Source organism: Magallana gigas, chromosome 1 (genome assembly GCF_963853765.1).
Source record: "Magallana gigas chromosome 1, xbMagGiga1.1, whole genome shotgun sequence".
NCBI lineage: Eukaryota > Metazoa > Mollusca > Bivalvia > Ostreida > Ostreidae > Magallana > Magallana gigas.
In genome coordinates this window covers 6,713,839-6,843,815 of record NC_088853.1, presented here as the reverse complement: position 1 = coordinate 6,843,815, position 129,977 = coordinate 6,713,839, and the positions used below count along the sequence as shown (strand labels likewise).

The following is a 129,977-nucleotide window of genomic DNA, read 5'->3' as shown; positions in this document are numbered from 1 at the left end:
GTAATTCGGCATTATCTTTTGCGTAATGGCAGATTAATGCAATAGGTTTTGTTGAGATGCTCGGCATTTTCTCGAGTTTATTCAGTTTAAATAGAGTTTGATATCGCTGACGGAAATATGTAGGTATATACATGTAATATATATATGAATAATTTCGAAAAAATAAATTGTGTTCTTTATTTGTTATACATGTAGTGCATGTTTCTTGTGTTTAATTGTTTACAGTTTCTATTTACTAACCATATTTGAGTGTTAAGCTTCGAATTATAAGCAAGATACAAAGATTTGCGCACAATAATTCTATGTTTGTACACATATCTTAAAAACTAAAGATTAAAAAAGTAAAAAATTTGTCAATATTTATTAAGAAAATTTTCAAAGTCTGTTCTTCCAGAAACCAACGTATTGTAAACTTAACCTTTTTAGCTCACCTGAGGGTGGGGCCACAATGGGGGGTCGAAGTTTAACAAATGAATATATAGAGTAAATCTTTAAAAATCTTCTTCTCAGAATCTAATCAGCCAGGAAAGCTAAAACTTGTGTGAAAGCATCATCAGGTAATGTAGATTCAAATTTGTAAAAAATCATGACCCCCGGGGGTAGGGTGGGGCCACAATGGGAGATTGAAGTTTAACATAGGAATATATAGAGTAAATCTTTAAAAATCTTCTTCTCAGAAACTAATCGGCCATGAAAGCTGAAACTTGTGTTGAAGCATCCTCAGGTAGTGTAGATTCAAAGTTGTGAAAATAATAACCCCTGGGGGTAGGGTGGGGTTACAATGGGGGTCGAATTTTAACATATGATTATATAGAGTAAATCTTTAAAAATCTTCTTCTCAGAAACTAATTAGCCAGGAAAGCTGAAACTTGTGTAGAAGCATCCTCAGGTAGTGTAAATTCAAATTTGTGAAAATCATAACCCTGGGGGTAGCTTTGGGCCACAATGGGAGGTCGATGTTTTACATAGGAATAAACAGAGTTAATCTATAAAAATCTTCCTCTCGGAAACTAATCAGTCAGGAAAGCTGAAACTTGTGTGAAAGCATCCTCAGGTAGTGTAGATTCAAAGTTGTGAAAATCATGATCCCCAGGGGTAGGGTGGGGCCACAATGGGGGTCAAAGTTTAACAAAGGAATATATAGGGTAAATCTTTAAAAATCTTCTCAGAAACTAATCAGCCAGATGATTCTTTATAATTGTTAAGACTTTGGCCCCAGGACAATTCTTTGGCCTCACGGGAAGGTTCAGAGGTTGATGTACGTTTATATCCCATATATAAACTATTGTTAAGGATCTTTTTGAGAACTGCAATACTCAACATATGATATGACTATAAAATCATCCTGTTAGAAAAGGGACCAATGATTATAAACATAAGAATATCCAGGGGAAAATGGATTTTATTTATACAGGATCTACATGTATTATTGTACATTGTCCAGATAGTTTGTATTATGACTCCATTAAGCTGATTTTACCATACCTATTGTTCCTCAGGTGAGCGATGTGGCCCATGGGCCTCTTGTCTTGATATATAACGAAAGCTCTTGTAAGTACACATTTTATTTCCTCTATATGTTATGTTAAAATATTTTCAGGAAAGGAGATAAGCGAACGAAAACCATTCAAAATCACGTCGTTTTTTCAAACTCGATTTTCGGGTCCAGGCGAGCTTCAACGCCTTTAAAGCCAGACAACCATAAATGCCTTTAAACACATCTACAATCTTTTGTCTACAATCCTTGAAAATTTAAATTTAATATCCTTTTTCGTTTAGGAGGAAATAGCAGGACAAACTGACCCTCTAAAAATCGCTAAAACGTCAATATTTCCCGAACGGAAATGATGTCATTAAAATAAAAAAAATATATATAAGGTTTTAATCAATATCTACAAAATCTGAAATGTTCATGTAAATCGGTCGAGTGGTTTTCAAGAAATCGGTTGTACAAAAAAGCGTAAGAAAAAAAAATAATAAAAGGGAAAAAGAAACAAAGCAATTACAATAAGGTCTTCTGTTGGAAACGGAAGACCTTAATAACTAACCATCCCCTTCCCCCTTACACACACAACACTTTTTCTCTCTTTCATCTCATTTTCACTGACTTTAACTTCCTTTTTCAAGTAGTGTACTGGTACATTTGTAAATGAGTTATATATGTTATATACAGTATATGCGACTTATGCCTATATTATTTTCTTATACTTTAAGAGACTTTAGAAATGAAGATAATAATTTTTCTATTGATCGACGTATCAAAGAAAAAATTGACCGGAAAACGCGCATTGAAGAAACATTTTTCCGGTCAATTTTTTCTTTGATACGTCGATCAATTGAAAAATTATCATCTTTATTTCTTATCATTTAGTAAAACATTTTCAAATAAAAAAATGTGAAGTGTCATTGATCAAAAATGTAAATAATGTAAATGAAGCGGCGCGTATGAATACAAAACAACAACAGCAACAATGTTCAAAATGGATGCGCCTTCAGCTGATGCAGAGCTATTGAGCTGAAATTAATGGATTAAACACAAATAGTGAGTTAAACTCTTAACCGGCTGAATTGAAAACGAAAGGAAAATGCATGCAATAGCTTGTGATATTATTCACTGTGCAGAAAAACTCGTAATAAAACTAGTTTTTATGTGAGATCGCTGGAATATGCAACTGGACATAACCATCCAAGGAAAAGCGATCGTGGACTAAAATAGCTGATATGTCGACAAAGAATAGTATGTATAAGCGACTTTTGTAAAAGTTGTGGTAACTAGATAGCCAGTGATATACTTAAATGGTACATCTGCCGCTTGGAATGCGCCGAAGGAGTTGATGCATTACTCGTAGCTTTTCTTTACGACGCTTATTCTGATGACCGATCATGTACGTGTGTAAATTTAAAAATTATCGTTACCAAATTTGAACAGCAGTGTTACCGTGAAAGTTTATAGGCCTCTTTGTTCGTTATAATATTCCTGGAAAAGGAACAGCCAGCCTCGCTGTAAATGTTGATTGATTTCAAGCAGACGAAATCGTGAGAAGACGCTTAATTTTCTATTTCGTGAATCAAATAATGTGTTTTTGTTCATTTTTGAAGGTTAAACTTTCAAGTTTTTATATTCACAATGATGCATTTTGTTTGCTGACAATAAAACATACACAACTTTACATTTTGTTGACTGTGTTTATCTTGGAAATTCCCGTTCTATAAATAGTGTTAGATCAGAACAGTTCAGAGATGCAGGTATCAAAGAAATTTTTCAACCAATCAGAAGCGTCGATATCTCATCAAACGAATAAATATTAAATGATAAGCTGTGAGATGTTTGTACTTGTATCCCTCTCTAGTATCTATGTAAAAATAAACATTTTGGATCCATCATTAATTATAACTAAGTCCTTATCCCTTTGTGATATTGGATATGAAATATCATAAATATCATTTATTTATAAACATTTATTATTTTAAAATTTATCTATGTATTGGTATTTCATCACATAGCAAAACACTTTTTTGGAAGTACTGGTAAATGATGTAATAGATTGTGACTGTTGCTTCTATCATGTCCTAACACCGCTTATTACCAATTTTTAGTGTTGTTTTTTTTAAATTCCTGCAGCTTGTGAAATTTTTCTTTCAGAGATGATAAATCCATCTTCTATTCAATGCTGACATATTTTGTACGCAATTCAATGTCTTTGTGTTGATCTTGGTTTTGAATTTGGTTTTTGAACCGGTCAGTTACGTTTTCTTTATTGCCTTATGCGACAGTTGCTGGTACATTTCCATTTTTTAATCCCACTTTTTCCCCGACACATACTTCATTACGATGTCTTTAATATCCGAATTCTTTACCTTTTTCTATCGAGTTCTGGTCAAACGTGCATCCATAAGAAATATTTCATTAACTATTTAAGAGAGAAACGCTTCTAATTCTTCAATGAATAATTAAGTTTTCTAGCTAATGTATATTATATTAGATGTATTGCATTTATTAAAATAGTATTTAATTTTATTCGCAAATTTCAATTAAGCAGTTGGAATTATCATGCATTAATAAAATACCAGCAACAAGTTGAGAATAAAAATAGTTTTTATGGCTCGACCGTGCTACGATTTAAAGAAACACCCAAACAACTCTGTACAAATCAGAAGAATATAAACACTCAATTATGTGCTATGTCCTCTTAATACATTGAGGTAAAAGTTCATGTGATAATAAAAAAATGTCAGTCACGTGGTTGTAATGTTAACTAATACGATTTATAGATTTATACGTGGACAGTTAATACGATATTGTAACAAAAGCCAAGTTCAAGTTTGATATGGAAATATTTGACCACGATAACTTACAAACATAGCAGCGGCTCGCCTTATTCAGACTGCAAACATATATCTTTATCGAACTGTCAATGTTTCCGATCATATAGAAATCATAAAAAATATGCGATAGCACAAAAACTAAGCCCATAACAGATATTTTTATATATCATCATCTTTAAATAGATAACCTTCACAAGGAAGTATAGTATATTGATATTCGACAATTACAATGAAAAACAAATATTCATTTGAATGGATACACAAATATTTAATATTTTGTATTAAGGTATCCCACTCCTAAATGTTCTTGTATCAAGAGTTTCTTGAAACGTATATAGTTGAAATCTGTAGACAAAACATACTTTAAAAATATAAAGTTAATGGGTGGTCAGTGTTCATCATTCTGAGTTATGGCAGATTAATTTGTCCTTTTTACACCTAAATTGCAGATTTGGTGTCAGTATTTTTGATTAAGCAAACTTATTTCTTCAAAAATTGTTTTTTATTATGCCCAATGGTCAAACTGAGTAAAGGGATTATTGGAAAAGTTTTGTACGAAGCTGCATTAATTTTTTGTGACCTTTTTGCACTTAAAATAGACAATTTTTAAAATAGTAACAATTTGATTTGAAGTAAACAAAAATGAATATCAAGGATTTTATAAGATTAATCCATTTTGTCTAGATATGTTTTCAGTATCATTTTGACTTAATAAAACAGGGGGTCAGTGATTTCAAATTTAAGATATATGGCTTCAAAGGTAAAATTCCCGTAAAATTTGGCTTAAAAAATTTCAGACATGTTTGATATATTTACACGATTTTATGCTAAGCGTCTATCACTCTGAAGATTAACTTTTGTACATGTCACACAGAATCTTTAGAATATGTTACAAACCTATCACATGTTAAAAATGTGAATAATGAATAAAGAATGATAAAAAGAAAAGTACATTGAACATTATTAAAATTGCTTGTTTCTGTCATTTTCGTCAAAAACCCTTCTGCACGAAAAAACAGTTCCCCCAAAACTTGTTTGTTTCTTGAAATCAAACGAATTTTCTTAATTTTGTATATGAATGTTGTGTAATTATGAAATAATAATAATTTTGTTATGATTAAATTAATAAAATCTTATTCATTTTAAATATAATGATCATCTGCGTAATGAAATTAAAACGTGAGGAGTGAGATACCTTAACGGAAAAACAATTGTATTCAGCATGTTTATTATGTGCAATATGAGATCAATAAAATGATTGTAAAACTAAACATCGTGTTTGTCCATTGGATCTTCCATGATTTAAAATTCACTGCCAATTAACTTCCTGATTTCTAAGCAAACTTTGTTCGTAGAATATTTTAACGAGGCCGGGTCTAATTTGTTCTGCCCTAGATTTTTGAAAGAAATTTTTTACATTAATTTCTACTGATATAATTATTAATTTAAGATAAAAAAAAAATAAGACATTTACCACCCCGTTTCTTTTAGGTGTCATCTCAAAGTTTGTTAATTTTTAACATAGGACCTTATGAGATTTTACTTGAAATGTATAAATTTTGCACATTTTGTTTACATTTGTTTAAACTTCTGCCCTAGGGATTTCTTTTTTTTTGTTCTACATATTGAATTAATTTCTAAAAGGCATCAAATAGTCAAATAAAAAAAAACCTTTTACCTCCTGGTTTGTTCCAGAGGTCTTATCAAAGGTTTTTTTTTGTATGCCCAATTTCCCAGTTTGCAAGATAATGGCTATTTTTTATTTGACAAAGACGGAAATGATGATTTTTATACTATTATTAAAACATTCAGACATATTTAAATAATAAATAAATGTATAACATCACATATTAAGGGTCATTAATATAAAATACATAGTTACTGTCTTGAAGTATATGAATTAAGCTATATTAAGGCGGGTTAAGAAAACGTGACAGAGGGCTAGGCTTGCTGAACCCTCTTCACGTTTTTGACCCGAGCCCAAATATAGCTTATACTTCGAGACATTTTTGTTTATTCCACAATATAATATCAATTTTACGCATCAAACGAGCTATTTTCAACAAATCTCGCTGAATATCTGCAGTTGAAACTATCACGCCATGGCGTCAACAAAGCAAAAATATGACGTCACAATACAAATGAAACGCTGCGCGAAAGCGTGCGTACTAGTTCTGTACTCGGCCTCGTTAAGTGTATATCACATCATTATTATATGTTCTATCTCTCCTTCATTCAAATAGGTGAGTATAACAAATTTAAAAATCTGACTTTAAAAAGATAACTCTAAGGTTGGCTCTAATCTGATGGAGACATTTGCCAGTGATAAAGGTTTTTAACAACTTTTTCTCTATTTAAAATGTGAGTTTAAGGTGTTGAGTTCATCTGTTCAGCTTCACAAATGTTTACTGTAAACAAAAGAAATTAAATTTCAATTATTGTAAACAGTCAGTTTGAAGTTCAAGTTTTGTTTAGAAAATGGTCAAATGGCAAACACATGATTAGCCAAACAATCCATGAACACCAAATCTGCAATTTCATTAAAGCAACCTGTTTGTTATTGGTAAAGCATTTTTGTCATAAAAAGTAATACATTCCTTTCAAATATTAATAAATTCAATGTAGTAATAACTACATTACTTTATTTACGTAATATGTTAGTGGTATATAACTTTGTTATGTTAAGTTCGCTTCATAATATCTTGTTTCGAACCCCCCCCCCCTTCATGTAATTGAGTCGCACATGTACGTTTCCCGCTGTGATTCGTAAACTTTCCAGATAGTCCACCCTTTTCTTCAATTATTTTCATTAAATTGCAAGTTGTACTTATGCGGACGTATTGATTTGCATAACATTTTTTTTTTTTTACATTTTTATAAGGTATGTACGTTCCAGATAACCAGGATCAAAACAGTGCTTGATGTTCTTGTTACGAACGTTTAACTGGCCTATAGCCCCTTCTTAAAGGGGCATAATCACGATTTTAATCAAAAAATATTTTTGCCGATTTTAATATTTACAATGTTTCAGAAAAGCATTTGTAAAAGACAACCGAAATTTGACTGTCATTTGTTGAGTTATAAGCGAGTTACAAAACTTGAAATTCTCCGTTATATAATCAAAGCGTTTGTTTTCATTTTTAACGTTGAAGTAAAAATTTCAGTTTTAAACCTAAAACAAATGTTTTAAACGGTAGGAACTATTTACCTATGTTTAAAATAAATAAATTTGTAAAAAGATAGACAAATAATTTTAATTTTTTTTACTAGTATATTGAACCTATGTAAACTAAAATAGGACACGAGCCTTGTTCACAAGACAAGAATTGTGAGCCCTATATTTTGCTTATAAGTCTACGTATGACTCTCATTTTTTTTTATCATTAAAAATTATCATTTTATCATTTGTATCATTAAAAATGCATTTTAAAGCATTGTACATAATAAAAAACATAAAAATAGAATTTGACCAATATCGCGTCCATGCCCCTTTAAGCTTTAAAAGAGAATCCCACGTACTTAATGTAATTTCCACACTCGTCCATGCCTATGAAAGTTTTTTTCAGCTGTCAAACAATGATGCTTCTCGCATCCTTTGAGGCGGAATAAATTGCTAGCGTTAAGAAAAGAACATTGGAATCTGCATTTGCTTTCCGTTTTCTTGTCCAAAGACTCCTTTCTCCCATATTTTTTTCTTCCTTGTGTGGAAGATTTAGTCTGCATGTGTTATGACACAGTCAAGCCCATAATTAATGAAACTTCTCATTTGAGCATCGGGCTTATTTCAAAATTCAGAAAAGTTTTTTTTTTCATCCAAATCATTCTTGTCGCATATCCTTTAGTCGTGTTTGCGCAGCAATGTTAAGGTGTCCCGAAGCAAAAGTAAGGCTGACAACGATATTCTTAAGTATGTCTTACAATTTTTATATCATATATTTACGACAATGTCAAATATAATACTTGATGCATTTTTGTGACGTATTATGTACTACGTTGTCACGTGACATGTGTTTTCCAATATTTTTTATATTGTCTTATTAATTTGCATCGGCGCAGCTGAACAATGATATTGATTTAGAATGTTTTTAAGAAAAATTCTTTGTTATGTCATACATTTTGGAGTTCTTGCTTGGGCTTCAAAAAGATATTTCGTTTGTTAAAGATATTGCTAAAACATTTGCAAAATCATCAAAATAAGGCACATTTTTACAAATTAAAAGCAATTTACTTAAAATTGGGGTAAATCTGCAGGTTTCCTAAGCATGATTCACTTTGGTAACCGTATTCTCAACCGATTCAACAAATAATTCGAAAACTGTACTAATCATTCACCTGCGCAAACATGTTTTGCATGCATTAACACTCCTTTATCCATTTGTTAACACGTAACAGGGATAGTCTCCAAACCACGTAGTTGTAAATAGTAGGTTTTTTAAAATTAAAATTAAGCTTTAAATCTACAGATCATTTAATACTGATTATTGATATCAATGCATTTTGTACATCTAGCATAAACAGCGGCATCTATGTAAAGGAAACAAGCGGTTTTTTTTTATCACAGTCTTAATAAAATTCACTTTTAACGTGAAGAACATTCCCTGAGACCTATCAAAAGGAATGCAGATCGTAACGTCAAAGTTGATTATGACGACAAATTGTATTAAGTACACACATGTGACTTTATCCTGTGGAAAGCCTTAACATACCCGCGTGAAGGCCACATAAAATAAGATATACCGATTTTCGTGTCTATACTGCCCAGTCATTCTTCTCATTTCAAACAAAATCCGATCTAGTCAGTAGGCCATTGTTTGTGAATTCATGACGTGAAGTGCAGGAATATGTTTTGCCCTGTTCTCTCGCGATATTTTGAAAACATATCGGCCCATTTCGTGATGTTTTTTGTGTTTGAATTCTCCTGATAAGACACAAGATGTTTCTGGTTTTCTATTGCCTGTGTCGTCAAACGCGTAGATGCGTCGTCAAGTTGCATTCCGGGTTTGGCCAGTGTCCATACCTACACCAAAATCGCCGTAGCCATCCTCATTATAATTCAAAGACAACTCACCTTTAAATGCCAAATTTTCATGGCTTCAAATTTCGCAAATTTGAGAAAGAGTAGGATTGTCAAGATCATTATTGTTCCAGTTTGCCTCAAAAAAATCGACATCCTTTACCTCAGAGTCCATCGCCATCGCTGAGTCAATACCAATCAAATGTAATTGATGATGTGACTTTAACACATTTCGCGTTTTTCAAAAATGAACCTTTGACTTTGATGACATTTTTCTTTGGATAAAAAGTTAGAATTAGTTTCACTTCATTATTTGATTTGTTGTAAAAATCACGCCATAACAGAATTTCCGCAATACAAAAATAGCTAAACTGTCTTGGCTCGAGCTATCGCTGTCTCCTCTTTCCCCGCCCTGTATCTCTAAATATAACATACCATGGATATCTTTGATGTTATATTTAAGTAGTTTGATGATGATTGATACAATTCACTAGTAAGTATATATCGTATTAAGAATACCATTTGGAATAAACTGAAATTGACACCCACGAATATAATGGTGGTACTTATGATATGATTAAAGAAAATAATTGCACCAATTGTCTTGAGATAGGAAGAAATTTAACTAAAAGGATATAAACTTACCAGCAGAACTGAGAATTCCATCTTCAATGTTGAAGGCCTGTATCTCTGTGTTGGACATGTCAATTCGCATTGTGTATGTTATATTCTCAAGTTTCCCATTCAGCGTCATACTCTTTCGCGGATTACACATATACAACTGCATGTTTCCTCCCAAAATTAGGTCTCTATCATCAATGAGAGAAATTTGATCTGCAAATATATTTATATGTCTGAAACAATGTTGCCTACCGATAAAATAACTACAAAAAAATTTATAGATGCCAAAAGGTGTAGATATACCGGGTATATTAGGATTTTACTTATCTGATTCCTATTGAGGTTGCACATGGGCAACGTCATGCAATTAAGGTACTAGTAATTCATAGACGCAATGTTACATTTATCTTAATTTTTAATCAGTTGATAGTTTTGTTTGTTGCCTTAACCTAATCGCGTATTTCCGCTTACATTTATCAAATTTACCTCCAACAAAAAAGACTTGTAAAAAAAATAAAGCCAATCTAGACAAATGTTTATGATTAACAACGACAAACAAACAAAATAAACCCCAAAAATAAAAACACCCCCACCCACCAAAAAACCCCCAAAAAACAAACAAACAATATAGGTGTGTTCATCGTCATAAGCGGTTAATATTTTATTTTGTAGATGTCAGCCTTAAATCGTATCTAAGTTTCACAATTATTCTACCTTCTATAATAACAGTATTTACATCTTCAGTAACGCAACATTGATCATTCATTAAAAAATACAACGTATTTATAGGTTTTACTCTGATATCAAAAATAGATGTATTCCATAAAAAAATTACTTACTTGGGGATATGTTTGGAAAATATTCGTTGGGAGAAAAAGTAAACCTGGCACCCATTGAAGCTTGATTTTGGGCATCGTCTTTGAATATTAAACTAAGATAATCGTGATTGATATTAGACAAGACCATTGAAGCAGTTGATTCACTAGATGAAGCACAATCCCCACTTATGACTGTAAAATTAGTTCCATCAAACGTGATAATCTCTTTCCAGTTGGTAAGGGTAAACACTACATCTGTGCGGACTTTTATACACGTTTTGTTGTTGTCGTACTGGTACTCGTATTCTGACGCATTTATCATGGATACCACAGCTTAATAAGGAGAAATAAACAGTTGAAATGATACAAAAGAGTTGGTAAGTAATGCTTCTTTGTAAGCATTTATGTGTATATACCTATTCCAGCAATAAGTCACTTTGATATGTCCAATCATAACTTTTTGATAATTTTATAATTAAAAAAAGACAAGATATCTGTGAAAAAAAATTACAATTGAAAATATAGAACGTAAAATACCCTTAAAATGTTCATTGACAAACTACTATTTTTTATTCGGAAAATTTTACAGGAACAGAAGTAGTCTTCTCATGGAAATGTTTTCATAATTCTTGCAGTCAGAAGTTACTCAAAATACCTGGTACAAGTTTTCAACGTTATCATCTGGACATTTTTTTTTATCGATTATGCAATGCAGAATATCCTTCAACTTTTTATTTTATGTTGGGTATTCTTCAAACCTGACGCGGTAAAGGGGGCGTTTTAAGGTGGGTCGCGGGTTTGCTTTCGTTATCAAATTCTGTACTCAATTTTGACAACTTGACTAGCTGTTTTGTGCACATTTGTTTATGACGTCATAAAAAAGACATCTCAAGGTTTCCCGCTTGGCATTTTCTAACGTCAAATGCTCTTAGTTATAATAAAGTAATTCGATTTAGGTCTATAGTGTGAATACCTAAGTAGTAATTCATACAAAATTCTTAGTTTTCATATTAGAATCGTACGCTGGAATTGTAGATTGGAAGTAATACATCATAACTACGTAGATTATTAGCAAGAATTGGAGCGTTACTTTTTTACTCTATGTGAAATTGAACACAAAAGCTAAGTAATGACAGTCATGTAGTCTCAAACGAGAGAGAGAGAGAGAGAGAGAGAGAGAGAGAGAGAGAGAGAGAGAGAGAGAGAGAGAAAAAGAAAGAAAAAGAGAAAGGGGGGTCTGAAAAATAGTTTTAAGTCCGTAATAATCCTTCAAAAAAAAAATTACAAGCATTCATAGAAAGTATATCGTAACTATTTTGACCGAAAAAATAAAGGAGCAAAGTCAGGAAATTATTTTTTTAAAATTAGTTATGTAGATTTTGCCAAAATAAAATTCAATATCTTACAAATACCATCTGTTTTCTAGATTTGAGACTATTCGCATATATTTACATTAATATTTATCATAACATTTCACAAAGAAAATGTGAAAATTGGGAACCTATTCATAAATTTGGTACCATCCTTTCATCTAAATTTTAAATATAAAAAAAATACTACTGTGAAATCATTAGATTTCGTGGTGGCTTATTTTTCGTGGAATTCGTGGGTACCTCTCATTCACGAAATAACATCCTTCACGAATTGATGAATTAGGGTAATAAAGTCATATTCCCTTTTGTAGATATATATGAATACACGAAATTACGTCCCCACGAACCTGTAAAATTTAAGTCATCCACGAAAATTGGCCCCCACGAAATTTAATGATTCCACAGTATGCTCTGCATTCTTTGATTTAGAATAAGAGGGCAAAGTGTGGTTTTTTAATTTAATATTCTTAATAGCAACTAAACAAATCTTCTTAATTGTTAAAAAGAAAGTCTTTATAATACAAAAGCAAAATTAAGAATTATTGTTTTTACAGGCCAATGCTAACCGGGTTACACGGGAGGCCTTATAACTTCGAATTCATAATAAAAATATGCTCTCTTTTTTTTTCTCTCCGTATTATTTTCATACTCCCCATAATTGCTTTTTCAGAAATGTGAGCTTCTAGTTTAAGCTTAAGAAGTCTAAATTTGATTTTTAAATGATGTTATCACTAAATAGGTGGAACGGGTTAAAAATAAATGACGTCGGACCCACGACGTCAAATTCGAAAATACGGCAATTTTCGGTAAAATTATCAATAAGAAAGATAAATTAGCAAAAAATCTAGTTAGAACACGTATCATTTTTTTTTACATAAATTTATTTTAAATCACCTTTTCTTTACGCACAGAAACAGTTGATAAATTTGTCTAAACTGTTTAAAAGTTACTTGCAATTTCTCAAAATGTTCCTATGTATTCATTAGAAAAACGTCAAAACAGCACTATCAACAATACCAAGTTCAAGACGGCACTGCATAAAAACAGCGTAGACAAATTTGATAAATATTTTATATAATGAACTGTAAATCCTACATAACCGTTTGACAAATTTTCAGGGTATGTTTTCTCGTGAGCTTTTTTATGGGGTAAACCCGCGACCCACCTTAAAACAGATAATCAGGACCTTAGACATTTAAGTGCATGAACGTTATCTGGCCACAACAGGTTTATTATTATCTAAATATCAAGCAAATAGCGATAGAAGTAAAACGCTTGGATGACTTTAGTTTTTTTAAAAAAAATACCGATTGATAATTATTATTTTTATGAATTGTGAGTATTAATGTTAGAATTATTTTTTTTTAAATCAGAACCGGGGTAAAAGAAGTGTTTTGTCGATTAATTTATGAGCTTTCAGGGCTGCATGTAAAATGCTTGTATGTATAGACAAGCAAGCTAGCTAGAGAATGAGTTGATATGTTTTGTAGACATACGGGTTTTTTCACCACCTATCCGAAGCACAGTTTTAATGAAAATATATGTATTTCATTAATTCATGTAGTGAAAATTTGAGAAAAAATCTATCTTTGATAAACTATGCACAGTAGAAAATGCAAAGTAAAATACAGCGTTACCTTATTATTTTTTTTACAAATGCCAATAATTTGTCTTTCTTACTACCAAACTAAACAAGCGCTGTCTTTATAAAAGTATATTTTGTATGTGTATAAAACTTAGCTCTGCATTTGAAATCCCACCGTTGTGCTTACTAGCAGGAATATTAGATATCATACTACCAAGGACCGACAAAGAAATAATAACAACAGTTTAAAGATGATGCCTAAGTAAATGAGCAGTATGCATGTGTTAGATTATAAACATGAAACAATATTTACCATATAAAATGACAGCTCCAAGTAAATAAGCCTTCATTTTGTACTGGTGTACAGGCAGATGTGAGACTATGAGACTTGTTTATGACTATCTGTTATCAGATACACACTCATCAGTGTAATGTATACATGTAGGTAAACATTGTGTGTAAACATAAAAAGTTAAGAGTGAATGGAGTTAATTTTAAGTGCGTGCTTGATAGAATTTAAAATGTGTGCATAGTGAGAAGAAAAAGTTATTGAAAATAGCTTACGAGGGTTGTCCCAAAATAATGTAGACAGGACACATAATTTCTAATCTGTTCACTGCAATTTCATTCGACTTCTGTGTGTTCTTCAATGACCCTTTGGCAAACAATGCTGAAAAGTTCAAATCTGTACTGTATTTATTTCTCGAGAAAATGAATAATTAGTAACAACAAGTTTTGTCACGCGGCGCAATGTGCGACGTCGAAAATTTCCAATTTTACGTTATTGCTAAACCCTCCACATCGTTCACGATAACATTTACGTTATATTTCCGAAAATATCTTAGAAAAAATATTATCTTTGAACATGTACTCTGCGTGCACATTTAATATACATTTCTAGTTTTGTTTTGTTTTTAAATATTCTCTAAGTACAAACGATCTGTCGGCTCCAAACTTGCCCTGTATTACTTGTTGTCTAACGTCCGTCTTACCGAAATGTCGTTCAACATTTTGACGTCCATTGATATCGTTCGGTGTTTCTTTTTTCCACTTATTGTCATCAGACTTGTTCAAATATTTTCAATGTTGTTTAACTACTTATTCACAAAACGCATTTTTAATCCATTTTGTTAATTTCATTTACTTCCAAAGCTGCTTAGGATTTATTTCATGGTCTTTACAATATTGTATCAGTTACTGCTGCGCCGCCTTAAACGCTGACAACGTCATTTTATTATCAGTTAACTTTTCAACTTGTCACAAAACGCGCTATAAAATATTTTAATGTTTTGTTATAGCCAAAACATTTTTTGAGTAAATGAAAGAATTATTATCAAATATCAGTGTATGTTTTATTTGAATTTTTTCATTCGAAAAGTACTTATCCGCCCAATTTTCAATTCATTATGTTGATTTTAACTTTTTGTTTTTGACATTGCGCCGCATGTCGAATTTCTGATCTAGCATGCTTTCATTTCACTAATTAAATCTCAAATAATAATCAATTTTAAAACATTATTTGAATGCAAATTTCTTGAACCCTTTGTGGCACAAATTTCATCTTCCTTTGTTTTCGATTAACTGAATAACGCCACTTGTCTACGCTATTTTGGGACAACCCTCGTAGTCACAATGTTCACAAAGGTTGAAATTGTTTATTGCTTTATATATTTGGATTCAATGTCTACTTTGTATGAAAAAATAAATATTAAACTTTATAGTCTTCCTTAGTGAGTGTCTATCTCCAAATATCAAAATGTACCACATATTGATGCACGATGGAGCATTACAACAGTAGATTGGTACAATGAATTGTAACTAAGTTTAAGTTTTTAAATATTAACTCAAAAGTCTATTTTTAATAAGCCTAAATAATGTGGTAAGGCGTGAAGCAGGCTGTCAATTGATTGAAGACACTTATTCTTGACACTGAAATACAACACTGCAAAATGTGGTAGTTATTTCTTTCCATTAAGTATTTCGATGCTTACTTTTGGATGTCGTTATTCCTATTAACACAAAAGGTCGTGCAGACAAATTGTATATTGTGCGTTGTCATTTGGCTTAGTTTTAGTAAGTAAAGAAAATAATCTATTTTTTAAACATAACATGGGACACACAAAAACTGTTGATGATAAATCGTACAGATTGCATTGGTCATATCAACATACTTTCAAAAGAAAATGAAGACAGCAATTCAAATTATAAAGAAAACAAATTCATGTTGGCAATACACTGTTTGCATTCATCTCCATTTACAGACGATGTATTGGTCTGACTGTACAGTATTCAGATAGGCAAGGTTTTCCGATACATATAGGCATGTCATCTTACAAAAACGACTAAACGAAACAGAAAAGAATATTATATATATGTTGACTCTTACTATATAACAGGAAACAACAATGGTGATGTCGTCGTGGTTCATATTGACGATGAGCCTCGTGCTTTGGTAGTTACAGAGCGTGTAGAAAATTATCTTTTCTCGTACTAACGATCTCAAACTAGATCAAAACGTAAACAAAATCGTATGTTTCATAAACTGACTCGCTGTTACACATTCTGGTGTGTGACGGTAATATCAACAGAGTGCAGAGTACATGTATAGACAGGGATATCGTGTTTATTTTCACATCTACTTATAAAATCAGTATGAATAATCACACCAATCATCTGGGTTGTTTTTTTTTTTTTTGGGGGGGGGGGGGGGGGGTGTTACAAGATTTGCGAATATGAGTTACATATTTTTCATTTTCCTAGTATATGTTCAGTACGCATTATACACATAAAATTCAATACCAACTAAATGGAACTGTGTGAAAAAAAAATTATGTTGTAAACTATTTTATTAAAAATCAAACCAATGGAAACAAACTAAACAAGAAAATGAATACACACTATAGCAACGACACATCTCTTTTTAAGAACATTAATGCAATCCTTCAATGTGAAAATTGCTGACGAGTGTAACCAAATTTTTAAGTGTGATATTAGATCTGATTTTAGTCTGTGGACATAGAAACAATATGAAACAGACAAACGCTTCACACCACGCCATCTACATTAGGTTCATCAGCATTCGCTAAAGCAAATATTGGTGAACAACAAAGCTGACGTTTTCCACTGCAGGTTTAGGATTATTTCTAACAAAAAGTTACCTTGTTGCTTGTTCACTTTTGATTAATCATGTTGTTTTCATGTTTCGTTAAATGTTATTCAAACATACCTTGTGATATTTTGTTAAATGATTACATGGTAAATGGTAAATATACATTTTATACATTGTTAAAATATAAAATAAAAAAACACATTTACGGCATATCAAAACGGCTTCAGGAAAATATGTCATCACTTTGTTCTGCAATTTAGATAAAAATATATTGTATTAATATATCATATCAGTTCACCGTCTTATCAATATGATTTATATAGAAACATGTTCGATGGCAGTATACTAAGTAAATAATATCATATTACAGTGCGATAACGCTTTCAGCTCTACAAAGTGTTACACTTGTAGTCATTTTAGCCAGCCGTTGACCACTTTAATGTAAAAATGGTTGGGAATCGGGTTAAGAACATCGAAGACATTAGAATGATAAATAGAAATCGCATATATATCTGTCATTTGGTGATGGAGACTTTTACTTAATTGTTGGAAACAAGCTTATGGTTCTAACCCAGATAGCAAGCTTACGTTGGGCCAACGTCATCGGTTACATCGGACCAACGTTGGCAAATGACATTGGTCCAATGCAATTTTGCTCATCGGCCCAACGTTGGCCCCACATGTTGGGCTAACGTTGGCACAATGTCGAATATGTCATCTTCTGATATTGGGCCAACGTATGTTACATATTACCAACGTTGACCCAATGTTGGGTCAACGTTTGCCTAATGTTGGTTCAACGTTGACCCAATATTTGTTCGACATTGGTGTAACGTTTGGTCAATAAACACTACAACTGCAACAAAAAATAATAACGAAATGTGAATTTATTTTGAATTTAGAATACACCAACCATGATAAACATCCTTAAAATGAAATAACGGCCGGCAATGTGTTATGGCAAGCATATTTTCACAGGGTAAATCTATATCCACACTTTCAAACTAAGTCCCAAAAATTGAATGTCTGTGTTCATTCAAGTTGGTTTATATTTTTGATTGCTTCTTGTTCCTTTTTCTTCATAGTCAACTGCACAACACGCTAACCATGAACAGCACTAGCTCCTGAGAGTCAGTAGAAAATTCATCTAAATGGTTGCAGGCCCAAACATTTCCTGTAAATAAAAGTACAAGCATTAGATATAGAGGAGAGTCATAGGATTAGAAAACACAAAATCCATTAAAATATGCAATCACCTGAGATAAATACTTACATTTCTGTTTTATTTGCTGGGCTGTGACTGTAACATCCTCTCTTAAAACGAAACAGCAAATATTACGAGTTTCTTTGTTCGCTAAATCTGCTAAGTATGAGCAGATTTGGCCATCCCAGCAGATCAGATATCACGATTACCATGAAAAGTGGCCAGTCTCACGCTGTGAAAACTCTGTCTTAATTGCTTGGTCAGTGAATTTGCTCTTATCTCAGGGTCGGCTTGTTGAAATTCTACACTTTAGAACAATTATGCAACAGAATATTATTTTGCAGAATCTATTTGTTTTGTTTTCGGCTTTTTTACATACAATTTTAAATTCAACTTGTATATTTTCATCTTTTTGTTGATGAAAAAATAGCCTGCCGTATATTTTCACATGTTTTCATTGATGAAATAATATTAATAGGCGTTAATTATGTCTACATTTAGATTTAATATAAATTAAATATCACAATTCTATTATACATATCAAATGTTTCAAAGTTTTGTGTATATATATGTTATTGACCAAAAAATCTTTTAAATAAATATTTAAAAAAAATGGCAATTGACACACATTGGGCCAATGTCATGGTTTCAGTAAAATATGGAAACATTTTACAACATTGGCTCAACGTTGGCCCAATGTTGTGCCACCAATCAACATTGGCAATCGAATGGGAATGTCTCAGGTGGACATAGGCCCAACAATGGGCCAACGTTGTGTACCCAACAGTAATGGACCAACCATTACCCGACGTTGGTCTAACATTGGGCCAACGTTGTTTACCCAACGCCAACGGACCAACCATTACCCAACGTTGGCCCAATGTATGCATGCTATCTGAGAATAAGGTATCTTTAGAGACAGTTCGGAGGTGAAAAAAGAAATTTCTGACTAGCACAGAGTCCGTCCAAGATGCAACGAAATCTGGCCTCACTGTAACAGGCATGGCAAGAATGATAGAAAATACTCAATTCGTGATATTGCCATAGCTGTTGGTATTTTGCTATCGCAGGCGCATTTATCTTTAAATCGTCTTTTGAAAGTACAAACGATTTTGGCCTGACGAATATAACATATTTTGAGAGATAACAAAACAGGGATTCAAGTACAAACGGTAAAGCATTTGCTAGAAATGTTTCCCAAATTAAATTAAGGCAATACTCGTGACAAAACAAGGGTTCACTACTTCAACACATTGCATGAATATCTAGATATGTTCGTATAGTTAATGATAATGCTCCTATATATACATCTGAACTTTTAAAGCATTTATTTGAAGTCTGTGAAGGCTACCGTTTTTGCCCCATCTATCCCATTATCCAGATCTAGCCCAATATATATATATATATATATATATATATATATATATATATATATATATATATATATATATATATATATATATATATATATTCTTAAAACGTCCTAATTTATTCATTGTTACAAGTCCGGACAAAACCTTTATACAATTATTAGTCTGTGCTTCGGAGACTTAAATCAATATCGGCGTACCGTGATGCATTTCCAAAATGTATTCCGAAATCAAAAATATGTGTTTTATACCGTGGATGTAATGTTGATTTCACTTTTTGAGTCCAATGTTTTGGAGATATGATATAATAAACATTACGTATCAAACATTTCTCGAAACGTTAATGTATCATGTAGTAAAATATAAGTGTTTGAAATAAATATTTAAAAGTTTGGTTCCCATTAAAGCACTAAAATAGCCAGAAACTTGAATTGTTAATCCGCCACCATATAAATCAAATGATCAAATATATCAGGTACATAGGTGTCAACAAAATAGATATATTTTACTATTTATCTTTTTTTTTTAATTTGTATCACCTACGCAATCAAGAAGATATAAAAATATATATAAATACAAAATGATTTATTAAATAATTATGCACGTATATATTGTTACTAAATTTTGAGAGTTAGATACATAAAAACACCGCCAATCAATGCTGAATGCAACGAAGGGAAAACAATGACTCCGGATAACCGCTACAACGGTACGTGTCGGTGAAAGAACAACATTTTACTTCAAATGCGATTTGCGAGTTACTCAACTTTTGTTACGTATTAGTTTTGTTGTGTCTAGTCTTGATTAAAACAAACTACACGAATGGTTCACATAATGGCACACATCAGCTTTAGTAATATTAAAGTAAAAAAATAAAATCCAGATTTATAAGTACGCTAATAAAGTGCGGACTTTTATTGATTGTATTTAATATTTATTTTTTAAATGAATAATATAAGGAAAATATTGCTGTCATTTTATTTCCGAGGCTTTCGACTTTACTGTTCAGTAAATGTTTCATACGTGTAATAATGCAATAGATAAAGTTACCATGTTTTTAAACATTCTTATGTTGAGTTCATTAAATATTCTTTAAATTAAATATTTAAGGTGAAATAACACACCTGGAAAAAGTCACTCAAATTAACAGTAGATTAATATCTAAAAAAATCAATTCAGTCAGTAAAAACAAAAGACCCAAATTCGGGATGTACGGATCGCAATCCTAACACGTTATCCATTTAGCTATGGAGTAAGTTACATGTTTTCGTCGATAAAATCCTTTTAATAAAACGAAATGTGGTTTCGATCAGATGTCAGCCATTTTGTAATGATGTGTTATTCAACCTTAAAGTATTTATATACCTGTTCAATGCAATATAAACCACCGACGACATTACATAGCCCTTGTGTAAACAGTGTCCTGCTTGAAATATCGATTAAATGTCGTTGAAGATGGGTCGTTTTAAGTTGCATGAACAGGAAAACTTTAAAGAGATGTGGTAGCGTGTGGTATACAAAATCAATAATTTAAAGTACATTTCAGTATATGTGTTCTAGATATTTGTCTTAAAATGACATTATAAAAATTGCGGCAAAGTGAACTGTACATATACATGTAACTGTCCCAAGACTATTGCTTGATCAACGAGTGGAGACCATGGGTGAATTGGATGTTATAAACAGCGTAATCGTGATCATGTAGAAGGTAAGGTGAAAAAAACTATAACTAACACCAGTGAAAATCATGATATGGGTTTTAAATCAAAGACGTGCGTAAACATTTCATTTGAATTACGCATATTTTTATAATATGAATTCTCAGACTTTTCCGACAAGACTTTTGAGAAAAAACCCGTATGATTCGTGTTGTGTAATGATTAAAGATAGAATTGATTCCATCAAACTATATATAAGTAATTGAAAAATTCAAAAAAATGTATGGATCCAAGCAATAATGAACTCGAGCCTCATTCAACCAGATGCTCGGCTGTCTCCGTTAATCTCCAACACGCAAGAACATGTTTACACCAGGTCACGGGATAGCTTGATGACGCGACCTCTAGATATAGAATGACTCTCTGCTTGTCGGAGATTTACGGAGACAGCCGATGGTTGAACGAGACTTTATTGAACTCTGGCGTATGAATACATACGACTCCTTAAAAATATCTAAATTGTTCGTACTATTTAACATCTGACTATTTTCAAGGTATTCATAAATAAGTTTCTTAAAAACCAATGCTTCAAGATACATTACATCGAATTTATCGATTATTTTCAAGAACTAAATCTTGTCAGCTGTGGTGATTTGTGCTTAGGTCCAAACGCTGTTTTAATTTCGGTTTGCCAGAGTAACTGCATAGGATAGTTGATTAAAATCAACTCCCAATAAAATCAATGAAATGAAAACTATCATACGAATAGCATTTGATTAAATGGCATAATTTTTTTTATTGTGTGCTAAAATCATTTTAGATTATCTATCGAAACACAAATAATATAGATACAAGAACAAGCAATACATTGATACTTCATCATACTATATACATTATACTATAAACAATCCGAAAGCAGTTTGAATTCGGTTCGATTAAACGGGTGCAATGTATTTCCTTGTATTTCAACAAGACGAATCGATATCTACTTTTTTTTCCAGAAAATATGTCCGATTTTAAACCAACTTCGCACAGAACATTAATAGATAAAAGGGGAATCAACATTATTGAAATAAAAGGCCTCACCATTTCTCAATGATAGATAAGAGGAAAAAATGTTTCAAAGGATGATTGCACGTAACGCAGTATTGTGGGTCCATTTTCAATCACAATTGGTACGTTAGTATTCTTAGCTCGATTTTACTTTTAGTCATCTGTTATATAGTTTGGTCAATTTCTAGCAGAAAGTTAATGTCATATAGGTTTTATTTGCGCTGCAATAAAACAATTCGGTGTGTTCTTATCTTAACTGCTCTGCAAATATCTGCTATTTAGACTTGCCTGTCCTTGAATGTAGATAGATTCATAAATATGCATTATGTGGAACTAATGAGTTGTCCATGTGTCGGCCTGTATAAGTAGCCATTGATGATCGGAAATAATTGCGTAGCTGATGTTAACGATTTTCCTGTTCGAAACAAATTAACAAGTAGATTAATTAGTAACTCATAAAGTCGATTATCCGATAATGACTCAGGCGACTTAAAAATACTGCATCAAATATTAATTCTGTTTAAATATTTATATTTTACAACGCCAATAAACAATATTGAATAAAATTGTGAAAGGAAAAAGAAATATTTAAAGATTTTAGTAAGGGGTTGTATTTTGTGGCGGAAGGTTTTCAAGATGAGTTACTTAATAGTTTTAAAGTGCTATTACTTTAGCTTCCTAATTTTTGCTTAAACCAAACTTCCAGATAGTTTGCCTATTACGATATAATCATATTTATTCTGATTAACATACTGGAACATCCTTTTGATATTTTCATCGATATATTTTGACATATGTAGCTTATATGTCGTAGACGTTAAAAAAAATGAACTCTAATTATTGCCTAAAATTAGCCAACTTTCGTAAGATATTACCTTAATGCTGTACATTTTGTGACAAAAAATCCTTCCGTTGTTTAGATTTCACTTTTTGTTAAAGTCATAATCTCCTGAGGTATGGTGTTGTCACAATTGTACATAGTAATATGTAAAGAAAAATCTTTTTGAAAAAACCAGACAAGTTGTAAGGTGTTTTAACGTGCGCCGAACTAGAAATCTAAAATTAGCCCAAAAACTTTCCCCAATTCTAAATATAGCGACATTTACGAAAGACACCAGTCAAAACGATTAACGTTTACACATTTAACAGATTACATTTATGTCAAAACACACAAACGATAAACAAATACGGAATTAATTAATCTTAACACAGTTTCAGCTGATTAAATGGCGACAGGACGGTGCAGTTCTAAGGGACAGTACACGCACACGGACGAATCACAGTTCACAGGAAGATCACAGTTCACCAACAGTTAAAGCAAGTCAAATAGTCACAACTGGATCCCGCACGACATGGCCGAATTACCGAGGATTCCTGAATGTTTAAAAGTCTTATCTCTCCGATCCTTGGCGTATTTTTAACTTCGCAGACGACACTACACATCCTGTCACGCGCTATGACCTCACACATAAACATAAACACAAAACAGCTGATTATCATAACAGTGTGTAGTTGCATTCTTAGGTATTGTAAATTCAAGTCTGTTTTAATGATGATTCCATGGTTGGATGAAGCCACAAAGAGAGGTTGGCCACTTTCCATAAAACCAGCTAAAGCAATTAATTATAGCATATCATTTGTTATACCCCCGCCAATGAAGTAAGGGGGTATATAGGACTCATCTTGTCCGTCCGTCCGTCCGTCCGCCTGTCTGTTCAATTCGTGTCCAATCCATATCTTACTTACGGAGAAACATCGGAAGTTCTTACTTCTCACAAAGATTGCTTATGACCTAAGAGTGTGTGTCATGACCTTGACCCAGGTCAAGGTCACTAACAGAACAAGAGGCCCATGGGGCCACATCGCTCACCTGAGCAACAATTGGCGTTCAAAAGATATCTCTGACATTGAATCTTCATGAAATACTATTTTTTTACCAGAATAAGAAAATCCTACGCAAGATATAAAACTAAACATTTGGTAGGGGTACAATGTTAAGTTGTTAACTTCCAATTCCCTATATTTTCGTTCTGCCCCCCCCCCCCTCTACTTTGTAAAGCGATCAAAATATATGAGAGCATATATGTACATTTTTTCAACAACTTCTTACTAGTTATCGTATTTAAAAAAATATATAATTACTTTATCCCCGCAACAGAAATGTGTCAGAACTATGGAAACTGTTTTAAAGATGTCGTTTTTATTTACTCGTGTCTGAAAAACTATCAAAATTGATGTAGATTTCACATTATTTATTGTATAAAGAGGGGGCCCCAGAGAAAAGGTATATACAGAATATTATTCTTTTATTTTGTTTGAACAAGTATTTAACCTACTCTAATTCATATAGAAGTTCTAATGTTCAACCAAAATTTCAGCGTCAATCGTAGATTTATAAACAAGATACAGACGATAGTTCCCAGGTTACAAAGCATAAATAATGAAAACGAAACGTAAATCAGAACAAGCTAACACCAACGTCATGTGTGCAAGGCCAAGGTAACTGGCAGAAAAGTGCAAAACTCATGTCCAGTCCATATCTTTTTAATGGACAAATATTTGAATTCACATCATCAAGATTGCTTATAACCTGAGGGTGTGTAATGACTTTGACCCAAGATCAATGGAGGAAGTTCAAGGTCATTGTTTTAAAAAAAATCGGGCTCAGTATACCAAAAATTCAAAATGTTTATATTAAATGGCTGCTTGACATGTGGAATTTTGTTTGATTCGAGTCATGTTTGTTAACATAAGGTTGAAAATGTCCTCATGCGTTAGCATTAATAGTTTTTTTTTTTTTTAAAGAGCAGTTGTTATTTATAGAAAATGGACGGTGAAATAGGTTCATCCAATATTTTGTATAATAGAAAACAGAGTTATCAATTGTGAGCTTGCTCATAGTACCTCTGGTTTAAAAATCGATGTTCTCTTATTGATTAATAAGTTTCTTATATTTAAGTTTCAAGGTTGAATAAAATAGTTATATGGGAAGTGTTTAACTAGTTTGTCTGATAATATCTTTTCTCATTTAATAGTTTGAAACTTTGAAACTTCTTATCAACGCAATGGACACATCCAACGCCAGCTATAGAGTGCGTCGGTGCTCTAAATGTCTGCGGGACATGAAGTACCATTGTGTATCTTGCCAAAGTGATTTTTGTTCCCAGTGTAAAGAAAATCACGTGACAACCCTCAAAACTATAGACCATAAAGTTGTGTTACACCGCGAGAGGTTAAACCGAATATCAAAAACCGAATTATGTCAAAAACATTCTAAAAAGGTTTATAGAAAGTGTTGCGAAGTGTGCAAAGTTCCTGCGTGTAATAATTGCCAAAGGCATAGAAAACACAAAAAAATAAAAATTACCAAAGCATACTTTTCAAAGAGACAAAATGGCATCGAAACCATCAACAGTATCAGAAGTGATGATCTTTTTTTCAGACTTGTTCTCCTAACAGAAATTCAAGCTGATTTTCAAACATTTTTAAAAGAAGTGTCCTCTCATCAATCAAAGTTAATAATAAAGGCTAACAAACTAAACAAGTTCATTGACCTTGTTTCACGTGATTTTGATTGTAAACACAGCTGCTTAAAACAGACCAAAAAAGTAAGCAGACTTCTTACGAATTTCTTTCTATTTGAAGACATATATGAACGTTCAGCAATTAAACCAGTAAGTTTTCTTATCAGTAAAACTCAAGTCTGTAAGATCCAGGATATACCTCATCTAACAAAACACACAAACAATGTTTTTATGACTTCGTCCATCACAAAGAACAACGTCGAAGTGATAGAGTCACTTTTTAGAATCCATTTAGAAGAAGAAGAAAAAAAACGTAAAGTAAAGAAACGGTTGTTAAAACTGATGACTTCACCGGAGCTACACCAATCTTTTACAGTTGAAGGTGTAGATCGATGTTGCCACATGGCTAGCAATACAGCTGACCGAGTTTGGGTCAGTGATAAAAAAAATTTTATTCTGACAAATACAGCAGGGAACACATTAAATACGTTGACTGATCTAGGTGGTATTTTTTTAAATAACCCACTTGTTATTTCAACACAAGAGCAGAAATGTGCTAGTTTAGGCTATGGTTTACATTCAGTGAACAGTGAAGGTAATTTGATTTACATAGATTGGATTGGCCACATTAACATACTTTCAAAAGATATGAAAACAAGTACCCGTTTTGTAGAAAGGACGAATTTTAATTGGGTAACACGCTGTTTGCACTGGTCTTCATTGACTGGGGATATACTGGTCGGAATGTGTCAGCACAAAGCGATAGGCAAGATTGTGCGATACAATCAAGCAGGACATCTGACGCAAACGATCGAACGGAACAAGGACGGATGGCATATATATATTGACCCTCACTATATAACGGAAAACAACAACGGTGATGTTGTAGTGGCTGATTTTGACTATGAACTTTGTGATTTAGTTGTCGCAGACGGTGGAGGAAATTATCGTTTTTCCTACACAGGACCTCCTTTTGGACCCAGATTAGAACCACATGGAGTATGCACTGACGCGCTGTCACATATCCTGGTGTGTGATTCAGGAACTAACACGGTACAAATTATTGACAGGGATGGTCAATTTTTGTCACATCTACTAATAAGACCAGCAGGGATATTTAAACCAGTCAGTCTGAGATATGATTTCAACACTCACCGTCTCTGGGTCGGGTCATGGTACAACAACAAAGTGTGTGTTTACAGGTATATTACCAGTGATGATGTACTGACAGGTAAGAATATAATTCGTTAAATAGCAATCTTTGTACAGTTAAACTTATCTGATTTGCTTTATTTACATATATAATATATAAAAATTTTACAAAACACTTGTAAAGCATCCTTCAATATCTTTTTTGCAGATCAAGCAATTAAATGTGTTGATGTTGAAAATTCACTGATTGAAAATCAAAAGAAGGAAAATAAAGAACAAAAAGAAAAAGCATGCACACCAAAGCAAGTATCTCCTCCAACAATAATTCATTCATTTAATGTGAAAAGTATCGATCAAGTTCATCACATTACATGTGTTACACCTGACATGGTATGGGCCAGTGACCATAGAAACAATCTTATATTGACAAACACTTCAGGTGACATTTTGCATCATTTAACTGAGCTATGTACTGGTTACGATGGATCACATGCAGTGACCAGTAAAGGTGAACTTATTTACATTGACAAGAGTTTTAACATTATCAAACTTTCAAATGACATTAAAAAAACCACGGAAATAATATCAAACACAGACTACACATGGATCAAACGTTCAGTGTACTGTTCACCTGTAAATGGGGATCTACTGATTGGTATGTCCCGTGGGGACCCATTGTTTTGGATGCACAGAGTGTTTACAGACAAAAGCAAGGTAAACCGGTACGACCAGAATGGACAGCTAAAACAGTCAATGGAATTTGATAGCGAAGGACTGGAACTGTATAATTGTCCTCACAAAATAACAGAAAATAACAATGAGGATGTCGTGGTGTCAGATTTATCTGGAGCTGTTGTCGTGACGGATTCTGGAGGGAGACACCGTTTCTCTTACACTGGACATCCACCAGGATCAGGAATGCTTCCAAGTGGAGTATGTACCGATGCCTTGTCACGTATTTTGGTATGTGATTCTGGATCAAAATCAATACAGTTGATAGACAAAAACGGTCATTTTCAGCAATGTCTCTTGACAACGACACAAGATGAAGATATGCCATCGTGTCTAAGTTATGATATTATCAACAACCGTCTCTTGGTAGGGTCATCTCAAAACAACAAAATTTGTGTGTACAAGTATTTAACCAAGCACAATATTGAGAAAGGTAAGCTTACTGAATTATTCGGCTTTTTACGTGTAAAGGTACAGCATTAGTTAAAGAAACGTTTGATTATCTAAGAATTGCTTGAATGTTGGACACCGTCACAGGATGGTTAATTAACATGCATTTAAAATTAATCATAGAATACCATTCGTTCTCATTTAACGTAGCCGTCCTGATAAAAATTGGCACGTTTCAAGATTAAGTATTTATGATAAATATTTTTTTTGTCTTGTTAATGTAGAACAAATAGGGGAAATTAAAACGGTTTTTACTACATATTACTGTTGGTTTTGAGATCAAAACGATTAACTACCCTAGAAACACAATGTTCATCGAGCCGAAAATTGTACACATGGGATAGTTATATCATCGTATTGATCGAGGACCAGTAATAATTGTTTTAGTTTGTTATTTAGCGACGAATATTGATACAGACATACCAAATTGAGTGTTATTAAAATAAAATTTTTAGTAGCCGAACAAATTGATAAAAGTGATATTTCATTGGAAGATCTATTTTAGTCCAATGTAGAGAAAATCAAATGTTACATTGAACTCCTAGGTGACATGCAGTTAAATATAACTTTTTTCTAGATTGTTGGATACCAGCCAATCAGAGAGCTAGGAAATTATCAATCATATAATTAAATCCGAATTTAACATTTGATTAAAACAAATGCAGATGCTTTTTGCATTTATAACGACTGTTTATTTTAATTATGTCCGATATTTATATTGATGAAAAAATACACAAAACAGCATGATGCACCTGCTTTTGATACACATTTAGGACAAATGTTTATGTAAGCTAAAAGAAAAAAAAAATCTTAAACTGTAATAAATTGATGTTGCACATCTGTAGACCGTACATGTATGATTATTAATAAATGTAAATACAAATTACTTAATATTAAACTTGCCAAAAACTTAAGAGTATATCGCAGTTGAACAATTAATTTCAACGAAACAAATAATTGATTTCCTTTATTTTTCAGAACAACATTCAGTCAGCTTTGCACCAATAGACTTCGAAGCTGAGTTTCAGAACGAATAAAATGGAAATTAACGCATTGAACAACAAATAATATTTGACTAAGACATGAATTTTATACTGACTTTAATTTTTTTAAAGTATGTAAATCTCATGATCGGTTAATAATACAACATTGGTGTCAAAATTACATTTTCTTTATTATAAAATTGGTTTACTTTTGTTTTGGAATAGTGAATCTATCTAATAAACAGTTATTTAAAACTTTCTAATGAATTAGTGATATGTACATTTTTTTCAAATAAATGAAATAATACAAACATCATCTAAGTTAAAAAAAAAATAAATGCCTTTTATGAGACTCGTCCATTTCATTGTATCAAAGAAAAGTAAACATGTTATTTTTGAGAATCGGACACTGAAAAATTTATTTCATCTCTAGAGCAATTCTCTCTCTCTCTCTCTCTCTCTCTCTCTCTCTCTCTCTCTCTATCTCTCATTAAAATGTTATTTTGTGACCACGATAAATAAACAATTCGATAAATAAGAAAACAAGTAATAACTGTAATAAAAATGGGCGCACCACAAGCATCATTTATATTTTATCCATTTGTAATGACTATTTATATAGAATGTATGAGTTCTGTATATTATGTTTAAAGAAAAAAATATTCTAAAAAATAATACGTTATGTATTGAGTTGAAAAATTAATACATTTTTTAAGTATTCTGAAATCCTTTTAAAATGCATCAATATTATTTTTAGGAAATAAAATAAATACTAAATTTAGAATATGAATGTTTACTTTGTTTTTTTCTTCCTTTTCAATAATTCTGACATTGTTTTTATTGGCATACTATAAGTGATTATGAGTTCACTTAGTTGCTGCCATTACTGATACATGTGACAGCGATTAACACACCATTTATTAACAATTGTTTATCAAATAAACAATTTAATCATGTATGCTGCTCACCTTTCTAATTTTTTTTAAAAAATTAACTTTTGTCTTTGAATCGTTCTGAGAATTTATCATTGTAACATTAACATATAAGTTTGGTTTTTATCCCAAAACACCAGTAGTGTGCTGATAATAATCCTACAAAACCTGCATTGAATTAAAACGTCCGATGTTAGTCAGGTCCTGATCTAATAAAGACTCATCCACTCTGATGACAATTAATTTGGCAGCTGCCTCTGCTGTGAAAATGCAGTTTTGCTTAATGGATTGATCTTTTCAGCTTTACAAACATAAACTGTAAAAGCGAACCATAATTATCAAATTGTAGATTTTGAAATACTAGAAAGGGAAAGTCTTTAAAAACACCAAAACCTTTTTTCTTGTGACTTTTTACTTTTCAATACAGTATCTGAGCATAAGCAGAGGAATTTTAACGTCATTTGATTTAATCTTGATTAAGGTATCCGATCCATAATTCAATAAAATTTTATGCCTGGAAAGCATATGAATTTTTTATTGGATATTGATGACCACCCTGCGGGGTATACAAAAAGTAGGTCAACAAGAGTGATAACTCATACGGTGAGATAACTCTGAACTTTTTCGAAAATTCAAAATCGGCTACTTTTAATTAATTTTATAACAAAAAATGAATAAAAAACATAAGAGCTAAAATTAATTATCTTGTGTATTTTATCATATACATGTAAATACTTCAAAAATACAATTTTTTTTCAACATTTAAAATTTCGGCAAGTAAAATTATGCAAAAAAGCCTTAATTTAGGACATACGAAAAAATAACATTTTTGGTCAATTTGAATAATTTTTATTTCTGTTACATATCTGGAAGCTATATTATTTTTTGTGTTTAATCAACAAGGCTGCTATAGTAGTTAAGAATAAATAGGTCATCATTGACGACAACTCACAAAGAGAGATAACCCATGGGCAACTTTTTGACAAAATTTTTTTTTTTCGAAAGTTTGATCAAGATATTGTTAAAACAATGAATGTATTTCACTTATTTTGTTTATGCTGATAAATAATAGAAATATTTGTCTCCACAGTTCATGTACTTGTAAACAGACACACAAATTTCAAACTAAAATTAAAAACACAGATTAATAAAATTCGTTTGCTAAAATATGCGCACAGTTTTGGAATGCATTCTCCTAACACTTTTTAGCTCACCTGAGCTGAAAGCTCAAGTGAGCTATTCTGATCACATTTTGTCTGTCGTCCGTCTGTCCGTCCGTCTGTCTGTCCGTCTGTCCGTAAACTTTTCACATTTTCAACATCTTCTCAAGAACTACTGGGCCAATTTCAACCAAACTTGGCACAAATCATCCATAGGCAAAGGGGATTCAAAGTTGTGAAAATTAAGGGCCACACTCGTCTTCAAGGGGAGATAATTAGAAATTAATGAAAAATTTCGAAAAATTTTCAAAAATCTTCTTCTCAAGAACCAGAAAGCCAGGAAAGCTGAAACTTGTGTGGAAGCATTCTCAGGTTGTGTAGATTCAAAGTTGTGAAATTCATGACCCCCGGGGGTAGGGTGGGGCCACAATGGTGGGTCAAAGTTTTACATAGCAATATATAGAGTAAATCTTTAAAAATCTTCTCCTCAGAAACTAATCAGCCAGGAAAGCTGAAACTTGTGTGGAAGCATCCTCAGGTAGTGTAGATTCAAAGTTAAGAAATTCATGATCCCTGGGGGTAGGGTGGGGCCACAATTGGGGATTCGAAGTGTTACATAGGAATAAGGCCACAATGGGGTGGTCGTAGTTTTACATAGGAATATATAGAGTAAATCTTTAAAAATCTTCTTCTCAGAAATTAATCAGCCAGGAAAGCTGAAACTTGCGTGGAAGAATCCTCAGGTAGTGTAGATTTAAAGTTGTGAAAATCATGACCCCTAGGGGTAGGGTGGGGCCACAATGGGGGTCGAAGTTTTACATAGGAATATATAGAGTAAATCTATAAAAATCCTCTTCTCAGAAACTAATCAGCCAAGAAAACTGAAACTTGTGTGAAAGCATGCTCAGATAGTGTAGATTCAAAGTTGTGAAATTCATGACCCCCGGGGGTAGGGTGGGGCCGAAATGGGGGGTCAAAGTTTTACATAGGAATATATAGAGTAAATCTTTAAAAATATTCTTCTCAGAAACTAATCAGCCAGGAAAGCTGAAACTTGTGTGGAAGCATCCTCAGGTAGTGTAGATTCAAAGATGTGAAATTCATGATCCCTGGGGGTAGGGTGGGGCCACAATTGGGGGATCGAAGTTTTACATAGGAATATATAGAGTAAATCTTTAAAAATCTTCTTCTCAGAAACTAATCAGCCAGGAAAGCTGAAACTTGTGTGGAAGCATCCTCAGGTAGTGTAGATTCAAAGTTGTGAAGGGGTAGGGTGGGGCCACAATTGGGGGGTCGAAGTTTTACATAGGAATATATAGAGTAAATCTTTAAAAATCTTCTTCTCAGAAACAAATCAGCCAGGAAAGCTGAAACTTGTGTGGAAGCATCCTCAGGTAGTGTAGATTCAAAGTTGTGAAAATCATGACCCCCAGGGGTAGGGCGGGGCCACAATGGGGGTCGAAGTTTTACATGGGAATATATAGAGTAAATTTTTAAAAATCTTCTTCTCAGAAACTAATCTGCCAGGAAAGCTGAAACTTGTGTGGAAGCATCCTCAGGTAGTGTAGATTCAAAGTTGTGAAAATCATGACCCCCAGGGGTAGTGCAAGGCCACAATGGGGTGGTCGAAGTTTTACATAGGAATATATAGAGTAAATCTTTAAAAATCTTCTTCTCAGAAATTAATCAGCCAAGAAAGCTGAAACTTGTGTGGAAGCATCCTCAGGTAGTGTAGATTTAAAGTTGTGAAATTCATGACCCCCTGGGGTAGGGCGGGCCACAAAAGGGGTCGAAGTTTTACATAGGAATATATAGACTAAATATTTGAAAATCTTCTTCTCAGAAACTAATCAGCCAGGAAAGCTGAAACTTGCGTGGAAGCATCCTCAGGTAGTGTTAATTCAATGTTGTGAAATTCATGACCCCCAGAGGTAGGGTGGGGCCACAATAGGGGTCGAAGTTTTACATAGGAATATATAGAGTAAATCTTTAAAAATCTTCTTTTCAGAAACTAATCAGCCAGGAAAGCTGAAACTTGTGTAGAAGCATGCTCAGATAGTGTAGGTTCAAAGTTGTGAAAATCATGACTCCCAGGGGTAGGGTGGGGCCACAATGGGGGGTCAAAGTTTTACATAGGAATTTATATATAGAGTAAATCTTTAAAATCTTCTTCTCAGAAACTAATCAGCCAGGAAAGCTGAAACTTATGTGGAAGCATCCTCAGGTAGTGCAGATTCGAAGTTGTGAAAATCATGATCCCTGGGGGTAGGGTGGGGCACACTGGAGGGTCGAAGTTTTACATAGGAATATATAGAGTAAATCTTTGAAAATCTTCTTCTCAGAAACTAATCAGCCAGGAAAGCTGAAACTCGTGTGGAAGCATCCTCAGGCATTGTAGATTCAAAGTTGTGAAAATCATGATCCCTGGGGGTAGGGTGCGGCACAATGGGGGGTCGAAGTTTTACATAGGAATTTATAGAGTAAATATTTAAACATCTTCTTCTCAGAAACTAATCTGTCAGGAAAGCTGAAACTTGTGTGGAAGTATCCTCAGGTAGTGTAGATTCACAGTTGTGAAAACATGATCCCTAGGGGTAGGGTGAGGCCACATTTGGGGGGGGGGGGTTGTTAAAGTTTTACATAGGAATATAGAGAGTAAATCTTTAAAAATGTTCTTCTCAGAAACTAATCAGCCAGATGATTCTTTATAATTGTTAATACTTTGGCTCCAGGACAATTCTTCGGCCTCACAAGAAGGTTCAGAGTTTGATGTAGCTTAATATCCCATATATAAACAATTGTAAAGGATCTTTTTGAGGACTGCAATACTCAACATGTGATATGACTATAAAATCATCCTGTTAGAAAAGGGAATAATGATTATAAACATAAGAATATCCAGCGGGAAAAATGGATTTTATTTATACAGGATCTACATGTATTATTGTACATTGTCCAGATTGTTTGTATTATGACTCCATTAAGCTGATTTTATCATACCTATTGTTCCTCAGGTGAGCGATGTGGCCCATGGGCCTCTTGTTTGTCTGATGTAACTCTTGGTTTCCCTAAAATATTTTTCAAAGAAAACACATCTACTAGTCCATCTTCACTACTTCTCTTGAAAATAAGTCTCAGGTGTCCCAAATTTAGTCCAGATCCAGCAATATTTTCTGTTGTACAGGATTTCATGATTTTTTCTCCGATAAGAGGGCGAAGGGAAGTGATGTTTTTAGACTTACAAGAATTGAATTCTTCCTGAAGAAATTGGCATTCTGTATGAATTGTGTTTAGTTTTGATGTACGTATGAAGGATCTAAAATTGCAGCTGAAACAGATTTTGATTGATTTTTTTCTGACATTTTAATTAATATATACATGTACTTCATTGCAGTGGACAAAAATATAGATATTACCATTGACAATTAATATAATTTACCATAAGCAGAAGGAACCTTTAAGTGACAGCTGCATTAATTATCTATTGTTTTATAACTGTTGATATGTTCTTATATATTTTCATGAAATAATTTTAAGGGCATTTTGTTAAAGTATATATACATTTATTGAAATTCAACGTTTTGTCTAGCGATTATATATTACTATTCTCAAATCAGCACAGATCTGTATGACATGAAATATTATAATATATAACTTTGTAAAAGAAAGCATTGCCTAGTAAATTGATTCCTTGTTAAATAAAGAGCATAACCTGGTGTGTTTTCATCACTTTGCCTACACATACATGTATTACCAGTTTATGTCATACCACATATAATCAATTACTTGAGTGTGATATCTTTATAATTCAGATTAAGATAAATACTATAACTACTAAATTCAGGACTAAAGTTGTAATTGTTATCTTTATTAAAAAATCACATCAAAATAAGAAGGGGCGGGGGCGGGGGGCGATAAAGTGAAAGTAGACCACGATTTTGTATCTTTTATAGTATTTGTATTAAAAGCATGATGGAACACATGAATGTTATACGATACAAAGTCTGACGAAATATACTCCGAAAAAACAAAAATATGAGTGATTAATAAATACACTTACCTCTTACATAGATGATTTTATTTGATAGCCATTTTTCAATGTGTTTAACGGTGTCACGTGTAATCATGTCCAACGCTACTCGAACCGGATGTTTTATTGAAAAATTATTTTTAAACGAGTTCTTATCCATTCAATGATGATAAAAGCAAGCTTTAATCCGCTGTAACTACTCTTCTGTAGGCCTATATTTTTTTTTTATTTATATCAATCAAATTTATGATGTTTTGCTTAAAACTTTTAAGGACGCTGTGTTACTTATGAGAATATTGACAATGCATATGCATACTTTGAACACCTCTTATAGGCGATTTATTGAGGATATTAAAAAAAAAAGAGTCGTTTCAAAAAAGTCTCAAATTATAATTAGCAGTGAACAAAAATAATTTTGAGTATAGGCCAAATTTTAGTACTTTCTGACCCTATTTCTTTGTAATGACGACCAACTCCCTGCCTGAAATAGAACTATGAAACCTATAGTTTTGGTGAAAAACGTAAAGATCTGGTCTACAAAATCATAAATTCAGTTTTCCTTACAGGTGTGTGGGAGTAAAGAAGATAATATTTTAATGTTATATGCATTAACATCTATACATCCATTTCGGCCCTGCCCTAGATTCAAAACCCATACCCCAGGGGACATGAAAATTAAAATTTCAGTAGAGGAGTTTTTTTTTATACAGATGTGTGAGAATAGAGAAACAGATTTTTAAACATTATATGCATTAACACTATATTGCCCCCCCCCCCCCATGTCCTGAACCCCTGACCCAGAGGCCATGAATTTCACAATTTAGGTTAAGGAGATTGTGGATATCATAGTGGGAGTGAAGAAGATAATGTTTTAACATTATATGCATTAAGACCTATACATCAATCTCATAGATGGTGAGGCGAAGCCGAGCCGTCTGTGAGATTTATCAACCCAATATATTTCCGAAGTGAGTCAGTAACTAACCTAATAAGTGTTTTGTTTTCCCGAGGACTATCAAGCGACATATTTATTTACAAAGAGCGATGATCTACGCAACACCATGTACAAGATGCCTTACATCTCGTCCAATTTAACACATTTAAACTCTTCAAAACTTTCAACCTCACCTTTCAAATACTCTTTGAAAAACTTTACTTCACCCATGTTTACTTACAATGTTTTGTTGCTATTCAATTTTAAATGTTTTCTCCCTTTCCTCTGCAGAGATTTGAGCAAATGTCGACGCTGCCATTTTGCTCTGCTCCAGACAAAACAATGTGACGTCAATATTCTAAAGGCAACTATTCTAATTCTAAAGAATTTCAAAGTGCAACTACTCCAAATACTTTAAGAACGTACGGCATGCGGTTTATGTATTAAATACTATGAAATGTCGAAATGAGTAAGCGAAGCGTCGGCCAATGACGGCCATATTGCCTAATATTATTTCTAACCGAACAAGTGTAGAGATATATGAGGCAATCACGTGCTATGTTTAAACCAATGAAAGTGTGACATTTCAGTCCAAGGGAAAACAAATGGCCATGTTGGCCCCACCCAAGAGCCAATTTTGGTTGAGGGCTTCATTGCCATTAAAATCACGCATTTAGTTTTTAACAAATATATATGGGAGTAGAGATGAAGATTTTCTAAGATATAATACATTTAACTATATGGCCATATTAGGCCCAACCTAGAGCCTGAACCCCTGACCCAGGGGCAATGAATTTCACAATTTTGGTAGAGGGTTTCATGGACTTAATAATCATGCAGTTTGTTTGTTTTTTAATGAATGAATTCAATATTTATTTGTTTTATACGATGTAAAATTGTTTTGGGAAGTTTACGCTTTTTAAACCGCGAAGCTGTGTAACATAAAAAAACACCTAGAGGTAAATGAAAAAGTCTGAAAGACTTCACATCCTACAGTACGTCATATTACCTCATATTCGCTTATATCAAGGGCACATTTATAGTGTCTAAATGGTTTTTATACACCATGTCGAACAATGTATGTTTTATTTTTCTTGCAGTTTTCTTTTAACCCGATATTTCGCAACATTGCGTTCCACAGAGAGAAGAAATGATGCGAAGAAAAACCAACGATTAACAAAAATCTACTTTTTTCACAGAAGACTGATCATTAACTATTTCAAATTGACTTAAAAAACTAACCAAAAAAATAACACATTCGTTACACAGAAGATCGCTGACAGCAATAAATATTAAAGCCATATATTTTTTTTTAAAAATGTCACTGATATCTTTCAAAACATTTATTTTAAGCTTGTCGTGTTAATACAACATATATGACCAAACTTAAAGACGTTTACTCTATTTCTTTAATCGAGTGATTGCAAAAGGAGTTATAAAAAGATTTTTAAAAATTGTAGTGTTTCATATTTCAATTGAAACAAATAAAATGAACATGAACACGTATATATGTAACAGTTTATAAACATTTATGATATTTGTTTTGCAAACTATAAAATGTATTGTGTCCCATAGAGAAAAGAAATTATGTAAAACCAAAAAAAATACATGTACATATTAAACCATAAAATTTTTACAGACATTTTTCAACACATTTATTTTAAGCCTGTCGTGTTAATATAATATATACGACAATACCTAAAGACGTGTATTGTATTTCTTGATATCGAGTTATTGCAAAGGAATTTATACCCCCCCCCCCTAAAATTTAGTGTTTCATATTTCAGTTGAAACAATTACCATGTGTAAGTATGTTTATAACGTTATCTATTGGATTTTACAAAATGAAAAAGTACATTTTCAATGACAAAAATGAAAATGTTATTACATTCATTGCTTGATAGAAAACGATATAGAAATTAATAGCGAGCAGTGGTCTTTGGGATTTTTTTTTTTTTAAATATTGAGTTATTTCTGTAATGTTTAATTATATTTTGTTGTGATTCTTAAGTGCTGTTATTTTTTGAAAATTTCGTCTGAATTCTTCTTTCCTCCTTCTTTTCTCTATTTTCTTTTTTGTGCCTTTTTTATCGCAAAGTCCTGAAAACAAAACACTAGTTTGAATAACATTTTAGACAATAATTTAAAAATATTTTTATTACAAATCAGTGCAAGCTTTTCCTATGCCTTTTATAGGCTTTCTCGCAGTGTTTGTGCATTTTTGTTTATATTAACCTATAAAAGTGAAAGGAATTAAAAGGAGAAACACTGATTTCTACCGATGGGAAAAATATCTCCTCATATAAAACTTTCAGTTTTATTTTTACAATGATTTCTTTTAATGATGTTTAATGCAAAAACAAAAGCCTTAACGTTTCATTAATATGGCATATCATTAAATCAAGAGAAACAGACGTAATACTGTATTAAGTATAAAGTATGGTTTGTGCAATGGAATCCAAATAATTTTGTCTGACTTTTCAAAACATGAGCGTTGCAGAACAAATCACATGCTAGTAATATGTTTACTAATATGATTACCTCAAAGATACAAAGATGATGCTATTAGATATCGTTTGGAAGACTTATGGGTCAAAAATATCTGAAATTCAAATTAAATGCTTTTAAGCCTTACGTTTGCATTGTTGTAAACAACACTCTTCTCTAGCTGGACAGCAAAGGAAGCGGTAAGGAAGAAAAAAGATGTTAATAGGGGACGGAATCCTCCAGTCGTAGTCATTGATGACCGTGTATCTCTCAAAACGCCACAGCTTTTCCGAGTTCTCCTGTACTCTCTCAAATGTGTAACTGAAAAAAGGGAATTATCTATCGATTTATGTATTTCGCGTAGTAAACTCGGGTATTTTATAAATATTTATTAAGGTCTTCCGTTTCCAGCGGAAGACCTTATTGTTTTCGTACTGTTTCTTATTAAGGTCTTCCGTTTCCAACGGAAGACCTTATTGTTTTCGTACTGTTTCTTATTATTATTATTTATTATTATTATTATTTTTTTCCAAATTTTGTGCACGCGATTTCTCGGAATCTGTTCGACCGATCTGAACCATTTTTTCACAGATGTTAGGGCGTGATCTAAAATTAATACAATTTTCTTAATTTTTTCGTAGTCACTTCCGGTACCGAATTGTCGGCCATTTTGTAATTTTTGACGACCCATTTTGTGCAGCTATAAACTTGGAAACCATAAGAGATATGAATATGAAATTTTCAGGATAGGTAGACGATAGTTTGGAGTTGTGCAGCATGTAGTTGTTTCATGGCTGTTGCGCCATTTCTTGGAGCTCGCCTGGGCACGAAAATTGGGTACGAAATTTCATTCAAAATTTTCACACGTTTTGACTTATATCTTTTTATCAGTTAATATTTTGTTAAGACATATATAACAAAAGAGGTAGAGAATCAAAAGTTCTTTCCAACAAAATCAAGAAAAAGGGGCTGGCCCCTTTATTTAGGGGCCAAGACACTCGTAAACTCTATTACAAATAACTTAAAAACGATAAAGATTTTGTAATGTATTATAGAAGCAAAGTTGTTGATCGTACCAATATCTATTACAAAAAATTATTACCACGCCCATTTATTACGTAATTATGGATTTTTAAGGGCCAAAGAACTTAAACTTTGACGCAATATAACTAGAGAAGTAGAAATATTTTGTAAGACATCATAGAAGAAAAAATGTTTGAATTAATGATTTAAATTGATTCCACTTATCAAAACACGAATTTCTGTCCCCATTAAGGATCTAGAGGGCTGGCCCCTAAAATATTCAAACATTTGTATCTCAAAAATGATCAACAATTTTAAATACGTGTAAGAACAAAAATTGTTAGTATTCTTAAGACCTTTTCAAAGAAATCAAGAAAAATGGACTGGCCCCTTAAATTATGGGCCAGGGCACTCTTAAACTCTATTACAAATGCCTAAAAAGCGATAAAGATTTTGTAATGCATTATAGAAGCAAAGTTGTTGATCGTACCAATATCAGTTTGTAAAACTCATAGCCACACCTATTGATGACGTAATTAGGAATTTTTAGGGGATTTAAAAATTAAATCTTTAATGTGCTGTATGTGAAATGTGAGTGGAAATTCTGAAATTTCATTGATATTTTAATGTTATCGTTTGAAAAATTGAACGGAAGACCTCCTCGTTACTCGTAACGAGATCGTATCTAGTTATTATTATTTTTTTTTTCCAAATTTTGTGCACGAGATTTCTCGAAATCTATTCGACCGATCTCAACCACTTTTTCACAGATTGTTGGGCGTGATCTAAACTTCATACATTTTTCTTAATTTTTTAATAGTCACTTCCGGTACCGAATTGTCGGCCATTTTGTAATTTTTGACGACCCATTTTGTGCAGCTATAAACTCGGAAACCATAAGAGATATGAATATGAAATTTTCAGGATAGGTAGACTATAGTTTGAAGTTGTGCAGCATGTAGTTGTTTAATGCCTGTTGCGCCATTTCTTGGAGCTCGCCTGGGCACGACAATTGGGCACGAATTTTCATTCAAAATTTTCACACGTTTTGATTTATATCTTTTTATCAGTTGATATTTTGTTTAGACATATATAACAAAAGTGGTAGAGAATCAAAAGTTCTTTCCAACAAAATCAATAAAAAGGGGCTGGCCCCTTAATTAAGGGGCCAAGGCACTCTTAAACTCTATTACAAATAACTTAAAAACGATAAAGTTTTTGTAATGCAATATAGAAGCAAAGTTGTTGATCTGATCGTACCAATATCTATTAGAAAAAATTATTGCCACGCCCATTTATTACGTAATTAGGGATTTTTAGGGGCCAAAGTACTTAAACTTTGACGCAATATAACTAGAGAAGTAGACATTTTTTGTTAGACATGATAGAAGAGAAAATGTTTAAATTTATGATTTAAATCGATTCCACTTATCAAAACACGAATTCCTGTCCCCATTAAGGATCTAGAGGGCTGGCCCCTAAAATATTCATACATTTGTATCTCAAAAATGATCAACAATTTTAGATGGGTGTAAGAACAAAAATTGTTAGTATTCTTAAGACCTTTTCAAAGAAATCAAGGAAAAGGGGCTGGCCCCCTTTTTTTTTGGGGGGGGGGGGGGCAAGAAACTCGTAAAGTATATTACAAATTACATAAAAACGATTAAGATTTCGTAATGCATTATAAAAGCAAAGTTGTTAATTGTAGCAATATCTATCTGGAAAACTCATTGCAACACCCATTTATTACGTAATTAGGGATTTGTATACATTATCTGAAAGTGTGTGTGTGTGTGTGGGGGGGGGGGGTAATTCTAAAATTATATCGATTATTCATGGTATGATTAAAAACAGAAATCGCAAGGAAGACCTACTCGTTACTCGTAACGAGATCGTATCTAGTTATAAATTATTATTGTGGACTAAATAACTGATTTTTTGTGGCAGAAAATACATTTTTCTAGGTCTTACCTGAACATAGCAATGACAAGGTTGACCAACAAGAGATTGGAGAACAATAGGTAGATGGCTGCTACTGCCGGTACTGTCCAATCTTCGCGCGGACACCTTTCAATGGACGTGTCGGACTCCCAAATAGAGGTCTCGTTTGTGCAGTCTGATTGGTCACTACCTGTTTATATTGATATTAATTTTATTATCAAAACAAAAAACCAAAAAAAAACATTTAACAAACATGAAGTTAAACAAAAACATGGCATTCACAAAAATTGAATCAATCGAATAATACTTTACTGTTACTTTGGAGTTGGAATCTTGATTAAACAATATTAGGGAACTGAATCTGAATACGTGCATATTTTAAACTATAGTTTAGATAGTGGAAGCTTTTTTTCGACAACTATTTTAACATAACGTGGGAATTTAAGACGAGAGTTTGTAATCACCAAATAGAATTGTCATTATTATGATGTTCTATATGATTTTTAATATGGATTTTTAAAGCTATTGGTGTGCCATCAACCATATAACTCCATTTAATAAAATGAAATGTCTAAATAAAAGGTTTGTTATGTGGACGAAAACATTTTAGAAAATGTTCATACTTCCATGTAATTACTAAATTTGCTTCCTGCTAGTAAAATGAAGATATTTAATTGGTGGACTTTTGTAAGAAATCAATAATGTATAAATAATGTCATTTCAAAATGTCACTTAATGTTTAAAATAGAACCGTTTTTGAATGAATCTGGATACTCACCACAGTAAAAAAAACTTTATTAATATATTCATTTTGGTCTTGAATTATCAAAGAAAAAGAAGAATTTGGAATTTCAAGTTAGTAATAATTTGTAAAAGTAACTTTAATCGGATTGATATGTTTTTGACTTACAGTGTGTTTCAATGAGTCACTCTAACTGTACAAAATACATTTTTTGCCAACTAAATAGCGCAAACCAGCAAAAATGTTAATAGTAATATAAAAACATACAATTTTAATGCTCAGAATAAAGTATGGGAAAAATAAGTATTTTTACCGTCAAGAGACTCAAGATTTAATTCCCCGTAGAGCTGCCAGTACGGGTAGTATATGATGGTCCATATCCTCCAGTTAGTCCAATCACCGCTCCATATTGTTTGGTGGTCTGGCCAGAGGTTTGCATGATAATACATTCCTACTCCTAATACCACAAAAACAGCTATAAACAGGAACCTAAACAAATCTTTTAGCTGAAAAAGATACAATATATATTAAAATAAATCCTTAATTTGTGATTACTCGAAATGATGCCCATTTATATAACATAAAAATATACCATTTCTTTTATCATAATAAGAGTCGGTCCCAATTTTCTGTGGATAAGGAAAACTTCCAAGAATCTCAGATACATCACCAGCAAAGACAGAGAAAACATGCGCCTTGCAACAGTAAAGTTTTTAGACGGATGAAAGTGGCGCACGCTAAGAGCTGCTATTAGCAACGCATAGGATAATAGGTCGACCACATTCCAAAAGTCATACAGATATCTCTTCATACGTGAGTAGTAACCTCTGTGAGAGCGTCCTCTAGCCTCAAGATAGCCCTATGTAGTAATTTAAAAAACACGTTATTTTTCATGCGACTTGAACAATTATAATTCTTAAGTATTTCGTCTGATGATATCTGCGCCTTTGTGGTCAGCTTTAATTTATTTATTTTTTTTTTTTTTGGGGGGGGGGGAGAAAAACAAATTATACCAATTCGAATACAAAGCATTATTCATATTACTTTAAATCAACGTATCATACATATTGTTTGGCGAACAATAAATAGTTGCTTTGTTATCAAATATTTTTTGTATTGGTTATATTGAGACAAGTATTAGAGGTGAAAAACAAATGAATACAAAACAGCTGATGAGTTCTTCAATGAAGTCTCCTGCACTCCAGAAATAGACATAGTACTCGAATAATCGGCCTATGTTCAAAACGTAGTATTTCGTGCTGATGCTTGTAAGCACAAATGCACTGTACATAACCAACATTGAGAAAAACATCATCTGAAATATTGAAAAGCAGATTAAAATACGTTTATTTTATTTTCTTCAATCAAATATTTTTTTCACCTCAAGCTAGTTTATCATAATTAAACTTACGTAGTTGAATACATATTTCGTTAGTGGAGCAGTAAGGAAACGTTTTGGCTTTTTGAAGGCAGACTAAAATAAAAAAAATTAGAATAGATTAGATTTTGAAAAAAAAATAAACATATATAATAATTCATAATTAATCGTTTGTCTCGTATCCAAAAAGACATGACCATTACCTTTAGGAATGGTTTTAAGTCAGGTGCCAGGTTGTTGTACCACTGTTTGTTCATAAGTTTCTGAGAAGACGTGTGGGCAACTATATCATACATAAAATTCTCGTAAGCAAATGTTAATGGGCTTGAATAAATCCCCCACACAACGGCTTCGTCATCCATTAAATTTATTGCGTGTTTTGAATCTTCCTCGTACATACTGTCCATCATGCCTATGCATCGTCGTTCAAACATTCTACAAAATAATCACAATACCATTTTGCGATTCATTTTCATGATCTTTTTTCTTATTTGTTTTTTTTTTGGAAAGCATTCCAGTTTATTAAGATCAAGCACTATTGAATGAAAGATGTTTATGGGTTTATAAAGTTCAAAATATTGTAAACAAAATGTTAAAAATGCATAATATTAAGAATTTAACGTAGGTTTAAACAGTTTAACAAAATGATTTTCTTTATCTTTACGCAATTGTTCATAAAATGTTCGTTAATCTAAAGAAAATCATTTTGTTAAACTTTTTAAACCTTAGTTAAATTCTTAATATTATGTATTTTTAACATCTGCATATAATGTCTCTTTAACATATATATATATATATATATATATATATATATATATATATATATATATATATATATATATATATATATATATATATATATATATATATATATATACATGTATATAATTATGTACAATAGACACTGTACTTTTATCATTATACCGGTAATTGTGTTGACTCTTTTTATGCACTGTATAATGTTTTGACGTCACTATGTTTTGATGTCATAATCATGTCTTCAACGCTTTGTTTGTATAACGTTGCCTACCTAACGTCACGAGATTGACGTCATAATGTTCTTGTTTAATTTGTTTAAATCTACTGAAGGGCACGGTAGGGCGAAATCGCTATAGATAAAAGTTGTTTGAGCATTTGATTTATTCGTTGTGTTTATTCATCCCCGATACCAAGAAAAAGGATTTGCTGAATATATATATATATATTATTACTTATTAGGTTAGTTACTGACTCACTACGGAAATATATTGGGTTGATCAATCTCATAGATGGCGAGGCGAAGCCGAGTCGTCTATGAGATTGATCAACCCAATATATTTCCGTAGTGAGTCAGTAACTAACCTAATAAGTGTTTTGTTTTCCCCGAGGACTATTAAGCGACATATTTATTCACAAATAGCGATGATCATGGCACAGCCATGTATAAGATGCCTAACATCTCGTCCAATTTAACTCATTTAAACTCTTCAAAATGTTCAATCTCACCTTTCAAATACTCTTTAAAAATCTTTGCTTCACCCATGTTTACCTACAATGTTTTGTTGATATTCAATTTTAAATGTTTTCTCCCTTTTCTCTGCAGAGATTTGAGCAAATTTCGACGCTGCCATTTTGTTCTGCTCCAGACAAAACAATGTGACGTCAATATTCTAAGGGCAACTACTCTAATTTTAAATAATTTCAAAGGGCAACTACTCCAAATACTTTAAGAACTTACGGCATGCGGTTTATGTATTAAATACCATGAAATGTCGAAATGAGTTAGCGAAGCGTCGACCAATGATGGCCATATTGCCTAATATTAATTCTCACAGAACAAATATAGAGATATATGAGGCAATCACGTGCTATGTTTAAACCAATGAAAATGTGACATTTCAGTCCAAGGGAAAACAAATATATATATATATATATATATATATATATATATATATATATATATATATATATATATATATATATATATATATATATATATGATTAAGATATAATATTTTTCATTTTTCAGTTTTCTCATTTACAAAAAGAAAAAAAAATGACTTTTAATAAAGAAAATACTGATTGAAATGATAAATATGGCTTTTTGACAACTGTGTATTTATTCCAAGCATAGTTGTTTAAATATTGCTTTCAAAGTTTCCTTACTTTGAGTGTTCCTCTAAATCACTTGATAAAACTTGTTCCTTAACATTGTTGGCTTTCTTGGAAAGTTTGCGAAGGATGGCAGAACAGACGAGTCCAGTCACTAGCAATAAATTAATCATGTTAGGTTTACAATAGCAACAGCAAATGTAAAAAGAAATATTTAAGCGTATGTAAAAATTACTTTATATTAAGATATATATTCATAAGAATGCAATCAATATAGATGTGCTACAACTATCAGGACGCAATGATACAGTATATCAGTATGGCAAGCTTGTTTTTTGTGGCATGAATTTGTTTCATAGATTCTCGATAAAAATATTATAATTCGACACAAGGATACAAAATATGATCACTTTATATATATATATATATATATATATATATATATATATATATATATATATATATATTCTAAGTTTTCAATATCTTATAAATTTTACAGCTTCTAATGAACTATTTTATAGCGTTTAAACACCTTTTGTCCTCAAAAAGTACATCTTTGTTCAATGCTCAGGCTGTTAGAAGAATAGGACATTCTCCTAATCATGATAGCGGGTTTGTTATATTTTCACAATAACTGTTTTTAGCTGCCCCTACACCTGATGAAACTATTCAAACTTATCTAAATTTGCATATTTAAAAAAAAAAAAATTACATAAGTGATTATCTCCTCTCAGCCAACAAATTTCAGCGATATCTTTTCGATTCGCAAAAATAGCCCACAGTAAAATGTCGGAAATGTCTGCATCTTTAGACTCGTCGTTCCCATTGTTTGGCTTTTGTTGAGACTGTTCTTGAGTATTGTATTCTGGATTAAAAATCAAACATTCGTTTAATCACAATAAATATAATGTAGTGTGATATATATATTTTGGCATGGAATTTTTATATCGTATCTTTTATTATCCAGTTGATGCTGCCATATATCAATATGAAATTGCTTAGACTCGGGGGGTTTACATAGGATGGAATAGAATCGCCATGTTATCCCGATAATCACGGGCGCAAGGTGTAGATTTAAAGACACAGAATAATATAAGATGCAATATAATAATGCCACGTCGTTATTTTATTATCTTTTACACAAAAAAACACACCTTTTTTTTAAATGGTTGAAAGTGTAGTGAGTGTAAACTAAGTGTTAAAACTTCCAAACTTAATTGTAAACAAGGCGCAGGCTAACTTTGAAGTAATCATTTAAGGTTTTACCCGGGCATCAAAATTGAACGATGCTTACGTCATTATAGCCGATGTATATCGGGGATGAATTTGATATATAAACAAAAAGTTTGGTTTTTATTGCACAAGGCGGAATAATGTATATGTGCTTAAAGCATACATAATAATATAAATTATTCAAATCACGTGAAAGTTCTCCGAATTAACATCAATTTTCTGTAAAGACCAAAATATTACCATAGGGTCATGGCACACACCATCTCAGATTTCCATGAAACTTTCTCAGGTGATTACACATTATCCACCATCAAAACAATGCCTATTACCTTGGTTGCCATGGTAACCAATTTCATTCATTTATGGTCCAAATACACAGTTTTAAAGTCGGTAAATAAGGTAAACTCAAAGTCACAGGACAAGCTTATTTATAAATTATCAAGATATTTCACACATACGTTACATAGTACAAATATAGATGTACATTATGCAAGAGAAAACAATCTCAATGACCTTGTTCTTTTTAAAGCTGATGGCTCAAAGATGGCTAAAAATTCTAAATTTTGATATTTCAATTTTCACCCTGTATTTTCTAAAGTCTCTCAAAAACTGCAGGCATAAAAAAAATAAATCAATTGCAAATTTTAAAACATTATCTTTATATATTATTTATACAAACCAGAGCGGGTATTTTTTTCGTTTTTGTTTATTTTACTTCCAAATATTATTATTTTGACACCTTCCCACCCCCCCCCCCCCTAAAAAAAATTAAAATAGTGTTTAAACAATAAGTTGATCATAAAACTCCTTTAAAATGCCTTTCCTGCTTAAATAAATAAGAAAGTAATTAAATATTTTAAATTAAATTCAATGTATCAGGATAATTTAATTTGGCTTTATAAGAATTGTTTCTATATCTTTTTTTGGCAAAGGGCATATAAGTTCATCCAGGAAACCCTATGAAATGAGTCTTAACAAATAATAATGGCATGAAATGCTGTTTTTAGATATTTTTCCATTAATAAGATAGGTTAACTGCTTAAATAGATGACAATATTTACGATTGTTACCACTTTCAAAAAGCTTTAGTTGAGTTTTGTGTATGATAAAGGGCATATAACTATAAATATCAGCACAAGGGGAAAATGATATATCTTTTCGATGCAACTCAAGAAATAAAAATCAACACTTACTTAAAAACTAATAAATAATTCTTCAAATAAATAGTCAAAATATATTCCAAATCATGAATAAAAAAATCAAAATACAAAACATAGTGACAATTAATTAATGTTGAATTGCTCAATATTTTAGCGAGTTCAGTTTGTTCATTATTTGTTCATCTAGCATTGTAAGTCAGACTGCCTTGCTGGTCCAGGTATTTAGTGGACTGTTCTGGTCATTTTCCTCAACACTCTGCAATGTTGAAAAAGTAAAATATAACATTTAACGATCATTAAATAAAATCATTTAATTGTATGCACTTCGCAATAAATACCACAACATACATGTTCAAATAAAAGCAAAATCTTAATGTATTTATGTTTACATGTACAAAATTTAAAAAAAAGAAAAAGAGGAAATGGATTTTAATTAATATATCAAGTTATATTTATTATTGTTATACTCAGTAGTATATTCTCCCTATATTACTCTATATAGACGAATAGTCAGTAATTATAATATTAGCTCGTCCGAAAAATATTGACCGGTCATTATTTTTTTAATATTGACCGGCGAGGAATAATACCTAGAGAATATTCCCTCTATTTCAATTAATCGCTTCTGATTTGTTGATTCGTAAACGATGACGTAAATAACTCTTCGCGACTCCAAAACAAGGTGACGTCATAATAGACAGTCAGTCAAGGCAAGCAAACAACGGACGCACAATGCTATCATAACGGATATAAGGATTTGCGATTTTTTTTTAATTCAAATCAGGTAGATCATCTGTATGATAATTCTTACGAATATCACCAGTGACCGTTTGATGCTGCGGATATTTTGGAGATAAACTTTGCACAATATTGAATTCGTGAATTCAATGTTGAGCAGAGAAATTCACGGCGATCTGTTTTTAATTACTTTCTTAAATTTTGGTTTGTTTCTTCATATAACAAAACAAATGTTGACTGTGTTTTCGGGCAACATTGATTATATTAGCTCCCCCTTGGGACGAAAATATTGCCCTCCGCGTCGGACAATATTTCGTCCCTCAGGGGCTAATATAATCAATGTTGCCCTCAACCCCAGTCAATATTTGTATAATGTTATTTTCACTTAGAATATTAGTCTATAGCTGTGTGCACAAAATAACAACTGCAACTGAATACGATATAGCATAACAGGGCCTAACATTAACTAAAATATTATATATTATAATACTAAATATATTATAATATTCTTTGGGCAAGTTGCTTACTTGTGTAAAAGCTATCATAAATTGTAATTTGTCATTGAAAAGCATGGAAAATTATGAATGGCATATGCAATAAAAAATAGAAATTGATAAGAGTATGGTTGGTCTCCATAGTATTTACTGTCACAAAATATTTCATTAAAAAATATTTATTATTGCTGTTATCAAATACAGGGGTGCGTCTTTTTACCCCAATGAACCCCAATGATACCCCAATGAACCCCAATGATACCCCAATGAACCCCAATGATACCCCAATGATACCCCAATGAACTTTGAAATACCCAAATGATACTAAGTATGTTATTAATTGATACACTTAATGAATTTTATGTAACAACATGTTACACAAATGAGGTTCATTGGGGTATCATTGGGGTTCATTGGGGTAAAAAGACGCACCGAAATACAGTGTATATCAGTACTGGGTCAGTATAAAAAATCTTAATAAAGAAAAAATAATACTCATGTTTAAAACATATCTTACTATTGTATATAATATCATTCAAGAGAAGAATATTCTACTCAATCTGTTGTGTGTTCTAGTGATATGACACGGACAAGTAGATTTAGCACATTTGTTTTAGTTACTAAGCTACTATATAGCTTGGATATAGGTTTTTAACCTTTACTGATAATTCATATTTCTTTTTTATACTTAACGTTTGATATGTTCCAATCAATGAAAAAAAATGTTTAATTTTTCATAATATTTTATGAGGTATATCATCGTATCATAATTGTTCGAGAAAAATGAATTGTAAACCAGACAAGTGTTTGTGTAGATTGACTTGTCCAAATACAATTACAAAATCAGCTGGACACAGCATCTGGACAAGTGTTACTGTTGATCCCTGCATGATTGATACATGTAATATACTATCAGCTAATTTGAATATCTACATGTGACATCACTTTTTGATTCATTTTGTTTAAAATCATCAACTCACATTTTCTGTTCTATGTCTTCCTTTCGACTGACTCTGTTGTGATGATGAGAGCCAAATTCATTTATTTCTGCAGCATACACATACTCCTACATTTGTATTTAAATATATTTACAGCAAATTTATAATAAAATGAAACATTTTAAACATTCCCAAATTACCTTTACCTTTACTTTAATGGTGTTAACTTTACATATACTATTTAATCTAAATTGAGTAGTTCGTTCCAAATTGTATTTCCATCACTGTTTGCTTAATTAAGAAGTCTCAAATAAAAAATCCACAAACCCCAAAACAACTTAGGTATGAAATATAACATGATGCAAAAGTAGTATATAAATCAAAAAGGTGAAAAACGTTTTTTTTTTGTTTTTTGTTTTGTTTTTTTTTTTTTTTTTGGGGGGGGGGGGTATTTTCTATTACTTTAAGTATCAATATACAGATAACCTAAGATTATCAATTTAAAAAAAATAATAGCCATTGAAATTTCACATTGCGAAGAACATGAAGGACTTGGATGATACTGTCAATAATTGGAGAGGTTTTTTTTTTTGGTTTGCCAAGGAAATTTGATGCCTGATTTTTAAAATTTACTCTGTACATTTAGACCTGAAGTGTATTCATTAAGGAAATCAATAAGGATGGAAGCTTGAACAGACTACAAGATTAGTTGAAAATTATCTGATTTGGATGCGAATATACATACCTTGATCAACTGGATTAAGGCCTGCTATGGACTGCATCTTATCTCGACAGACTGAATTTTTATGATCCAATTTTTTCACTTGTTTTTTAGGGTTCTCAAAATGAGCAAATCCTACATAATGGGGATATAGGTCTGGTATTTTAAACATATATATTTAAAAAAAATTGGGTCAATTTAATTAAACCACATCACTGACACAAGTTCTGACATTCACTAAAAATGCATGGCAATGATGGATATCTGTAATCGGTATAGGTACGGAAAAGTATATCCTCAAAACTATGCTCATCATGACTTGAAACTCTGGAAGAGTACACACTGCAATTTTTTCCATCTTGGACACACCATCAGTCCGGGGTGGGAGTGTTTAATTGTATTGCATTTCTATATAAGTGTTGCAGGTTGGTAGCTCATTATCTTCCTTGGTTGAGTGCTGGATTCGTATGTCAGATAACCGAAACTTATGTAGAGGAAATTTCTGTCAGTTTCACTTTATTAAGATTGTTTTAATTGCACAAGACAGTCGCATGTTTACAAACGGTTTGAATACAGCACAGATCGGTAAGCTAAATCCTAATTGATCATTGTTCATTTAATATTTACCAATTCATTAGAGACCTACTCTAAATACACTAAAACTTAAATCACATGCTTTCTCCACCCCATTTGATGTATGTTTTCCAACGTCTGCTTTTGCTATGTTGTTGTGACGTCTTTTTTGTACTTCAATACAGACGAATCAACAAAGAAAAGTAACTTAAAGTTGGATTTTGTGGAAAAGCAATATCTTCAAATTGTTTTATTTGAAAGCCAGTGAATATACATAAGCCAACTTTGGTTGTACTTATTAGCCAAGGTCTTATCTTATTAAAAATGTGTTTATTTGAGCTTTCAATTGCCTGCTTAAAATTTAATTGATATTATTTAATGTGCCTGTTTTTCACTATTTTATAAGCTAAATCTATGAAACACAAACCGATGGTATTGTTATCTGTACATTTCACTGAAATTAATTTATGTGTACAAGTACATTAATTACTTGCTTATGAAGTTAAACCAATGTCATGATCAATCCTTCATGCATTTAGGGAGCATATGAGCATATTTATGTAATGGTACTTTATATGACATTTTAACCAGAAGGAAAATGTTTTAATATTGTTGCAATGGAAACGGAGTATGAACTGTCAAAAATATACCCACAGAGAATCTTCATATGGAACATTCTTTCAAGTCGATGAGATAAAATTTAATTCCATGATAGTGCGTTGCCAAGTTTTTTTTGGTATTTACAGAGAATTGATGTTAAAAAGTAACATGCATGCAAATGTAGACTTTAGGGAGTTATGCGTGGTACACATAGCATATATTTACACACAATCGGAAAAAATGTCATAAATGAATCAAGTCTGATTTCACATTTAAAATGATTGCTTACCTCTGTATCGCAGCATTTTGCGACATAATCCTGTAGCTGCATCTGCCACATACTTAGATAATTTTGTTGTCTTCTTTTCAAGATCATCATTCTCCTTATTAAGATCATTATTTGCTTCACTAATTTTCTCTCTTTGTTTTTTCTTCATATCTTTGAATTCATGGCATAATTGTTTTGCATGAGTTTCTTGTATTTGCTTTTGAAAAAAAAATACTTTTATGTTATATAGTTATAAAATAAGAATTTTTATAACAATTTTTATGTCTCTATAAATGCATTTAGAATAACAAACATCCTTTTAATAAGCAATAAACTTAATAAAGATATTCAACTTGCAACAAATCTGTCATCATACTTTTAAAATCCATTGCATGTGGAGACAATCCTTTTCTTCGAAATCACATTTTTTGCATGCTACAGTCTGAAAAAAAATCTTGATATGTACTCATAACGTATATTATTTGTCTTTGCATTGAGAGTATAAGATGGACAGCGACTCCAGATAAATCAGGCACATTGTTAATGTTCGCATGCATGACTGGGTTGAAACAGGTACATTTAAAAATACACTAAATCAAATCTACGCTAACTTGTTTAAAAGTAAATTTCCTCCATAAATCGTACAAATCAAATATGATAGGTTAACATTTTTGCATTTCAACGGAACATATCTGACCTGTTCATAGAGTCCTGGTAAGTCAATCATTTTGAGATGAACTCCTCGATCTATCAAGACCCTCACGTAATCACATCGATTCGCCTTTAAAGCTTCCAAAAGGAGAACCTACGTTTAAATTAGAAAGATTTTCCTAACATCAGACAACAGTTTAGCACAATCACGTGACACAATTTAGAGTAATTATTTTCATTCTTCACATTGCAACAAAGATGAGTATACATTCGCTGAACGCCAAAAAAGAATTGATTTCTGATTGCTTTTACCAAAGCCTCAGCTTATGATTTAAAAACTTTATAAATGTATGAAACATACGTACAGGTCCACATTCGACTATTTTATTATATTCTTGCAAAAGCTGGTATCCAAAATAAAAGTACAACGGAAGTGAAGTAGGAGTTGAGTATTTTGGATTTAAAACATATGGTCTCGATTCCTTATATCCTATCAAAACTTTTTTAATGATTTTTTCCTCAGGGCTGGTGAAGTTTCTTCGCAAGAGTTTCCATGCTAATGAGAAACCTTTAAATGGATTTTTCCTTTTTCCAGTTGGTGATTCAGTCGAATCAATTTGTCTCGAATTGTATTTTGGTGTATCATCTGAAACTAGAATGCAGTGGTTTTTAGTTATTTCATTTAAAAAAGACGTTAGAGAAAAAAAGAAGCTAAACTATATTTTACGTTAACATGCTAAAAATATGGTTTGGGTACGCGAATCCTATAGAAACACAATGGAAACATCACATTCCTGTGGAGAAAATGCTGTTAAAATAGCAAATCAGGAGGCGCCACTCATAGACAAGTCAATTTGCGTCTATTTGGGACGGATCTTGGAAAAAACAGCTTAAATATATTAACATCACTGGATTGTAAAATGTTGTACAAACTTAAGTCGCTTCCCATCAATTTATTCAGCTATTCTGAGGTTTATTTTAGGGTACAAGTTACGCTATTGGCAATATTTGGCCGCAAAATCTACGATATTTTCACCGTCTCTGCGTTATTGATATTGTGCAAGGTATTAAGTATGTTATTAGCTACATCCTACAGGCACTAAAATGACGTAATTTTTCATAATGATGCCACTAATGTGCGCTAAACATGGAATGCTCGTTAAAATGCGTTACGATATGATGTTTTATTTCATTAAAGTAGACACTTTCACACGCGAAAACCACTTTTATAGCTTACGTGCAGGCTCATGATTTCATTTTTTATTCATATAATTAAAATGGTGTTGGTTGTCACAGGTGAACAATATGAATTATTTTTTAAAAATAATACAAAAAATGAAAAATTTGTGTGGGGTGGGTGTGTGTGTGTGTGTTGGGAGGGGGGTGGAGGATTCAAGGATAATCCTTTTTTATTTAGCTATTTAAACAAACTTAAACATTAAGAGAAATCAAAGTAAAAGAAACAGCAATCAACACCAAAAACAACAGATTACAAGACAAGCAACGTTTAGATCTACGAGATTGTTCTGGTGGATATCTGTTGAGATAAAGACCGAAAATAATCGCTGACATATTGAAAGACTGAATCAAAACACTAACAGTTTCTTTTAAGGAGGCCGGCTATAGTTTTCATTGCGCATGTTTTTGCGCATTCTGGTATAATACAGTGGATTTATATTCTTATGAAATATTTACGATGTCATTTATAAAATTGAACACATTTAACAAAATGCAGATAAAAATATTTAGATTTTTAAAGAAAATCTTTGTTTTTTAACGATTTTCCGTTGTGCGGTAGGGGAGTCTTGCCATTGCGCTCTTATGACGAAATGATCAAATGAAGCTTTGTAGGAGTTCCTTATTAGAAATGATATAAAAGAAAAAGTAAAAATTGTACACCGTTGAAATTTTATACACAAAATTATGTTATCCTCGGGGACATTTTTCTTATTTTCTGAATAAATCCAATTTACCAATCTTTATTCGTAATGAAAGAAATGTATATGATAAGAGTTCAATTTGGCACCCATAGTTTGCCATTTCTTTTAAGTGTTTCTGGTACAAAATTTTTTTATGTTACATGTATCTTGTAGAGGGGGAGTTAATGTAAAATATATTGTCACCTATTTATTTGATTTATTTGCATTCATTGGCAGTATGTGACGTCAGAAGTGACGCTATTTCTATAACTCAATCAAAATCAGTCAAAAGTTGACATTTATCTTATTTTTTTATGAATGGGGAAATATAGAGCGCATGCTTGAACAAGGACAAATTTGTTATCACTTATTAGCCTTGGTTAGATACATCTCTGGTTAAAATAGTTTGTTATGCAGAAAAGAAGGGAAAAGGTTGTATTTACGATGTCATATTTCTAAATTGTGGGCAGTTGAATCAAAATGAACATTATTTAAAACATGGCATATATATCTGTACATAGAAAACAAAGAATTACAGTAAATTGATGATGATCATTTTAGGGGGCCATTTTAGGCCCATATCATACATAGTTCTTTATAGCAAAATTTGGTGCATTTTAGTATTGATGGCCCCACTAAAAACAAGACTATAAGATTTAGTATTTTTCATATAAGGTAGAAAATGCAATAACCAATCATATATAACAATTTAAAAAAAACAAGCTATTGTAGTGTTTTTTTAATCTGCTTCGAACTTCTATTTGTTTTTTATTTTATTTATTTTTTGCTTCGACAACCATCACTACCCAAAACTATACACTTCCGTTCCTATTGTTTTCATTTTTATAGAAGAATCGTAGAATCAGTGGATCGGTATATAAAGGTCCTTCGATCTTGTCTTATTTTTTGACTTAATCTTAATAAGACACTTTAAACATTTAGGTAGAGTTCCTTTCATGATCTTGTCTCAAAGTTTTTTGACTCCATCTTTATCAGACATTTTAAACATTTTGATAGATTTTTTTCCGTCTTGTTCTAAATGTTTTGACTTCATCTTTATTGGACATTTCAAACAGTTTATTTAGACATCATTTGTTTGAAAAAACTGAGAGAGAGAGAGAGAGAGAGAGAGAGAGAGAGAGAGAGAGAGAGAGAGAGAGAGAGAGAGAGATAGAGAGAGCAGGTGCATTTCATCAGTAAAACACTAATATGTTTTCGTTTTAAGTAATGCACATTGTGATAGAATCCAACAAAGACGTTTCAGTCAGAGTCCATGTACTTTAACTGTCAATCAAATCAGCCAGCGAGCTGCACCAAGTGCTGTTTTTATGATAAAGATTTTCGAAGTCCGAAAAATAATTAAAAATACGTTTGACAATAAAGTATTTTACAGTGTTTTATTGCTAGCGCTCTACGTTAGTCTATACCTCTGAAATACGCATGCTCGAGTTCACGGTCGGGCATTCTGGGAAAACTACTATAGATAGACTGTACGATGACAATTTCGTTTTTCTTTAAAAAAAAAAGGATATCCCTATTTCTCCGGGGAATTTGCCGGTAGACAGTGTACTGCCATTGCTTTTCTGGCCCTTAGTTTGGCGACGATCGAATTGGGTAGTCTTTGGACAACTGATGATATTGATAATATAATATATAGAGGGAACGATGAATATGAAAACACTATTCTTAATCGCCAATGTCTAGCACATCCAAGAAACTTGCAGCATAACGAAATTCCACAATCTATATCAAATTTTCTGAATTCTAAAATAGACTATATAATTGCACCACATCAAAACTTTTCTGGTGTTGTGGGTAGACAGAGTAACCCATATGCAGGTAGTCATAATTTGCAAACAGCTTTGTTAATGGGATTTTCTGGATCTAATTATCTGTTAGCAACATTTGATATTTTATACTACTGCTTTATTTTATGATGAAGTGTCAAATTCTTATTATTTATTTGATTCGCATGCTTGTAATGAAAGTGGACAAACAGATGCTAATGGCTATGCAATTCTATTGGAATTCTCTACTGTTCTGCAAATCTTGCAACATTTACAAGGAAGACATTTAAATCAAGTGTTTGAAGTAACAGCATTCAGTTTTACACAAACAGTTATAGCTGATTCATCACAATTATCAGATATGACAGACTGTTTACAAGATGTGCCTTGCCCATTGCCGAGTAATGGGATTCTAACACACCAACATATATGAATACTTCTAACTTAAATATTGAAGATCATTTTTGTAACATTTCATATGTTCAGCAGACTTCTGAAACATTCTACAACCTGAATCACACTTACTCAAGCTCAACACGAAAGATGCACGATTCCAACACACAGTCATCTGTGAATGCATCCAATTTCAACTGTACAATTCAAGATTATTTTTGTAACCATTCAAATTTTCAGCAAACTTCTGACACATATTACAACCTTAATCACACTTACTCAAGCTCAACACAAAAGATGCACGATTCCAACACACAGTTATGTGTGAATGCATCCAACTTCAACTCTACTTTTGAAGACCATTCATGTAATCATTATGATTTTCAGAGATATTCAAACAAGCGTTGTAACCTTAACCACACTTACTCATCACAAATGCCTGCAAAAAAACCAAACATATTTCAACGTCTCCTATATCTTATGATATCTGTTATAACAACTCGTTGTCTTTAAATTACTTTGAGTTTAATACATCAAACATATGTCCTATTGTTCAATTGCCTCACCAACCTCTTTTAGATATGTGTTAGACTATATCACCTACAGTAAACATTCAAACACAGAATGAATACATGTGTAACAGTCATGAAGTTTCAACAAGTATATGGTCAAAAGCATATAGAGACTACATTAACATGGAACCAGAATTTTCCTGTAAAGTATGTAATAGGTTCTTGTTTAAAAAGCAAGTGTATAAAAGTTCAGATCAATATCCAAACTATAATGTGAGTCAAGGCGACACATTGTGTAGCTGGTGCAAATCTTCACTGAGAAAAAATGCCTTTCCACCATTGGATTTTATTTTAAATAATCTGAATGCTGGAGATATCCCACAAATATTGCAGGACCTCAGTTTGGCAGAAAAACGATGCATTTCAAAAATAAATACTTTTTTCACTTTGTTAATTTTGCCAGCTTTCCCTGTGGGCCAGTTAGGAGTGAAGGGCCTTGTGGTACATTTACCATTGCCAGTTTTTGAGATGGCTCATAATTTACCACGATACTGTGCATCTTCTAATGTAGCTATTATTGTTCCATCATCTTTGAGCAAACCATCTGTAATTAATCCAACAAAAGTTTTCAAAGCTTTGAGGTGACTGTGTGCTAATAATTCTTTATATTCTGATATTTCTTTAGATTGGTATGATTCATCACAAAACTCTTGTTATAATTCTATAAATATGGACCAGTTTCAGTTTCAGGACTTTGGAACAATTTATTTAAATACTACAATGCCAGATATAAGTATAAGTAATTTTTTATCCCAACAACCATATATGTTACCTCTAGCACAAAACTTTACAAATTTAACAAAGATTGCCAATGGTGAAGAATAAGCTTTTCCTACTTTATTTCCATATGGAAAATCGGGCTTTACATACCCCGCCACAAAAAATTAACACTTCTTCAGTACTACAAAGCCAAATTATATAATATTGATAAACGATGGCGTTCTGATATTTCTTATCTTCTTTCTTCAGTTGGTTCTTTTGAAAGAAACAGATTGTTTGAACTTATATCTGTGTACATGAGAATTCGAAAAACTGAAAGACCTATTCATCTTCATGATATTCATCACATTTCTACAAATCCAGATATACTTCAGAATTCTTACATGTTTATGAAAACAATGCGTGGAACTGCAGCATACTGGAAAGATGTATTGTTCAATTTAATTGCTATGCTAAAAAATTTGGGTTGTCCAACACTTTTCATGACTCTCTCTGCTAATGATTACCATTGGAAAGAGCTCGCAAAAACCTTGAAAGTTCTTCTAGAAAATTTACCAAAAGCTGTTCAACAAAACCCCCTGATTACAGCTATTCATTTTGAAAGAAGGTGGAAGGCATTATTGAATCATGTGTTGCTTTCAGGTGAACAACCATTAGGAGAAATTGTTGATTATTTTGCACGTGTTGAATTTCAGTCACGAGGAAGTCCACACTTGCACATATTCTTTTGGGTGAAAAATGCTCCTTCCTTGCAAACTGCTTCTCCTGCAGAATTAATTGCTTATATAAACAGAACCATACATACCACAATACCTAAAAATAATACATCCTTGTATCCTTTAGTTAAATCATTACAAATACACAATCATTGCAACACATGCAAAAGAAGAAACAAATGTAGATTTTCATTTCCATATACCACTTGCGAGAATACTAGAATTATTCCTGCACTAAATGTTTCTGGTTCTAGACGATTTTATGAAACTAGACGTACTGAGCCAGATTGCATGGTAAATGCATATAATCCTTGTATTCTATTACATTGGCAAGCAAATATGGATATTCAAATGGTTGGTGGCCCATTAGGCATTGCATACTATATATGCAGTTATGTTTGCCGAGCCGAGCCCAATATTTTAAAAAATGCTTTAGCACAAACCCCCTCTAACATGAATACTGCTAATGCTGAACCATCTATGCGTAGTCGTCTCTCTAAAATAGGATTTTGCATATTAAAACATAGAGGCAGCATACCGTATTGGAAATTTACAACTTGTTTGGTACTCCAGAGAGATTGTGCGTGTTATTGCATGTAAACCAGAAAAAGGATTCAAGCGTTTGAAGTCAAAACAGCAGTTGCAATTTTTATCAGCCAACACAACTGATGTATTTGACTATAATATTTTTGATTATTATTATGCTCGCCCAGAAGCTCTTGAAAATCTGTCTATTTTCAGGTTCATTCGCTTATACAAAGTTTCAAGGCAAATCCCCAAAACAAAGCAGGTTATTTTTACCTGAAAACATTTTCATTACTGAACGTGCCAAATTTGCAACAGTTAGGGTTACAAAACCTCCCTATGGAACAGACGATTATTATTATGCACTTTTACAACTGTACTTGCCTCATAGAAATGATGAAAATTTAATATACCCTTTCACAAATAGTAAGGAAGCTTTCCTAAATAAATATATGAATTTTGACAGACAAGCCTTGTGTCTCTGATAGCCAAAATAGTGTTCTAAATAACTCGGTAAGTGATAACTTTCCAAGAACCATAGAACTTTTCTCAGCAGAGCGTCAATGGCATGAAATGGTAACTTCAGTTTCTGACCGAACATTTCGCCTTACTTCACAACAAATGACTAAAGACCAAACAAAAGTTTTTAGATATGTAATTCAAAAATTTCATCAAAAGTCTGTATTCCATATATTTATAACTGGTGGGGCTGGTGTTGGCAAAAGCTTTTTAATAAACCTGTTGACTAAGTACATAACTCTGTGTCAATCAACATTAAGTGGTCATTGTCCAGTTTGTACTGTTGCACCAACAGGAGTTGCTGCATTCAATATTCATGGTAAAACCATACATTCTGCTTTTAGATTGCCAGTGCAGCATTATCAACACACTGATGACTATCCATTATCATCTGCATCTCTCTCATCTTTAAGAAGTCTCTTTACTTCTGTCAACACTTTTATTAAAGACGAAATTAGTATGGTTAGTTCTAGGAAGTTGGAGCAAATTCATTTAAGATTGCAAGCTATCAAAAGTAATGAACTTCCATTTGGAGGACTAAATGATATTATTGTTGGAGATTTTTTCCAGTTGCGACCAATTCGTGCAAAATTTGCTTTCACTCACACCACATTGTGGCCTTTATTTACACCCTTCTTTCTCAATGAAAACATGCGTCAATCTTCAGATCATTCGTTTGCACAATTATTAAACAGAGTTCGTATAGCCTCTTTGAATCCAGATGACATCAAATTACTAAAAAGTCGTTTAATTTCTGAAAATACACATTTGGACCTTTTACATATATTTCCTTTGTGTCAGCAAGTACAATTGCATAATTACAAAATGCAGCAATTGCTGCCAGATGAACAATTCCTTGCTAAAGCTTACCATTACTTCTCTGATAATGATGCAACTCCACATAACCCAGTACTAGATAATTCTTTGATACCTCAGGATGATCGCAATGCTTGTGGACTTCCTATTCAACTTAATGTCTCAAGAGGTACAAGAGTAATGTTGCTAAGAAATTTAAATGTACAATATGGTCTAGTTAATGGTGCAAGAGGTACTGTTGTTCGTGTTCATTCCAATGACAATAATGTAAACACCATTGATGTTGCTTTTGACCATTCTGTAGATTTGCCTCAAGCGCTCTGTTCAAATAATAGTACTTACTGTGTTAACAGAGTAAGACAGAGTTAGAAATAGATATATAATCAGAGAAATGTTTCCTCTGTTACCATGTTGGGCAGCTACTGTTCATAAGATTCAAGGCCTACCATTAGATAGTGCCGTTATATGCATAGACAACTCTATATTTGAACATGGCCAAGCTTATGTCGCCCTCAGCCGTGTAAGAACATTAGAGTCTTTATACCTCTCATCTTTTGATGTCAGTAAAATTACTGCAAATGCAACTGTTGTACTGGAGTATTTAAGATTATACAGATCTCTATCAGATAACACAGATAAAACCTAAATTACATTTCCTTTGGCTAACTGTATTCAGTGTGTCGGCACTCCCACGTGTCCATCTCAACTCTTTTATTCCAAGTATAATCTTCCCATAGTAAAACACTCAAATGACTTCGATTTTTTCTATTTTTAAAGCATTATCTCTTTTCTGTCAAGAAATATTGATTCCAATAGTAATTACCTAGTCAAACATGCAGTTTTGATTCAATTGAAACAAAAGCTTTAATAGTAGGCGGTAGAACTAACATATATCACAGATTATTTCTAGTGGTATTTAGCATTAAATGAAAATAACATGAAGTTCAATGACCAAAACGTAAAACAGTATCATACACATCAAACAAACAAAATTCATATTATCAAAAGATAAGATTTTTCTCTCATTCATTTATCATCTCTACATTCTCATACTTTCAATGCTTCTAATAGTTTTCTATTGAAAAACATTTAATTCCAACTCATTGATATCAGAATTATTACTTTGTGCATCAACAACGTGAATCATCATTGTTCACTACTCATTCTGGCAGAGTTGAACATAGTGCCCAATGATAATAAAATTGTATAATCATGTAATTCACAAACAAAATCTGTTGTGCAAGTGTGTCAACGTGCCAAATACAATTACCCATTTATTTTGTGTCGAAATGTACTTTTCCTTTAATGTATTTCTTTTTTCAAAATAATTTACAAATTAAGATATAATTACAAGGTAAGTGCTGATAATCAGGTAATAAAAAAATTATCCGAACACGAAAGAAATTAAATGTTTCTTGTGATGATTCTAATTAAGTATAATCCTTGATTTTTTTGTATGTTATATCGTTTCATACTTTTTTTTCAGGAAATGTCAACACTTTATCCTCCCTAAATGCTATGGAAGGTGAATTTCACATGCGGAACTTCATCACAGCCAAAATATTGAAAGTCGAAAGCCCAATCAAATACAAAAACAAACAAAAAGTGAGGAGGGAACTATGTTGAAAGCACTCATTGCAGACGAAACAACATCATCTAAATGTTTAGCTTATGACCCAAAGATGTTCCCTTTATTCCAAAAGGATGAATGCATTGTATTACATGATATTATTAAAAAAACAGTTGGGTAAACATTTCGTAAAACATATAAAACAATTTTTATAAACTTCATTAATTTATTTATTACATTTTTGTGCATGTAGTACATGCATCTTGAATATTTTTTATACCCCTGCTATGAAGGAGAGGATGTATACTGTTTTACACTTGTCAGTTTGTAACAAATTTCTATCTCATTTTTCTATAAGGAACTATTCATTGCACATGCTTAAAATTTAAAAGCTCTCTTTGGTTAGATATGTCATATGACGTAATTCATATATACCTACCAATCGCACGTCAACTTCTTGTTTATTAAAGTCTTTGTGTATATTTTTGTGGGCTCAGTATACTAAAAATTAAAAACATTTTAATGGCTGCCTAAACATGTGGATCACCGTTTGATTCCAGTCAAGTTTGTTACCATAAGGATACTTTTCATTGTCTGCATGCTTTCACAATAAAGTAAAAAAAATGGAATTTAAAAAATACTATTGGGTTGTGTACTCGTATTAACAAGCATTCTGAGAGTATTGCATCTATAAGCAATAAACGTCCCCTACCGGTTTGTGGAAATTGTGAAAACAATGCACTGTTATGCAGAATATCGAACCCAAACTTTAAAAAATTGAATATAAAAAATAAATTTTCTCGAAAATATGTCAACCAGACGCTACAAAAGTGTAACCTTGATCTGTAGTTTGACATTTTGAAGCTGTTCAGCAAATTTAATATTATTACCCAAACACATAATGAAAAAAAGGGTGGAAAACTGACGTGGGACAGACAGACAGACTGACGGACGCAGAGGAAAGCTATAGTCCCCTCCGGTGAAAACCGGTAGGGGACTAATAAGCATCAACAATTTGAAAGAATAGAGCAGTTGTTATTTCTAGAACATAAATGATAAAAAGTGTTTAAAAAAAATAAAAATGATAAATAACAATCTGCCCACCCGCCCCATATATTTTGCAAATCAGGATAAGAATCTAAATATTAATTTTATGTGGTCTTAAGTCTAAATTTTTGTGCCATATGCTGGGATTCACTTTTTAACAAATTCAATGATATTGTTAAAAGTCGACTTTGCTCATTCTGTATATTCACATTAGAACGGGGGTATCACAAGTGACCATTGCCTTACAGATATCTTGTTTGTTTTTTCCTCAGGGTTTTAATCATTACGCATGGGTCTACAGTTTTCGCAACAGCCAAAGACACTGTCACTGTTCCAGCTACAATACTTAGTGCAGTTCAAGAAGCTTCAGAATCCAAGGATGTCAGTATTCTTATAGCAGCAACATCACCAGTCAAACAAGAATTTAGTGTGAAAGGAAAAGTAGTCAGTGTAAGTTTACAAGCATTGGTCCAAACCACTATTTGGAGCATTAATGCTTCCTCAAATATGGCAAATTTATGCTATGTCTGCTTATTTCTTATAAAGTGATAACTATTTCATACTTCATTGTTACCAACATTTACTCAGGATAGTGAGCAATAGGCAATTCTTTGAATCTAATACGTTCGCTGGACAAAAAAGCAAAATAAAAACCTATGCTGTTAAAGCCAACATAAATTCATAAATACACATTATTTCCTTTTCATCTCTGACTACCACCATATTAGTTGTCAGTTTCTATTCTTAGGCTCATAGCTACACATACCCTATATAAGGCCGTGAGCAATATTCATGCTTCACTGCAGTCAAGTATTTCATTAACCTGAACATGTTATATTTGACAAAAAAATTGTAGAAACCCATTTTGAACAAAAATATGGCAACCACTTCACCAGAAAGGAATATTCATTGAAAGACAAACTTAACAGACTAAAATCTAGGCACACTTTCAAAATTCCTTGATCATTGTATAACATTTTTCTGGGTCCAACTGTTATAACATTGCAGGTGCCCAAACCACTATGCAGTGATGATATTGACTTTAGGAAACAAACTGTTTTGTGAAAACTTATGAAAACAATGTTAGGTTGTTACCTTTATGGATATACTATCACTTATCTACTGTGTTGAATGTAGTGTTGCCAGGGTCTACAATAAAATGCAGACATCATGTACTCTTTATGAACAACACAGCTGTTCGATGTGCACACGAAGTAAGGTAGTACTATCGGAGCAAGATAATGCGGATACATTGAAAAATATTTAAAAGAATTAACCATTTTTTTAAGTTTTATTGATTGTAGTTTCCTTTAATCTTTTTTACAAACATATAAATACAATGTGTAGTTCTATCATTTAGAAGTCTGTGCAACCCGATTGTTTTGATAAAAAAAACAACCAACACTTTCTCAGCCGGTATATATATATATATAATTATTGTTCTTGGTTTAAAGTTTGAAGTCCTTCTGTCAAAGTATATTCAGGAGTTGAACAATGAAGTTTTTTCTAATTTGACCTTGAAATAAAAATTTTAGGTCAAGGTCAAAATTTTTGGTAAGGTTCAACTAGGTTATATACCATCTATCCATGATACAAGTTAAAAGTCTGTATGTTAAAGGAGTCTTGTGTTATAGTCCGGACAATATTTTTTATGAAAAGCTTGACCTTGAAGAGCAAAATAGGTCAAGATAAAACCAGTTGGTGACGTGCACTCCTTCTCATTACCATCTACCTATGTTCCAAGTTTGAAGTCCTTCTGTCAAAGTATATTCAGGAGTTGAAAATGAAGTTTTTTCTAATATGACCTTGAAATAAAAATTCTAGGTCAAGGTCAAAATTTTTGGTAAGGTTAAAGTATGTTATATACAATCTATCTATGATACAAGTTAAAAGTCTGTATGTTAAAGGAGTCTTGTGTTATGGTCCAGACAATATTTTTTTATGAAAAGCTTGACGTTGAAGAACAAAATAGGTCAAGGTCAACACGTTTGGTGGCGTGCACTCCTTCTCAATACCATCTACCTATGTTCCAAGTTTGAAGTCTTAATGTCAAAGGGTATTTAAGTTACGGCCTGGACAAATTTGGATGAAGAAGAATAAGAAGAAGAAGAACTAGAGCAAAGCTCGTTGCAAAGCAACGAGTGGGTCTTCCGTTAATGTCAGAAGTAAAGCTTGAAGTTCCTGTAAGAAGCAGAGCTCTTAAACCAATAACAAGAGTAATAAAAAGAAAAAGATGAAAAAATCGAATTATTCCTGGTACGACTTAACAAAATCCGAATGATTTTAAGTACGAATTAACAAAAACCTTTTTGATTTTAAGAACGACTTAACAAAAAAAATCCGAATGTGTTTAAGTACGACTTAACAATTATTTTTGGTACGAGTTAACTTTACGATTAACATTATGCTATTTTTCAAACCAAGGACGCGGAATCAAAATTTCCGGAAAAATCAATTTTTAAACCCCGATATCTCTGTAATGCATCGTCCGATTTTAAAACGGCTTTCAGTGTTAGATTCAGCTTAATAAGCTCTACAAAACACATATTCATTTTTGATTTGATCAGAAAATTCATTTTTTCGAAAAATTTGTTTCACTTCCGGTTTCGACCGGAAGTGACAGATTTTCATTTCCAGCCTTATTACAGAGGTAAATCGATCAAATCATAACCATTGAAAATTTCAAGCCTCTTTCTTAAAGCGTTTTTGAGAAAAGTCCGGGACAAAATGACTTTTTGAAATTTTTAAAAATGACGTCACGTGAAAACGGAGGTGACGTTCTCTTTAAAACTTTTACATTTTTGAGGGACGCCAACTTGCAAAAATCTCTGAAAATTTCATCAAAATCGGTTTAAAACCTTTTGAGTAATGAAGCAAAAAAGGAGTCAGAAGAAAAGAAAAAGAATAATAATAATAACTAGAGCAAAGCTCGTTGCAAAGCAACGAGTGGGTCTTCCGTAAATGTCGGAAGTGAAGCTGGAAGTTCCTGTAAGAAGCAGAGCTCTTCACCAATAACAAGTGTAATTTAAATAAAAAGATGAAAAAATCGAATTATTCCTGGTACGACTTAACAAAATCCGAATAATTTTAAGTACGAATTAACAAAAACCTATCTGATTTCAAGAACAACTTAACCAAAAAAATACCGAATGTCTTCAAGTACGACTTAACAATTATTTTTGGTACGAGTTAATTTTACTTTGAACATTACGCTTTTTTTCAAACCAAGGACGCGGAATCAAAATTTCCGGAAAAATCAATTTTTTAACCACGATATCTCTGTAATGCATCGTCCGATTTTCAAACAAATTTCAAATTTGAATTCACCATGGCAAGTTCTATAAGACTGTGGTATTGTCTTATTTTGATCAAAAAAATGAAAATTTACAAAAATTGGAACTACTTCCGGTTTTGAGCAAAATCGGTGAATAAAGTTTTAAACCCCCCAGTACATCATAGAATTGATACATCTATCATCAGTTAACATTTCGAAGCGATATCTTTAAAGTTTTTGGAGATATCCTCCGGACAAAATCACTTTTTCAAAAATTAAAAATGGCCGTCAAACTTGAACGGAAGTGACGTAAATGCTGAAACTTTACAATCGTTGAGGCATGATAACTTTACAAAAGCTCTGAAAATTTTATGGAAATCGGATGAAAACATTTTGAGATATAAAGCCGAGAATGAGTCAGAAAAAAAATAAAAAATAAAATAATAATAAAAAGAAACCGAAGAAAAACAAGAGGGTCTTCCGTTGGAAACGGAAGACCCTAATAAAAAGAAACCGAAGAATAACAAGAGGGTCTTCCGTTGAAAACGGAAGACCCTAATAAGAAAGTCGACAAAAACAATATGTCTCCCCTTTGAAAGGGGAGACATAATTAACATTACAGAATTTAATGTATGCCACTTTCTCTTTCATTTCCAACTCACCACTCAAAACATGAATATATATGTGTTGAATAATTTCTTTCCAACTAGATGCTGCATTAATGAAAAATGTACAAAGAAAAAGATCAACGAAATGATGACCTGCACATATTGCCATATCAAATACAGTGACACTAGTGCCGGATATGCTGTTGTTGTTAAACTTCTAATGAAGAACAGCAGAAATAATATGCAGATTTTCACAGATGCCATTGAACAACTATTCACATCAATTGGGAAAACTGCAAACTTTTCTGATGCCGTAACACTCCTCCAAACCTTTAACTCTTACCAGTTCCTGTGAAATACACCCCAAAAGGTGACAAAATTTCTTCATTGCAAGATGTTTAGACAGTAAACTTGCCATTCATTCTTCTGACAAGCATTTAAAAACTTTCAATCCCACATGGAAGTTTTGTAGTACACTGTACATTATTGTATTGATATGTAACCTATTTTAAAAATGCCACTAATTGTACATGCTGAAGATCAAAAGAATTTCTGTTTTTCCATTTGAAAGTAGAAAACATTTCTTTGATTTCTTTTTTTTAAATTCATTGCTGTCATCATGATCATATTGACTAGTTATTCCATATATCTTGATGTTCTTTTCATTGGGCTTTCAAATTTTCAAACCATTACCATTAAAAATAAATTCAATTATGTGGAAAAAGCTTGACCAGTTTCAATCTCGCATGGAAGTTTTATAATACATTATTGTATTGATATGTAAGCTATTTGAAAATTGCCACTAATTGTACATGCTGTAGATCAAAAGGATTCCTGTTTTTCAATTTGAAACCAAAATAGGTTTCTTTGCTTTCTTTCTTTTTTTTTCATTGTTGTCATCATTGTTATATTGCCTAGTTATTCCATATAACTTGATGTTCTTTTATTGGACAGTATCGCATGTTCCATTATTGACAGCTATTTTTGATGAGACTTGTACATTTAAGCAAGCTACTCCAGACTAAGGTGCATTGATCCTGTAAAATGTGTAAGCTACTATATAGGTACAGTGTATTGGTCAAATACATGTACATGATTCATGTTTTTAAGAGTATAATTTTATTGTGTATATCCTCCTCTGCATTGCTTATGTCGAGAATGACAACAATTGCAAAAAATGTTGCAGTTAAATATATATGTTGCAATTTCTATCTTTTTTTATTCTTTCAAATGTTTAAAACAATATACTTGAAACTTGATAGCATATTACATAGGCTTCAAGCTCTACTTGTGTGTTACCAGTTCTAGCAGGACTGGTCACACTCCAGTAGGGTGAAAACAATTCAAGGAGGGTATTGCATTACCTATTCTCTTCTTACCATGTTTACGAAGTTTTACAGTTCCCCTTATTTCTAGCGGACATTATAAAAGTTAAGAATTTATTTAGTTTCTTACATTAACTTTCATTAATAATGACGATAAGTTTATCAAAATTTAAGCAAGCGTTCTGTAATCTGCTCTTTGAAAAAACATCTGTAGACTCTAGTTAGCATGTCGCACATGTATTGCAATCTAAATCGTTTAACCAGCAGAATTAATACTTAACGAATGTTGACAATATTCGTCGAAGGACCTGTTCTACTCTTTAGACTTAAGTAATTACTTAGGAAATATAACAGTAACATTCGGCTCGAAAAGCTGCTTGGTCTGATAAAACCAATTTTTCTCACTTTGGAAAACCCATAAGGCCTAGGTTACCATAAAAAGTTGGTTTCTTGAAATGATTACCATACTTTCACTTTCATACCGCAAATGCCTATTATCAAGTCGTACATAAAATTTCTTCCTACGATCTTGTTATTTAAACGATATGTTAATATATTTGTAACAAATTAAACAAAATATACTTGAAAATTATTGGGTTTGTTCTTTTTAAACATTCTAAAGAAGTGTATGAACTGCGATAAACATTACTTCAGTTGTACGAGGGTTATTCGCCTTCATATAAGAGATTTGCACCGGTCGTGCTACAATTAAGTTGCGCGAGATGATAAAGAATGATTACTAAATCTTAACTTTAACGTATACAAACAACAACTCATACGTGTATGATATTACAAATAAAACTACACCTTCATCCTACCTAAGCACGCAATCGACACTTCTCGGGCTTTTCTGCTCCACAAAAAATACTGTCTACTTTTTAATCGTTAAAAAGATCAGCAAAATAACCCAGTTAATCACTTATCTTCCTTTGTGTATATAAAAATAGCTACAGCGCTAGCTCACCTATCTTTTTAAAAAGATAAACTTGTAATGCATAATATGATTCTCTCTCTCTCTCTCTCTCTCTCTCTCTTCTCTCTCTCTCTCTCTCTCTCTCTCTCTCTCTCTCTTTCTCTCTCTCTCTCTCTGAGAGTGTATATAAGTGTGCATACAATATTGTGAAACTTATACAGATCCAATTTGTTTTTAATATCTCTCAAGTCCAGTCCAACCATTCCCATTTCTTTTTTAGTCAATGATATTTATAATTGAAGTTACTTATCAAACTTGCTGAGAGTCGAGGACCCCCTTTCCGTTTCTCCCCTGCCTTCTTCGAGTCCATTGTTTATGCATTTAAAATTAAAAGTTGTGCCCAGAAAGGTTATGAAATCTTAAGAATTTTTTTTTGCTTCCTGTACTTTAGTGAATAACCAATAGAAGCCGTAAGGTACTTGTATTTTACTGACTCACTACACCGTGGAATAGTGTCTCGATCAAATCAACAGAGAATTACCTGATTAGAAAAGATACAATGTAGCATAATGCATTAGAAGTATTAATATGTAAGTCATGAAGGCGAAAATATATACAATTTGTATTTAAACTGTTATAATTTCAAAAGTTCGATGAAATTGAAATAAAACACACCAAGATTTTTACTTGTGGTCTGCGATTCACAAACCCGAAACTCAGGCACATATACCAGTATGTTCTTACAACACAGATACACTTCTCGCGTAATATGCATAGCGTCGCGTTTAAAATTTCGAGGTCTTGCTAAAGAAATCGAACAGTTTTCAGCACATATTTTATGACATATATGTTTAAGTCATACATATTAGTTATATACTGTTGAATTTGATAAAATCAAGGCTTTTTAAAATGCATTGTGCTGTGCATATTTGAAACACGACATATTTTGACCAAAAACCTCCCGTGTTATTTCATGAAGTATAGGTAAAATCTTATCAGATTGTAAACTGTTTTGAATTAATATAAAGTTTGATAATATAGGGGTTGACAAGAATATCATGTAATAAACTCGAGGTGCTTTCCGAGCTCTGCCAATCAGGTCCGAAAGGATCGGATTGAAACAAATCGTTTTAACTATATAAAACAAAAGTATACAAAACAATGTGTCCAAATTAATTACCTATATAAAAGGAAATATTGAAAACACTAATATTTGAGTCCATCTTACACGTTGAACGTTATGTTAATTTTTCATGTCAAAGTTTATGATTCTCTGCGGCGTTACACTATTTCAAAGGATGAAGAATCAAGTTTTATGCAAAAGCAATCTATGTTATCTAACAATGTTTGGCATCAAATAGAATGTGTCAAAAAGGGGAAAAAACCTCTAAAGCTTTGAAACGAGTGCAAAACCTTTATTGATCGCCAAAAAAATAAAATAAAATAAAACATATATTACAAAGGTTAGGAAGACGGTTATTCAGCAGCTTAGTTATTTCCCTGTCACTGAACACTCTTGCAAACACCTTGCTTTAGTAAAGAAAAAAAATGTATCAGCTTACCATTTTTAATTGTTTCCAGAATATTTTCAATAGACCAGCAACTAACAACAGTATCTCCTACAATATTGGATAGCGTGAGTGGGTCATCTCGATCAAGGTCAAATATTCCAACCTAAATGAAGATTTTCACATATTTTATTAGGATTGTGAGCTGAAACTACTTTTAATGATTCGTTTCGCATATTGAACTACTTGATTCATTAAAATATTGATTTTTTTTCCTTTTGCTGCACTATTTTACTTTAGAATAAAAAAATATTTTTAAATTGAGGTAGGAAACTGCAGTTGTTCATAAACTATATTTTTAAGATAATAAATCTGACGGACTGCACACACACTTTAAAAATTTACACACTTAATCACATTTCTTGAATAAGGCAATACAATTTTAGATAAACTGAAATATTGTTTAGTACTATAACAATTTTAAGCAATTAAAAATTTTAATTCATTATAATGTTATACCATTAAGCATTTTGTTTCCGTTGGTTAATGTGAGTAACATATTAAATTGATAATTTTGACGAATAACAAGCTTACAAATATTTAAATACATGCATCATACTTAATTGGTGGAACAAATCAATTGAATATAGGCTCATCCACATCCGTAAGACTTTCGATCTATTCCTCTGACTAGCATATTTTTAAAATCTGAAAAGCTGTAATTGTCTACGCTTATCTTTACCTTAACTCTCTCTCTCTCTCTCTCTCTCTCTCTCTCTCTCTCTCCGTTGATTAATAATATTTGATTTTTAGCCGGGCTCTGCTGAAAGCATAGTCCTGGCTATAGGCAGGCAAATCGCCAATATTACTATAAATAGCACAAATAAACAAACAACCAAACAGCGTCAAGGTAAAGCTTCCGCTATACCAAATAGTTACACAAAGAGCCACGTTTTGTCAAAAGTGTTGGCATTTTGTTTCTTTTTTTTTAAATTTAGAATGAATTGTCTATCTTTTATAGTTTTCTTATTAATAACGTGTTTTTAAAACATTACTATGCATTTTGGACACATACAATGCGCATGAATTTCCATGAACTACTTTGCTGCGCGATGAAGAAACGGGGATTGAATATATAATGCTTGTTGCAAAATTCAAGGCAGCAACTGTTAAACTTTTTAACTTCTACTAGACAGACATATTTTTTGTTTATAGCCGCTTACAAAATTTGGTCGCTCTCCGATGCTTTGCCGACATTAAAAGCATGAGAGAGAGAGAGAGAGAGAGAGAGAGAGAGAAAGAGAGAGAGAGAGAGAGAGAGAGAGAGAGATTTTCAGTCTTTACTACACAATATGCATAAAGACACACCAAAAAGAGCCCGGCTTTCAGTACTTCACTACTTTGATTGATTGATTGCAACGCTATAATTCTTGTCGTACTTGTGACACCAATTTTCACTACTTACCAAGTTCCTAGCTATACGGATTTTTTCTAAATGTGTTTTTAGTTCCTGGTATTTTGTATCATCGAATTGAATGCCCAATAAAATGCTGGCTTTTTTTGGAAGTAAATCATCACTACAAATACATTTTTTTTCTGAATAATATATGTACGTAAAATATATGGGAAGATATTGACTCTTTATAACATTATCGTAAATAATTATCTGCTATAAACCTGGAGATGAAATGCAACCAGATAAGAAGGAATAAACATATTACATAAATTAAAGTTTTATCTTTAAAATATATCTACACTTAGATATACATATAGCAATTTTTGATTCAGATTTAACGATAAGATTACAATAAACGTAAAGTACTTTTCTAAGTAGTCAACTACTACGTCCGCTGCTGTTCCGGATCCCTTCATAATGATCACGGGGAGCTTTCTTTCAAGTGCCTTTGCAATGTGAGCTATCGTATCAATGTCTCCCTCACAGACAATAATAGCAACAGGTACTGGCATTCCTGCAATAGTCTTTTATAATCTGATTTGCAATTAAACAAATGCATTATGTGACAGGTTAATAATTTGCAAAATTACTTAAAATATTGAAAACGTAATTGTTTTTTCAAAGTATGGAACACTTATTCAAATATTCCGTAAAAAATAAAAATGATTTTCAATATTACCTGTACAAATTAAAAAAAAATAATTATGTTATTTTTATGACAATTACTGAATCAACTTAAGCGCATTCTTTTTGTTTAATTTATAAATAAATTCAAAAAAAAAAACTGCAATACATAATAAAAAATATTACAAATTAAAAAATATAACAAACAGAAATTTTGAAATGTTCAGTGGTATATGGTTTTTGTTGGTGACGAGATCAAACTCTGTGAAGCCCGAAGATACAAAAAACTACAAATGTGTTTTCATGTCTTTAAAAAAGCGGTAGATAAATAAAAAGGTCCTTATTGTGAAAGCAAACTTGTCAACTTTTTATTTACAAAAGTAAGTGATTACCGCTTTTGCTTTTTTTATGCCAATGAATAATAAACAACTAATAAGAAAATAACCAAAAAAAAAATAATTATATAAACAAACTAACATAAAGAAAAATATATGCGAGCTCAAATGTAAAAATACGTGTTTTAGATCTAAAAACATCGTTTGTACTTATTTATAAATTTCGAAATTAAATAAAACGTGTCTTTTTAAGGGGGGGGGGGGTTCATATGGGAAAAAAAATGTATATACTTTGTTATTGCTGTAACTCAATTCTACGGATTGTTTATTTGACACAAAACAAATATAATGTGAACTTATACAAGCATTCTTAGCATAATACCAGGAGGAACCATGTCGCTCAGGTTGATTTTTTTGAAATAAATTAACGTCAAGATCTAGTAAATGATTCCAGGGTGTCATTTTGGTGCTAGAACCATAATGACGTCTTAATTGATTTGAAAAATTTTTCCCGTACTTTAAGCTTTTAAGAAATTATGTAGAAAATTAAACTATTTCTTGAGATTTTATGTTATATCATGGAAAAAGTAATCCCGATATCAATATTCGATTTGATATCATTTTAAACAGGAGGCCAAAAGCTTGTTTTATTTCCGTTTTGGAGAGTCTGTAGATACATTTTATTGGTCAAAAATTGATAAAACTCCAAACTTTGTTCCTTATTTCCTTCATATGTCATTAAAATTATATTTTAAAACATTTCATTGTGTTTACCAAACATTTTAGCACCGGTACACCCTATCAAACAAAGCTATTGTTATGAAGCATCATTTAATGAATTTATATCTTAAATTTTATAAACCTGTAGGCATCTTTCATTTACTAGATCATGACCTTAAAGCATTTGAATTGTATAACTATAAATTCGGTGCAATACTTAAACTACAAAATAATGGGTCTACGAAAGAGTGATCCTTAATCAATTGAAAAACAATACATACTCGCGTCAAGTTTTTGGCTGAAGAATGCAACAGTTTGTTCAGAGATGAATTTTTCAAATTTCAACAGAAAGTTGTCGCCTTTGCCAGAAGTAGTTTTAAATACCGTTGGCTTCATCGGTTTAACCTCTATGAACGACTTCCCCTTTTGTGTTGCCGAATTATTTGTCTACAAAAGTAAATCAATGATTAATTGATTGTTTCAATAACGTATCTTCTCTCTCTAGGTCAATATTGCAAGCTGTATGATTTTGTGTTAAATGATCGCAGATAAACTGCATTATGCATTGAGTCGTTTTAACGATTCCATTTAATTCATCACTACATCTTAGTCTTCTACTACACTGTTATAGTAGGTATAATGAAAATTAAAATAAAATAAAAAGAAATCACTTTTACTTACGTACAAACTGCTTTAATATTGTGTTGGACATTGATCAAATAAACAATGTAAAAACATATCGTTGTTATATAATGACATGCAATAAAAGAAAACTATTTGATTTATGTTTAAAGAGACAGTACGGCGCATCTTATCAAAAACCCGACTTGAAAAAAAATTCCGATCGGGTTTGGTATTTTTGTACTACTCATGAATGTATAAACTTTCAGAAAATTACAAAGTTCTTCGTGCAATAAATCTAATCATATCATTAAAATTAATAATTACGTATAACCTATCACATAAATACATTGCAACGTGTTCGGGGTTCAGCCTTCTATACTATTACGCATGCGTATTTACTGTAAACAAAACACATGCAGGGCTCGCGAAGAATCTCCTGGACAGGTTTGTTGATAAAAATATGTCTTTTCTACTTCTCATAGGTAAAAACTGTTCAAAATTGTTAAAATAACCACAATTATTATTTTGTAAGCATGTATTTATCGTGTTTATCATAGGAGTTGCTACAACCTAAATCTATTTTCATAAATGAGGCCCCTTGAGGGGTTATTTGACATATATATGTCTATTCATTTTAAAATGAACCTGAATTTGTAAGCCATTTATAAATTATCGAGTAAGAAAGAATGTGTTTCGTTTAGGGAATCGCTTTAACCTCGTTTTCCATGAAGACCGTAGTGGGACGAAGATCTTGTAGTTTTGAGCACCTGTCAATTACTGTCAATCAAAGTCCACGTGGTACAAATAAACGATATAAGATTATTTCGGTTTGTACGACCCTTGTATTTCCGGAAGCTCATAGTTACGTTAATTAAGTATGTGTAAGGGATTTCCATGTATTTCAACTATTACAATCAACGTTATTTCTTATTTCCTAACTATACAATAGGTAAATCTGAAGTTATTTACACATGTGTTTTCAGCTGTACTGTCTCTTTAAACCTTTTTTGTTTAATACAGATTGACAATCATTTGAACCTTATTGCCAGCCATACTGATGAGTTTGACATGCCGGTCAGGGTCACTGATTTCCTTTTCGAAACTTTTAGTTTTAAACTCCATATCTTCGTAATATTTGTAAGCATCTCGCACGACCTTTGACACACCTTGTTCAGCCCCACTGTACAAAATCCAGGTTTCTATGCAATAAAAAACACAACTATATAATGAGATACTACTTACATGTGTATTTGATAATATAATGATTTTATTACAACGGTTACTAGCAATGTGTTGTATACACAAATTCTAGATGTGAACACAACACACTCGGCCTCGGTTGTTATTGCAATTTAACAGTAGAAATGTTTAACCCCCCCCCCCCCGAAAAACAGTATAATACGTTGGTAATAACTTACTCTATATTATAGATACTCTAAAGAAATATTAATAAAATGCTTTATCAAAGAAACAAATCACTTTTGATTACATGATACACTCGTGATTTGATGTGCATTTCTTTTTTTCTGCGTCAATTTTAGTTTCCAGTGTTGCCATGCTGTTGTTTTTAATATCTTTCGCTACCCTAAGTCATACCTCCGCCACTTTTTGCCGCCTCGATTAGAGCCGTCTGGAACACTGTTTTTGGCCAGGGTCTGGGAACAAAGCTGTCAGAGTCTCCAATCACAGAAAACACCATGGTGGGTGATGATTGGACGGTTCCTTTGGCGTCACCTTTACCGTTCCCGACTCCCTCTAATATTTTGTTCCAAAGGTTTTTTTCCTCGGACACATCCTTCAATATATTTCTAATGCTTATTTGTACATCATAAAATGCGATAAAAACCAATTTAACAAAAAATGTATTTCTAACAAAATTGTTACTAAAAATTAGGCAAGCATCAATTTATTCTGTCCTTGTCAGAAGAAGCACTGTAATATCTTTTAGAGATAGTGATTCTTAATATTACAACGGTGCGTAGTTAGAGGGAATAACCCATACGGGCGTACTACAATTGGTGACGTAGTAATACGCCATGCAACAATTGTAGTTCTTTACTTAACGTACAATTGTATGATGTACCAGGCTGGGTATGTGACATATTTACTTTTATACATATATTTAAACAATTAACCCTTATTTATGATCACCGGTACAGGAATTAATTTGCCTCTACATTTTACACTTACATACATGTATCTTTAATTTGTAGACGTAACTTTTTTAAAACCCAGAGTAAGGAAATAATACTTTGAAAATAAATTACAAATGTAAATAAACTTTTATTCACTAGACTTATCGAATACACGTACATGCTAAGATTTCAACGCCTTTAGAAACCCTGACTTGCACCTGGGCACACGACACACCTGTTGTGTATATCTTGTATATTCTGTGTTAGTTCCAGGGGTTTTCTTAAGTTGGACAAGCAATAGACTCTAATTAGATATACACAAACGTACACCTGGGCACACGACACAACTGTTGTGTATATATTGTATATTCTGTTCCAGGGGTTTTCTTAAGTTGGACAAACAATAGACTCTAATTAGATATACACAAAAACTATGTCTAGACAAACAAAGCAGTAATATCCTGCCCGATATAACAAAGGCAGTTGAGAGTCTTTTCATCTTTAACATGTATCTAGCAGATCTAGAATTAGACCTAGAAATAATTAAAATTGAAAAAAAAATACATAACTTCAACCGATAATAAATTAAATCATGCAGTTTTGGTTCATTTTCTTTATATTGTTTAATAACCGGATGAACTAAGAGAGAGAGAGAGAGAGAGAGAGAGAGAGAGAGAGATTTCACCGATTAATTTATAATAGGAAACAAACATACTTAAATATAATTTCATGAACATATTTCGATACAGAGACTGCGCTCACCCCTACAATAATTTTGAATAATTTTGAAACCAAATAATAATTATAAAGAATTTTATAACGGCAAATTGTGTCCATCGGAGCGTTGTTGATGATAGCGATATGTGTTTAATGGAGCAACAATTAAAACCGCCTGGGACACCCCCCCCCCTTCCTTGGAAATTATATCATCACTCGGATCACCCCCTCCCCTCCCTATAAAAGAGCTTTTACATTTAATATATGTTTTTATTGTTCAGTTTGATCAAACTTGACTCAAAGGGGACTTAAAGAAGATTTAAAGACAACTTAAATGGAGCGTAAATGCCACTTAAAGATGCTTAAAGGTAGCTTAAAGATGGCTTAAAGGTGACTTAAAGAAGTTTGGACATTAAGGACCTACAAGCTCAGCTTAAAGGTGACTTAAAGGTGGCTTAAAGATTGTATCTCCTTTAAGCCATCTTTTCAAGTTTTCAAATATCGTTACGTGTCATTCAACGAAAACAGATATTTCAAAAGTAACGCTGAATATTTATCCAAATCATGAATGCAATCTTTAGGATCGTTAATATAAAAATTCAAATATGAGATTTTCCTAGTTTGAAAACACTTTTTAACGCTGCGTTGCACCAGTCCTCAATTATTGTAGTAGGGTGTGGGGTCATCAGAATTTTCACTCATTGGACCGGGTTTAGGATCGCGCTATTCGGCATTTCCTTGGAAGTCACAGATTAGCAATTTTATTAGATATTCGAGGAGAATGTGGATGGGCACCTACCAGTTCTCGACACAAAAATATGATAATTCTCTGGAATAGGTTAATAAAATTGAGTAACAACAAAATAAAAAAGCAAGTTTTCATTTAAGATAAAAATTGAAATAACGAAAGAAGTTGGAGCCATTATCTTACATCTATTTACAAATTGACGGTCATGGTTAATAAATACCAAAACACAACAATCGGAGATTATATTATGAATTATTGTGGCCAAAGACACTAAAAAGTTGTTCCAGTAATATTCAATTGTAATTCAATAACAAAACGTTACGATCCTATCGTTTTGTGACTTATTTGGTAAGGGATAAGCGATATTCCTCTGAGACTATCAAATCGAAAAATCTTATTAACTTTGCATAGCATTTTAAAAAAAAAAAACATGTCAATGCATGAATAAAATTAAGCACAGTCAGTATTGCACTATTTGTATTTTACACTCTATACTCCTTAACTGGTATTCATTTTAATTGTATTTTAACCAAAAGACAGCACATGTATGCAATATAACTTATATAGGTAGTTTGTTAATTTATTTTTAAAAAAATAAATGACATTAAAAAAATCAAGTAAGGATATGGATATTTAATTAAAATAGTTGTCTTGTACAATGCACTGCGGTTCTCAAATCAACTACTCATTTGTCGACCTGTACAGTGATGCATGAGTCAACAATTCTTTTCCTACGTAAAAATTCAAACCACTCCGTCTCCCCTCAAATGTACTCATTCTTTTATTAAAACGATGCCTCCAAATGCCCTGTTTAGATCACACAATATCAACTTTAATTCAATTAGCTATAAATACATAATTGTCCATCCTTTGACGATATTTGTTATGTACTACTTGTACATACTTTGTACGCAATATTTCAATATGACATTTACAAATATAACATTAAACTCAATGCTAGGCTTTTTTATTACATTTTTTGAAACGTTATGACTCAAACAGTTTCTGTAAAAATTAAAATTGAATAATTTTTACAAATTAGAACATAGGCATTACAATACCTGATTGCACTGAAATTCTTTTGATACAGATGCCATGTTTCCTCTAAATTTTCTTCAAGTATGATCGCTGCATTGAAGAGAATCATGCACCAACTGCGCAATTCTCAAGTTTCTGTTTCGTATCATGCGCATTGGATCTTCTACAAACATCTAATTTGTCATTGATTTAAATCCCTGCCCTGCTTTTTTGGCGTTTAAAGGATAATGTGTTCCTAGCAAAAGTTGTGTACAATTAGGTAACGCAACCAGGTATAAAGTGCACGTAGTGACTTGCTCAGAAGGAGAATTGTTTAGTCTTTATATATATATTCTGTTGATGAACATTTTGTTTTCTTCAGAATAAGAAATAAATATAGTAATCTTAATTGATAATTAAAATACGCAGGTGTTTAATTATTTAACTTCGGACCAAATCGTATTTTGTGTCGTATAATCAATGGTTTATCGTGAAAATCGTATTTGTTTTAGAATTATATTGTGATGATATATTTCCACATTTTTTTTAATGTGATAGTAAAATAACATATTATGGTATTGTGTTGATATATATACCGTTTACGTTTTTGATTGATCTTGTAACATAAAAATTCAAACAGCTTTCAAGAAACAAATTTCTAATTAGATCATGCATTTTAAATATATAATTACAGTGCATGATTGCCCGTAGAAGAAAATCCTAAACACACACAACGCAAATCTGAAGTTTCTGTTTCGTTTTATGCGCATTTGACGTCTACAAAAACTGTGTTTGTTATTGATTTTAATCGCTGCCCTATATTTTTCGATCTGTTTTTTGTTCTTTAAAAGGATAACGCGTTCTGTGCAGATCTTAAATTGTTAAGGTAACGCAACTATTTTATAAAGTGCACGTTATGATACGCTCAGATAGAGACCCATTTTGTCTTAAAATTTTTCCTTTTGAAAGAACATTGTGTCGTCAGAATACATGTAGAAAATCCGGACAATTATCTTTACTTTGCATAATAAGCACTATATTTTAAGATTACGTGATGCTTGTTTTTTTCGACTTTCGTCGTTACATAATCACTTTAATGACATTATGTTTTGAATTGGAGGTTGGAATATTCCCCTGAACAGATTTACTATTCTTAACACGCTCACGCTTGAGTTGACTATTCGTGGTGTATTTACTGATTTCTTTTTATTTTTACATGTATTAACAAATTTAAGTTCATCAAAACTTTAATGACCGAATTACAAACGATGCCCTAACATTTTTTTTTTTAGTTTTTTTTTTCGAAACCGTACCGCTTGTTAGCAACTAGCTCATTGAATTTTAAACCCGATGTAATTAATATGCTGAAAATAATTCCACTGAAGGATGGTATTGCTTTTTTGTTATGTAACAATTGAGATAATGTTACAAGAAATCCCCGAGAAGAGCTGAATCATACCGAAAACAGTTATATTGTCCTTCTTCCGATAAAAGTTTTATTTCAGTGAAAATATTTATAACATCTTCCCAAACTGTTATATCACCAGTATTAGACACTGTCTTTTCGGTTGACATACCATACAAATTGTCCGAAGGGTCACATTTAAATGTTTTGTCAGGATGAGCACAGGTAAGACATACCATTAATACTGAAAAAAATACAAGAAGATATTTGTGAGCCAATGCTTCCTAGTGGTGTATGTAGCCCTTGCTTTGATTTGATTATACAGAATTTGCTAAGTTGACATTTCTCTGAAAGTTGACGTCTGATTTGTTAAAAAAAATTCCGACCATATGGCTTACCTAAACAATGAGCGTGTTAAAATTTGAAGCATTTGCAATCGATAGTTGCTGATAAATTTTTCAAAGAAATTGATTTTGAAATTGAAGGCTTAGAATAAACAAAGTCCTCATTTAACATGAAATTAACGTCTGAGTGGTCCAGAAATGGATCTCACCATATGGCATACCTAAACAAAGAGTGTGTTCAAATATGCAATTGATAGTTGCTGAGAAATCTAGGCTTAAATAAACAAAGTTGTCATATTACAGGAAGTTGACGTCTGATTTATTAAAAAAAATAAATCCCATAATAAGGCATGCCTAAGAAACAGTGTGATAAAAGGGATAAAAGTTCAAGCATCTGCGAGAAATTTGCGATGAAAATGTGTTCAAAACTTTCAGCTTAAAATAAACAAAGTTGTCATCTAACAAAATTCTCTGATTGGTACAAAAACGAATCCCACCATAAGGCATACATAAAGAAAGAGTACGAAAACCATATCAAGAATATGCGATTTATTGTTGCTGAGAAATCTGTGAAAAACAGCCCCATAGACAAACAGAAACAAAGTGTTAAAACCAGTTTACCCCCATTTCCTTAATAGCGGGGGTATAATTATGCACATTTATTACGGGCTAATGGAATAATATTACGAAAATGACCACTATTTACAAAAAGTAAAAAAATAATGTTTTTTCATACTAAGTTGCATTTAAAAAAAGGTATTCTTTAAAGATTTCGGATTCAAGTAGTATGTTTTCATCATGTTTCATGCTTAAAACTGTGGTATTCTCCAAGGTTCTGATCTGACGAAGCATAACTCGCGTTCGAAAAATTTGTTGGTGAGCATTTGAGTTGTAGGCATGTCGATCGTATGGACATCGATATAAAAAGACAGCGATATTAGCAAGAAAATTGTGTTTGGTATTATAAATAAACTTGTAATATTAGTAAGCTAAAACGAAAACAAACAACACGTTTTTCTTCCGTCTAAAAATCTACTGAACTGGCTAAAGAGCGAGAAAACAACAACTTTAAATATCACTAATCCAAATATTTTAAACATACTGCACATTTGTACCTGAATTTCTTTTTTCCTTTACGAATGCTGTAAAAAAACTTATTCATATTATCAAGAACTAGGATAAAACTTCTCAATAAAGTAATAAAACATTTCAAGAATGCCAAAAGGGAACACATGTTTGATATTTATATATTTTATCATATCAAATTATATCATAATTTTTTATAGATAACTTATCAATATTTTCAGGTGAAAAAATTTATCCTACTTTGTTCTAGTTTTCCAATTTCCAAACCGGGTAATTTTAAAAGCTCAAATGTATTGTGGGGTCTTCTATGAAAAGAGATATCAATATCAAAATGTCACTGTCCAAACAGAAGATATGCATCAATTTTAGGAATAAAAATCCCAGAAAAAAACAATCTGAAGTATTCCATAATCCGAATAAAAGGTGCATGGTCTTCCAAAAAGGTGCAACAAAGGGTGATGATACAAGAATGTGATGAAGACACCTGCTTTTGGTTATATCAAAGGTGAAAAAAAAATGAATTATATACTATGTATTGATAAATACATTTATTACTCATTATTATTAGCAATCAATATCAATTGCTATAAAGCCAATATTGTGAGGGTGGGGGTAGGGGGTACCGTATAGCCATTTTCCAGCTAGAAAATGGCTAGGGGAAAAAGCACAATATAACAAGCTACGACTGTTATTAGTAAACTCAGCAAAGAAAGGGCATAGTTGTTAAAAACACTAAGTACCTTCAGAAATTGAAGTATCTGTTTTTATCGTTAATCATAATTGTAGAGTCAGAAATGGTAGTAGCAGTTATGCATTGCTCTAGAGGTCCTGGGTTGTCTTGGCTTACTGACGATGGAAATCATCTGCCGGATTTACCTATTTTGATGGAAAAAAACCCCAAAGATGATGAAATGCAACGAATGTATTATCAAAGTTTGTTCGTGGTGGTATTAACTCATTTTTTCACTGTTCTACAAGGCGGAAAATACCATTATTTTATCTGCGATTTTAAAACAATATATAACTTACATTCATAGGGAGTGTAGCCATGCAGTGGCTGTTGTTTTGTTTCGAATTTGATTTTTTTATAGTATTAAAACTAACATGATAACGATCGTTATAGTTGTAACATTCCCGAAAAGACATTGCTGACTAAAGCAAGGCGGGATGGAAAACAACTTTGTTTTTCTCCTTGTCATGAAGCAGGATTTATTGCTTTAAACTTATAGTTTTACACTACGTATGAATTGATAATTTACTCTAAAGCTGCTTAAATATAAGACATGGTCATGTTTTAAACGCCCGTTGTCGTCATCATGCGGTTAACATTTTAATGTTGAATGATAAAATAAATATCAGTTATGTTAGGAAATGTACATTTAAAAGTCAGAAATCATTTTATCAGCAATATTTTGCCATAAGATCAAAAAGGAACATTAAAGGGGGATGGTCACAATTATGGTCAATTTATTATTTTTTTTTATTTTAATGTTAACGGTGCTTCAGTAAGGCATTTTTAATAGGCAACCAAAATTTGAGTGTCATTTGTTGATCTATAAGCGAATTACAGAGCTGACCAATCTTCGCTATGTAAACAAAGCTTTTGTTTAAATTTTGAATGTTTAAGTGAAACTTCCAGTTTTGACCTAAAATAAATGTGTTAATCGTTAGGAACTGTTTATGTACGCTTAAAATGAATAAGAAGATAGACAAATCAGCTTGAAAAAGATTTTTTACTGGTATATTGAACCTTTGTAAACAAAAACGAGTCATGTTTACATGACGAAGAATTGTAAGCCCTGTATCTTGCTTAAAACTCATCGACAGGCACCCAAATTTCATTTGATCAATAGAAATGCATTTCTAAAGCATTGAATATAATCAAAATAGAAAAATGAAATTTGACCAAAATCGTGACCATGTCCCTTTAACTGGGAAAAGTGGAAACATACAGCTTACGTCAATTCACCTGTTACAGTAAACAATTTGAGATGGACGGAAAGAGATTGACGCGAACGTCGAGGAAAACGTTGGACTGAAACTATATTTATAGGAAGTGTATTTTCCATCCACCTCAGAGTTCCTAATTTGCGATCGAAACACATTTTATTTGCTATCAGCATAGTGATTGAAAAACCTTTTATTTTATCAACAAGTATTTATTCAGTAAATAAGAGACAATCCCAATTCGAAAAAGATTATACGCAGGGCAAAGCACTGTCCAATGAGTTCAGAGAATCGGTCGACACTGAACACTTCTTAAAGCTACAGTTTCAATCCAATGTTTTCTCAGTTGTCCGGGTCAATTTGCTCCCGCCTTTTTCAAATTCTTTGACTGTAACAGGTGAAATTGACCTAAGCTGTAAATTTCCGATCTTGTTGCAGGCATACCATAAATAACTAACTTTTTTCTACAAGAAAAGAAAAAAGAATAAAGAAAAGATATAGAAAAAACACTTAGAAGATATTGAGTTTATCACATATTCAATAACCTGAATGATTTAAAATATATACATAGTGTTCATTTTTCAATTACTTCCTATTCACATTTAAAACCGTTTTCTATTTAAAATAGTGATTATTTGTCACTGCTTATGTAGGCTAATGGTTCGTTCCGAGTTGCATTAACAGGAAACTTTTTTAAGATATGTGATGACGTCTTGTTAACAAAAGCAATATTTTAAAGTATATTTCTGCATCAGTGTTTAACTAAATTGATTCGTGTTAAGCTTATAATATGGGACGAAATAGACTTTTAAATTTAATATACTTGTTTTCAAGACTATAGCTTGATTAAGGATTGGAGACCTTGAATGAATTGCATGTTGTTAACAAAAAAGATTTTGACCATTATAGAAGATGTGGTGAGAGAACATCAAACGCCAATGCTAGATTATGATTGCAAACACATTTTTAATAATGAATGGCTTTTAGAACGAAGATGTGCGTATATATTTTGTTAAAATATCAATGAAATTATCACTATCATACAATTGACTTTTGATAAAATGGTTTTATTTTTAATTATTGAGTGTAGGAATCATTTTGAATTATCTATTAAATCCTAAAAAGGCTTATATAAAAGAACATGCCATCTCTAAATGCTTCAACGTTCAATAATCGTAATCCTATCGGAGTAAAAAAGAAAGCTATCTTATTTGATTCAATTTAACGAATGGAATGCATTTCCCTGCAATTTAACAATAAGGCAGATGAATAATTTGTTTAAATGTTATCTTTATTTTTTGAATTTCATTTAAGACTTTTCTTCAGAACCACTTGACTAATTTCAGCCAAACTCGGCACAAAGCATCCATAGGTAAGTCTTTAAAGTTTTTTTTCTTCTTGAAAACTGTTTGTTCAGACAAGGTGTAACGTAATGTAGCATATTCATTTAGTGTACATTCAAGTTCATTCAAATCATGATCCCTGGCGGTACGATTAGGCCATCATGATGGTGATTAAATTTTTGATAGCAAATGAATTTTAATTATTTTCAAATGTTATTGTTTATGGTATATCTAGCAAGCATATATATTGATTCACAGTTGTTTAGACTGTTTACAGTCTACTCAAAAGTATGTAAAACAAGGGGTTCAAAGTTAGATTTAGTTTTTTTTATATATTTAAACAGTTGTTTAAGATATTTTTAGAATTGAAATCCTCAATATGTGATATGACTTAAAAAAATGTATTCTACTTCCGTGTTCTTTAACTTTGTTTATGACTCTATATAGCCGATTGTTGGTCAAGAGAGCGGTGTGCCCCATTGACCCCGTGTTTATTATCCATTAGCTTTTGAAAATTAAACAAAAAAAGCAAATATACCCGATGTCTAGTTGCCTTCAAAGTTGGCTAACTTTCTATTAACATAGCGATCGACGTATCAAAGAACTTCATGAATGCGCATAGCTGAATTTAATGGAATAAACATTAAAAGGAAGTAATAATTGCAAACGATAAGGACATACATGCGATGGTTTTTGATACTATTCACTGTGTAGCAACATTCGTTAAAATTGGTTTTAATGTGAACTACATCGCTGGAAAATACAACTGGGCATAACCATGATACAAGGAGACGCGATCGTGGACAAAAATAGCTGATACGACAAAAATAATATGTTTGTGTGACTTTTGTTTATAAACACGCCGAAAGAGTTGGTATACTACTCATAGTTTTGCTTTACGATGCTTATTCTGCTGACTGATCATGTATGTATGTTAATTCAATGTTCATGTTTTCATGGTTGAACTTATTCTTCTTTTTTAATTTATAAATTGTAATTTGTTTGCTTACAATTAAACAGATACCACTTTACATTTTGTTGACGGTGTTTATTTTGAAAACCCCCACTCTAAAAATAGTGTTGAATGTCAACATTGTGTGTAAACTCGAAGCGAGTAAAAACGTTGGTGAAAAAGTGTTGAATTGTTCATTAAAATGTATTAAATTGTTAGATGAAAATTTGACTGTTATTTTCAATGCAGCCTCATTTATTTTCTCCAAAATCGTTTCGGAGCGATTCTGCACTTTTTTGGGATACATTACGGAAATATGGGAGGCATCTTAACTGTGGTGAAGGCCTGTTCTGAGACACAGTTACAATTTTCTAAATAAGCAGAGTGTAGTGAAATTAATAGCATTTTAGTAGTCCTAAAGCTTGGTTATGTAAATGCCAACAAAACGGTGTGTCGATATATTTATTTAGTAAAGGTCCGATATCATATGCAATGTCAACCCGTGCACGCACGGGATAAAATCTAATTAACAGTAAAAGTGTAGATCAATGTTATCATATATCATTTGTTACACTTGACAGGGTTTGGGTCAGTGCTGACAAACACATCAGGTGACACATTTGGCTCTGGTTTGCACTCATTGAACAGTAAGAGTGAATTAATTTATATAGATCGGATTGGTCATATTAACATTTTTTCAAAGGATATGAAAACATCAATCCAATTCATAAAGAGAACAAATGTCATATGGGTAACACGCCGTGTTCATAGGTGATGTACTGGTTAGAATGTACAACACTATAAAAGGCAGTATAGCACTATGCAACCTGACAGCTAACACAAACTATTGAGCAAAACAAGGACGAACATCACATATTTGATCCTCACCATATAACAGAGAAGAACAATAGCGATGTCGTAGTGGCGGATTTTTACATTGAGGTGTGTGATTTGGTGGTGACAGAGCGTGGTGGAAATCATCGTTCTTCCTACATATGACCGTCATACGGTCTTAGACTAGAACCACAAGGTGTATGTACTGGTGCGCTTTCACAGATTCTGGTGTTCGATTCTGGAACCAACACAATACAAATTACAGACAGGAATAATATGTTTCTGTCATATCTACTTATAAAACTATTAGAAATATTCAGACCAGTCAGTGTCAGTTATGATGTCAAAACTCACCGTCTCTGGATCGGGTCATGTTACAACAAAAAAGTGTGTGTTTACAGTATCTAATCAGAGAGAACGTTTTGCCAAGTAAGATTGTTTCTTTGATCAAGTTATGTAAATATAAACTTACAGGACTTGTTCATTTTAATCAAATATGTGAAATACGTAATAAAGGTATTTTAAAACACTTGTAAAATATTCAACATATTAGTTTATATTATGCAGATTATACCGGGGGAAATGGGGATAAAAATTTACTGACTAAAAATCAAATAAGGGCACCAAACAAAAAGCAAGATGAAAAAATGAATGTATACTAAAACATGCATATTTCCCCACCATTAGTTACAGTAAAATTACCGATCCGTGTCATCATATTGCAAGTGTGACAACTGATCTGGTCTGGGCCAGTGACAATATAAACAACTTTACCTTGACAAACACTGTAAGTGACACATTGCGCCAACTAACGGATCTGTGTTGTGGTTACGATAGATCACACGCTGTGACCAACAAGGATGAGCTTGTGTACAAAGACAATAATTTTAACATAATAAAACTTTACAATGATATTAAAACTAACACAAAACTAATAAAACACATGGACAGTATACGGATAAAACCTTCCCTGTACTGGTCAACGTTAAGTGGTGATATTCTGATTTAGATGTCCCTTGAAATTCCCTTGTTTTCCAGATATACAATGCAGCGCATTGAAGTGGTAACAGTTTCCGTTTGAATGGAATATCCTTAACTTTGAATCGTCAATTGTTACATAATACACGCCAATTTCCTCTTTAACGAGGAAAACAGTATTCGTAACAATGCTTTTGGAACCGCTAATCTTCTAAACAGCACAAGCAGGGCTGCAGGCCGAAATGTGGACACAAGCTGAATATCAGTATATGTTTTCCATGCCCCGCGCATATCCCAGTCCCTTCAACAAGCTGCGAACACAGCAACAAATGCAGAAGATCGAAGAAGATGAATAACGTAGCTTACCCCTCTAAAACGATAAATGAAACATGTGCATATATGTTGCTAAAAAACTTTTCTTTATTTGCAATACAGTATATGTAACAGGAAGTTCAAAACACAATTTTTTTACTAAAAATATTCTTTTTTATAAACAATTTCACTGTTTCTGAACAAAGTTGGAAAGAAAGAGAAAAGGAAAGAAAGAAAGTGTTTGTTTTTGTTTATAATGTGCGTGTGTGAAATTCCTGTTGTATTTTTTAGAAGAGGGAAGGTTCCAAAAGCATTGTGACGAATACTGTTTTCCTCATTTCAAAAGAAATGGGTGTGTCATTTTAAATAATTGACGTTCGATACAAAGTTTAGAACATTCTATTTCAAACGAACATTTTTACCATTTTTATGCGCTTCATTGTAGGGTCTACAAGCAAGGTAGCTCGGTACGACCAGAAAGGAAAAGTGAAAAAATAGATAGAATTCGACAGCAAAGGACCGGACCTGAATAAGGGCCCCCACAAGAGAACAACAATGAAGATGTCGTGGTTTCAGATTGTTCTGGTGCTGCAATGGTGACAAAAGCGATTTCTTTACGCTGAATCAAAACCAAAATACAATTCTAAATAAAAAATCTAAAATTCTATCTAAAATCATTTTACAGGGGTATATATAACATTTTACTTATGATTGACAGTTCTGACCAGTTCGGCCAATCTTCGATGATCATGAGTGAACACGAACATTAAGTGTTCAAATTCCAGAGTTATATTCTATTTCTAAATAAAGTTACACAACTGTCTAAAAAAGAGTATCTTTGCAGGTTTTGAGTCTCCAAGACCCGGGTCTCCGAGTCCCCCACCGGGCGATGAGGGGCGATGAGGCAGCACTTACTCATAATGCATTTATTCATACATGGCTTAAAGGTTATATAGAATATGCACTACATGACTCAATATAGAGTACCAGAGCTATCGATGCAGCCACAGAATCGCCAAATATGACACTTGTTTATAAACTCTCAATCTGGATATTATTATGCCCGTATTATGCACATGATTTCTTAATTTAGGAATACTACGCAGTGGAACAAGAGTCACAAGGTTCATTCTGTTAGTTATCTTTACCATTGCATTGCGTATTATCTAGGTATACATAAGTATCATAGAGACCAATACGTAATACTAGCATTTCAAGGTCATGGCATGGCTATCTGTTTACAATTGGCAAGTATTACGATTTTGTTTACCGGGAAGTCTGTCAAAAAAAGCATTGTCCCTATAAACACCAATGAATCCGCTGCTCACTGACCACCCCTCCATCAAATGTCAGCTCTTAAAGCCTCCCACAAACTTTTTTGCTTCCAGGTAAAACATACAACAGTCATCGAGCAGAGTCTTCTCACCACCAGCCACCAACACCCCAAAACAAATCCAGTCATTTAGAGGTCAATAAAATAGCACATACTCCCATTAATGTATCGCAGCTACATAATTATTTACCCTGACCAAAACATTGCAGCTGAATTAATTTACGGGTTCCTGCAAGGGTTTTCTCTATCCTATGACGGTCCAAGATATGCAACAGATTGCCGTAATCTCCAGTATTTATTGGGCTTTGAAATACACGTCCCCTCTCGGTTTGTGGAAATTAGGAAAACAATGCACTGTTATGCAGAATATCGAATCCGAACATTAAAAAATTGGAATATAAAAGATTAGTTTTCTCGAAAATATGTCAACCAGACGCTACAAAAGTGTAAACTCGATCTGTAGTTTGACATTTTGAAGCTGTTCAACAAATTTCATATTATTCCTCAAACGCATAAAGAAAAAAAAGTATGGAAGACTTAAGTGGAACAGACAGACGAACGGACAGACGGACGGACAGACAGACAGACGGACGGACAGACGGACTGACGGACGCAGAGGAAAGCTATAGTCCCCTCCGGTGAAAACCGGCAGGGGACTAATAAAACCTAGGTAGGGTGGCCGGTGTAACGTAGAATAATGACCCCCGTAGAATGAAGACCGGGGGTCATTTATCGACGCAGTAAAATGACCCCCGGTCATTATTCTACGTAGAAAAATTACCCTTTTGCCTGAAGAATAAGTGTCATTTTATAAAAATGAGCACACTCTACATGGAGAAAAGATATAATGACATGTAAATGTAACTCGTTCAGATGACAACCATACCCTATACAATACGTCAGTTAGTTTTGTTATCGTTCCTTGTTTTGATGAAAAGATGACTCCTGGTTCACAGAACAAAGCTTTAAGGTTACTCTCTCTAACATGAAAATTGTTGTGCACGGATGGTGCAGACTCGATTGTCCATCATGAAGTATGAAAGTGTTGTTCACATTCACTTGACTACTTTTATGAGCCCTTCCAATGCAAGTTTCTCCTACGATCACCCATCCCAGACTTATTTTTTGTCCACAAGGAGAATTAGAGCTGCCAATGCGTTGGTCTTGCACATAGTGAACACTAATGATGCCTCGTCCTAACAAGAGAAGTGTTTTTGCATGGAAGTTTATTGTTGGTATCAAATCCGCTACATCTTGGAGATGCGAGTAACATCTTACTACTTCTGTTGTAGGTATTTCGTCTTTGTTATCTGGAATTTCATTGCATTCGATCAATGTTGGTTGGTGAAGTACTGTTTGGCCATCTAATGACTCGATGGTGTAGTTCAATGCTCGTCTGCGTGTGTGCCTGAACATGACGACAAGGTGTATTGTATTTCTGATTCTTGTTCACTAAGTTTATCAAAGAACTCTGATCGTGCCAGTGACCTGTTACTCTAATCATCGATCTTTGCTCGGGATTTTCTAAAAGCTCCATCTTTACAAATCTGAGTACACTTTGACACTACAGATTATTGAGTGTTAAGCTGAACGTTGTTTGTTAATGCTGTATCTTCCCCGCCATGCCTTCTCCATCCTTGAGAAACCATAGTGCTTGACCTTTGGTTCCGTGTTGTATCTGGCTCATGAAGTCCTGTCGGATGATTGTTGCTTAGACAAATGCCACATATCACAGTTCTCACTCTGTATTCTTTGGCCATGTGTTTTACAGTACCACAACATTCGTAACAAAGTCCACTTTTCTTCAAGAATTTCCTTTCTGCTAAGGATTTTGATGGAAATGATCTGCAGTCATTTAGAAATTGATTCACTGCATGTATGGGGCATAATTTATTATCTTCAAAAACACACTAAGGGATGTCAGTTTTGTTTGTTGTAATTGCGGTGTTATGGGCTGGTTTACTATAGGTTTCCATTTTGGTTGTTCTCGATTGGCGACAGTTTAGGACTGCGAAGTCCCATATTTGAAGCTTGGGTCATTCTTGACTTGTGCGAACGAATTGGCTGAATTAAAGAAAAAACAAGATTATGAATCTTTTTGTATTTCGATGCTGATGTCACCCACTTCTCTAAAAAACTTAATGGAAATTTGTTTATCAATAGATTAATTCCAGCGGAGATGTTAGAGTAGGATAACAAAGAGCTGTACTGAGGATTCTCTTTGACAGATTCAATTTCACGCAAAAGATCTGCTCGATCAAAATGTTTCTTAAAGTCTCTAACACTCATTTTGGGGGAAGGCTAAGAGCTTTGCCTTTAGTGATGACTGGATGACTTCAGGACGTCCATATTTGTGATTGAGTCTATCCCAGATTTCCTTTACCCCTCTCATAGGGTTGTGGGAATAAGATTGTCTACTATTAATTTCCGCCTTGCCTTGAAATTAAATCTCTAGTAGTTTTGTTTTCATTTTCTTGTATGCCAATTGTTTTTTCTTCTATTCCATGTGAACCCCAGCTGCTTCGTCTTTAATTTATCGCTCTAATAATTCCTGCCACTTTAAGAGCTGGGGTGTTTATAACTAGAATGTGAGTTATGAGATGCAGCTTTTCTATCCCCTTGTTTGTATTGCATGTTTCATTTAAAAGCCAAGAAATTTACTGTGTTGTCCTCAACGAAAAAGAGAGACTATGCTTTGTCTGTATAGTTATTAAGGTCTTCCGTTTCCAACGGAAGACCTTTCTATTATTGTGCTGGTTAAGATTATTCTTATTTTTTTTTTTTTTTTCTTCCTAGACGCGAACTTTGAGGCTTCATATCGTGCTCATTTCTGAACGGTTTTTGCTCAAATTTTCAGGGCTAATGGACTTTACAAAACACTATCTTCATCAATTCATAAAAGTTAGAATTCCCTTTCCGGTAACGAGTTATTCCCCTTTTAAATTTTTTTAGGGCCTTTGGTTTCCAGACAAAGGCTCCGAGACTATGATAGCAGGGAATGGGAATCCAACGAATTTGAATAGCAGAGACATTGTAGTGGTGCACATTAGTTTTTGTTTTTAGATTACGTTTTTTATTTAGGAAAAGGTAGGGGGTCAAAAAACAGGATTCCAAAAAGTGCAAAAATTTAGACATATTTTCCTTTATATATTTTTAACGAAAAATATTTTGTAAAGACATGTAGAATAAAAGTTGTGCAGAATATCAAGGGCTTTCATTTAACACCAATCAAAAAGGGCTGGCCCCTTAAATTAAGGGCCAATAGCCTCTAAAAGTTTTTGCTTAATAACTCAAAAACGGTTAGGATTTTGATATGGCTGTCGCTGGAAAAGTTGCTTGTTGGGATCTCATAAAGGTCGTAACAATGTTATTTTGTAAGTGATTTGTGTAGTATGAGTGTAAAAAGCTTTACATGTTGACATGTACCTGTTTTCATTTGACAAGTTAACGAAAGTCTTTGTGCGTACAACTGGCATAAAGTTGCCGCAGAAAGTATGCTGGTTTATACAGGAGGCATTAATTCATAAGAATTTTTTTGGTTGTTGGAGTATAAGCTTTTCCTTTAGGAGTTAAAGTCACTGTTGTTAAGTTCTTATTGTGCACAATCATTAAAAACGGCAATTGGAAAACAAAACATTCTTTTTCTTTTCTAGTAAACCACAAAATTTGGAATTAAAAAACTCTGTGCATTACATTTTAGTTATTAACTCCATGCATTTAAAATCTACCTTGAATCAGAGCTGCATGTGTGTGTGTGTACCATTACGTAAGCTCTCCCTTGCCCGCGGCCGAGAAAATCGGTTACCATGCTCTCGGCTGGACTACCTAGCGGTCAGCGGTTATCTAATACACGAGAGTTGCGTCTCTCATATATGAGTTTATTTAGCCGCGAACTCAAGAATTGTTTTAGTTTTGATTACACAAAATCTTTTGTGGATTAAACGAGTGGATGTCAAGTAAGAAATAGTTCATTTAATTAATAAAAGCAATGTCATTCTCTAAAGCAATAATAGACATAGATCAATTGTGGGGTTTAAGTTTAAAATATATAACTTCTATTTGATAGAGTAAGGTCATTATACTGCAAACTTTTCAAATCTTCCTTGGTTCTCAGCTGTGCGTTTCTGTGCGTTGTACCTTTACGTAATCTATTCTTCGTCCACGGCCGAGGAGATCAGCCACGGCTGCATTACCTAGCGGTAAGCGGTTATTTAATACACAAGATTTGCACACCGCGACTTACACTTGCATGCATATGAACGTGTTTGAGTTAATATAGCCGTATATACAAGAACTGTTTTAATTTTATGTTATAAAAGGTTGTCCTACTTGTATATATATTTAATTAAATATTTGAGTGTAAATGAATATTAATGAACGATATTACTCCAAATCGGAAAAATCGTTATACATAAAATAATGGTTCGTTTGTTCAGGTAATTAAAGTACTTTAAAAACTGTACAATTAATGTTTTAAATCAACACCCCCCCCCCCTTCAAATATTAAACCTTTAAATGATGATCATCCCTCGCACATGGCTGAGGAGATCCGGCGCGAGTGGATAAGTGATCCGCCGTCGGTTCGTATTCTTCTACATGTACCTTATGACGCGTTTATGTTTCATATTTTGCACGGACACAACTATATTTTATTATGTTTTCAACTATTATATTGGTTTAAGACGAAAATATAAATTGATTTTACTTGTACAGTTGATTAAGCATTGATTTATACGATAGCGTACAAGGTAGTTTAAACATGAAATCAAATTATAATCAAAGTTCCATGTTTGCGGTAGGGGCTAGCACGATAAAGGAATGCCCTGAATTGAGGCATTCGATTATTATTTTAAAAAATATTCACATGAGTTTAAACAACTTTAGATTAGATTCTATCGGTCACATATTAATCACTTCTGTAGTTTCATTGTGGAAGCGAACTCATTGCTGCCCCCCCCCCCCTTTCCTCCCGCCCCGCTGAAAGGTGCTCGCGCTGGATTTTTTTTTTTTTGGAGAAAAGATAATAAGATCTGTCGAAAATCTTTTTTGGTGGATTCTTCTTATGTGTAACATTTTGTTTCACTTTCCCACCCCTTTGTTTATTCGGCCAGTCTGTGTTAATTCAATTGCCGCATGCGACCGAGAATCTTGTGTCGCTTCAGCGCACACAGCTCAGAACATTTATAGCCCCAGGTCATCAATTGTTATGTAATTGAGTAACAGTTGGAAGGGTGATTTTACTACATAAAATAATAAAATCATAATATAATCTATTTGAATTGAGTACCATGCGTATAGATTCCCATAATAATAAAAAATTTTATTTCCTCTCTATGTTTACATTTAATTTTGTTCAAATAATTAATAAATTTTCTATCATTTAAATTGTGTGCTTCATCAAATACTGATTCCGATTACCTTGAAGTCATTAATTTTCCATTGGCTTTTGACAAAAGAGAGACGCCTGACCATCCAATGAAAACAAATACACAGAGTTTGATTGACAGGTTCAGCCAGGTGCAGGTCTCACCCGATGTCCGAGGTTATGTGTGCTGTTTGTACACAGCCGAATGGTCTCAGTAAGAGTTATCAGTAGGAGTTATCGATGTAAATAAATAATAAAAGTACATGCTTATCAAAACATGATCGTGCAAGTTAAAGTTGATTAAGGTTTGTTCCAATAGAAATCATGTTTCACTAACTGTATTTATTATTTTTCATGTATAGCGAATTTTAATATTGTTTCAGTACTGAAACATCGCATGAAAACGTTAAATATACATTTACTCTGTAACTAGTCGTCTTTTAATACATATACCTTTCTTTTGTTTGTTAAAAATTCGTTCAATTTTGTTAAAGTAATGTAAAACACGGGCGCCATTTTGAAACAATTAACTTGTCAGAGAGTTAATTGTATATTAATCTGATGAACATTTCACACGGTTCTCGCACGCTTTGCCCGAAACGCTAAACGGTTTACATGAAACTCTAAAAGGTTTACACGAAACGTTTCTCGCACGTAGGCCGCACGCTTTTTTGGTGTAGTAGTACGTTTTAGGGTCTGTAAATTTTGTCAGCACGCAATTCTAAACTTGCACATAGTCTTAAAAAAATTTAGAAATATTTTAATATAGAAGTTATCTTTGAGAAAAGTTTACGTGTTTTGTAGGCGGGTTTAGTTTAAAAAAGAAATACACTTCCTGACATGAATCACGAGTACATACTGTTTATAACAATGCTTGCTACCCTTTGAAAATTTAACTCGCCATTAAACATCTCATTTTTTAAAGAATGTTTGAAACGATTACATAAACTCTGCTCGACAAATAGTTTTCCTAAAATATTTTCTTCCTTTCTTTTTTCAAAACACGTTTTATATACAGGCTTTCAATCACAACACGTTTTTATAACAAAAGCAGAACTGAAAGTATAGTCATTATAATCGTTTGACACCATATAACATATATTTTTAACTCGCAGCAACAACGGAAGACCTACTCGGGGCTTTGCCACGAGCTCTGCTCTAGTTTAATGTAGTAACACTGTCGAATGACAGAGTAAATTCTAGAAAAAAAAACAAACTTGTACTTGCACATTCACAAAAACACATTGGTACTAGAAAGTATTGGTTTTAAGATATTAAACGATAAATTCCCCAAATAGTAATTCAAAAATAAATTTACCCTGTGGGCCTCTTATATAAGCCAAATATGTAAACTGGTTTCACATGCCATGCGGTTTTGCAGATCAATTGAACATATATATAAAAGGTGTGCATTTCCTAGGATTTTGATTTCTGATAATTCATGAAAAAATACCAGCTTTTGAACTTAGTCATATTTTGGCAAAATATTGCATATAGGGTACCCTTATTGTACGGATAACTACTATTTCAGTTTTCATGATAGGAAGTTTTTCTTTTTTAAATCAATTGTAAAAATAAATTAGAGGTGTGCTTATTACTAGGATACCCTCATTGTACAGATAACAGATCAATTGTACATGTATCAGATATGTGCATATTTTTAGAATTTTGATTTCTGATAATTAATGAAAAAATACCAGCTTTTGAACGTAGTCATTTTTTGGCAAAATATTGTATGAAGGGTTCTTCATTTCACTGGATACGGTAGGTAGTGTTTATCAATTTAGGGTTGACATGGATTATGGATACAGTTCAAATAAAAGAAAACCCGGTTTGCTGTCATATTGACCGCTTTTCACTTGTTGATTTCTTTTTAAACTATATCCAGCTACACTAATAACCCGTAAGAATAACAAACGTAACAGAGGAAAAAACCTGTGCCATAAAGTCAACTGAATAAATTAGTGTGCCTTTTTGAATTACATTACAGCCACTTTTCAGTTTACTGAATGGCAAACCATTCATTATGTGTAAAACCAAAAGCAATGTATAGTGCGGTAAGTGATTATTAAATTGTTTGTTTTAAAAAGAAAAAGCACAAACTTTCCTTTTAATATTAAATTGTTGTTATGCAATTATGATTGAAATTCGTTAATTGAATTACAAAAAATGTTTTTAAAAAATGCCTACGTTACAGTAACATTTAATTTGTATCTAAAAAGTTAAGCTCTGATTGACGTAACCTTTGCATTTCTTGTAGATACTTTACATGTTAAATGCGTACAGTTTTTTATACACATGTTAGCAAAAATTGGTTATAACAAAAGCTTCGATAAACTTGCCATTGTTTTGATAGGGGTTAAACCATTTACATTCTTAATAATACCATTTTAATACTTTTTCTTATCACTTTCTTTCACGTTCTGAAAAGGTATGTTGACATTCATGTGAAAGTAGCCAGAAACGTAATTTTGGGAATTGCCTTAAAAATACGTACTAAAACGTTATAATGTATACATATTTGATTAACTTATTTGACCTTTAAGGAATACACAATCATGGTCGGGACCTTACATATTTGACGTTTGCTTTTTTCTGTATTTATTTATTTCATAGTAATTATGCACTCTTTCATTAACCTGCATATATTTATTGATTTCAAAAATTTGATATACACAATCATTAATAAAACATTTCAATCCAGTGTCCATATATGACCCTTTGCAACCTTAACCTCTGCTTGTTATCTGGCGGATTTTGATTCATTGATCATATCTTATGAATAGAATTGGGCTATACATCGATCTCTTACATGTACCATGTAAATTACAGTTTATCACAGATTGACACCTGTAAGGGATACCTTATTCGTTTACGGTAGATTGTCTTTTTTGTTAGCTTTATCAACATTCAAAAAAGCAAATATTGTCGCACAACCAAGCTCGAAGTTCTCCGCTGCAGGTTCAGAAATATTTCTAGCAAAAAGGTTAAAAGGTTACCTTGTTACGTGTGCAGTTTGCATTAGTCATGGTTTTTTTCATGTTTCATTAAATGTTATTCAAACATAACGTGTGGTATTTTGCAAAATGATTACATGGTAAATGGTTTATATACATTTTCAACATCATTAAATTATATTGTATAATGAAAACAACCACATTACCGCATACCAATCGAGCTCCAACTAAATATGTCATCATTCTATTCCGTCGTTTAGATAAATATATGTGACATTATATAAATAGTGCCTGTTTGGAAGGGTAACAGTTGAAATTGACAATAGTGTTCGAGGGGTGTCAATTTCAACTGTTATCCACCCAAACAGGCACTATTTATTTTATTATACTGAATGTTTTATTTTAGAGACTTTCACTGATTTTATAAAGAAATGACGTGAATTCCTCGGCGAACCGTACGCGCATAATTTACGCGCATGTAGTAATTCGTTGTGTTACCCGTTTCTAAGTGTGTTGCAAAAGCTAAGGGTAATAGTACATATTATCAACGGCTTCTAAACCAATCAGATTTCAGTATTTAACATGAAAGTATAATAATATGTCTTGTAAGTGTATTTTTTTCAGTCTATGTCTATACCCTCTTATTAATATAATTTATATGGACAACAAACACAAGAGCTATATGATAAGTAAATTATATCGGAATCAGCGCGATAATGCTTTCAGTTCTACATAGCGTTAAAATTATAGTCATGTAAAAATAGTTAGGAAACGGGTTAAGAACATTGAATACATTAGAGTTTATAAAAACAAATCGATCATTCGGTAATGCATACATTTACTTAATTGTTGGAAGCTTATGGATCTAATAAGGTATCTTTTGAGACAGCTCGTAGGTTGAAAAAGAAAGGACTATGTGCGATATGGTCAAATATCTGCCCCCGATTTCAACCAATTTTTAAATAGTACCGTATAAAAATAAAATGTTCACAAATAATTGTATAGAGAATGCCTATAACTTTAATATCGATTTGAATCATCATTGCTTATTCGCTGTTTATCTATGACGTCACCTAAATGACCTTTTTCCAGCAAATTTGCAAACAAATGAAAATATTCGCATTTTTGCACTATATTTCGCATTCGGAAGTATAGAGCGCAGGTCTGCTCAAGTGCGATTTTAACATATGTTTTTCTTCAGATAGTTATACACGTTATACTAAAAATGGTACTTGAGCAAGCCTGCGCTCGATTTTTCCCAGTCAAAAAACCATCGGAAAACACCCATATTTTGCTACAAAACACCAATTTATCAAACTAATGCAATTTTCATGACGTCATTCCTACATTATGACGTCACTGTGGTGATAACCCTTTACACCTTTACTTCCAATATGATTTTAACTATCTTTTACTTTATTTTTAAAGCTCTTTCTAAAACTTTGATTTTGGGGGCAAAAATGCAGAAAACAGCACATAGTCCTTTAAGACTGACACAGAGTCCGTCAAATGTAAAGGGAAATCAGATCAACTTGTTACTGTAACATGCAAGGAAAATGTATCAAATAAAGGAGAAAATGAAAGTTATAGTAGATACACCATTCATTATATTCCCAAAGCTGAGGGCACTTCGCTATAGTAGTATAATTCAACTTTAAACTGTCATTTGCAGGCACGAAAGATGTATGTATACAACATAAATTGAGAGGTGACAAAAAGAGGTTCAAGTACAAAGCGCTAAGCATTGTTTAAAGTTGTTTTAAAAATTCAATTAAAGAAAATTTACAACTACTGTTACTTGTGACAAAACAAGGATTCTCTCCTTCGTTGCAATAAAAAAAATGGAAACAAAATATGGCTAATTAAAATAACAGTAGAAGGCCTGCAATTGCCAAAAAAATCGTATAAAAACAACGAAGATTCTGTATTCTTGGTATTGTATAACTGTACACACTCCGGTGGTGAAGGACAGAGGTGTTACAGGTTGCTTTTACCTTTGCTTTTACCTCAATATTATGCCAAAAAGCAAAAAAAAAAAATCATTGTGTAAGGATTTTGGTATGTTTATCTTTTAATGATAATGCTCCCTTACAAAATCTGAACTTGTAAAGCAATTTTTGAAACCGCGGAAGGTTACCATCTTGCCATCCACACACCATACCCGCCTGATCTAGCCCCGTTTGTTTTATGAAACTTAAGGAGGCCGATTTGGTTTTTTTTGCGGAAAAACTACAATAGCATAACTTTTTATTTTTTAACCATATGTAATTTAAACCAACTCTAGTTTATTTGCAAAGGTTCATGAAAATCGACCGTCTGGTTCTTTTTAGGGACCATCTCAAATAGAGGTACATTTACTATAGGAATATATAGGAAACTGTCATTTTCCGCACATCAAAGCAGTTTTAAAAAAATACTACAATAGCTTTTTTTTTCAAATTGTTATATATGATTAGTATTATCATTTCCTACCTTATATGTAAAAACCACAAAATTCTACCGTCTGTTTTTTAATGGGGGCCATCTCAAAATATTAAAATGCACCAAATTTTGCTATATATTTGGATCATCACGAATGATGATTGGTATAATGGATTCATTCCAAAAATTAGGAAAATGTCCTCGAGGATAGCATTATTCTGTGTATAAAATTTCAACAGCGTACAATTTTTACTTATTCTTTTATGTTATTTCTTATAACGTAATCCTACAAAGCTTCATTTCATCATAACGTCATAAAAGCGCAATGGCAATGCTCCTCTACAGCACCACGTAATAATCGTGTTAAAAATAAAAATTTCCTTTAAAAATGTAGTAATTTTTATCTGTATTTTGTTTATTGTGTTCAATTTTATAAATGATATCGAAAAAAAATTCATTAGAAGTGAAAATCAACTGTATTTTTTTAGAATGCGCAAAAACATGCGCAATGCAAACTAAAGTCGGCCTCCTTAAAACGTTCTTGTCTATTCTTCGTAACAAGTCCCGACAAAAAATTTACCTAATCATCAGTTTGTACCTCAGAGATGTATATAAATCGACCTATCCTGATGAATTTCAAAAATGGACTCAGAGTTTGATAATATGTGTTTAATATCGCGGATGTAACATTGATTTCATTTCTTGTGTCAATGCTTTTCAGATATCATACAATAATTTATCGTAACATTAAGGTGGTATGTAGTACAATTTGAATTAAATTTTGAAAAAAAGTTTAACCTCATTAGAGCAGAAACAAAAACTAGAAATGTTGATCCGCCACAATAAATATGAAATTAACAAAATAATATCAGGTACATGGATGTCAACAAAATGATTTGCAATCTTGTACAACTGATCAGTTTTTGACATTTTTATCACCTACGCAATCAAGCATAAATTAAGATAAATGAGCAGAAACTCTTTGATTTCAAAATATAACCCACATATATATTGTTACTATTTTTGGAGAACTAAATATGCCAGAAGTTTATAATTTCGTGCTGATGGAAATGTAAAACTAAGGATTATGCATTTTCTTCTCCTTAAAACCAAAAAGATAAGCACCTATGCTTTAATAAGTTAAAAAAAAGAATATGCGCATACCTTTTAAGTTTATCAAAATGTTACCAACTACGGGGAAAAATAAGCACATGAAAGTACTCAAGAAAGATTTTAACGTCAATAAAACTGCTGCAAACCGACATCTGTTGGGATTATTATTTATTGTCTTAATGGGATATTAATTGTTCGTAAGCGACGCATATCTAACAGCTTTTTCAAGGAAGAAAAAAAGAACAGTATGCCGGGAAAATGTGCACAGATTTAACCATTAACATCATAATTCATATTTGTTTAAATTGTTTTGGCCGGCAAACAACAAGGTTTTATAGGATCATCCCGTCAAGAGTAAGTATTTTTTTCTCCAGTCTATGACAATTTCTTTAGAACAGCACTTTGTCGAAACCGTTGACTTTCTTAAATCAGAGATTTAAGTTTGCAATTTTTTCAGTTTTCAGCTATGTTTTTAAAACCTGTTTTGTATGGTATGCCTGGAATTACAGTTAAAATCTTACTGAATAAAGCTATTAAATAAAACTATCTTATTAATGCTATTAATGCTATAGTACTATCTAACATAGACTTTTTTAGATCTTTGATAATGTCGAAATCTGTTACTTAGTTTTGTTTTCAGAATTATTCTCATATCTTATACCCAAATGTATTCTTTGCTTTTTTCGTTAGAGGAACGTATAGGACTATGAGACATACATACAGGTTATTAAAAGATCGCATAACTTTTTTGATTTTAAAATAAATCAATAAGACATTAATATATTTTGTTTTTAAAAGGTAATAAATATCCAATTTTTAATGGGCTTTCGTTATTAGAGCAGATTAACGCACTGTATAATTGCTTTGACCATAAAGGGGACTTAGTGATCAGAAATTAACCATTAGATCTACCTAAACGACCATAAATTGGAAGGAAAAATAAAGGTTCAAATAAGCTATTCACAACAACCGAGCCTCCTTTCTATCTTTAACGAAAGATATTTGGAATTATATTTTCTCAATTTTTAATTAGATATTAAATGGCTTTATTGTGTCGTCATCAAAGCTTCAGATTTTTTCATTTTTTAAACATTGCAAGTTTTTTTTTTTCAAAAATACATGTTCAGATAATCTATTAATGATTAGTTTTGAATAATTTAGTTTAGAACCAAGAGCTCCAGGACAAATACTTTGTGGACAAAGCCATGAGACTACTGATTATTTTTGGTGTTCTGAATTTTGGTTCACAAGTTAGTGAAGTATTATTTATCCCCATTATTTTGAATTGTATTGACTATGCATTTTGAACGAAGCACGAATACATGTAATTGCATTCAATTGCGCAGGCAAAACAGCAGATAAGCGTATGTGATACTGGAAGTCCTTCAGGAAAGTGTGCCCCTAAGGAACCTTTTTGCCCACAGGGATATAGCTGTGAGAACGGAGAATGTTGTCCCGCCAAATGTAAAATTGCTTTCTGTTTTTCTTTTATTATACTTAAACAAATATTTCTTTCTTCTTAGAATACTATCATAAACTACTCAAACATGACGTCATTTAAAAATGGGTTTCGATATAGGAATTTTATTTTTTAAAAAAAATATATGTTAACTAAAATCATCTCATTTGTATTGAATAAGAAATCTTAATAACATGAATATAAATTAATTTTTTACAACCATTGGAAAATGCAAAAGACGTACAGTGTTTATAAATATGAGAAAAAATACCGAAAATAGTTCATTCTTTGGGCTTAACAATCTCAGTAAGCATTTTTATGTAATTCTGCTTTTAAAAAAGTAGATTTTCTAAAGTAATGTCAACCAGTATTATTATAAACTATTGCAGAGATAATTAGCACGTCCAGAAACGTACTTCATCTTGAATACCATACTAAGGCTTGGTCAACAAAAGGGTTATAATTTAGAAAAAAAATGTATCAAAAAACAAACTTTTACAACCGCTTCAATTTATTTACAGATTGAAAGCTCTGGAAATAATACAAATAATGTTGATTTGATATTGATGATTTAATAATACAAAAAAATGTTCTCATAAAAATTAATCCTTTCAATATACATTTTTAAGGTGATATGGGACACTTACATATTGAGACCTACTCTTCTTTGGAATTACCAATAAAATCAAGTCTAATTTTATAGTTTTTTCCCCATAATATATCACTTAACAGTGTAGCAGTGTGGATTACATGGTTCACTACAAATCTGATTGTCAAGAATCCCGCTGGGGATTTTTTACCTGTCAAAAAAACATTAAACGTATTTTGGGGTTCAATATTGCAATTCAAAATTCTAAACAGGTGAAAATATAATGTACTTTAATTCAAAACAATATCAACGTCAATGTCGACGCCACATTATTTAACACGGTGTAGTGGATCAACTTGAATTCATATGCGTTGCATGTTGCCTGTTTTTTGTATTTCAGTAACATGTACCAATCACTACTGTTATATTGAAGACAAGTACCATGTGTGCTGTAACAAAATTCCTATTGAATCGGTATGTATCCATAAAACTCCAGATAGTCAAAATTCATGAGAAATAATTCAAGGCATCTGTCTATTAATTTCTCATCGTGTATCACTCTATTTCTCTCTCTCTCTCTCTCTCTCTCTCTCTCTCTCTCTGTAAAACAGATAACATATTCGATTAAACTTTATATACACGTATATTTTTATTCAAACAACTTAACTTGAGGTTGCACCAAAGGCATGTTCTACCCCAGGATATACCACGGATCCTCTGCTAGGATGTTACAAAGTCGCTTATTATCCCACTGCTATTCCATACGACGAAGGGAAACAAGGCTGTGAAAAAGATGGCGGACGACTGTTATTGATTAACTCAGCGGAGGAGGGGCAAAAACTCTTAGAAGCGATAAGTAAGCTTTTGAGTAAAGATAATTTTAAATCAATCTGGAGGTTTCAAATGGATACCCAATGGTCAACCGTTCTTAATCAAACTAATATTTCGTTGATTACTTTTGAAATTTTTATTTCCTTTATTTAAACTATACCATAAAAGGGCTCGTCTTCCATATTCCATTTTCAATTTTTGATAGGCTTCGTTTAAGTTATTCTTTTGATCTGCGAACACTCGACTGTTACTTTTATTGCTTTTCATCATAAACACGACAAACATTTATAATTCTTAGTATTTTTGTTCGTGTATGGAATGTATCATATTTTTTTTCTTTTTGGAGATCTATTCGCTTTTAAGGTCTGACGACATGTTCCTCGAGCATCTTTTTTGTTTCTCCTCGTAATAAAGAGTTCAAATAAAAATTATCATTTTTATATTGATTTATAAAATGATTAAAATTTACTTGTGTATGGTCATATGTCTAGATGGCCGAGTGGTTAGAGCCGTAGGAGCCAGGAGCGTAGGTTTTAGAGATTGTGAGTTCAAACCCCCGGCCCAATATTGTAAATTTCGCTGTGCTGTATTATTTATTTATTTTTAAATCAGCAATTAAAGTGTATTTTCAAGAAGATTGTATAGGAAATTGCATTCTCTAGCATTTTGCGGAAATGCCTGGTAAGGTATCCTAATTTTTTGCACGAAAGCTTGTCGGAGTAGTAGTAAGCCATTAACAAAATCCTGGAAAATGTTATATAAAATTGAAAAACATGTCGTCTAACCCTAAATCGAAACTGACACATTTTGGTAATGAAAAATGTCCCTATGTTGGGATCATAGTTGTTTATCTGAAAAAAGATTCCTTGCAAATGTAACTAGTTATCGTAAACTTTAATTTTAAAGTATGAAGTGCAATCATCAGCGGTTCTACAAGGCGTATAGTTTGTCAATTTACAATTGTTGTAGGGTCGGAAATGATAATATCAGCGGTTATACAAGGCTCCAGAGATCCTGATTCGTCATATATTGATGACAAAGGAAATCCATTGCCATATTTGCCTTCTATGATAGAGAACAAAGATGACGAAGCTAAAACAAAACTGATGTTGACATATGCTCCCCCCGATCAAATCAAATTCATGTTTTCCGCTATTTCACAAGGAGAGAAATATAAGTATTTTGCCTGTGAAATATAAGTCAATAAATTGTTCATATGCAGACAAATCGAATTCAGTATTACCTTTTTTTTCTTTCTGCATTCTTTTAAAGATACTGAAAGGTCTTCTATACTACTGACAGTTATGATTTGATGGTGTTACCCCCACGGACACCCTAAATTCAACTTTCCAGTATCTACCCCAACTAAAAAAACAAAAACAAGAAAAAACATTGCTGACAAATTGAGAACCAAAGGCCTTAATTACAACATGTTTCACAATTTACTCCCATATCTTAAAGAAGCTGTTACTAAACAATTGACACGCTTACTCTTATCTCCGTATTAGGTTACATAAATAAAAGTTTAAAAGTTCAAAAAAGCTAATCAGGACAAAGTTTATTGTTATTAAAATTTCCTAGTCCACGTTTAATAATGCTGAGCGACTGCAAACGTATTGGAACGGCAAATTTAAACACCTCGCTAAGGAACGAAAAAAATGAATAATCTTTATTGGCAATCTTTTGTTTATTTGCTCTCCGTCTTAAGTTTTTATGAAATCGAGTTTTTGATACACAAAATTCACGTACCGTGAAATGTCTTTCGCATTCATTTTGTACATCGTGTAACTACATCTTTTGCGATTGGTTGCTGTTATATCAGTTCTTTTTCTTTTCTTTTTTGTACTTTTTAGAACTTTCTCATAAAAAAATTAGTCTTAAAAACACGACGAACTGAAACCATTGACTTCTTTCTGTAGTATATAATTTTTTCTGGAAGGCAATTTATTTGTTTGAAGTGCTCATTTTCGATAATCTTTCTAATCTATTATTTAATCGCCTTGACGTCGGAATTCAGTTTACCGTAGCAGTTGCCTTAACGTTAGAATTCAGTATACCGTCGCAGTTAGATTTTTGTTGTTGGCCTTATATATATATATATATATATATATATGTATATATATATATATATATATATATATATATATATATATATATATATAGTTAGTCAAACTTATACCTTAGAATGCCTCATTTACAATATCTTAACAAAGGTTAAACCAAGCAAATTATACCCCAAATAAATGTCTTCGCCAGAAACTTTGATCAAAAACTTCTTTAAAAAGTATTGGATATTTCTGAATATTACTTTCTTTTTTATGCAAATTTTCATAATGATTCTCACTCTGAAACAAGAATTAAGTTTACTATAGAATAATAGATAAATGATCTAAACTTGGATCATATATACACGTTAAAAAGACAATGGACCGTCAAAACTTATGTTTGAGCATCACCAGTTAACAGGCTACGGCAACGAGCATTCTGGAATTCACTAATTGTAATAAAAAAAAGATCAGAAATAATATAGCATTGAATCATAATTTGTTGAAGTATACAGTCTCATAACTGCAGCGGTGTGTGCATACAAATTGAAAATGTGTGTTGCACACATTGCTGTAGTTATGAAACTGTATACTTCAACAGATCAAGATTTAATCCTTATATTTACATTTTTCAACTTCTTGCCCTGTCTGTGAATGTGATTTACACCTTACAATTCCTATCTTATGCTAAGAGTAGGTTCATATAAATGGAAGAGCCACAGTAAAAGCCACAGGCGTGAACTTTGATTTTTCGCTTTAGACATTGCAGTTTACAGCCCTCAAATTTTGTGACGTCATAATAAAACTCGTCACTTTAACCTTTGAGTACTCTGTGTGTATTACAGTGTTATAACTGCCGTAGCTGTCAACACACTTTACAAGCAATAACTATGTGGAATGGAAATGTAAAAAGATATTTTTCATTTTTTCCCCGGTATATTCTAAAAAGAATCTACCAATAAACACAGCAACAGGCTGTAACATTAAACCGATATAAGTGAAAAATAGTAAGGGTTAATTATTGATCTAGATAAACACATATTTTTATAATTTGCATCATGCATATCACTTCATTTTTTAATATATAAATGAGAATTGACTTTTTACTTTAAACAACGGTCCTTTTTATATATACATAGTAGACGTATCAATGTATCGATCAAATTTACTTTATGTGTATATGTTGAAAATTCATAGAAGTACTTCTAGGTAAAAGAAAAACAGTGGTTTGTAACTACATCATTTAAACAATAAGGCGCAAAATATTAAAGAAAAAAGATTGGAGCGTTTCAGACAAATAAAACATTTATATCATGATCTTTATTGCATGTACTACAAATTAGTTTGATATTCAAATGCATGACAATGATCAAATTTATAATAGTTTTGTTAAAAGAAAAAAAAATGAACCGCAAAACAATATTTTTAAATAATGCATAACGTCTTCAAATTATGAAAACTATGTGATTCAAAACATTAAAAAAGTAGAAATGAAAGGTTCTTTGATTTACACATAGATAATAAAAAAATATTGCATTCTATAGCAATGAAAATAATATTTTATGCCACGGGGCACTACAACATGCTATTGCCTCATAGGTTAATTGATTTTACGATGTCCGTTTAAATGTGTTCATAGTTTACTGTGGTTTCTAAGTGCTATTATTCTTTGAAGGCTCCGCTGGTATGCCTCGTTTTTTTCTCTTTTTTTCTTTTCCTTCTTCTTTTTTTCCACAATGCAAATCTCTAAAATATAAAATTTCACTTGATACTTGTAATTGGATTAAGTTTTAATGAGCTCGAGAGCGACAAACATGCTCTATGATAAGCAATTAGATATCTGTACTCACTAAATTGATTTTATTCCCTGAAATTTTATTTACAAGGCATTTTCCCATGAAACATGTACAATAAAAGTCATTTAGTTTGAACACGGATATAGCGAAATCCTGGATGTAGCTAAGTTTTCTTAGGTCTCCCGTAAAATTCGTTACAGATCTTGAAGATTTTTACAGTTATAACGAATTCGGATACAATAAATTTAGCAATTTTATTCTGAGTCCCATAAAGATCAATAATGACCAAAGTTAACACTTTTATAAAGATGTTTTTTACATTTAAAAAGTTTACGCTACCATTCAACACGATAGTTTAAATTTATTTATCATTACATAAATTATTCAACTTAAAATCCGATAATTCAAGGTATCAAAAGAATGAATTTCATTCAAAGCCTCATTTAGCAAAAATTGTAGTCTAGTAAAATGAGACATGTACATAGTGAATTCGCTTAAGTTATCATTATGAATTCGTTATATGGATATAACGAAGTAAATCCATTGGTCCCTGGTACTTCGCTATAACCGAGCGTTACTGTACTGGCATCAAACACGAAAACAACAACAAAACGACAAAGACCTTACTTTTACACTGTGGTAAACAGCAATCATGTTTCGCTAGATAGCGGAAGAGGCGGTATGGAAGGAATACCAGGTTAATAGGGGACGGTATTCTCCAGTCGTAATCATTAATTACTGTGTATCTCTCAAATCGCCACAGCTTCTCCGAATTCTCCTGTACCCTCTCAAATGTGTAGCTGAAACAAAACTTATTTTTGTCATTTTGTTAACTTATTCATTCATGTTTCATTTGTACAGTGGCCATGTCATTATATAATATTACAATTCATAAATAGTCATATCAACAATCAAAATTGACAAAAATTTAAGAATTTTATCGTTAAAATTTAAAAAAAAAGATGTACAATAATTTGTATGAATGTTTAATTTTACAGTTGTACATTATAACATTCTTTATAATTTACCACGGAATTATTTAACTAAAAAAACACATCGATATGCGGCATTCCGTAGTTAACACCAAAAGTAAAAACTTGGTTAGAAGAATGACTTATTTGTATGATAATGTTAAATCAAACCTGAACATGGCAATGACTAGGTTGACCAACAGGATATTGGAAAACAACATGTATATCGCCACTATCGCATACACAGTCCAGTCTTCCTGTGGACACCGGGTTTTGGAGAAGTCGGACTCCCATTCCTTGGGGTTACTAGTACAATCCGTTTGGTTGCTACCTAATGACAGTATAAATAAAACGTTCGTTTTGAATAACATTTCACCATGAGATAAATGTTTCTAATTGTAAAAAATACCCGTTTTTCTTCTCTGTAAAACTTTTGTCCTTTGTTTCTTTTATTCTTAAGGTATTCCGTTTCCAACGTAACCCTTCCCTTTTTTTGCTTTGTTGTTTTTCCCCTTTTATTTTTTTCTAAAATGATTTATTAAAACTATTCAATTACACTTTAATATCTCACTCAAATTTTGTAAGAAAAATCTTCATAATTATTTAGCCGTAATATTAGATCCCGAAACATATCTGAATCAAAGTTTTCACTTGTTCATTTCTTTTTTCCTAAAAAATAAAAAAGACAAAATTGTTCAACGTTTTTCTAAGTTATAGTCGCAGTGCCGTTTGTACATTCTTGAGATTTTAAGCGTCAAAGTCCTGAAGCGAGAATTTACGTGACCCTTTGGTTAAATTGGTGGACTTGTGGCCAAGCGACCGTACTCAAACCCCCAATTGCTATATGTATTTTCCTTAATTGTGTTATTAATTGTGTTAACATATAAGAATTGATCTTTGACATGATGGATTTAAACTTATTTTTGTTTTAATGTTATCAAAGTAAATGTTAGCGCCTGTTTACATTATCAAATTCATTTATACTGAAGATACCTATATATGTTCTCTCCTAGTTTTCAAAAGTTTTCTATAATAGAAATTCCACACCGTGAATATATATCACTGTGTTTACCAACCAACGTATGATGGAGTTTGCAAAGATCTACAAAGTAATATTTATTGACTGTTAAATCATTCAATGGATAAATTGTTGATTTCAATATTACCACATTATTACTATTCGTACATAACACCATCATGCATATTATACATATCACCATTTGTATAGTATTCATAGAAAGGACATGGAAAAAAGGTGTTGTACCGTTTAGTTCTTCAAGATTCAGATCCCCATAGAGTTGCCAATACGGATAGTAAATGATGGTCCATATCCTCCAATTAGTCCACCCTCCACTCCACATTGCTTGGTGGTCCGGCCAAAGATTGGCATGGTAATAGATCCCAACTCCAAACACCACAAAAACAGCTATGTAAAGGAATCTCAGAAGGTCTTTCAACTTGAAAAAATATGAACGAATTACTTAAGATGTGTTCATTTTGTCAGTTAATGAGAATTATATCATTTTCTTTATATAAGAAAAACCAAGTTTATGGTTATGTATTGTGTTAAATAATTACTGAACTAAGATTATGCAACACATATACAATGGTTGGAACATTGCAATCAAAATTGTTGCCAAACAGGGATAGCTCACCTGAGAATACATGACACTTGCTAGGGCAAAAATATTATTAAATTCAATATTATTGGTGAAACAGAAAATATTTTTTTTTCATTTCACTGTAATGATGTGTATTTTATTATCAAATACTACATATATAATACTACGGAAATAACTTTTTTGACTGAATAGCCAATTTTTTAGAGAATCATCAATACTGGTAAACGAAGCTGTGTCTATCATAAAACATCAACATTTACAGCAAGTGTGACACCTTCTCTCGCTATTTTAACTTAACGGTAAGGTAACGATCTTTTGAGTTTACTTTGTCTTTATGATGACAAATTCATCATGGTGTCTTAATATATACAAATATAGACGTCGGAACCGGGGGGGCTAGGAGAGCACTTAATGTATTCCACCTTTTTTTCAAAGTTATACATAACCATAACCAGATTTTTTTTCCTTGTCAAGATTTTTGTCAAGTATACATGTTGTCCTTCTTTCAATTTGCCTCTGAAGCCACTGTATGCAACATGTATAGGAGATTCGAAAAAAAATAATTAAAAGCTATAAATTTAGCATACAAAATCCTGTGTGAAAAGCAACATTCCTAACTTTCATCTTTCGATATTCACATTCAGTGTATATTTCCATTATGTTCGCATTTGAAATATGCACTATAAAATTTAAAGCAGCAAAATGTAAAGAAGTAACAAATACCATTTCTTTGATCATGATGAGGGTTGGTCCCAATTTCCTATGGATCAGAAACACTTCCAAAAACCTCAAATACATGACCAGCAGAGAGAGAGCATACATTCGTCTTGCGAGGGTAAAGGTTTCAGATGGATGGAAATGACGTATAAAGAGCGCCACGATGAGCAATAGGTATGACAGTAGGTCAACGACATTCCAGAAATCGTAAATGTATCTTTTCATACGTGAGTAGTATCCTCTGTGGGATCGGCCTCGTTTCTCCAAGCAGCCCTGTTTCAAAAATTGCATGAAGTGAAAGTTATCTATCAGGTGATAAAAAATCTGTCTTTTAATCATTAATTAATATTTAGCCGTTTACGAAAGCTTTCAAGATTTCTATTTTTTTAACTTTAGTTATATTGATAATTTGTTTTTTAATTTGAACAAAATAATTCAATACACCGTGGGTTTTTTTCTTTAAAAGACTTGCAAAATTGATAAAAACTTAGATTGTAATTTACAAAACAGCTGATGATTTCTTCAATAAAATCCCCTGCGCCCCAGAAATAAACAGTATATTCGAACACTCTTGCAAGTATCAGTTGGGAGTAGTATTTGTCTCCGATGCTTGTCAGTACAAATGAGCTGTACATTATCAAAACTGCGAAAAACAGTATCTGAAATATTCAAAAACATATTTCAATAATGTGGAAAACAGATGGAATACAATTAATTTATTGATATCGTTTTTAACTAGTATATGTATGACGTAAAGTTACTTACATAATTAAACATGTATTTTGTAAGAGGAGCGGTAAAGAAATTTTTCGGCTTTCTTATTGCAGACTAGAAAAAAGAAAAAGAGAAAGTTAGACATCAATCGAACTTAAATACTAAAATATGACTGAAGTGGAAAACATTTAACTCGATCTTTATGAAATTTAGTTATCTTGATTAATGTGTGTGATTAAAACATAATATATGGTTCTGCCATCACAAATATCCTCTTGTTCGTGCTAGTGAATAATTGATTGTCATCAATTGTATATATTCTGTTTGAATAAAACATTATTGTTATAATTCTGAAAAGGCAAACATAAATTCGTCGAGATAATTTTTGATGTACAGTACGGAAATGTTTTCCTAAATACAAATTTGTTGTTTTTAAATGTTATTATTTCTAAACATTTTCAAAATAACTCTTCAAAGAACAGTAGTGAATTGCTGAATTTTTATAAACACATTTTTCAATGAAGAAATATATTTAATTGTTAGTTTTGTGAATCTCATTTATGTCATGGTTACCAGTAAGAACGGCGTGAGGTCCGGCGCCAGGTTTTTGTACCACTGCATGTTCATATACTTCTGAGAACAAGTGTGAGCTACAACGTCATACATGAAATTCTCGTAAGCAAAGGTTAATGGGCTCGAGTGAATTCCCCAAACTACTGCCTCGTCATCCATCAAATCTATTGCATGTTGTGAGTCTTCTTCGTACATACTGTCCATAATACCAATGCAACGTTGTTCAAACAATCTACATAAAAAATGTATGAATATAAGATACCACACATTACGTATTCCTAATAAAAAAGTTTTTTTTTTAATTTAAATTAAACTCTTACGTGGTTCAAATTAAACAATAAATGAAATTCTGAAGAAAAAAATTATGGAATTTTTTTTCTTTTTCTGTACTGCGATAATTGATGTTGACTTTTTTTTATCTCAATAACCAGTTGTTAGTTGTATAAAATATGATTTTCTATACTTTGAGTGTTTCTCCAAATCAATTGATAGCAATTGTTCCTTGACATTGTTTGCCTTTTTGGAAAGTTTCCGAAGGATTGCCGAGCACACCAGTCCAGTTACTATCAAGACACAAGCAAATTTGATGTTGAAGAGATGTATGCATAATACATGAATGAACTCAATTTCCTTGAAATATTTACAAAATTGAATTAAACAAAGTTTCTTAACAGTGAACCAGCAATGATGGTGAAAAATTAGTTGTCTTTATGTAACTAGAAATAACATGTCAAAAACTTGACCTTGTTTTAGGAAACAATTCTGCATAAGAATGTTGCCGTTCTATAAAAAGTGGACGACAATGGCAAACATTACTATTTTAGATTTATTTTAAATCAAAAGACATTTTTATTTAATACATGTACGCTAACCAATTCGTTCTGATTTTGCACTTTCTTGGTGTCTAAAGGTTTTGTATACAAGTACATGGTTAATAATGTATTTCTCAATATAATATGTAGGTATTCATAATTAAATACGTTTCATAGAGCAGTGTACACATTCCTCTATTATATGTTAATACTAAAATGAATACATTACATAAATGGTTTTCCCCTCTAAGCCAACATATTTCAGCCAGTTCCTTTCGATTTGCGAAAATTGCCCAAAGTAAAATGTCAGACATGTTCGTATCTTTCAGGTTTCCGTCGCTTGTTTGTGAAGTTTCACTAGTGGTATATTCATTGCTGTATTCTACAAAATGAATAGTCAGTAATACATTGTATGAACATATAAAACTTAAACTTTAAAAACAAAGTCAATCAATATCGAATAGCTATGTCTAATACTGTAAAACACGTACATCATTACATTCTAAATACACAGTGTAGTATTAAAAAGCATAAAATACAACAATTGTATCTATTGGTCCAAACAATAAATTTGAAAAAAAAAAAATTATATTTAAATAATGACCAAATAAATGAAAATAATTAATACATATAGTATTTTTTTTAAAGGTACGCTATTTTCTTGCTCTTAATAGATGCATGCATTCCGAGACGTCATATTACCTTTATATCGCAGCATTTTACGACACAATCCTCTGGCCGCATCAGCTACAGAAACTGATAATTCTGTTAGCTCGTCTACAATATATTTTGCCTCTTGGGGGTTTCCGTGTTTTATTCTTTTCCTCATCATAGATCTGTATTCATGGCATAGTTTCTTTGCTTGTGTTTCTTGTATTTGCTGCACAATAAAATGATTTTATTTCATTTTTAAGTGTATTTGCATACAATAAGACAGTGGTTTTAATACAATTTTGTCGAAAGAAGCTTCGTTTTACTATCCCATATTCAATATTAAAAGAAACTTAACATCTTGAATATTTCAATGTCCTTAATTATATTATAACGCATACATTTGTAAATTACCTTTAAAATCCATTGCATGTGTAGGCAATCTTTTCTTTTGAATTTACATTTCTGACAGGAAACGGTCTGGGTTGGAAAAAACGTCATTTTAAAAAAATGAAAATTTGAAAAATATCATCAAAAAATTAACTAAAATAAGATAACTGACCTGTTCATAAAGTTCTGGTAAATTGATCATCTTTAACTTGACGCCTTGGTCCAACAAAACCCTCACGTAATCACACCTATTTGCCTTCAGTGCCTCCAAGAGGAGAACCTGCATCCACATGTTAAAAGTTTGATTTTTAACTGATTCATACACAACCCATGATTTGATACCATTATTGAATCACTTAATTAAACAACGTAAACACTGTTCCAACATATAAACCTATATATAGACATTGCATCAATGAACAAAGTGTTTTAATTAAAGTTTAAACTCCGTGTACCTTTTTTACAAAGGGTAATTTAATGACAAAAATGAGAGCTCTATCATCTTTGTCAATTTCAAAAAAAAGAGCAAAACTTACGGGCCCGCATTCTTCTGTTAAGTCCAATTCTTGCAAAAGCTGGTAGCCGAAATAAAAATACAACGGAAGAGATGTAGGACTCGAGTACTGAGGATTTAATACGTATGGTCTTGACTCCTTAAAACCTTCCAGAACTTGGTGAATAATCTGCTCTTCAGGACTGACAAAATTTCGACGCAGAAGTTTCCAAGCCAGCGAGGAGCCTTTGGTTGTGTTTCCGTTCGTTTCCGTGTGAGAGTGGTCTGAGCTAAGGCTTATCTCTTCGTGCTGTTGTATCCCCACACCATCTGAAATATGAATTTATTGATTTTTTTTGTTTTTGAAAAGAAGAAGGACAAAATTTACATATTTCTTTCAGCAAGAAGCAAGCACGTTATATATTATTGGAACTGTTTTACAATAAAGACTTAATTGCCTTTTGATTCAAATCACCTAAAAATAGAAATACAATTAAAAGTATCATGATTGTCAAAATTGTTAATTATAAAATTTGATCGTCATATTATGATAAACAATTATTTTATGACAGACTAGTTTGAAATTGCCTCAGGTACCACGTTGAATGCATAGAAAATGCGCAGCACATGTGACCACCTATAGACAAAGAGAAGTTAAAACGAAGGTCCTGTTACGACGGAAATAATGATCCAATGTTTCAAGGGGAATGACTCACACACCCTTAAGATCTCGTTTGCATAATTATGACTTAATTATGAGACCTGTCGCTGACTAATTGTTTCAGAGTACTGTAATGCAACAAGTTTAGCAGTCTGTGTGTAAGTATGATGACTTAACGTTGGAGAAAGAGAATAACGAATTAATATACTAGAGGACATGAACACAATATTTTTTTTTTTACTTAAAAGGGTATTCATCGCTGTTTGCAAGGCACCTCATAACAACAGAATCTTTTGAAAATAGTAAAAAAAAGTAAGAAAAACAATAACAAGGCTTTTATAACAGTTATTTTTGGAAAGCAATTGAATAGATGTAACTCTTTGTTTAGTTTTACCGATATTTCCCATTTAGTATTACATTTTTAGTGTCATACAGTACATTTATTTAAGTCTAATAATTCGTCGATTGATGTTATATGGTCGTGCTACAGATTTAGCACAAGTATTACTCTCCTAAAATCTGACAATTTATAAACCTCACTACAGTAATTTAAAAAAAGAATGTCAAGATGAAATACATGTTTATGGCAGGTTAACTGCAGGTCTGTACCTCCTGCTCTGATAAAAATCAAATGGACGACCTGGGAGATAAAGTGTCATTCACTGAAAAGATCGTATATTTATTGCACACAAAAACTTGGTGCTAATTTTGGACTGATAATTAAAACCTTATTAAAACGCAAATTCTGTGAAAACAAATAATACCATTAAATTCTTCATGCAATCGACTACTGATAGCTGGTGATGGTGTTTAAAAGACTATCAGAGGCAAATAAAGAGACGTAAAGAGAGGTATTGTATAGTCTGGAGAATTGTTTGAAGGTGCTGATTAAAGTCCTACCGTCTGTGTACGTATGTAGGATATCCTGCAGTGACCAGCAGCTGACCACTGCCTCCCCCACAATGTGGGACAGCATGGCGGGATCGTCTTGATCAAGGTCAAATACTCCAACCTAGAGGCCAGGAAATATAATGGTATACTTTCATGTTAAATGCTATAATCTGATTCGTTTAGACGCAGATGATAATCCGTTCTATTACCCTCATTGTAACCAGCACACTTGTCAACGGGTTACACTATATAAATAGTGCCTGTTTGGGAGGGTAAGAGTTGAAATTTACACCCCGAGATAACCATTGTTAACCGACGCGAAGCGGAGGTTGACAATGGTATTCGAGGGATGTCAATTTCATCTCTTACCCTCCTAAACAGGCACTATTTAATTTATTATACTGAATGTCTTAATTTTAAAGAAGACATTACTGCTTTTATATAGGAATGACGTGAATTCTATGGCGAACCGTACGCGCATGATTTACGTGCATGAAACAATTCGTTGTGTTACCCGTTGCCAAGTGTGTTGCTAACCCGAGGGTGTTAGAACGGATTATCAACTGCCCCTTAACCAATCAGAATTGAGAATTTACCATAAAAGTATAATAAAACAATATGTTACATACACGTAACTTATGCGCGTACCGTTTACCGTAGAATTCACGTCATTTTTATATTAAAGCATATGAATAATATGAAGACATATGAATAATGTCTTAAATTAAGACATTCAGTATAATAAAATAAATAGTGTTTGTTTTGGGAGGTTAACAGCTGAAATTGCCACCCCTCGAAAACAATTGTCAACCCCCGCTTCGCGTCGGTTGACAACGGTTTTTTCGGTTGTCAATTTCAACTCTTACCCTCTCAAACAGCCACTATTTATATACTGTTATATGCATGTGATTGAACAAAGATATGAAAGCTGTTTTTAACAGTTTTGACTTATATTAAACAAATGCAAGTTTTCTAAGTTACGTCTTTCAATGGAAACATTTGTAAGTTATACTTTTGTCAGCAAAACTTGATTTAAACGATTAAATCACATGTTTTACATTATGTGATTGAAACTGTTACCAAATGCAAAAACGATATAAGTGGGATTTTATGGCATATTCCATTTAAGTTAATTCATACAGAAATAAAGCCATGCAATAGGTATATGTACTTACCAACTCTTTAGCTTTTCCAATTGTTTTCAAATGTTTTTTCAACTCCTTATATTTCGAATCATCGAATCGAATGCCTAATGAAATGCTAGCTTTCTTGCAAAGTACGTTTTTGCTACAAATTAAAAGTTAAAAAAAACCATAAGTCATATATGCTTATATGAACATGCTTATCGTAACTAATATTCATTTGTTTTAATCATATTTACCGCTATTAAACATGTTTATCGCTAAAGCAAAACTGCAATGTTAAAACATTTTACGCCTTCCACACGTCCACTGCGACTTTGATATTCGCAAAGGTTGATAATATCATGTTGCACAACCACAATACAATTTTTACAGTATTAAATATGTATTACCAAAGCATATCTAATAAAGAAATCATGATTAGCTTCATACTTTTCTAAATAGTCGACAACAAGGTCTGCAGCCATTCCTGATCCTTTCATGATGATAACTGGGAGTTTGTGTTGGAGAGCCTTTGCAATATGAGCTATAGTTTCGATGTCACCCTCACATACGATTATTGCTATGGGAACCGGCATTTCTACAATTATGCAATGAACTTAAGATGTTGGTCAATATGGAATAGTGATTAGAACATATTTTTAAATGTAATAAAAAAAACATTAAAGCCATTTGTTTTGTAAAAAAGAAATCAAAGTTCTCAAAACTTATCAAAAACACACGAAACAACTTATATTGGGAAAAACATAGTTCGTTTTGATAATGTAATGTTGCTCCATCAGAAATGGATACATCATAACGCAATATTTAACGATAAATTACGATATTTCAATGTTGTAAAAAAAAAACTTCATGGGAATCGTGTAACACCCACTAGTTAACTTGTATTGTTAAAGACACACATGATTGATAATATTATGAATCATCTACTTCCATATAAATTATAAACTTTATCTGTAATAACTAATAGCGTGTATTAATTGACAATTTTAAGCATTCAAACAATTCAACACAACTGTAATATGTTTTTTAAGTGCATATACATTATTTATAATGTACCATGCATATACATGAAAACGACTGCAATAATGTTTTATTCTTGGCCTATCATATTTACAATATACGCATGCGTACTGGTGTCCATTTTCTGACTAAAGAAGGAAACTTCTTGTTGAGAAACGAATTTTTCGAAGTCCAACAGACATCCATGTCCTTCTCCATGGGTAGTTTTGAATTCTGTTATTTTTTCTGAGTTCCCTTGGCATGCCTAAAAATCAAATTGTGTTTTTGTTTTAATTGTAAGACAAATTTACTATTATTGACTAAATGGAAAAGAGATTTGCTTTTCCTACACCGCTGTTACGTTAAATTGTCAACTAGTTTTCATTCAAACGTCAAGTTGCATAAATAACACAAACACTTGTAAGGGTTTTTGTGCCGGAAATGATTATTTAAAGACCTAAAATAGAAATTATATGACAGCTGTTGTAGTTCAGTTTATCACTAATTTCGGTATACTAGTACATGTACTAACATCTGTGGACAATAGCCATACCTTTTTTCCTGCAAGATTTATCAGTTTGACATGTCGATCGGGGTTGTTGATTTTATTTTTAGCAGCTCTGGTCTTAAATTCAATATCCTCATAGTTTCTGTAGGCGTCTCTGACAACCTTGGATATTCCTTGTTTCTTTCCGAGATACAAAATCCAGGTTTCTAGAAAATTGAATATGCACTTTATTTCGAATTTAACGGAAAGCGGTATTAATTTTTATATCAATACTCAATTACACATGCATCATCTTATAGATAATCAGCATATAATAGCTCAAAGTACTGAAGTACTGACGGGAGTTGATTTAATAGATTATCAGTTATTTTAAAATCAACTTATCTTGCACGGCAATTAGTTTCTAGTCTGTATTTGAATTACGCACTTTTTTATTATATGAATTTTAGACTTTTCCAACAAGAATTTCGCGAAACCCCATAAGAATCATGTTGTGTAGTATATAAAGATATATTTAAAACTATGTATAATTAATTGAAGCTATTCTAAAAAAAAGTATGGATCCAAGCACTATTGATGTCGAACTCTAGTATCGTTTAACCAGACGCTCGGCTGTCTCCGTTAATTTCCGACAAGCAAGAAAGCCTTTCTGCTTGTCGGAGATTTGAGCCGAGCGCTTAATGAACGAGGCTATATCAAACTCTGACGTACGAATACATGAGACTATAAAAATATCTTAGTTGTTCGTATTATATAAAATCTGACTATTTTCAAAGTGTTTATTGATAAGTTTCCTTGAAAAACAATGCTTCAGCATACACCACTTTAAAGTTTTCTATTATTTTCAAGATCTAAGTCTTGTCAGCGGTGATGATTTGTGCTTAGGTCCAAACACTGTTTCACTTTCGGTTTGCCAGACTAACTGCATAGGAGAGTTGATTAAAATCAACCCCCAAAAACTATTTCTTCAGCTTTGTTGATAAATTGTGTTTTTAAAATTAGTACAGATGTAGTTTAAACCCATCAAGAGGAAACTAGTTTTAAATGTTAAATTTAAAATCTATTTTGTCAGTGCTGTATGATCCTGGTGAGTAGCAAAAACTTATGTTCTGGGTCAGATACTTTGCTATGGGCTCCAATGTAGTGCTGTTGAGCAATTGACGTCATCTATAACTGTAGCAACCATGGAACAATGTGAAACAACTCACGTCATCCATAACCATAAAAACAATCATTCCAGGTATGTGGAGCTGATTAACTATGGAAACAAAGACCCTCCACCTTTTACACTTGTTCACCCAAAACTCTTTATTTTCATCGATTATATTCCCGCCCTTTTTTCCAACAAAATGAGACCACCTCATTTAGAGTTCCCACGACGTTTCTCAATTTCTTTTTTCCCCTGTTACTATGGCAATGGGACCACATAACAACAAAATGCATTTATACTCATCAAAGTCTAATAAACTGTTAATTATGAAGAAAATCCATAACAATCGTGGCCATAGAATTGCACTTAATAACTTGGACATTAGTGTGGTAAATGAAATAACAGGCTTGAAATACAACGGGACAATCTTTAGTTCCAAATTAAAGTTATTCATAACATAAACTGTAGAACCTTTTCCTTTAGAAAGAAAACATAAAAGGTAACAAGAGGAGACCAGTTAAATCGTATATCTGAAGAGAGGATCACTCAGTCAAAATATTACAGGTAGATACGTCCATGTTCACATACCATGAATTAAACATAACGGGAATAACATGTCTGGATGAAATTGGGTTTTAAATGAATGCTTAGTGTGTTTACACATTGTCTATCTAAACTCCTTCCCTTCAACTAACCATAACAATTTTGATTACTTGTGAAATATAAAATTCGTTTTAATATCTTTAATCCCTTGTTAAAATAGGAATGTGTGAAATGTAATTACAAAATACGTTCAAGTGTTTGTTTATACTGTTTTAAAAGTCAATAGAATTATTCCCTGCTGTGGTGTCGGCCAAGTTTATTCACACGACCATAAACAATGTCAAACGTATTTAACTAAATGTAAGTAGAAAAAGAGTTACGTACTACTTTTCATCTGAAAACAATATTTTACTATATTTTTTAGGAGTCTTCTTTTGCATATCAATAACAACACATTTATTTATTTTTTAATCACAGTGTTTACAGAATTAAAATTAATTAATGTTACTTGATAATCATGTTTAAACTTTCAATTTTGCAGTGACCCAAAGATCAAAATAAGAAGACAATTGTAATTTTTTCATGATGTATTGTTTGCTACGTCTGCGGCCTTTAGATTTTTTTTTCAATTTAAATTCGTCATTTTCATGCAAACATCCACTTTGTCTAATTTCGCTTGGTTAAATGTTTCTTTCATATCTTCGTTTAAATAGTTTTTGACTCTGTGGAGCCCTCATTTTATCCGTATGAGTATTTCACCGTGCCACATCTCGTCGTATTCGATGGCTAATGCGTACATGATCCCTACCTTGAATTAAAAGAGTATGTTACTCGTTTAGTTTTCGGAGCGATGGGTGTCCTGGTGGGTCAATACTATATAGTCAATGGTTTCACATTGTCCCTATTATAGTTGCTACAGTTATACATGTAGATGACGCCAATTGCTGATCACTTACACCGTGTAGCATATGTTAAATTATCTGATCCAGAACTCTGTGTGATCGTATGATTAACAATTTATTACTATACACTTCTTCATTTTTATATACCCGCTGTTTAAAGACATTCATGAGGAATATTGTCTCATATTCTACAGTACAACCAATTTTAAATCATTTTAAAACTTAATTTACTTCCAATACTTTACTTCCTCAAAAACTCTGAATCATCAATTTAAAATGCTATCAACAATTCTGAATAATTCATTAGGATATATGATTTTTTTTTAACTTTCGGTTTAAGTTACAACATTCTACCTCCCCCACTCTTTGCCGCCTCAATGAGAGCTGTCTGGAACACTGTCTTTGGCCAGGGTCTGGGGACAAAACTGTCGGAGTCACCGATCACAGAGAACACCATGGTAGGGCTGGTGTTCCCATCATCGGACGTACTGTTTGTAGTTGTCACACCCTGTGTGATTTCGTTCCAAGTAAAATCAACATCACTTGCATCTACCTTTGAAAATATAGACATTAGCGAGTCAATAATGGAAATAAAATAATGAGAATGCAGAATATAATATTGACTGAAGAGTTAAGAGGAATATGCAGTGTTAAACAATTCTATTATTTAATCAGAATTAGGTGGCTTTTCATTGACAACAATGCTTTCTTCTTATTTCAGTATTTTTTGTGATCGGCATCGGAAGATCACAGTTGTGTTCATTTGATGCACCCAGCAAATAAAACTATTTGCACACCGGTTGCACCTTTTACTACTTTATTTAATACACTGACACCTACACAATAGTAAAGTTTATTCATACCGTGCTATTTTGGAAATAGACAAAACCGTGGAATATATCCTATCTATCCTGTTTATTCTATGCACCGTGATGTTTTCACATTATATTAAGAGAACTGGCCATCGATACATTACACGCCAATCATTCCTTAAATTTGATTACTCGTTAAAAATTTATTTCGGTATCTAAAGTGGAAAACAAGTAGTTTATTTTGATAAGAAATTATTTGCCAGGGTATTGAAACAAGAGATGGAATATTGATTTTATGCTAGTCTGGAGTGGAACTGCAGTCAGTGGCTCCAGTTATCAACGATAAATGAAATGTATACAAGAAGTTCACAAACCGAAGGTGGCCTTTTGATATTGCTGTTTATTACTTTATTACTTATGTTTACATTTATATATTTACTATATTTACAAAAGAGGATTTATAAATTAACAAAGATCAAGAATTGTAACATTTCAAATTTACATTTTATATGAATATTATTTCTTTTTTTGTCAACTTGTTTTACTTTGTTATTGTGCCATTACAAGTCAGTTAACATAGCATATATATTTTTAGCTCACCTGAGCTGAAAGCTCAAGTGAGCTATTCTGATCACATTTTGTCCGTCGTCCGTCTGTCCGTCTGTCCGTCTGTCCGTCTGTCTGTCTGTCCGTCTGTAAACTTTTTACATTTTGAACTTCTTCTCTAAAACTGCTTATCCAATTTCAACCAAATTTGGCACAAAGCATCCTTATGGGATGGCGAATATAAATTGCAAAAATTAAAGTCCGATCTGTATTCAAAGCGGAGAAACCCTTGAAACTGTAGAAAAAGGGGGGTGCATTTTTAAAAATCTTCTTCTCAAGAACTACCGAGGCAAATTCAACGTAGTTTAGCATAAATTATCCTTATGGGAAGGAAAATATAAATTGCAAAAATTAAGTGGTAATTTTGTTTCAAATCGAAGTTATTACGAAAATAATAATAAAGGAAAGGCGTATTTCAGTCGGGCTCGGCATCCGGTAAAATGGGTAGGCAAGACTTGGCCTGGGCAAAACAAAAGATTGGCAGTTATTAATCTGCCAATCTCATTAAAATTTCAGGATATTTGATGGACTAGTATATTTGTATTCGCTGTAGATATTGCTGAAAAATAATGCGTATTTGGAATTGACAATTGCCGATCTGCCCTGGCATTTATTTTGCCACGGCCCGGGTTTGCATACCCATTTTACCAAGACTCGTATTCCATACTTCTAAAACGAGGTTCTTTGTTTAAAGCAGCCATGACATTATACGAAAAAGGGTCGATCTGACTATGATGAATTTGCTTGTTGTGCAACAGTTCGCGTATGAAGGGAAGTTTTGAAACATGAAAAATATATTGGTGCCGATTTTGTGAAGTAAATTGAGGCTAAATATTTCAATGCGTTGACAGTTTTCACACATGACGTTGGTGTTAGCTTGTTCTGATTTTAGTTTCGTTTTCATTATTTATGCTTTGTAACCTGGAAACTAATGTCTGTATTTCGTGATTTTTCGTATTAAATCAATCAGAGACTTCGGTAAATCAAACAGTTACGTTAACTGTTTATCTGCGCATATTAAGCAAAGTCTGATGTAGGGGTACTGAAATACAATTCATTCTATCGGTAATTCGGCATTATCTTTTGCGTAATGCAATAGGTTTTGTTGAGATGCTCGGCATTTTCTCTAGTTTATTCAGTTTAAATAGAGTTTAATATCACTTACGGAAATATGTAGGTATATCCATGTATATATATATGATTCATTTCGAAAAAATAAATTGTTTTCTTTATTTGTTATACATGTAGTGCATGTTGTTTACAATTTCTATTTACTAACCATATTTGAGTGCTAAGCTTCGAATTATAAGCAAGATACAGAGATTTGCTCACAATTCTATGTTTGTACACAGATCTTAAAAGCTAAAGATTAAAAAAGTATAAAAAATTGTCAATATTTATTACGAAAATTTTCAAAATCTGTTCTTCCAGAAACCCACTTATTGAATTGTAAACTTAACCTTTTTAGCTCACCTGAGGATGGGACCACAATGGGGGGGGGGTCGAAGTTTTACATGAATATATAGAGAAATTTTCTTCTCAGAAACTAATTGGCCAGGAAAGCTGAAACTTGTGTGGAAGCATCTTCAGGTAGTGTAGATTCAAAGATGTGAAAATCATGACCCCTGGGGGTAGGGTGGGGCCACAATGGAGGGTCGAAGTTTAACATATGAATATAAAAAGTAAATCTTTAAAAATCTTCTTCTCAGAAACTAATTCGCCGGCAAAGCTGGAACTTGTGTGGAAGCATCCTCAGGTAGTGTAGATTTTAAAGTTGTGAAAATCATGACCCCTGGGGGTAGGTTGGGGCCACAATGGGGGATCGAAGTTTAACATATGATTATATACAGTAAATCTTCTTCTCAGAAACTAATTAGCCAGGAAAGCTAAAACTTGTGTGGAAGCATACTCAGGTAGTGTAGATTCAAATTTGTGAAAATCATGACCCCTGGGGGTAGGTGGGGCCACAATGGGAGGTCGATGTTTTACATAGGAATAAACAGAGTTATTCTTTAAAAATCTTCTTCTCAGAAACTAATCAGCCAGGAAAGCTGAAACTTGTGTGAAAGCATCCTCAGGTAGTGTAGATTCAAAGTTGAGAAAATAATGATCCCCAGGGGTAGGGTGGGGGCCACAATGGGGGGGGGTCAAAGTTTAACAAAGGAATATATAGGGTAAATCTTTAAAAATCTTCTCAAAAACTAATCAGCCAGATGATTCTTTATAATTGTTAAGACTTTGGCCCCAGGACAATTCTTTGGCCTCACGAGAAGGTTCAGAGTTTGATGTACGTTTATATCCCATATATAAACTATTGTTAGGGATCTTTTTTAGATCTGCATATGATATGACTATAAAATCATCCCGTTAGAAAATGGACTAATGATTATAAACATAAGAATATCCAGGGGAAAATGGATTTTATTTATACAGGATTTACATGAATTATTGTACATTGTCCAGATAGTTTGTATTATGACTCCATTGGGCTGATTTTATCATACCTCTTGTTCCTCAGGTGAGCGATGTGGCCCATGGGCCTCTTGTTTATTTGTAATGTTAAAGCCCGTCATTACGTTAATGCAAAGGAATTTAAATGACTGTTAGAAAAACAAATAATAGTTGACATGACAATTTCAAAAAGTACGACAGTTTTCATTATCCCTTTATGTAAAAACTTTCAACTTATCATCTGCAATGATGCCTTAACACGTTTGCTATAATTTTTCACCATGTTCATTTTGTACATGAGAGAGAGAGACAAAGAGAGAGAGAGAGAGAGAGAGAGAGACAGACAGACAGACAGACAGACAGAGAAAAAGAGACAGACAGAGACAGAGAGAGACTGAGAGAGAGACAGAGTCAGAGAGAAACAGAGACATTAGAGAGAATCAGAGAGAGAGGAGCGAGAGAGAGAGTCAAATTTAAGTTATAGCGTTATCCAAATACGTTATTGCATATTGCATAGCTCTGTTAGCATTTTATTATTGATAAATTATACAAAATGTTTTATTTTAAAAAAAGGAAATGTGTCTTTTTTATACGGTCAACGCATTAGAGCATTTAATCAATATAGTTAACCCCCCCCCCCCTTAAAATGAATGAATAATTATCCAATACCATCTTCCTCATCTACACAGACCGATTCTCTCACCATCTTTTAATAATGAATGTTTTTATGCAATTTTTTTCACGACCTAGTTTTTATAAAGAGATTTGAAAAAGATCTAAATCAGGTTGTCGGGTTTTTAGATTGACAAGGTTATTGTATTCACACAACCTTCGTTCAATAATACCTGATATTGAAGTTAAAACCCAACTATAAAAAGAACCATTGTATCGCCGTTCTAGACCAAAGTTTGAAAAGAATAGCTACAAAATTCGATTTTATCTTTTTATGTAATTTGGTGTAAAGTGTCAGGAAGAAAAATAATCTGTAAGGGAGATAACATCACTAACTTATGAAGGCTTGTCATTAAGCTAGTTCATGTGCTCTAATAGCGATCATTAAAAATATGGTATGCAGTCTAAATGCTGGTGGGTTTTTTTTACCTGTTCACCTATATTTAGTAAATACATGTATTTCTGCTGCTAAAATCATTTATCTTTAATTGTTCTATTATGATATAGATAATAACATGTACCGTTACCATTTGTAAATCATGTCATTATAATTTTAAACTGCTTCACAAATCATATACATCTTTACTTTTTTAAAGAATGAAAAAGAGAGCGACAGAAAGAGAAAAATTAAAATTGTTTTGATAGGATGCTGGAAAAATTTAACCTTTTAGAGTACATTTGTTTTTTTTTTCAGTGTTAAAAGTGTGAACACTGCCTTTTTAACTCACCTAAGCAGAAAGCTCAACTAAGCTTTTCTGATCTTTTTTTGTCCGGCGTCCGTCTGTTTGTAAACTTTTGATATTTTGGACTTCTCGAAAACAACTGAGTCAATTTCAACTTAACTTTGCACGAAGCATCATTGGGTAAATTAGATTTAAATTCGCTAAAATGAAGGACCATGCCCTTTTCTAAGTAAAAGAATTTAAAGAAACTTAAAACCTTGATGGTATTTTTTAAAATTCTTCCGCTTATAAACCATTTGGCCAGAAAAGCAGAAACTTGTGTGGAAGCATCCTTAGGAACGATAGATTCAACTTTGTTCAAACAATGATCCCCGAGGTAGGATGAGGCGACATTGCAGGGTCAAACTTTTACACAGATGTATACAAAGTAAATCTTCTCAGAAACCATTTGGTAAGAAAATTATAATCTCCAGGGAAAGGGGGGGGGGGCCACAATTGTGGGTCAAACATATACTAAGGAATATATATAGAAATCTCCTCTTCAGAAACTGATTAACTAGAAAAGCTGAAACTTGTTTAGAAGCATCCTCAAGTTTAATATATTCCAGTTTGTTCAATGTTAAACATGAGAATATCCAGGAGAACAACTATTGATTTTTTTGTATACAGGTTCTATTATACTAAATTGTCCATGTTCTTTGTGTATGACTGCATAATGCTTAGATTGTACGTTTATAGTGTTGCTCAAGTGATTGATGTGGCCTATATACCTCTTTTTTGTTCAATATTCGTTTGCTAACTTTAGATGATAATTGGATTGTATTGTAGCGTCTGATAGGCGTCATCATTTTGAGTTGATATCATCTTTAATTAGATGTTTAACATGAAAGGAAAGGAGACGCACGCATTCGTTTTACTCTATAATGTTGTCTATTGTCAGTTTCAGAGGGAAATTAATTGTATATGAATGGAAAGAAACAAACTTTAAATATTTCATACATGTTGCTATATATTTCATATACCATGACTACCTCGTTGAACTAATGGAAATATCTTGACAGCAATCGGAATGATATAGTACTGTTGCTTAGAACGCATTACATGTAAGCAAAGTAATCTTACCAAATAAAATATAAAAACATCAACAGAATAGACGACCACATAAGTATAATATGGTTTTTATTTCACTGTCCAAAATGAGGAAAAAAACCCATAATCGTTTATATTAATATTATGAGGATGAATAAGCGGACACGATCAATTGGGTTAATTTAGACTTTTAATTCTTTTCAATTTCAACTTCATGCTCTAAATATTTTATTGAGTTCAGATATACATTATTTTCAGGTTTGTTCAAACTACAATTATAACACCACTTTCGTAAAAGGTTGCCGTTACTTTCGTGCATCGGGGTATTGCAACGGTTCATTTTTTTCTTTGAAACAAGCAGAACGGTTTTGTTACTTCAAAGTTTTTTACAATGTTGATTTTATATTTTGGTTTTGTTTTTGTTATTTGCTATTAAATTTTGCTCTTTTTTGAATATTTATTCATTTTGATTCTATGAGATTGCTTGACAAAATTGCCTGAATTAAAAAAATAGCAACCACTGATAGAGATTATATCTCTAGAAAACGATTCCCCGTTATATAAGTTTACTATTATTTTTATTACCATTTTCGAGAGGAGTTGCAAGAGTGAGTTACAAAAATCAATGACTTTTTGCATTCACATTAAAAAATAAACAATATACGTTTAATTCGATGTGTTTCTATAGTAATATTTCACGAAGCTAAGTAAGATTGAGAGATGTTTATTACTAAATATGTTATTACCTGACTGTCCTGCATCCCTGTCGATTGGGGTTTTGTCATTGACATAATCCCTAAAAATAAGATTTACATAACCATTACATACTGCAGATCCAGACCGACTATTTATTTTTAAATCCTGTGCTTTTTATATTGCACTTCCAGACGTTTTAAAATAATAACAAAGGTCTTTAATATCAATCGGTGCATTTAAACCTGTTTTTTTTAAATCTGGCATCAAAAGAAATGTCACTGGGTAGAGAAATTCAATTATTTTCAGATAACCCTTTTTGGTTTATATATTTGGTTTTTTGGTAAACCCATAATCTAAGTGTACGTTAGTATTTCTCAATTTACGAATACTAAAATGTGGTATCAAAACGTTAAAGTAAATTAAGCAGGCAGTATTATTTTTGCAAGTTCGAAAACATACTAT

General features: G+C 32.4%; 4 protein-coding genes across 7 annotated transcripts; 2 read left to right on the top strand and 2 right to left on the bottom strand.

Moving 5' to 3' along the window:
• The first annotated feature begins 20,930 nt into the window (after positions 1-20,930).
• On the top strand, positions 20,931-29,550 carry LOC117687135 (uncharacterized). Its single transcript, XM_066081911.1, has 4 exons — positions 20,931-21,128; positions 25,167-26,886; positions 27,016-27,972; positions 28,968-29,550. The coding sequence occupies exons 2-4, from the start codon at positions 25,197-25,199 to the stop codon at positions 29,024-29,026; spliced, it is 2,706 nt and encodes a 901-aa protein (XP_065937983.1). The 5' UTR covers positions 20,931-21,128; positions 25,167-25,196; the 3' UTR covers positions 29,027-29,550.
• Positions 29,551-37,601: 8,051 nt separating this feature from the next.
• Positions 37,602-79,876, bottom strand: LOC117687297 (transient receptor potential cation channel subfamily M member-like 2). Of its 3 annotated transcripts, none has more exons than XM_066081896.1 (21): positions 79,699-79,874; positions 76,634-76,832; positions 76,076-76,236; positions 74,695-74,860; positions 73,101-73,248; positions 72,744-72,855; positions 71,333-71,444; positions 53,432-53,712; positions 53,113-53,220; positions 52,792-52,857; positions 52,437-52,632; positions 46,403-46,555; positions 45,745-45,844; positions 43,803-44,034; positions 43,633-43,695; positions 43,384-43,536; positions 42,814-43,080; positions 42,535-42,727; positions 41,510-41,669; positions 38,664-38,836; positions 37,602-38,128 (listed from the first exon to the last, which is right to left on the bottom strand). In XM_066081896.1, exons 1-21 carry the CDS (start codon positions 79,732-79,734, stop codon positions 38,016-38,018), a joined length of 3,192 nt encoding a protein of 1,063 aa, XP_065937968.1. In that variant the 5' UTR covers positions 79,735-79,874; the 3' UTR covers positions 37,602-38,015. The 3 variants fall into 3 exon arrangements, with proteins under 3 accessions (XP_065937968.1, XP_065937965.1, XP_065937974.1); XM_066081893.1 differs by having other exon boundaries at positions 37,603-38,128; positions 53,432-53,718; positions 79,699-79,873; XM_066081902.1 differs by lacking the exons at positions 37,602-38,128; positions 38,664-38,836; positions 41,510-41,669 and having other exon boundaries at positions 42,554-42,678; positions 53,432-53,718; positions 79,699-79,876.
• Positions 79,877-102,746: 22,870 nt separating this feature from the next.
• On the top strand, positions 102,747-106,139 carry LOC105326904 (uncharacterized). Its single transcript, XM_020066648.3, has 5 exons — positions 102,747-103,294; positions 103,391-103,508; positions 104,493-104,566; positions 104,765-104,948; positions 105,893-106,139. The coding sequence occupies exons 1-5, from the start codon at positions 103,250-103,252 to the stop codon at positions 106,120-106,122; spliced, it is 651 nt and encodes a 216-aa protein (XP_019922207.2). The 5' UTR covers positions 102,747-103,249; the 3' UTR covers positions 106,123-106,139.
• A 2,131-nt stretch (positions 106,140-108,270) lies between these two features.
• LOC105326906 (transient receptor potential cation channel subfamily M member-like 2) lies at positions 108,271-129,700 on the bottom strand. Of its 2 annotated transcripts, XM_034465621.2 has the most exons (21): positions 129,566-129,700; positions 122,861-123,059; positions 119,957-120,117; positions 119,536-119,668; positions 118,834-118,981; positions 118,435-118,546; positions 117,269-117,380; positions 115,751-116,037; positions 115,387-115,494; positions 115,239-115,304; positions 114,876-115,053; positions 114,403-114,555; positions 113,825-113,924; positions 113,362-113,593; positions 112,840-112,902; positions 112,578-112,733; positions 112,081-112,347; positions 111,000-111,192; positions 109,907-110,066; positions 109,392-109,564; positions 108,271-108,714 (listed from the first exon to the last, which is right to left on the bottom strand). In XM_034465621.2, the coding sequence occupies exons 1-21, from the start codon at positions 129,608-129,610 to the stop codon at positions 108,602-108,604; spliced, it is 3,159 nt and encodes a 1,052-aa protein (XP_034321512.2). In that variant the 5' UTR covers positions 129,611-129,700; the 3' UTR covers positions 108,271-108,601. The 2 variants fall into 2 exon arrangements, with proteins under 2 accessions (XP_034321512.2, XP_034321513.2); XM_034465622.2 differs by lacking the exons at positions 119,957-120,117; positions 122,861-123,059; positions 129,566-129,700 and having other exon boundaries at positions 119,519-119,658.
• Between the last annotated feature and the right edge of the window lie 277 nt (positions 129,701-129,977).

Coding starts and splice junctions, on each gene's coding strand:
- LOC117687135 (XM_066081911.1), top strand. CDS start 25,197: ATGGACACATCCAACGCCAGCTATAGAGTGCGTCGGTGCTCTAAATGT. Junction 26,887..27,015: donor CAGTGATGATGTACTGACAG/GTAAGAATATAA, acceptor TCTTTTTTGCAG/ATCAAGCAATTAAATGTGTT. Junction 27,973..28,967: donor CAAGCACAATATTGAGAAAG/GTAAGCTTACTG, acceptor TTTATTTTTCAG/AACAACATTCAGTCAGCTTT.
- LOC105326906 (XM_034465621.2), bottom strand. CDS start 129,610: ATGTCAATGACAAAACCCCAATCGACAGGGATGCAGGACAGTCAG. Junction 120,118..122,860: donor GGCGGCAAAGAGTGGGGGAG/GTAGAATGTTGT, acceptor TCAATTTTCTAG/AAACCTGGATTTTGTATCTC. Junction 109,565..109,906: donor CTAGTCATTGCCATGTTCAG/GTTTGATTTAAC, acceptor GTTTTGTTTCAG/CTACACATTTGAGAGGGTAC.
- LOC105326904 (XM_020066648.3), top strand. CDS start 103,250: ATGAGACTACTGATTATTTTTGGTGTTCTGAATTTTGGTTCACAA. Junction 103,295..103,390: donor TTCTGAATTTTGGTTCACAA/GTTAGTGAAGTA, acceptor TCAATTGCGCAG/GCAAAACAGCAGATAAGCGT. Junction 103,509..104,492: donor AGAATGTTGTCCCGCCAAAT/GTAAAATTGCTT, acceptor TTTGTATTTCAG/TAACATGTACCAATCACTAC.
- LOC117687297 (XM_066081893.1), bottom strand. CDS start 79,734: ATGGCATCTGTATCAAAAGAATTTCAGTGCAATCAG. Junction 53,221..53,431: donor AAATAGTCGAATGTGGACCT/GTACGTATGTTT, acceptor ATTTAAACGTAG/GTTCTCCTTTTGGAAGCTTT. Junction 52,633..52,791: donor ACATGCAATGGATTTTAAAA/GTATGATGACAG, acceptor TTTTTTCAAAAG/CAAATACAAGAAACTCATGC.